The following is a 144,179-nucleotide window of genomic DNA, read 5'->3' as shown; positions in this document are numbered from 1 at the left end:
TCCCATGGGTTTCCCATGGATGAGGTATTATGATACTCCTTGCATTAGAGCTGAATTCTAAGCGAGGTTTTCAAATTCCTCTTTCCCTTTAATTATATTTGTCTATCTTTTAAGTTTCCCTTTCTTAAGAAGTACCATTCCCAATTAAAAGGCTGGGTGGATGACCTAATTCTAGGTCTCTCCCAATATTCTTAAAATATAAGCTGTGTGTAGAATGGCAAGGGTTTTATCACCCTACAGTTTTCTCTTTCTCCGCATGAGTTGCATTTGCTTCTGCTTGTTCAAGATAACAAGAAGTCAACATATCATCAATATTTATCCCTCAACCAACATAGTTAAAAATAGGTGATCTGGTCATTGTCTCATTACTGTTTGTACGAGCTTGCTATGTGCAAATTGGTTGCCGCGTTTCCTACATTATAACAGAGACTTCACTTCAAAAGTACTTCATCGGCTATAAAACGACTTGGGACGTCCTGAGGTTGTGAAAGGAGCTATATAATGAAAGTCTTTCTTGAAATAGGAAACCATCAACTTGAAGCTGCGTTACGAGTGCATAAAGTATAGGATGAGAAAAGGCCATTTGGTCCAACAAGTCTGAAGAGCCTCCTCACTTCTGTCAGTGCTTAGGAGAGTGAGTACATTCTTACGCCCATATATGGAGAAATACTAGTCCCATAAAAATAATCATTCATTTCTGTCCGGGTTCTCACGATCATCCGGGGTAAGTTCGGCGGACAATTGGCAAAAACCATGAAGAATCAGCATAATTAGTGCTTTTGCCATTACTCCAGGGTTGCGCCGGATCTTCCGATGAAGTTATGGTGGAGGATCGGGAGATCCCCTACAGAAATTCTACCCATGTCTCATGATGTGTAAAAATGCAGCCCGTGCTGTAAGGTACAACATGTGTGATCTTCTGTTTAGATCATATTTTTAGAAAAATAATTTGTGCATGTTATTATTTTTGGAAAATATGAGAAAAGGTTAATTCAAATTGTTCTCTTTGTCCTGGAAGATATAATTGATTGTGTGGATTTTGTCCAAGAAAGTCAATTTGGAAAGATTTATTAAGAGTAATAGTAAGCTTCACAGTGATACTAAGACTTGCCAGGTCCATCTATTTAATTCAATACTGACCTAATTCTCGGCGTTAGCTGCAGTTAGAAGTAACAACAATTATCAGTCAAATTTTAATATTTAGGAGTTCTAAATTTGGTAAAGAAACAGATACGCTATTGATTTCAATTATTTTACTTCATAAAAGTAAAAAAATATTCAGTCTCAATTGTGATTAACATTGGACTCAGTTCCAGCTTTTATGTCGTCCATTTTAATCACAGTTTGAAACCTTTGCTCAAAGCAAAATAAACCGAAGTAAATTTACTGTTTCTCTTTCACTCAACACCATGGGTATGATGGGCTGTATGGATATTCTAATCATGGGGATTTTACAAGATAAGAAAGGTGTGTTGATTACTTTTGATATCATATATACAAAGTGATGAAGTTTATCAAATCCCATCAGGCATACAATCTGATTTTAATCTCCTAACTGGTTCTGTGTAAGTGCACCAGCAATTCATTCAGCTATTTTGATACGATAAATCTGCAAGCTGTATGGGATGTTACAATTGGCAACCTTAACTAAACTCATTCCCTGGCTACACTATTCCCGAATACCTCTGCTTATTCATTTGCTGAACCTGCAGCTTGGCTGATAGGTGTGCAGTTTGGCAGATGCTTTTGCTTATGATAAATGAATCTGTTTGGTGAAGAGACTTAAATTCATCTGGGTTTTTTTTTAATCAAACCCAGTGGATTAGGGCAACTTTAGGCAGCCAGATAAAAAAATAATGCCAAATTTACAAATACATTCTTTGTTAATATTTCTTGAACTTATCTTTCTTTATCAAGGACTCGATGGGCCGAATGGCCTCCTTCCATGCTGTAATCTTCTATGATTCTATACATGCACAATATCTTTGGTTTGGTTGGGGAAAATGCAAGCTTAGTGATTTGATTTCCAACATAAAGTTGGTATGGAAAGCTAACCATTAATCAGTTTTCATTAAAGAAGGGAAAAGCAAGAACTATATATACCTGTAAACAATTTTATAACACCAAGTTATAGTCCAACGATTTTTATTTGAAATCTACAAGCTTTCGGAGGCTTCCTCCTTCCTCAGGTAAATGTCAGGAGCTCCTTGAAGCCTACGCATTTATACATCATAGAACAATACATGGTGTTTACAGACTGCCCCTGCAACTGCCCGTTGCCAAGGCAATCACCGTGTTCAGACAGAGAGGTGTCACCTACAAAACCCCCGAATACGCATTCAACAAAAAAACAAACAGGGAAAAAAAAAGAGAGAGAGAGAGAGGCAGAAACATCCGGAAGGCAGAGAAAGCCAGCAAATGACCCATTATATTAAAAACAGATAGCTTTTGTTCGCTGGTGGGGTAACGTGTAGCGTGACATGAACCCAAGATCCCGGTTGAGGCCGTCCTCATGGGTGCGGAACTTGGCTATCAATTTCTGCTCGACGATTTTGCGTTGTCGTGTGTCTTGAAGGCCGCCTTGGAGAACGCTTACCCGAAGATCGGTGGCTGAATGTCCCTGATTGCTGAAGTGTTCCCCGACTGGGAGGGAACCCTCCTGTTTGGCGATTGTTGCGCGGTGTCCATTCATCCGTCGTCGCAGTGTCTGCATGGTCTCGCCAATGTACCATGCTCCGGGGCATCCTTTCCTGCAGCATATGAGGTAGACAGCGTTGGCCGAGTCACAGGAGTTGCAGGGGCAGTCTGTAAACACCATGTATTGTTCTATGATGTATAAATGCATAGGCTTCAAGGAGCTCCTGACATTTACCTGAGGAAGGAGGAAGCCTCCGAAAGCTTGTAGATTTCAAATAAAAATCGTTGGACTATAACTTGGTGTTGTAAAATTGTTTACAATTGTCAACCCCAGTCCATCACCGGCATCTCCACATCATATATATACCTGGGAACACTTACTTTCCAGTTTCTAGAGATTGTTATTTTTCTTAAAACTGGTTTCAAACAGGCATTTTTTCGACATCTTGGAGTACATTTTCTGTGTCTGCACCATTGATGAGGTGCCTCACCTAACACTGGTGTAAATTGGAAAATCACCAGTGTGGCGCCTACGATTTTTTTGACACGTCACTGGTGGCCAAGGTTAACCATGTCACCAGCATAGACTCATAACTTGGGTTTCGTCAATTCCCTGTGATAAGACAGGCAACATTTCTGTTTTTCATCCTCTTTAGGATAATCAGCATCATTATTTTTTGAAGAACCAATTAAAACATATTACGCACATGTTGACCCCCTTCTCATGGAACAATTACATGAAAATTACATAACTATTGGCCTAGGTGGCTCATTTATCATTAGAATTTAGCACAACGGCAATATTTTTTATTGACTACAACACTGATTAAGATGCTATAGGAACACAGCATACAAAGCTACATTTTGTAGACTGCCACATTAAAATTCCTGTTTACTAAAAACCTCAGTCTGAGAGAGATATTTTCTCTTATTTATCTTTCAGAATTTCAGCTCCATACAAATCTCAGCACAGTCAAGAAGATCTTCCTCCATCTGCTTGTTTTACCTCCTGGGGCAGGGTCTTAACTGTGAAAAATGGGTGGGTTGGGGGCAGGGGGCATTGAAAATTGCAACAGTTTCAGACTCGTCCCCAACCCGCTTACAAACCGCCTATTTCTGGTTTTCACTGTGGCGGAAGACCAACCTGCTCTCAGGAAGCAGGTTGGTCACTGAAACCTTTCAAGGAGGCTGCGGGCCTCCAGTTTGGAAGGTTTCGCGATTTCAACCTCAGGGGGTGCTGGGATTCCTGGGCCTTCTCTTTCATGCCACCTGAGAGGAGGCGAGAAGGCCCGAAACTGCTGGTAAGTGCCTTTCTGGCACAGCTTGTGGGCCCGGAGGAGCAAAAGTGCTTCCCCCAGGCCCCCAGCTTTCCTGCAGCGACCCCTCCCAATGATCGTGGACACCCATTCCCTCAACGATCATGACCGCCCCCCACAATGATCGCAGACCTCCGTGACGACCCCCAATCCCGACCCCCATGACTGATCCCCGATCCGCACTCCCCCCACGACTGACCCCCCCCACCCCCAGTGTCTGATCCCCGATGACTGACCTCCACCCGCCCCCTCCCTCCAATGACTGACCTCCCCCCTCGACCCCCATGCCCACCGGTGCCCCTTATGCACCCCTTATTTTACCCACCTTTTTCAACCTCAGGTCATCTGTTACTGATCCCACGTGACATAAATAGATGAACAGCAAGTTTGGAAATTCCTGTCAGCAATTGTGCTCATGCGGGTGGAATTATGTTTACTATAAGAAAACTGGGATTCATACCCTGACAATTAAGGGCACCAGATAAATACTTAACCTCTTCACCTTAACTCCTCGACAAGGAAGCATCTGAGGTTTACCACCCAATCTGTGCCTAGGAGTGAATGATGCCTAAATTTGGCTCACCAAGCAGTTTCACATCAAACAGTTCGGATTATAGAATCATACAGCATAGAAGGAGGCCATTCAACCCTTTGTGCCTTTGCTGGCTCTTTGAAAGAGCTATTCAATTAGTCCCACTTCCCTGCTCTTTCCCCATAGCCCTACAATTTTTTCCCCTTTAAGTATATATCCAATTCCCTTTTGAAAGTTACTATTGAATCTGCTTCCACCATCCTTTCAGGCAGTGCATTGCAGATCATTATGACATTATATTAACATTTACATTACATCTGCACAAGATACTGGGCGCTAAATTGGGCAGTGTAGCCCCCGTTGTTTCGACGCTACACGGCCTCTCCAACATCCAAGATAGCGTCTTGGATGCGCACGCACGTTTCCAGCGTAACGTGCGCCAGACGCCATCTTGGTATTGGAGTTAGCGCAGGCGCAGATAACGAACGCTGGAATCATGTAAAGTAGGGAGAAAATGGCTTCAATCAGTGTGCAATGCTGATTTAAAATGATAGGCACCATTTTGGGACTTAACGCTCAACTCAAAACACAGTCTTAACCCCAACCATCTGAACATGTCTTAGAGTGCCTGGAGGAACCCCCCCAACAAGCGCTATTTGAAAGGGCCATGCAGGATTTACAGGTTAGTTGCTAGGTTATTACTTCTGGCTGCCGAGATATTTGTAACTGTTTTTGGAGGTCTCCTAGACTTGAATGCTAGGACGTGGGGACATAGCCTAAAATTTAGAGCCAGGATGTGCGGGCGTGAAGTTAGGAAATGCTTCTACACGCAAAGGGTGGGAGACGTTTGGAACAGTCTTCTGCAGACAACAGTTGATGCTAGCTCACTTGTGAAAGCTAAATCTGTGATTGATAGATTTCTATGAACCAAGGGTAATAAGGGATATGGGGCTAAGGCAGGTATATGGAGTTACGTCACAGGTCCACCATGATCTCATTGAATGGCAGAACAGGCTCGATGGGCTAAATGCCACTGCCACTTGCTGCATCTTGATTTGGGCCACCTTCTACAATAAAGCGGGACGTGTGTCTGGGTGATGTGCCTGTCATGATTGAATAGCTGCCAGTGTGTGTGGCCTGTGAGTTGTGGGTGGGCAGCTTGAAACAGTAGTAATGTGTAAGGGTGAGAGGAACCATCTGATTGGTAGAGTTGAGTACTGATGGAAAGAGTTTGTTGGTATGTGGGTGATGGGGGGTGTAGTGTGTGGTGCAGTTGGTAGGAGACGCCACTTGACAGTTGACCTCACTCACCTTGACCACTCATGTCAAAGCATTGAACTTCTTCCTGCACTGCATCCATGTTCATGATGCTGTGCGCCTGGCATTGACTTCGTCCCCCGCTGCCTCCCACTGCCTTTTGAGTATATGTCTGGAGGGACTGTTGCCACCACCCCCCCCCCACTGCGGATATAGGATGTCCCTCCTTCTGTCCTCCTCTTGCAGCCAAGGTCTATAGTGGATCAGCAGAGAACCTTGGTGCACGCACTCTCGCAGGCCTGGTACTAACTCAGATCGGCAGATTGGTGAGGTTTGGCGTGCAGATTGGAGGATGCGGGATTTAGTAGTGCACAGCCTTTATTCAATGTTTTAACATAATTTATCAGTTTGTAAACATAGGGATGGGACCTGCATGTGTTTTTACGTGTGCGATGACTGATCTTCGTTCAGACTCCGTGCAGACTGTTATTTTCAGCAAATAACAGGTACCAGCTACCTTTAAGAGATTTCTAACAAACATCCTCCCTTTAAGAGATTGTGCTCCCTCTGGTGGTGGAAAGTGTGAATTGCATTGATTCCATGTGTAAGGTTCGGGAAAGGAATGCTGATAGCAGGTAAGTCCTAGGATGTGCTGAAACTTGCATCCTGCCTGCGCTGGGTCCATTGGGCGTGGGGTAATAGCACATCACACTACCTACGCCCAAAAACGGCCCCTATCCAAATTCTCCCCCTCTTTGAATGAATGAATGAATGAATGAAATGAATGAACCCTTTCTTCACAATTATCAAAGCAGAAATCAAACAGTCATGAATTAACAGTTTATCAATCTTAGAATCGCAGTTAAACTTAATCAAGGAGTGTACAAATAATTAGTAGATAGGATTAATTGATGAAATAAATAGCAGCTGTTACAAAGGCAGTTCAGTTATGTCACTGTAATTCCCCATTAACTGCTTGCTGATTATAAATTTACGGTTATCAGTACCTGGGATTGCTATAAATTGGTGAGATTAATTTAGGATTACACTCCTTAGACAGCTGACAAGCTAACAGACACTTCCTCCACAGGCTCAAGTAGTAACAGACTATCAGGAAACACTTTGTGACATGCATATTTGAGACAGTAATTTGAGTTGGGAAGCTGCTGTGTAGCCTTACATTGGCAGTTTTCTTCAGGTCTGCCATCTTTTGCATATGGAGCCATGTCCTTTGAGTGTAAGGGACATCATTCATCCTGTCAGCCACTTCCTGTCAGGCTTGTTACATCACATAGAAATTACAGCACAGAAACAGGCCATTCGGTCCAACAGTGTTTATGCTCCACATGAGCCTCCTCCCAATCTATTTACTTAATCTCACCCTATCAATGTATCCTTCTATTCCTTTCTCCCTCATGTACTTATCTAGCTTCCCCTAAAATGGATCTAATTCTACTTGTTTCAATCACTCCATGTGGTAGTAAGTTCCGCATTCCCACCACTGAATAAAGAAGTTTCTCCCTAATTATTTATTGGATTTATTAGTGACTATCTTATATTTATGGCCCCTAGTTTTAGACTCCTTCGCAACTTTTCTACATCTGCTCTATTGAACCCCTTCATAATTTTAAAGACCTCGATCAGGTCACCCCTCAGTTTTCTCTTTTCTAGAGAAAAGAGCCCCAACCTGTTCAGCCTTTCCTGATAGTTGTACCCTTTCAGTTCTGGTATCATCCTTGTAAATCTTTTTTGCACTTTTTCCAGTGTGTCTATATCCTTTTTGTAATATGGAGACCAAAACTGTTCACAGTACTCTGAGTGTGGTTTAACAAAGGTTCTATACAAGTTTAGCATAACTTCTCTGCTTTTGAATTCTATTCTTCTGGAAATGAAACCCAGCGCTTTGTTTGCACTTTTTATGGCTTTGTTAACCTGCGTTGCTACATTTAATGATTTGTGAATCTGCACCCCCTAGATTCCTTTGCGCCTCTACCCTATTTAGACTCTTATTTTCCAAAGAATAGGTGGCCTCCTTATTCCTCCTACCAAAATGCAGTAATCTTACTTTTTTTTAATAAAGCCATTAAATAATTGCAAAGGCTAAGAAACCCATAAGTGTAATTAGCTACCAAAGTATGCATTAGTTAACGTGTTAATTTTTATATGCAACTGTTTCCACAGATAGGTTTCGTAAATGGAGAATTTGGTTTAAATTATTCAGATTTATTAAAGTCAACATATTGTGTTCATTTAAAGAAATTGTTGCAATAGAATAATAATTTTTGTGCTCATAGTAACCAGTATCATTCTTAATATAGACTTTGACACTCAAACAGTACATTGAATTAAATATTTATATTAAATACTCACAGTGGAGGATACCACCAAAGCCGAGAAGACAAATCAAGAATTAATGTTTAAGGGAGGGCAACCTTAGGGTTTTAAAAGCCTATATATTGCAGATAGAAGGGAAGACTGAGGGCAGTAAGAAATTCCATAGTTTTGAAGTCTTGAGAGCAATGAGTTTTTGTGTCAATGTAACAAGAAGAGCATGTAAGAGCATTACTGGGGCTTAGAACATAAGAACATAAGAAATAGGAGCAGAAGTAGGCCATCCGGCCCCTCGAGCCTGCTCCGCCATTCAACAAGATCATGGCTGATCTTCTACCTCAACGCTATTTTCCTGCACCATCCCCATATCCCTTGATGCCTTTAATATCTAGAAATCTATCGATCTCTGTTTTGAATGTACTCAATGACTGAGCCTCCACAACCCTCTGGGATAGAGAATTCCAAAGATTCATCACCCTCTGAGTGAAGAAATTTGTCCTCATCTCAGTCCTAAATGGCCTACCCCTTATTCTGAGACTGTGACTCCTGGTTCTGGACTCCCCAGTCAGGGGAAACATCTTCCCTGCATCTCCCCTGTAAGAATTGTGTATGCTTCAGTGGGATTACCTTTCATTCTTCCAAACTCTAGAGAATACAGGCCTAGTCTACTCAATCTCTCCTCATACGACGGTTTAGATGGAACAGAAGAAAAGGTCAACATTATACATATTTAAATACTTTTAACATTGAATATTATTTGTGCAGGTTCTATTTCTCTCGCACATCCTGCCTTTTTAATTGCAGTCCTCTGTCATCTGTTCAGGACAGCAGCATACTTAGCGGAAATGATAATTGAGGCACCCAGAAATCGCCTACAATCCTTGAACAGTATCACCTGACAATATTAATCTCATTCTTCCAATTCACCCTTCAGGTCTGCATAGTTTGTAACTTTTCTTTTATTCATAGCTTCCTACCCCTTCTTCACAAGACAGTCAGTTCCACAATAAATCATCCTCTTCCAGGTTTAACTCCACAGCACAATGTCTGGATGGAGATTCATCCAATTAATTTTTCTGGGAATCTTCCGTAGATTCCCTTTGACATCTGCTTTCTCCCTAGAATCTTCCCTTTTCTCCTAAAAACACAAACGAAACATCCTTTTTCACTTTTGTATGCTCCAGACTCTAAATTAATACCGTGAACATTTTAATTGTGCCTCTGGTTGTACAAATCATTGTAGAACGTTCACATTCTGTTGCACAGCCATACCTCTTGAGCTTCACTCTGTCTTCGCACGGATAGAACTAACCCATTAAAAGCGAATCAGAAAAAAAAATCAATCAAAGGGTTGTGACAATGTAAAATGCACTCCCCCAGAAGGCCACAGATACAGAAACAATTGAAGTTTTTAAAAAGGGAAATAAATTCTTTCTTGGAAAGTAAGGATCTTGGGGATATGGAAAAAGGGCTACACATTCGGATTAAAGTTGAAGGGGTTCTCATGAACAACAAAATGGTGGAGCAGGTTTGACAGGCTGAATGATCTGCTCCTGTTCCTATAACACAGATATTTAGTGATGAAGATGTAAGTAACTCTCTCTTCTCTTCTACTCCTCTAGCTTGCTGACTTTTTTTTTAAAAATTAGAAATTCTTGGAAAGGTCATTGAATAGGTCATCACAAAAATTAGTGATGGAAGTGATTAGGTTAATCTGAGTAACCTGCAGTGAATGGAAGTTGGACTGAAGCATGTGCAATCGCTTTATTGCCATGTTGTTACAATATTGTATAATATATAGAGCACTGTTATTTCCCAGCATTGCATTGCAGAGTAAAATTCGATAATTTAGCTATTATCAGGAGTTTACTCTTTTACTGGAGACATTGTGCATCACACAAATGAAGCAAAAAGCTGTCAACTGATGTCAATCTTTTCTCCCCACCATAGACAACAGGCCAGATTTATAAATAACACCGCTGTATATCAGAAAATAATATACCACAAGACATAATCTGAAGCCCTTGAAGAGATCTTTTTTCCAATAATTTCTCCTGCCCATTATTTTATATGTAATGCTGGAAGACATTAAAAGCTATGGAAAACATTCACCCAGTATAATTAAAGGGATAAGTCATTTAATGGCAAATTGATCACAGTGCAAATGCAACATTCTGACTTGCTGAATGCTTCTTTTAAAGACCATGAAGTAAGAACAAGCAAGACACCTGCCTGTGGTTGATTAGGTCCATGTTCAGGAGCTGCATAGAATATTTTCTTATCTCCTACCTATCCTGTACCTTGTTAAATCAGGGAATTGGCTCATTTCCTTTTAAATATATTTTGAACTGAGCCCATATTTCCCATACTAGGGGGTAAATTTTAACCCCACAAACGGGTGGGTTGGAGACGGGTGCTTCATGCCACGTAAGAGGAGGCGAGAAGGCCTGGCTCAGCAGGTAAGTGTCTTTATTGCATTGCTTGTGGGCTGGGAGGAGCAGGAATGTTTTCTCCAAGCCCAACAAGCTTACCTGTAGCGACCCCCCTCACCATCTCCGGCCGCCTCCCTCACCATCTCCGGCCCCCTCCCTCACCATCTCCGGCCCCCTCCACGTCTCTGAACCCCCCATGAATGAGCCCCAAAAGACCCCCTTGATGATCCCTCCCGGACCCGACCCCCCCGATGACAGACAGGAGGAACAGGAATAGGCCATTCAACCCCTCGAGCCTGTTCCACCATTTAATTAGATCATGGCTGATCTGTATCTTAACTCCATTTACCCACCTTGGTTACATATCCCTTATTACCCTTGCCTAACAAAAATCTATTAATCTCAGTTTTGACATTTTCAATGATCCAGCCTCAACAGCTTTCTGGGGGAGATAATTCCAGATTTCCACTCCCCTTTGTGTGAAGAAGTACTTCTTGACATCTCTGCCTTTCGGATGTCTCTCTCTCTCTCTCTGTGTCTGTCTTTGTGTTCTGACCATTTGTGTATTCAGTAGTCTTGTATGTAATGTTTCTCTGTCTGAACACCATTCCACTCCTTTGATTGCTTTGATTATATCTCTGCCGAGGTGTAATAACGGGCAGTTGGAAAGATTATCTGTAATCACCAGGCATTGTTCTCTGACTATATATGCTGCACCTTTATGGAATCCTACACTCACCTGACGAAGGAGGAAAGCTCCGAAAGCTTGTGATTTCAAATAAAGCTGTTGGACTATAACCTGGTGTTGTAAGACTCCTTACATTCATCCCTGAATGGCCTAGCTCTAATTTTAAGGTTATGCCCCCTTGTTCTGGACTCCCCCAACAGAGGAAATAGTTTCTCTCTATCTACCCAATCAACTCCTTTGATCATCTTAAAAAACTCAATTAGATCACTCCTTATTCTTCTTTATTCAAGGGAATACAAGCCTATGCAATCTGTCCTCATAACTTAACCCTTTTAACCCTGGTATCATTCTGGTGAATCTGCATTGCATCCCCTCCAAAGCCAGTATGTCCTTCCTGAGGTCCGGTGCCCAGAACTGAACACAGTACTCTAAATAGGGTCTAACCAGAGCCCTGTACAGCTGTAACATAACTTCCACCCCTTTGTACTCCAGCCCACTTGATATAAAGGCCAACATTCCATTAGTCTTTTAAATTATTTTTTGTACCTGTCCACTAGCTTTTAGTGATTTCTGTACTTGGACCCCTAAATCTCTCTGCTTATCCACAGTTCCTAGCTTCTCGCCATTTGGAAAATACTCCGATCTATCTTTCTTAGGTCCAAAGTGGATGACCTCACACTTTACCACATTGAACTCCATCTGTTACAGTTTTGTCATCTCTTTAATCTACCAATGTTCCTTTGTAACTTTCTGCTCCAGTCTACACGATTTACTGTGCCATCTAATTTAGTGTCATCGGCAAACTTAGATATACGGCTCTCTATTCCTTCATCCAAGTCATTTATAAATATAATGAAATGCTGAGGCCCCAGTACAGAACCCTGGGGGACACCACTAGTCACATCCGGCCAAATTGAGTACATACCCATTATCCCTACTCTCTGTCTCCTACCTACTAATCAATTCCCTATCCAAGCCAATAGGTTACCTTCAATTCCATGCATTCTTATTTTTGTTGATAGTATCTTATGCGGAGCCTTGTCAAATGCTTTCTGGAAATCCATATAAATAACATCCATAGAAACTCCCTTATCTACCACGTTAGTTACCTCCTCAAAAAATTCAACTACGTTCGTTAGACATGACTTACCCTTTACAAATCCATGCTGGCTCTCTCTGATCAGTTCATATTTGTCCAAATGCTCAGTCACTGTCCCTAATAACAGATTCTAGTAACTTCCCCATAACTGACATTAGATTAATAGGCCTATAATTCCCTAATTTATCTCTCCTACCCTTCTTAAATAATTCTAAGTGTCCTATTTTGCACAAATACTAGTGGTGGGATCCAATGAGAACAATCAACAACTACTTTCCACTTTTACACAGAGGGCATCACAAGCATTTTAGGGAAAAAGAGGATCTGTCTTTCATGAAAATTAAAGATGAATAAAAAAAACAAATTACAAATGAGAAGTTTGGATGTAGTACAGTAATACACGATATAACATGAACAAATTTCAGGAGAAGATATTTACTTAACAATTCACAATTAACTTGACATGTCCTTTATAATCATATCCCCCAGTTCAAACTTCTTTAAGGGCAGTCAGGTCCATTTGTGGATATAGGGCACTCTAACTTATGATAGATTAACAACATTTCAGCCATGTCAGCAACTCTGGGAAGCTGCAATTGACCAGAAATCAAGTTGCATCTTTTCAGGTGGTTATCTCCCAAGGCTAAAATTGCATTAGTTGTGAAGCAAGCTGTCCTTGTACAGAAACTTATCTTTCCTTCTCTTCCCTTCTTTTTCCTACCCCAAAGTCATTACTGCTGCTCATATTTAGAAAAAGCATGCTAGCAAATTTGCAGGAGGCTCTTATTTATACATTCTCTCTCTCTTGATTATGGCACTAGTTAAAGTACTAGCACAACGGTCCCAAGTAGATGAAGTAGAACACTTTTCCTCCGTTGAATTCTTAACCATAGAAACAGTTCCGCAACCGCTGGGAAAATAGTTATTGTCTAACGTGTAAGCAAAGCTGAAAGTGTGCATGTGCTTAGATAATTTTGGTGTCAAGCAAATACATTAGTATGCAGATCACTGCTACTCTCCTCATGAGAACATCACAGTCATTTCAAAGACCTCACAGCATAGCTGATATTAAAAGAATTATCTTCAAAATCACTTACACAAAAAACTCGAAGCATTAATTGCATTTAATAAAAACATGAACTATTTACACAAATTAGATTTTCCTGGTCGTTTAACATGCCTGTGCTCATTCATACACAAAGAAGAGAAATGGATTTTCAGTACTTCTGTATCTTTATATATGTGTGTATTGCTCTGCTGTCATATTTTGGTCTGTTATACCATTTCATAGAATCATAGAAAGGTTATAGCACGGAAGGAGGCCATTCGCCGGCTCTATTCAAGAGCAATCCAGCTAGTAGCACTCCCCTGCCCTTTCCCCATAGCCCTGCAAATTCTTTCCTTTCAAGTACTTATCCAGTTTCCTTTTGAAGGCCATGATTGAATCTGCCTCCACCATTCCTTTGGGCAGTGCATTCCAGGTCCTAACCGCTCGTTGCAAAAAGATTTTTCCTCATGTCACTTTTGGTTCTTTTGCCAATCACCTTAAATCTATGTCCTCTGGTTCTTGACCCTTTCACCAATGGGAATAGTTTCTTTCTATGGCCCTTCATGATTTTGAATACCTCTATCAAATCTCCTCGCAACCGTCTCTGTTCCTAGGAGAACAACCCCAGCTTCTCCAGTCTATCCACGTAACTAAAGTCCCTCATCCTTAGAATCATTCTAGTAAATCTCTTCTGCACCCTCTCTAAGGCCTTCACATCTTTCCTGAAGTGCAATGCCCAGAACTGGACGCAATACTCCAGTTGTGGCCGAATCAGTGTTTTATAAAAGGTTCATCGTGACTTCCATACTTTTGTACTCTATGCCTCTATTTATAAAGCCCAGGATCCCGTATGCTTTTTAACCACTTTCTCAACCTGCCCTGCCACCTTCAATGATTTGTGCACATAAACCCCCAGATCTCTCTGTTCCTGTACCAATTTTACAGTTGTGTCCTCTATTGCCTCTCCTTGTTCTTCCTACCGAAATGTATCACTTCGCATTTTTCTGCGTTAAATTTCATCTGCCACGTGTCCACCCATGCCACTAGCCTGTCAATATCCTCTTGAAGTCTACATTGAAGTTTACATAGGAAAAGATTTTTTTTTAAATTAAACACTTCAGGCAGCTATACAAATATTTAATATGCAAGTAATCCTTAATATTTTCTTATTTAGCCATGTGTTAATGATCTTAATACAGCCACAAAGACATGTTATAGCATCATAACATTTGTAGCCTTGAACTTTGAGTTACTCCTTAAATCCCTGGGAAATTATATATATGAAAAAACCGCGGTAAGTTTGTGGATTAGTATAAATGTATGGAGTGGTAAGGAGTGTTGTTTCGCTGCTCCGAGCGATTTCTACCCCAACATGTTAATAGATAGGCTCTGCTGTATAGGCTAATGCTGCCTTACAGGAATTTTGTTCTAACCTATAACATTGTGCTGTAGTGGAGAAGTAAATAATGGAACATACATATTCAAAACTTTTTTTGTTCCAAAGTATTATAGACACTTCATTAACGTGGAACAATCAGCCTAGCACTCTTTTTCTCCCCACGAGACAGGATTATTGGACAGCTTAATTCATTTACATCAGTACTGTATACTAATAGGTATTATAATGGACAAGTAATTAGAAACTCCTTGATGACTTGATTACATAGAACAGAAGAAATGCAGATTTAAGTAGCTTTACAGAAATACACAATAGACCCAATAATCATCTTGCATCATCTATATCAAGGCACAGTCAAACTCTTCAGCTAAATTTAATTTTACCTACCTAAAAAAACTGCACATCGAAACTTCTCAATTTTCTATTCCAATGTTTATAGCTAATTTTCGGTAGTTATGATGCATTAAAGTTGTGATACATTAAATTAAAATTTCTGAACTCTGTTCCTTTTACAAGCGTTCACCATTGTTCAAATACTCCCAATCACATCTGTTAAGCACTTGTTTATAGCCACTGCACTGAACTTATTAGAGAACAGTAACTGCACATGAATTTGAGAGGATCCTGAATACCTTCAGTCATGAAACTACACTGAATGTTATGAGACTGGTAAAATCTCATCCAAATTGTTTGATCTCATGTAGAATTTCTGTTACTTGTATCAAATATAATTCCAAAGTATCACAGATGGCATGAATATCTGACAAAGTTGATTTAGTTCAAATATAATATCTGAGCAATGTTTGAATACGCAACCTTGTTTGTGACCGACACTCGACCTCCCCCCTCCCCATTTTGTGGTAGAGAAAAGATTATTAGTAGTAAATAATAACATTTTACAGACAGATGTTTGAGCATATTTTGAACTAAAAATTACCTTGGCAATAACTTTGTACCTCCTTATGTATTCTCTATCTGGTTAATGGCTGCCTTCCTCATTACTTGGTTCATGAAATAAAATTTTTCATTATTTTGTCTCAACATCTGTTGTGTCAAAGAAATGACCAGATGGATGATGAGGCACAGATGTACTTTAGTGCATTATGAATGTTGGCATACTTTTGTTCATTGTAGCAAAATCCCTTGCAGAATCTTTCAGTTGAACTGAGACGTTATACTTTCAGATGCAGCATTTTAACAAAAAGAAGCGACTTTGTTCAGCTGAAGGGGATGATAAATTGTGGACCTCTCCCCCACCCCACAAACACGCTCGCCCGCAGGCATCCACAAAAAATATTCACCTGCAAGTTCCACAGCGGATGTCTAGATCTCCTGCTGTAACGTCAGTGGCTAAAAATGGCTGCTTATACCATTTCTCCATGGGTTTTGCCCACCTTCCACCAAAGTTATGGCATTTCATCTTAGCCGACAATCACATCGGTCTCCAAGAGTTTCTTCTTAAAATGCAGCAAGTTAGCAGTTTTCATAGCGTCCTCAAGTCATCCAAAACTGATCTAACAGATGCATCGTAGTTATGTTTCCTCTGGTGAAAATTGAATGTTCAGCAATATCCAGAGGTTTTTGGACTGAGATATTCCTTCAACAAATTAGCCAGTTTAATAAAATAAAATTTCCACCTAGTTTAATCAGAACTACCAGGTTTTTCATTAAGCTACAAGTTTGACTCCCACAAGGAGTCAGGAAAATAGAATATTTCTTAGCAGCAACTGTGATTTCATTTGCAGCAAAATATCATTGCAGTCTTTCAATGTACTCACCTCAGTCAGCGCTAACTGGGAATTCTTTGATCTTTCCATATCTTGTCATACCAAATTAATTCTGCATCTATACTAACCTTTTAGTAGCATTTGGTAGCATTTTTATATTTTAGTTAAGGGACATGGAACAAATACTTATCCAAATAGTGGTTTATTTCTCAGACTTCAAAATAGCTCACTCACATAACCAGTGCCAAAGACACAACACCTACTAATAAGGGAGGCTATGTACAAAGTTTAAATAGAACACAATGCTCCCTAGTGGCACCTTTACTGAATAGACATTCTGTTAAACCCATAACACTATTTAAATAAATATAATTTTAACCTATGACAACAATGTGAAGGCCTTGGAGAGGGTGCAGATAACATTTACTAGAATGGTTCCAGGGATGAGGGACTTTAGTTATGTGGATACATTGGAGAAGCTGGGGTTGTTCTCCTTACAGCAGAGAAGGTTGAGAGGAGATTTGATAGAGGTGTTCAAAATCATGAGGGGTCTAGACAGAATAGATAGAGAGAAACTCTTCCCATTGGCAGAAGGGTCAAGAACCAGAGGACACAGAAAAAAAATTGGAGGGCTACGGAGAAAGGGCGGGGGAGTGGGGCTAGCTGGATTGCTCTTGCATAGAGCCGGCCCGGACTCGATGGGCCGAATGGCCTCCTTCCGTGCTGTAATCATCCTATGATTCTATGATTTTAGAAATGCAAGTCAAAGCCCCAACTGATGGAATGGTGCTAGTTAGACAAGCAAGAAGGTTACAACTGTGCAGGTTAAACCCCAGCAGTACCATTGGTGTTCAGAGAGATTTAGGTGTCCTCATACAAGAAACACAAGAAGTTAGTATGCAGGTACAGCAAACAATTAGGAAGGCAAATGGCATATTGGCCTTTATTGCAAGGGGGTTGGAGTACAAGAGTAAGGAAGTCTTATTACAATTGTACAGGTGAGACCTCACCTGGAGCACTGCGTACAGTTTTGGTCTCCTTTTCTAAGGAAGATATACTTGCCTTGGAAACGGTGCAACGAAGGTTCATTAGATTGATTCCTGGGATAAGAGGGATGTCCTATGAGGAGAGATTGAGTAGAACGGGCCTATATTCTCTGGAGTTTAAAGAATGAGAGGTGATCTAATTGAATCACATAAGATTCTGAGGGGGCTTGACAGGTTGTTTCTCCTGGCTGGAGGGTCTAGAACTAGAGGGCATAATCCCAGGATAAGGGGTCGACTGAGATGAGGAGGAATTTTCACTCAGAGGGTTGTGAATCTTTGGAATTCTCTACCCCAGTGGACTGAGGAAACTTGACTATATTCAAGGCTGAGATTGATAGATTTTTGGATTCTACGGGAATCAAGGGATATGGGGATCGGGCTGGAAGTGGAGTTGAGGTAAGGATCGGCCATGATCTTACTGAATGGTTCGAGGGACCGTATGGTATATTGCATACACTTGGGTGTCCATAAGACTTGCCAATAAATACTTGAGTCCTCTGGGTTTAGGTGAGTGATATATGTCCCTTTTTACAACACCAAGTTATAGTCCAACAATTTTATTTGAAAATCACAAGCTTTCGGAGGCTTCCTCCTTCCTCAGGTGAATGTCAAGAAATCCTCGAACCTTTCGCATTTATAAATCACAGAACAATACCTGGTGATTACAGATAATCTTTCCAACTGCCCGTTGCCAAGGCAATCAAAGTGTTCAGACAGAGAGGTGTTACCTACAGGATCACCGAACATACAAACAACCAAAAAAAAACAGAGAGAGAGAGGCAGAAACATAGAAACATCCGGAAGGAAGAGAAAGACAGCAAATGATCCGTTATATTAAAAACAGATAACTTTTGTTTGCTGGTGGGGTTACGTGTAACGTGACATGAACCCAAGATCCCGGTTGAGGCCGTCCTCATGGGTGCGGAACTTAGCTATCAATTTCTGCTCGACGATTTTGCGTTGTCGTGTGTCTCGAAGGCCGCCTTGGAGTACGCTTACCCGAAGGTCGGTGGCTGAATGTCCTTGACTGCTGAAGTGTTCCCCGACTGGGAGGGAACCCTCCTGTCTGGCGATTGTTGCACGGTGTCCGTTCATCCGTTGTCGCAGTGTCTGCATATAATGGGTCATTTGCTGTCTTTCTCTTCCTTCCGGATGTTTCTATGTTTCTGCCTCTCTCTCTCTCTCTGTTTTTTTTTGGTTGTTTGTATATTCGGTGGTCCTGTAGGGAACACCTCTCTGTCTGAACACTTTGATTGCCTTGGCAACGGGCAGTTGGAAAGATTATCTGTAATCACCAGGTATTGTTCTGTGATTTATAAATGTGAAAGGTTCGAGGATTTCTTGACATTCACCTGAGGAAGGAGGAAGCCTCCAAAAGCTTGTGACTTTCAAATAAAATTGTTGGATTATAACTTGGTGTTGTAAAATTGTTTACAATTGTCAACCCCAGTCCATCACCGGCATCTCGACATCATATGTCCCTTTAGGGAGACAGTGTGCACTCCACATTGGGCCAACAAAGCCTCTACTTACATAGTTTTCATAGTAATTGTTTTGGAACCTTTTAAGCATGATAATGGGTTTCCTCACATATCAGACAACAGTTGACCAAAAAAAGCCTTCTATGTGTTAAATGTGAAAAAAAAAAAATTCTTTAATCTTTCAGTGGTTATGCAGTCTGTCTAATGGATTTTTTAACACACTGTTGTTGGTAGTGGTCTGGCAAGAGTGTGTGTATGGACTCTGGGAAATACTTAACTACAATTGACAAGCAAAGATAAAGGATCCCTAAACAACAAAGTGACATATGTTGATAATTACGATGAGTATGGACACATTGCTGTTGTTCCTGTTATATGTTACGGTCTTTAAGTGCCAACTGCCAACATCTGGTGTGCTTCTGGCTGCACCTGCTGATTGTTCAGGCATCAGGCAATTCCCCGTACCAAATATACTGCAAGTACAAGAGGATACCTAAGGGAGGGGGAGGGAAAGCATTCGATTTAGTTCACGTCAACTGAAACTGAAAGTACATCACACTCGGATGTCTCTCACAGCCTGACATCAGCACACTAAAAGGACTGTCTGTTTATAATAAACCATTTTAATTATTCTTCAAGAAAAGACAAATGAAAATTGTAATTTTAAAAACACAGTTTGATGGCCAAGCAATTCTGGAATGGGTAATTTAATTTTGTGTAAAAAATCCAATTACAATGAAGAGGAATAGCTGGTTAAATCTACAATTTGGGTATCTGGACAAGTAACAAATTACTTGCCATGGTACTTGAGGCCACCGTGGTAACCACTGCAGTGGCCATCTGGTGCTTCAAGGAAGCTTTCATGGGCTATATTGCTGAGAAAGTTGGGCAGAACAGGTAAGGTGTGTCACTAGTTTGACTGGAGTCTTTACTCCTTCGACCAATGGCCTGAAACTGGCTTTAGTATTTGTACACATACTTTCAAGGCCTGATCAAGAATGTGAGTTAAATTTATCTCGCTAAGGTCCCACAAACAGCAATGAAATAAATGACAAGATAATTTGTTTTAGTGATGTTGGTTGAGGGGTAATAATTGGCTAGGACACTGGGAGGCTTCTATGCTCTTTTTCAAAGACTGAGATGGGATCATTTACGTCCACCTGAGAGGGCAGATGGTTTAACATCTCCTCAGTACTGCACCGAAGTGCCAGCCTAAATCATGCGCTCACATTTCTGCAGTGAAGCTTGAACCTACAATCTTCGAACACTGAGCCAAGATTGACACATGAGCACATTAAAAGGCTACATAAACATGTATTTTAGTCAGTCAGTGTAAACAACATGGGGAAATGGAATGTATGCCTATTTATAAGCAGAAGACAGGGAAAAGGGGAAAACTAGGCAGGCGGAAGGTTAAAATCGCCCTTGGGACTTACCCAACAAAGTCCCTCTCTCTTCCCGCAGTTTCCGATTTTAACCGGGAAAAGACCTGTCGCCAAACGGTGGGGTCCTTCTTTAAATATGCAGATTGGGCTCTGATGATGTCACTGGGACCCGACTGCTATTTTAACCAGAGGCCTGCGTGAGGAAGCTGTTTTGACTTAGCAGGAAGAGGAGTCGGTGCCATTGGATGCCCAAAAAAGGCATGTTCTTTGACTTTCCTTGTGGGGCCAGGAGAAGCAGGAGTGCTCCTACGGGCTCCACAGAAAAGTTTAGGCTTTCCTTATCCCAGGGTCCCCCATCCCCCGATCGCAAAGCCCTCCCATACCCCTTCCCCGTTCCCTCGGTTCCTGGCGCCGGTCTCCTGCCACCCGACATTGCGCTCCTGTGCACGGAAGAGCTGCCCCTTCCCGCTGGTTTCGGGTGGGAGACTGACTGAGGCTATGCAGATGAATCCCAGGATTTAAAATCACCCAGGCCTCATGCTAGGTTGATTTGCTGCCCACCTCAACCCCCACCCAACTCCCACGCAAGTTAAAAATTGGGTCCTAAAAATAAACAATTGAGGCGACATGAGGAAACATTTTTTTTTAACGCAGCGAGTTGTAATGATTTGGAATGCACTGCCTGAAAGGGTGGTGGAAACAGATTCAATAATAACTTTCAAAAGGGAATTGGATAAATATTTGAAGAGAAAAAAATTACAGGGCTGTGGGGAAAGGGCAGGGGAATGGGACTAATTGGATAGCTCTTTCAAAGAGCCAGCACAGGCATGATGAGTTGAATGGCCCCCTCCTGTGCTATACCTACTGTATGATAAGATAAATCGCAACTATGAATGAATTCAACAAAGTGGAGGGTTAAAATATTTCACGTTGCTATTTGTAGTTAGATGATGAAGTGACATCTAAAAGAAGGCGTTAATGATTTTACAAATAGAGGAAACCTGCAGAAAGACACAGCATTGTTATAAATACAACCAGAGGAATTCTCACCGCAGTCTTTTTCAGAAGCCTTTATGAATATAAGATATAGCTTCAAACGGATTAGCAAAATTGTAGCTATCCAGAATCAGAAATTCAGGAAAGCCAAATGATTCTTCTTATACTCAGTAGAAGCTACATCACAAAGTGTATCAAGTGCCTGTAATGAAAGATTAAACGGAATGCAGAAAAGTACTTAAAAGGTAACAGTCAACTCAGCTGCCTTTGCACGAACACATTATTCCATATACTGTGGTTGGTTCACCGGTAATCATTTTCATGCTGACAGCTAGTGAAGGTGCAAACCATGTTGCTCAGTGACAATGCTGGAATATTTTCCCCATTGGATTTATAAAAAGGAATGACTGTATTTATGCTTGGGTTTAAACGACTTTCTATACTTTCTTTCAAATAAACCTCTCTGTTGATGCTATTAATATACAATACTAATAGGGGATTAGTAATAAACCAAATGTTAGGCTGTATTTTACTTGTGAAGAAACAACACAAAGACTCTTTGTGCTCATACAATATTTTCTTCCACCCCTTCTCGTTACAGTTGATAAATAATAGTGTTGATAAAACAAAATACATTGATTGTGGACAAATTGATAGTAGTTGCCAACCCTCCAGGAATTAAATATTAATCTCCTGGACACTGCTGAGAGCAACCCGGGAGAAAAATCATAGGGACATTAAAAACATTTTGTGTTTTTTTCATTTTCTTTGAACACTTTTGTTTATTAGTTATAAAAATATTGGAGATGGGGGAAATAGGCTGTTTGACTGGGCGAGGGGGGAGACCAGGTGACATAACCTCCAGGAATATGTCCAACCAAAGTTGGCAACCATGGCTACATGAGATATTCTTAAAGATTTTAATGTGGGAATTATTGTGCAAGAAACATCAAAAAGTGGTTATAAACTATCAGTGACAGTAATTTAAGAAAGGAGGGTAACAAAAAATTAAAAGTATAGTAGAAAAGTTTCGATGCAGAAGAAATTGGTCTTCGACGATAGCACAAGATGGGCAATAGTAAATCGGCAGCCTGTTTTACACCCAGCCCGGTTTAATCAGACGAGGTATAAAATGGGCTGTCGATTTATTATCCACCATTTTGCACCTAGCCGTAGACCAATTTCATCCCCAGTGTTTCTCTGCTCTTGCAAACAGCACCTTTAATAGTGACGAGATAAATCAACTGTAGGGCTGATAGACAGCTAATTAGAAAACTATTGATATCTGGCTGTCTGTAATTGGAGTAATCCAGGCATAGTCTTAAATGTTGTTAACTTTTACTTCATTACACTGTTTTTACATCCCTACGTTTGCTGTTATTTAACAGTTTATTTCAGTCATTCCATTTCTGAAGTCTCTGCCGACAAAAGCAATGAAATATCAAGTCAGCTTTATATTTTCCTATTTCAAATAATCCTGCAGCAACCAACATAAGCCATTTTCAATTTCTGTCTTGAAGAAGATATTTTCCCTTCAATGTTCAAATGTCACTGCATGGCATTAATAAACCACATTTCTCCTGGCTTTAACACAACCAGGTTATATCATAGATTATATAAAAGCAGGTAAACTAACATTCAGAACAACGACCATTGCTGTTATGGGTAGAAGGCAAGGGTTTTTTTTCAAATTAATTTCAAACCATCTTCAACCTAGCATATCTTGTATGTCATGACTAAGATAACAACAGATTATGTGTCCTAGGATAACTTTCGACAACTGTGGAAAAAAACCTAAATGATGTTTTCTAATCTGAACACAGTCCACAGTAAACAACTCATGTCACCTGCTTTATGAATTTACTTTTTTTTTTACACTTGTTGAAATTATATTCTGAGACACATTACTGTTCTTTTTTATTGCAATCTTCAAAAAAATCAAATTACTGTTTTATAATGAAAGATTTAATTAAGTAAAATATTTAACAGGGAACATTAAAGGGAGAGAGCTTTCAAAACGTACTATGCAGCTTTGGAAACAGATTAAAAATACCAGAACATCCCTTTATGTTCAGACTTACTGAAAAATTATTTAGCTGGGGAATAATTTCTGTTTCCTTTCAACCCATCACACTCAACCCAGTGAAAAAAACACTGATACTCACTCAAAATTGTCCTTTGATTTATCGTTTGTAGTAATTTTGTATTTTTGTATTATTAAAGATCCATTTTTCCCTAAGTACAATATTTAAATCATGTCTGCTGTGCCCAATGAGACAGAAAACCATCCATGTGATGTAACTTCATGTCCTAATCGCCTGAAGCGTTCATAAACATACAGAAGATATCCAAACAAATTAACATGAAAAAAAAATCACAAATTAAACATATAAAACATTCAGTGGAATGTATTGCGTCAGTGACCATGATTTAGTATTTCTGGACCCTGTTCTTCTTGCAATCAACTAATTACTTATCTATACAAAATATCCAATAGTGAGTATTGTAAAACACCATCAATGAAGTCCCATTTTATATTTTCTGCACTATGTAGAAGGAAATACTCCACTCGGTCTTGTCCATTCTCCCATAACTGATGGTGGATCAAGGAAAACTAGACAGGTTCTTGTCAATAAATGGGATTTAGGGTTAGTGGAAATGCACCAGTGAAATACTGTGTATAGGTGGGCTATCCACAGTACTCAAGGACTCAAGGCCTGCTCCTTCTTGAAACTGTTGCTATAATGTCATGTAAAACTGTCGATCATTCTTTTTTTTTTTGCGTATGTAACTCAAATTACCACAGAACAATTTCCTCCAACCATGGAAAGAACTGTTCAACCTCTTGCCATAAAGAGAAGAGCAGACGATAAGTTCAGAATCATATAATTGTTATTTCTTGTTCAATCTCATCCTCTTTCTCTTTCTTCAACTTTTGTGTTGTCCTACATTGTGGGCTTTGGCCCTTCACCTAGCATTTTCAATTTATTAAATTCAATTTAACAAATCATTATGTTGCTGAGAATTAAATTATAGGAATATTACCTCACATTTTCATAACCAATTTTGATTAGTGGAAAAATGCTCCCCTTTCACTACCCTCAGTCAATCTTCACAGGTCATTGCACTGTTCTAGAAATTACTTCAACCCTTGAAGTTTTTAAATCTTAATTTCAAATCCATTTGATAACAATGTTATTTGAACAAACAAATCCATTGCAATTGCAAACAAATTATTGCAAATATGCAAAAAAGTCCATGCACCATAAACAAATATGTAACTTCATTTTATGCAGCCTTGTTAAAAAAGATTCCTAGCATCAAACAAACTTAGGCGCTTGTATATGCTGATTTATGCACATATGCTTTGAATTAGTTTCTTGCCACCACTTAAGTTGTCACCCATCTTGCCATATAACAAATAGTGCTGCTAACAGCACTCTCACTTTCAGCTTTACACATTTTCATTAAACTTGATCTAGAATGAAAGTCTGCCTTTCAATTAAGCATTCCACATTATGGGTGGGAACTAGCAGTAAGAGCTGAAGTGCCAAAAGTGATTTTTTTTCCCTTTGCTTCAAGGACCAGGCAAATTATTTGTAACACAGTCAATGAGTATAATAGTAAAAGTAGTACTGTATGGCAATGTCAGTCTGATAATATTGGTAATATAACCAAAACTGGCTCAGAACCAAAGTTATCTGCTTTATGTTATCTGCTGCTAACATTTGCATACAAAACATGGCACACCCTCCTCCCTTTCCTGCAAGTAGGTACACACATCTCACCTTAATGGCTAATATGTTCTCCATGTAATATTTATTTTCTCTGTTCTTTGTGTTTTTCCAAGTATGTGAACATTTACAGTTATGTTGTTGATGACAATTCATCTTTTCATAGAATCATAGAACGATGCAGCACAGACGGAGGCTATTCGGCCCATCGTGCCTCTGCTGGCTCTTTGAAAGAGTTATCCAATTGGTCCAACACAACTGCTGTTTCCTCATAGCCCTGCAATTTTTTCCACTTCAAGTATTTATCCAATTCCCTTTTGAAATGTATTATTGAATCTGCTTCCACCACCCTCACAGGCTGTGTGTTCCAGATCATAACAACTCACTGCATAACAAAATTTTCCTTCATGTTGCCTTTGGTTCTTTTGCCAACTACCTTAAATCTGTGTCCTCTGGTAACTGACCCTTCTGCCACTGGAAGTAGTTTTGCCTTATTTACTCTATCAAAACCCTTCATGATTTTGAACACCTCTATCAAATCTCCCCTTAACCTTTTCTGCTCTAAGGAGAACAACCACAGATTCTCTAGTCTCTCCACATAACTGAAGTCTTTCATCCCTGGTACCATTCCAGTAAATCTCTCCTGCACCATCTCGAAGGCCTTGACATCCTTCCTAAAGTGTGGTGCCCAGAATTGGACACAATACACCAGCTGAGGCCTAACCAGTGTTTTATGAAAGTTTAGCATAACTTCATTGCTTTTGTACTCTATGCCTCTATTAATAAAGCCAAGGATCCCATATACCTTTTTAACAGCCTTCTCAACTTATCCTGCCACCTTCAAAGAGTTGTATAAGTACACCCCCAGGTCTTTCTGTTCCTGCACCCCCTTTAAAATTGTACCATTTAGTTTATATTGCCTCTCCTCAATCATTAGTGAGCCCTTCTGGCTCACTAATGTCCTTTAGGGAAGGAAACCTGCCGTCCTTACCCAGTCTGGCCTATATGTGACTTCAGACCCACAGCAATGTGAATTCTTAACTGCCCTCTGAAATGGCATGGCAATCCACTCTGTTGTACAATCCTGCTACAAAATTCATAGTAAGAATAAAACCTGACAGACCACCCAGCATTGGATCACTAGGCACCGGACAAGACAAAAGCAAAGGCAAACCAAGACCAGTCGACACTGCAAAGTTCTCCATCTGGGGACTTGTGCCAAAATTGGGAGAGCCATTCCCACCAGTGATGGCAGCACAGTGGTATACAGTCAGGAGGGAATGGCCCTAGGAGTCCTCAATATTGACTCCGGACCCCATGAAATCTCATGGCACCAGGTCAAACATGGGCAAGGAAACCGCCTGCTGATTACCACCTACCGCCCTCCCTCAGCTGATGAATCAGTACTCATCCATGTTGAGCACCACTTGGAGGAAGCACTGAGGGCAGCAAGGGCACAGAATATACTCTGGGTGGGGGACTTCAATTGGCTCTCTCAATTTTGGCACAAGTCCCCAGATGTTAGTAGCACCACTACTGACCGAGCTGATCCAGTCCTGCAGGACGCAGTGCCAGACTGGGCCTGCGGGAGGTGGTGAGAGAACCAACACGAGGGGAAAACCTATTTGAGCTCGTCCCCACCAATCTACCTGTCGCAGATGCATCTGTCCATGACAGTATTGGTAGGAGTGACCACCGCACAATCCTTGTGGAGACGAAGTCCCATCTTCGCACTGTTGACACCGTCCATCATGTTGTGTGGCACTACCACCATGCTAAATGGGATAGATTCAGAACAAATCTAGCAGCTCAAAACTGGGCATCCATGAGGCGCTGTGAGCCATTAGCAGCAGCAGAATTGTATTCCAGCACAACCTGTAAGCTCATGACCCGGCATATTCCTTAATCTATCAACTCTGGTTCAATAAGAAGTGTAGAAGAGCATACCTAAAAACGAGATGCCAATCTGGTGAAGCTACAACACAGGACTATATGCATGCTAAATGGTGGAAGCTGCATGCTATAGACATTGCTAAGCGATCCCACAAGTAACAGATCAGATCAAAGCTCTGAAGTCCGGCCACATCCAGTCGTGGGGATGTTCACAGAGTCTCCTCCTCCTGTTAGTTGTTTTGCAACCAACTTCAGCCAGAGATGCTGAGTAGATGATCCATCTCGGCCTCCTCCCAATATCCCCACCATCACAGAAGCCAGTTCTCAGCCAATTCGATTCGCTCCATGTGATATCAAGAAACTGCTGAGTGCACTGGATACAGCAATGGCTATGGGCCCCGACAATATCCCGCCTGTAGTGCTGAAGAATTGTGCTCCAGAACTAGCCGCGCCTCTAGCCAAGCTGTTCCATTACAGCTACAACACAGGCATCTACCCGACAAAGTGGAAAATTGCCCAGGTACGTCCTGTCCACAAAAAGCAGGACAAATCCAATCCGGCCAATTACTGCCCCATCAGTCTACTCTCAATCATCAGCAAAGTGATGGAAGATGTCGTCGACAGTGCTATCAAGCAGCATTTACTCACCAACAACCTGATCAGTTTGGGTTCCGCCAGGACCACTCAGCTCTAGATCTCATTACAGCCTTGGTCCAAATATGGACAAAAGTGCTGAATTCCAGAGGTCAGGTGAGAGTGACTGCCCTTGACATCAAGGCAGCAGTTGACAGAGTGTGGCATCAAGGAGCCCTAGTAAAATTGAAGTAAATGGGAATCAGGGGGAAAAATTTCCATTGGCTGGAGTCATACCTAGCACAATGGAAGATGGTAGTGGTTGTTGGAGGCCAATCATCTCAGCCCCAAGACATCACTGCAGGAGTTCCTCAGGGCAGTGTCCTAGGCTCAACAATCTTCAGCTGCTTCATCAATGACCTTCCTTCCATCATGAGGTCAGAAATGGGCATGTTCGCTGATGATTGCAGAGTGTTCAGTTCCATTCGCAACCCCTCAGATAATGAAGCAGTCCGTGCCCGCATGCAGCAAGACCTGGACAACATCCAGGTTTGGGCTGATAAGTGGAAAGTAACATTTGCGCCAGACAAGTGCCAGGCAATGACCATCACCAACAAGAGAGAGAGTCTAACCACCTTCCCTTGACATTCAACGGCATTACTATCGCTGAATCCCCCACTATCAACATCCTGGGGGTTACCATTGACTAGAAACTTAACTGGACCAGCCATATAAATACTGTGGCTACAAGAGCAGGTCATAGGCTGGGTATTCTGCGGCGAGTGACTCACCTCCTGATTCCCCAAAGCCTTTCCACCATCTACAAGGCACAAGTCAGGAGTGTGATGCAATACTCTCCACTTGCCTGGATGAGTGCAGCTCCAACAACACTCAAGAAGTTCGACACCATCCAGGACAAAGCAACCCACTTGATTGGCACCCCATCCATCACCTTAAACATTCACTCCCTCCACCACCGGCACACCGTGGCTGCAGTGCGTACCGTCTACAAGATGCACTGCAGCAACTCACCAAGGCTTCTTCGACAGCATCTCCCAAACCCACAACCTCTACCACCTAGATGGACAAGGGCAGCAGGGACATGGGAACACCACCACTTGCATGTTCCCCTTCAAGTCACACACCATCCTGACTTGGAAATATATCGCCGTTCCTTCATCGACACTGGGTCAAAATCCTGGAACTCCCCACCTAACAGCACTGTGGGAGAACCTTCAACACACGGACTGAAGAGGTTCAAGAACGTGGCCCACCACCACCTTCTCAAGGGAAATTAGGGATGGGCAATAAATGCTGGCCTTGCCAGCAATGCCCACATCCCATGAATGTATATGAAAAAATCCTACCAAAATGAATCACATCACACTTCTCTGTGTTAAATTTAATCTGCAATGTGTTTGCGCATTTCACCAGTCTGTTTATGCTCTCCTGAAGTCTGTTACTACCCTCCTCACTGTTTACTACATACCCGAGTTTTGTGTCATCTGCAAACTTGAAATTATGCTCCCTATATCCAAGGTCATTAACATATATCAAAAAGATCAATGGTCCTAACACCAAACCCTGGGGGACACCACTGTACACTTCCCTCCAGTCTGAAAAACAACCGTTTACCACTATTCTCTTCTATCCGTCCCTTAGCCAATTTCGTATCCATGCAGCAACTGCCCCTTTAATCCCATGGGCTTCAATTTTTCTAACAAGTCTATTATGTGGTACTTTATCATATGCCTTTTGGAAGTCCATATGCACAACATCAATCACAACTACCCTCATCAAACCTCTCCATTTCTTTATCAAAGAACTTAGTCAAGTTAGTCAAACACGATTTGCCTTTGACAAATTCGTGCTGACTTTCATTTATTAATCCAAGTGCCAATTAATTTTATCCCAAATTAACATCTCAAATTTCCCCACCATCGATGTTAGGCTGACTGACTTGTAGTTGTCAGGTTTATCCCTCTCAACTTTTTTGAACAGGGGTGCAACATTTGTAATCCTTCTGTCCTCTAGCACCACTCCCATATCTAAGGAGGATTGGAAGATTGTGGCCAGAGCCTTCGCAATCTCCACTCTTACTTCCCTCAGCAACCTAGGATGCATCCCGTCCAGACCAGGTGACTTTTCTACTTTGAGAGCTGCCAACCTTTTAATAACTCCTCTTTATCAATTTGTATTTGTATCCTATCCAATTTCTCCACTACCTCCTTCTTTACTCTGACATTGGCAGCATCCTCTTCTTTAGTGAAGACGGATGCAAAGTATTCATTTAGTTCCACTACCATGCCCTCTGCCTTCACAAGAAGGCCTCCTTTTTGGTCCCTAGTCGACCCGACCCTTCTTTTGACTACCCTTTTACTATTTATATGTTTATAAAAGAGTTTTGGGTTCCCTTTTATGTTACCTGCTAATCCATTCTCATACACTCTCTTTGCTCCTCTTATTTCCTTTTTCAGTTCTCTGCTCTACTTCTTGTAGTCAACTTGGTTCTCTACTTAATTATGAACCTGAAATTTATCATAAGCCTCCTTTTTCTGTTTCATTTTAATCTCTACATCTTTAGTCATCCAGTGAGCTCTAGCTTTGGATGCCCTTCCTTTCCCCCTTGTGGGAATGTGTCTAGTCTGTACCCAAACTATTTCCTCATTGAAGGCCTCCCCATTGCGCATTTACTGTTTTACCTGCCAATCTTTGATTCCAATCCACCATCCCTTTTCAACTCACTGAAATTAGCCCTCCTCCAGTTGAGTATTTTCACATTTGATGATTCTTTGTTCTTTTCCAGAACATCTCTGGACCTAATGATATTGTGATCACTGCTTCCCAAATGCTCTCCCACTGAAACGCGCTCCACTTCATTCCCCAGAACTAGATCCAGCACTGCTTCTTTCCTTATTGGGCTGGAAACATACTGATCAAGAAAGTTCTCTTGTACACATTTCAGGAACGCCTCCTCCTCCTTTTTGCCCTTGACTGTTATTTTCCCAGTCTATATTAGGGTAATTGAAGTCCCCCACTATCATTACTGTATAGTTCTTGCATCTCTGCAGTTTGCCTGAAAATTTGCTCCTCTATCTCCTTCCCACTACTTGGTGGCCTATGGTATACACCCAGCAGAGTAATAGCTCCTCTATTGTTCCTTAATTCTAACCAAATAGATTCTGTCTTTGAACCCTCAAGTACATCATCCCTTTCTAGTGCTATAACAGTATCTTTCATCAATACTGCCACCCCCCTCCGTTTTTTCCTTCCCTATCTTTCCTAAATTCCTTGTAGCTAGGAATATTAAGTGCCCAATCCTCCCCTTGTTTGAGCCAGCTCTCTGTGGTTGCCACTATATCATAATCCCATATGGCTACTTGTGCCTGCAGCTCACCAACCTTATTTACCGCTCTCCGTTCATTTACGCACATGTACTCTAAACCCATCTTAGTCTGCCTCGTATTTCCCCCCATCTGATCCTTCCTATTTCTGAACTACTCTTTATTCTATTGCTGTTTGTCTCTCCCAGTGCTCTGTGCACCTCTCTAATGCTTCATCCTGGTGCCCCTCCCCCACCAAATTAATTTAAACCCACCCACACAGCACTAGTTAACTTCCCTGCAACGACATTGGTCCCAGTCCTGTTAAGGTGCAACCCATCCATCTTATACAGGTGCCTCCTGTCCCAGAACTAGTCCCAATGCCCCAAGAATCTGAAGCCCTCCTTTCTGCATCATTTCTCCAGCCACGCGTTAACCTGTCTTTTCTTGCTGCTCCTATAATCACTAGCATGTGGCACTGGGAGCAATCCAGAGATTACTACCTTTGAGGTCCTGCTCTTTAAGTCTGTAGGACCTCAAACCTTTTTCTACCTAGGTCATTGGTTCCAACATGGACCACGACTTCTGGCTGTTTCCCTTCCCCCCGCAAAATATTCTGCACCCCGTTCAGTGATGTCCTTTACCTTGGCAACTGGGAGGCAACACACCATATGAGACTCACACGGCAGTTGCAGAAACGCCTGTCTATCGAATCCCCTATGACCACTGCATTTCTACACTTTGCTGTGCCCCCCTGTGTAGTCCTTTGCCCCGTGCCCTGGATGTGCTCTAGACTGCACTCCCCCGAGGCGTTTCACCCTCACTGGTATTCAGCACCAAAAACTGGTTTGAGAGTGCTGATCCTTGGAGGATTCCTGCACTGCATGCCTCTTCCTACCCTGCCGGATGGCCACCCACTTACTATCCTCCTGAACTCTCAGTAGCGGCAGGGTGACTACCTCATGGAACGTGCGCTCCAGGAAATTCTCAACCTCCTATATGCCTGCAGTGACTCGAGCCACACCGCAAGCTCAGAAACCCTGAGATCCAGCAACTGGAGGCACTTCCTTCACACATGGTCATCCACATGAAGTGTCCTGGAGTTCCCACATCGTACAGGAATTGCAGGCAACGGGTCTCAGCTGCCCATCATTTTGCTTATAAGTCTATTGACTTATATTATATATGTTTTTAGTTTAGTATCCCCTTAGTCCTATTTTTTATTTATGTATACCAGATTTTTATTTAATGCAATTCAAATCCCTTTAATGTTGGTATCCTCTACTTAGTTCATTTTAATTATATCCTCTTAGATCTAATTAATTACTGATTATTTATATAATTACTTATTTACTGTTGCCCCTTGGTTTAAAATACTTACTCCTCGTTCCCCGTCTACACCGAATTCCCACTCTCACCAAATTCCCTCGTCACTCTGTTAAGCAAGCCACTCCATTTAGCAGATTCACCCAACTCTCACCATGCTCTGTGCTTAAAGCATTGCTGATCTTTCATTCTTACCCCAATTTGCTCACTGGTATACATTAATAAAAGAATACTCTGATTGATAATTGTGTAGGCAATTTCATAACCTTGTCATGTGCAGTGGTGCATGAAATAAAAAATAACCTGGTGGAAACTGACAAACCCAAGATGAGTAATGGGGAAATAGATGCTATTAGCATTGCCTAGGCATCAGTAATGAACTGTCAGTTGGGTCCTGGTGCTTTGAGAGTTGTCAGAGTGCTACAATTGTTCTCAGTGATAAATATTTGTTTAGCATGATGTGCCCATTAACATTTGTAAAGACTTGAAAAATAGTAAGAATAAGCATTGCATTATTCATATAAAAACTTTGGGCTATTTCACCTCATACAATTAGAGAAATTGGAGTACAGAAGGAGCATTGTGTCAATGCTGGTCCAAGCTCCACATCAGAGTTATCTACTCTAATCTAATCCCATTCCCTTACTTTTTCTTTTATCCTTTAATGTTGTGATTGACTTGGTTTCAATAATAACTTATCAGATGCATTCCATTCTTTAATTCAGAGAAAAGGTTGCATACATGCATTTTATGAATGCACCCTGATGTATTTTAAAGTAAAACATCTTAATAATGTTTCATCTTATTTATAGTGGAATTTCACACCGTGAAAAATGTATGAAAGTACTGCAAGAAATTAAGCTTCCTGCTGCTTCCTTTATGGTACCCGAATTACTGCAGCCTTTGTGTCATATGATGCATTGAAGTGAAAGGAATCTTCATAGGGTGCTGCACCACTGATCCTATACACAATAACCACAGGAATTCAAGAGCAGAATATAAAATTACTAACAATGAACAAATTTAAATATTATAGACTAAAGTGCAAATCCAAACTTTGGTATTAGAGTACCTACAGTAATTTGTTATATCATATTTTATCATGTGGAACATAGTTACTTTTGTTCCTAAAGATTTGCAATAAAGGAATGCAGCTTTAGGCTGAATATCTTCACATTACCAGTTGTATTATGTGTTTGGGTATCTATTGCAAGGTATTAATACGATTGAAGATCATAGTGAATCAATGAGAGCTTAAGGGGAATCAGCACTGATCTAGTAATCGTGAGTAGGTTTTTCCTTAATTCCATTTTCATGATGCTAGGTTTTTTTTTTGCTTTGCTTTTTAAGAACTGATGCACTTTGGAAAAAAAGCTGGTTCTGTGCAGACAGAGGATTGATATTTGTTATCTCTTTTGCTTTGAATACTGAGTAGAAGGCTAAATCCAGGGCAAACAGTATTAACTTGGGTTGAAGTTTTGAACGATATGGACTTTAAGGATAGCAGTGAATAGGGAATGGTGGCAGTGCCAATGCATTGAATGGTGTGAACTTGATGAGTCAAATGACTTTTGTTTCATTATTTTAATGATCTGGGTTCATACCCTTTGCCAATGTTTCTTCAGTAAAATAAATGTCTCAAATACGCAGCTCATTCTTCTGAGGATGATGTGCACCAGAATAACATTTTTTTTAGGACATGCAAATGATCTTTGTTTAGCAATGTTATCAATTCTACTTGGTAGCGCACTGTAACATTTAGTGTTGGACGCTTACATAATGGCCCGGATTTTGCTCTGAAAATAATGGCAAGCCTAATAGCGCTCATTGTTATTTCAGTGCAAATGGTAGAGCACCTTCCAGTGACTGCACATGCACAGTTAAACGTGAAAATGCAGAAGTTGCTCTACCAGATGCCCTGCTCTTCCGTAAGCTTCGCGGGAAGGACAACTCGCCGGTTGGCTCACCGTTCAGATGAATGGAATTGCATGAAGTTCCTGCATTGCCCTGAAGGATGCGAAGTAATTGTGCCAAAAAAAAGGGGCATCAAGTTATTTAAGTCTAAGCACACTTTTAACACCATGGTAAGTCTCAATGATTGCCAATCAACCTCTCTGGCACTGAAAATTAACTTTTACAAGTGTGGACTCTCATTTCTTCAGATTTTAATTGTTATTGGACATTTAAATTTTTTCTTACATTTTCTTTGTCTCTTAATTCAATATTTCTTGCCCTCTCTTTATTTCACTTTCTGTACCTGATCTGACATTGAATTTACTATTCTAACTTACATCGAAACTACAGCACAAAAACAGGCCATTCGGCCCAATTGATATATGCCAGTGTTTATACTCCACACAAGCCTCCTCCCTCCTTCATCTAAGCCTATCAGGATATCCTTCTATTCCTTTCTCCCTCATGTGCTTATCTAGCTTCCCCTTAAATGCTTCTATGCTATTTGCCTCAACTACTCCTTGTGGTAACGTATTCCACATTCTCACTAAAAGTTATTAGGGCCATAAAAAAAGGTAAAGAAGCTTCTCCTGAGTTCCCTATTGGATTTATTAGTGAAAACTGTCCATTTATGACCTCTAGTTTTGGAATCCCCCCACAAGTGGAAACATTTTCTCTACATTTACCCTATCAAACACTATCATTATCTTAAAGACCTCTATCAGGTCACCTCTCAGTCTTCTCTTTTCCAGAGAAAAGAGCCCCAGTCTGTTCAGATTTTCCTGATAAGAATATCCTCTCAGTTCTGGTATCATCCTTGTGAATCTTTTTTGGACTCACTCCAATGCCTCCATATCCTTTCTATAACATGGAGACCAAAACTGTGTACAATACTCCAAATGTGGCTACCAAGGTTCCAGACAAGTTTAACATAACTTCTTTGCTTTTCATTTCTATCCCTCTATTGCATTTTTATGGCCTTATTAACTTTTAGTGATTTGTGTACCTGTCCCCTTAGACACTTTGCTCCTCTATCCCATTTAGACTATTGTCCAAGCAGTATATGGCCTCCTTATTCTTCCTACCAAAATACACCACCTCACACTTATCTATATTGAAAGTGATTTGCTAATTACGCAAGTTTATTAATATCCTCTTGCATTTTGATGCATTCTTTCTTTGTATTAAGTACACCTATCAATTTGGAGTCAACACAAATTTTCAAATTGTACTTCCGATTCCTGAGTCCAAATCATTAATGTAAATTGTGAACAATAGTAGTCCCAGCACCAATTCCTGTAGAACATCACTTCCCAACTTTTGCCAGTCTGAGTAGCTACCTTTAACCCCTACTCTCTGTTTTCTGTTTTGTAGCCAACTTGCTTTCCATCCTGCTACCTACCCCCGACTCCACATGCTCTGACCTTAGCCATGAGTTTACAATGCGGTACCTTACCAAAGGCCTTTTGAAAATCCAAACATATTACATCTACTATATTACCCTTGTCTACTCTTTCTGTTACTTCTTCAAATAATTCAATAAGATTGGTAAAGCATGACTTTCCCTTCTGAAATCCATGCTGACTATTCTTTATTATTTTTTCGTTGTCTAGATGTCTTTCTATTACATCTTTGAGTAAAGATTCCATTATCTTTCCTACTATCGATGTAAAGCTAACTGGTCTATAGTTCCTTGGATTTGTTCTATCTTTATTTTTAAATATAGAAATAGCATTAGCTGTCTGCCAGCCCTCTGGCACTATTCCCTTTACTAGTGAATTTTGTAATAGTACCTCTGCTATCTCCTCCCTAATTTCTTTTAATATTCATGGATGCAATCCATCCGGTCCAGAGGTCTTATCCTCCCTAAGTTTGATTAGTTTATCAATTATCTCCCCCCCTTCCATCTTAATTGTTTTAATATCTTTTTCGATCTCTTCTTCTAATGCCCTGCCCACTTTGTTAAACTCCCTAGTAAATACAGAGGCATTGGGCTCTATTTTAGCACCCACGATCGGGTGCATTCCTGGCGGGGGGCTCCGAAAATCAGGGAATCCCGGAGCGGGTCGGGAGCCCGGCTCCAACCCGCCCACTTCCGGGTTCCCCACAGATGCGCCGATGTGCCGCGCAGCCCCCGCATGTGGGACTCCCGCAGGCAATTAAAGCCGGCAGGGTGCCACTTGAGAGTATTTATTCAGGTATTTCAGGTCATTAACAGACCTGATTAAGGGAATATGTCAGGAGGGGTGGGATTTTAGAAACAACTGGGCGTGTTTCCCATACTGGGGGAAACGCTCCCAGTTGAAATGGACATGTTGCAGCTATCAGCCTGTGGCTGCTGCAAAGGTCCATTTGACAGGTGGGAGGGGGGGGCGGTGGGGAGACCCTCACTCATTGCAGGAGGCCACTCTGTCACTTGGGATAAAGTTTGGCCTCCACCACCCTCCTCCTGACAATCAAAGTCACCAACCTGCACACTTACCCCAGGGTACAGACACATGTATCGACATTGCAGACACCCTCAGATGTACATCTTCCGGATGGGGGCCGCTGTAGCTGCAGTCATGACCTCCTCGGAAGGCGAACAGCTTCACCAGCCTCGCCAGCCACCTCTGACACGTGGAGCTCCACAACACAGTGCTGTGACACATCCACCTGCACAGCAGAAGGGAGGGCAACCGCAGAGAGCAATGCGTCGCAGGGGGCACTACCCTCGCCACATGGTCCACAGACCGAGGCTCAGCTTCCAGGACCTCTCCGAGCAGCAGTGCACACGGAGGCTCAGAGACAATCGACATGTAGTCGTGGACATCTGCAGCCTCCTTCATGCCGAGCTGCTTCCGGCTGGCCCGAGCACCATCTTCTTACCTGTCGCTGTCAACGTCACCACTGCCCTCAACAACTTCTCCTCCGCATCCTTCCAGGGTGCCACCGGGGACATCGCCAACGTCTCTCACAAAAGAGCCTTGCTAATACACCTACACCCACTCTGCAGTGACACAATGGGTGGCATCAGTTGTGGGTCTTCATAGTGATCCTCAGGAAAGGGCAATATTGCACAAACCAGACAAGATTCGCAAAGACGTGGCAGTAGTGGTGACAATATAATATGTGATGTGAGTTGGTCAGAAATTAAATATAATAAAAACCACGACAAACCCTCAAACACCCTTCTGCATCCCCTTCATGCTCATGACACGTTTGCCTTACGCCTCCTGCTGCACATACGTGATGCATGCCCTGTGGCTGCAGCACAGGTAGTGGCAGGTTGAGTGAGGCTGACCGTGAAAGAGATGCATGAGAGGGTGAGTATGAGATAGAGCCATGAGATTGTATGAGGATTGGGTTGAGTGGTAGTGGCGGGATGAGTACTGGCGAGGTGAGTAAGTGCAGGTAAGATGAGGATGAGGTTTGAGTGGGTGTGAGGGGTGATGTGACAGAGTAGTGTTGGCAATGCAGAAGGAGATGTGGGGTGGGGGCAGTGATGTGGCAGACGGAGTGTAGGGGAATGAGTACGTGTACTCACTTTGGCTGACCTACTTAGGGCATTGGAGCGCCTCCTGCACTGTGTGCAGGTGGGCAATATGTTGGTGGTGCAGGTGACCTGCTCTGCCACATCGAGCCAGGCCTTCCTGGTGGCAGAGGCAGGCCGCTTCCTCCCGCCCGCCGGGGGTGGGGGGAAGATCTCTGTCCTCCCCCTCCTCCTCACCCCATCTAATGATACCTGGAGTGAGGCATCATTAAACTGGGAGCAGCCTTCCCACCGGGCTCCTCCATGCTGTAATTTTTCCTATTTGTTGCAGCATTTGTCAGTGGAGGACTGTCCCTTTAAATAGAGCTCCTCCAGCTGACAGATCTTACTGTGCATGCGCAACCCGCCCGACGCGCAGATCAGCAGTGGGGAACCCGGAAGACCAGGTAAGTGGCTCCAATTAGGCTGCGATCGCGCGGGGGGCAGACTGATTTCACCGGGCGCGTTACCCACGCGCCCAATAGCCCCCCCGCCGCGAACCCGCAGCCCTGGCAATATCGAGCCCCACGGATGAATAAAGCGGTTCGGGTAAAATTGAAACTAAAGTAAACGGCATACTCTAAGTATATAGACAATAAAGGAAAGGATGACAAAAGGGAATGCTGAGAGCTTAGGAAAGAAATCAACAAAACAATTAGGAAAGCAAACAGGAACTACGAGATTAAATTATCAAAAAATATAAAAAGAAATAGTAAAGTATTCTACAGACACATAAATAACAGAAGAATAGGGATAGGGCCACTAAGGGATGCACAAAATAAAATTCATAGGTAACAACAGCGAAATGGCAGAAATATTGAATAGTTACAATGGGCTCGATATTGCCAGGGCTGCGGGTTCGCGGCGGGGCGGGGGGGTATTGGGCGCATGGGTAACGCGCCCGGCAAAATCAGTGCCCCGCACGCGATCGCAGCCTAATTGGATCCACTTACCTGGTCTTCCGGGTTCCCCACTGCTGATCTTCGCGTCGGGCGAGCTGCGCATGCGCAGTAAGCTCTGTCAGCTGGAGGAGCTCTATTTAAAGGGGCAGTCCTCCACTGACTGATGCTGCAACAAATAAAAAAAATTACAGCATGGAGCAGCCCAGGGGGAAGGCTGCTCCTAGTTTAATGACGCCTCACTCCAGGTATCATTAGATGGGGTGAGGAGGAGGTGGAGGAGAGATCTTCCCCACGGCGGGTGGGAGGAAGCGGCCTGCCTCTGCCACCAGGAAGACCTGGCTCGAGGTGGCAGAGGAGGTCACCTGTACCACCAACATATCGCCCACCTGCATACAGTGCAGGAGGTGCTGCAATGACCTAAGTAGGTCAGCCAAAGTGAGTACACTTACTCATTCCCCTACACTCCGTCTGCCACATCACCGCCCCCACCCCACATCTCCTTCTGCATTGCCAACACTACTCTGTCACATCACCCCTCACACCCACTCAAACCTCATCCTCATCTTACCTGCACTTACTCACCTCGCCAGTACTCATCCCGCCACTACCACTCAACCCAATCCTCATACAATCTCATGGCTCTATCTCATACGCACCCTCTCATGCATCTCTTTCACGGCCAGCCTCACTCAACCTGCCACTACCTGTGCTGCAGCCACAGGGCATGCATCACATATGTGCAGTAGGAAGCGTAAGGCAAACGTGTTGTGAGCATGAAGGGGATGCACAAGGGTGTTTGAGGGTTTATCATGGTTTTTACTTATATTTAATTTCTGACCAACTCACATCACATTGGCATCAATACTGCCACGTCTTTGCGAATCTTGTCTGGTTTGTGCAATAATGCCCTTTCCTGAGGATCACAATGAAGACCCACACCTGATGCCACCCATTGTGTCACTGCAGAGTGGGTGTAGGTGTATTTGCAGGGCTCATCTGTGCAGACGACTGAGAAACGTCGGCGATGTCCCCGCTGGCACCCTGAAAGGATGCGGAGGAGAAGTTGTTGAGGGCAGTGGTGTCGTTGACAGCGACAGGTAAGAAGATGGTGCTCGGGCCAGCCGGGAGCAGCTCGGCATGAAGGAGGCTGCAGATGTCCACGACTACATGTCGAGTGACTCTGAGCCTCCGTGTGCACTGCTGCTCAGAGAGATCCATGGTGTTTCATTATTGGCTCATTTGTTCTTGCTTTTTAGAGCAATAGGTTTCTTCTGAACTCTATTCATCACCGTTTTAAATGTTACCCACTGCTGTTCTATTTCTTTGTCTGTCAAAATGTTTTCCAGTTTACCTGCCCTAGTCTATTCTTATCCCTCAAAATTAGCTTTCTTCCAATCTATTACTTTGGTCTTTGTTTAACTGATGTGTTTCTCAATTATTATTTTAAACCTTATTATGTTATGATCACTTTGGTGTGATTTTCCCCTATGCTTACTTCTCTCATCTGTTCTGGTTCATTTCCCATTACTAGATCCAGCAATGATTCCTCTTTTCTTGAGCTTCTCACATACTGGGTAAGAAAGGACACACTGTAAAAACTCTATTCCCTTTTCCCCTTTCCCTACCCCTTCTTGCCAATTTATTTGGGAGCAGTTGAAATCTCCCATGATTATTATTCAATGTTTTTTACTCATTTCATAGATTTGTCTACATATTTCATCCTCCACTTTCCTTCCACTATTAGGTGGTCTGTAAAATACACCTATTAACATGATCGATCCCTTCTTATCCTTTGTCTCAATCCATGTGGATTTTGTTTCTACCTTAATGTTACAATGCCTCTATTTTCTATTGCCATTATGGTGTTTCCAATTAGTACAGCAATCCCACCCCGGTAACCCTACTTCCTGGTTCTGACTCTGTGTGGCTTATTAGCTTGTTTCAATCTGATTGGTTAAGGGAATAGACAGTTCCTTGCCCCATTCAGAAGACAGGGAGAGGGCGCCACGCTGGATTGAGAGCCCCATGAGAGGAACTTGCCGTGCAAAAGCCTATGAAAAGTCTATGGGCAAATGCAAGTCCACCCAACAGTGGGTGCAGTTCGTTCACTGCTCAGGACAAAATCCAGCCCATTGTTTTTGCAGCAGATAGAACCCATAATCATCTTTGAATGCTTCAAAAATGTTTATCATTCAAAGTGTTTTGTTCCAATTCAATATTTATTAAAATATGGAGTATAATTTTGCAAAAGTAGCAGGTTTACACAGGAAGTTAACTGTTTGATTGTTTCAGATATGTTGCTGTTAATATTGGTATTAAGTATTGTCACAATTTGAGTTTTCATGCTAGATATTCTCTCAGGTTTAACATCCCTGTCCACTCCCATAAGTGGATCTCACATCCCCTACATCCAGAGTACACCTTTTTCTGCCCAATATCTAGTTAAATGATAGCATGACCCAGGTTTCGTAACAGAGAATCCCTACTTTACAAAATTGACTACTAAAATATCACACATACCATCACATGAATTCTCCTCGCTTAACAGAAGCTAGATTAAAATAGTACTTTACCAAAATGAGGCATAGCTTCAAAGCATTAGCCAGCTTATTTACATAAAAAGTATGTAGTTTAAGTGAGAACAGTAAGAGTGTGTAATGCCTGGCAAATGCCATCTTATTCAGTTCTTGGATCATTGCAGCAGCGCTATTGATTAGCATTCAGCTACAGGGGACGGGGCAAGTCATTTTAGTCAATTGTAAAATGATGCAACAAATTGTAAATATATTTTGGGACAAAAATCATCCACATGCAAGCTTCAACCTAGGAAGAATACAAACATCTACTGACACTCTGTGCCACCATGTTACAATGATTTATTTTAAAAACAAAGAAAAAACAAAATCATGATGTATTGGAAGCCCAAAATGGCATATGTATCATTTTGGCACTTTGGAAAGATATTGGTCAGGGTTTTCCATTTCTGCAATCACCAACCCATGATTTCTGCCCACTTTAATTGGGTAGGGGAATCATGGGTTGATGAGCCATAGAAGTAGAAATTCTCAGCCATTATGTTTACAGAACCTAGTGGAGGAAGGAATATTGACCCAAAACTTACGGTTGTGGTCTGTGGCTATTTTTTTTCCAGTAGTCTGGAATGAAAATAGCAATGAAGTAGATGAAAAGTGAAATTTAAATATCCAGATAGAGATACATTTAACAACATATGCCACTGAAACCTTCATCCATGCTTTTGTCCCCTCCAGACTTAACCATTGCAATGCTCTCCTGACCAGCCTCCATTCTCCATAAACTTCAGTTCATCTAAAACTCTGCTGCCCGTATCCTATCCCACACCAAGTCCCACTCACCCATCACTCCTGTCCTTGCTGACTTACATTCGCTCTCGATCCCCCAACAATTTAAAATTCTCATCTCCATGTTTAAATCTCTTCATGACCATAGCCCTCCCTATCTCTATAACCGTTGCCAGCCTTATAACCCCCTCCTCCCGAACTCTCTATCACTCATACTCTGGCCTTTTGTACAACCCCACTCCCTGTATCACACCATTGGCAGCTGTGTCTTCAGCTATCTAGGCCCCATGTTCTGCAGCTGTCTTCTCAAACTCTTCCACTTCTCCATCTCTCTCTTCTCCTTTAAGAACCTCTTAAAACTCACCTCTTTCAGTCACTCCTCCTAATATCTCCTTCTTTGGCTCGATGCCCATTTTTATCTGATAATGCCTCTGAAGCACCTTGGGACATTTTTCTGCTTCAAAAGGTGCTACATAAATGCAAGCTGTCGTTCTTGTTGTTGCATCTGGCTGACAAACAGATCGCCAGTTTTATATCATGGCATACAAGATTGCTAACAATGATTGTAGAATTGTGTACTGAACCATTATAACTACCAGACTGCCCTTGAGAAATAATCTAATATACATCTACACACTCTTCCTCTTGTCATGTTTTTGTCATGCTTTCATGTCACATTTTCCCCCATTATAAATTTCCATGTTCACATTTTTAATGTGAAAAAGCTGACACAATGAGAAAATCTATGTAAACATATCATGCTGTAATTACACCTTCTTGTCATTGGTTGCACTGTAATGCTTCAGTTTTGCAATTCCCAGCACCTCAGCCTGAACTACAGAGAAATGTCTTAGTACCGATCTTACATCTGCATGTACTGTTCCAATTACCCCCCACCCTCTAACCTTGCTTCACATGAAGACTACACCTAGTTTTGACTACCCATGTGCAACATCATGGGGGATTCTCTAGGTACAATGGGAAAAACTGACATCACCACCAGAGGAAGGGAAACAATAAGCAGGCAAACTGCAGTAATGAAAATTAAATGTAAAAGAAAACTGGAGAGGGAAGAAAGGAAAGAGAAAATCAGTTTGCAGCAAGATTAATGGACCAACACAGTCAACAGCCCATGTGATCACCAAGTAGGACGACGACAATTTAGAATGGTTCCCACTGGTTCCATGGTCGATCTTCCAACAGGTACCCTCTGACCCATGTGTAAGTTTAAGTCATGTTGAACATTAAACTTGCATGACTGCTCTGATGGAATAGCAATTATCATAACTCTTCAATTTCTTTCTTCTCTCATGCTGGTTGTAGTCCAAAATATATAGACTATTTCTTTCCACTGAAAAGCAATATCAGTGATATGTTAGTTATTTTATTGTGCCATAGGGCATATGTTACAAATTGAATTCTGCCTTACCTACCTTCTCAAATTCAGTGGCATCATTACTCCCTTAAATGAGCATCTTACCTTTATGGGAGTTGTGTCATACTACCCTAAATCTATTTGTACAGTATTATAACTTTGGCATCTCACAATCGCATCCCCTTGTTATCTGGACTGGATACTGGTGTCTTTTCCACATGTATTTCTTTCAATCTTTCCAATAGCAAGCTGAGTTACTGCTAGATGAGGCGAGGCTTAATACAAATCATTAAGTTGCTTTCTTTCACAGTAAGGTGAACATGCATAGCAACAGTTACGATTGGATTCACTTATTTCCATCAATACAATTCGCCTTTGGGTAATAATAATAAATAATGAACTCATTACCACCATCCCATTTCAGTGCATCACCTTTCTACACTTAAAGCTAATTTTCTAAGTCTTCTCTCTTATGTTCTACCCTTCTTGCAGTCCTTTGTTGCCTGACTGCATTAGTGCCCCATTTCCAAAAAGCCAGCATCCCTTCCAGTGTCTGATTCTGCTTTATTTTCCAGCTGGTCACACCCAGTAAGAGATCAAAGGCCTTCCAACACAAGGAGCCAGAATTTGCTGGCAAAATAACGGCGGGTTTAATGCATATGCCTTTATTAGTGTGCAAATCGGCCAGCTATTTGTGGTGAGGAAGAGATATCCCATGAGTTCGAATTGCCACAAATTGCTGGACGATTTGCGCTGCTCCACCATTAGCCTCGCAAAAACGAGAGGTCGCCTTCAACCTCCCTGTGAGTTTCAAGAAATTGTTGCATTTATGCATTAATCACCAATTAAACTCGCTGCAGAAAGTTAGGGCTGGTACTTAACAGTGTAAGGACCCTTTTATTGAAAATTTTATGTACCAGCGATGCTGCTCAACCTCTCAGACACAGAAAGGGAACAATTGAAACTGTGGAGTCTTATTCCTGCAAGTATTAAATTGAACCCAGAGATGTTTAAAAAATAAGTTTTTAATTTTTGTTTTACTTACTTGTCCTTTCTGTCTCTTTTCTTTCCTGTCTCTCTTAATCCAATCTTTCTTTCCCTCACTCTCTATTTCTCTTTCTCTACCTGATTTGACTCTAATTTACTCTATTTCCTTCTCTGTCGTTCCTCTGTTTCTTTCTCAATCTTTAAATCTCATTGGATAAGGAGATAGACTGTTGGCCCCATCTTTCACCAAGGTCCCAGATGCCTCATTGCCCTGTTATTTTTTTTATTCGTTCATGGGATGTGGGCATCGCGGCAAGGCCAGCATTTATTGCCTATCCCTAAATGCTCTTGAGAAGGTGCAGTCCATGTGGTGAAGGTTCTCCCACAGTGCTGTTAGGTAGGGAGTTCCAGGATTTGCCCCAGTGACGATGAAGGAACGGCGATATATTTCCAAGTCAGGATGGTGTGTGATTTGGAGGAGAACATGCAGGTGGTGGTGTTCCCATGCGCCTGCTGATTTTGTCCTTCTAGGTGGTAGAGGTCGTGGGTTTGGGAGGTGCTGTCAAAGAAGTCTTGGTGAGTGGCTGCAATGTATCTTGTAGATGGTACACACTGCAGCCATGGTGCGCCTGTGGTGGAGGGAGTGAATGTTTAAAGTGCTGGATGGGGTACCAATCAAGCGGGCTGCTTTGTCCTGGATGGTGTCGAGCTTCTTGAGTGTTGTTGGAGCTGCACTCATCCAAGCAAGTGGAGAGTATTCCATCACACTTCTGACTTGTGCCTTGTAGATGGGGGAAAGGCTTTGGGGAGTCAGGAGGTGAGCCATTCGCTGCAAAATAACCAGCCTCTGACCTGCTCTTGTAGCCACAGTATTTATATGGCTGGTCCAGTTAAGTTTCTGGACAATGGTGACCCCCCAGGATGTTGATGGTGGGGGATTCGGCAATGTTAATGCTGTTGAATGTCAAGGGGAGGTGGTTAGACTCTCTCTTGTTGGAGATGGTCATTGCCCGGCACTTGTGTGGCACCAATGTTAGTTGCCAATTACCAGCCCAAGCCCCAATGTTGTCGAAGACTTGCTGTATGCGGGCAGGGACTGCTTCATTATCTGAGGGGTTGCGAATGGAACTGAACACTGTGCAATCATCAGCAAACATCCCCATTTCTGACTTTATGATGGAGGGAAGGTCATTAATGAAGCAGCTGAAGATGGCTGGGCTTAGGACACTGCCCTGAGGAACTCCTGCAGTGATATCCTGGGGCTGAGATGATTGGCCTCCAACAACCACTGCCACCTTCCTTTATGCTAGATATGACTCCATCCAATGGAGAGTTTTCCCCCTGATTCCCACTGACTTCAATATTACTAAGGCTCCTTGATGCTGCCTTGATGTTAAGGGCAGTCACTCTCACCTCACCTCTGGAATTCAGCTCTTTTGTCCATGTTTGGACCAAGGCTGTAATGAGGTCTGGAGCCGAGTGGTCCTGGCAGAACCCAAACTGAGCTGGCACTTCCAGCAATTTGTAGCAGCAAAAATCTTTGAGCCGAAGGGTGAGGGAAAAAGTTTATCTGACGAGATAGGCCATGAGATGTCCCACTCCAGTAAATTCTTGGTCAATGAGTCTGAGGTATTTATCAATTACTGCGACAAGTTAAATGAGACAACCTAACAAATGACTTACTATTTTCATGTATGAGGAAACAACATCAAAATTAACTTATCAGCATCTTAACTGCCTATTCTCTCAGACGACCTTTTCTTTTACTGCAGGAATATACTAAGCTTTACAATCCAACATTTAGATTAACTTTATTTTCAAATCCTTTCTGGAGAAAAATGGTCAAACGATCCATAACGACGACAGTACGTAAAACTTGGATCTCTGTGTGCTAAAGATTCATAGCTATGTGGACCTCTTCAATTTCTTTCTTCCTCTTTCACAGTTATAGCCAAAAAGTCAATTGCTTTAATAAAAATAATTAAGCAATGTCACTTAGTTACTTGTAAGCGTACAGGTGTAGTGCTTGCATTTCCATTAAGTAAGGATTTAGCGGTCGGAAGTCTATGAAGTATGTTGTGACTAACATTTTATCAGCACTATAGTTAGAAAAAATATCAGCACTACTTTCCTTGCCTTCTGCTGCCACCTTCAGCCATACATCCAGTTTTCACCATTCTTTTTCTGAATTGTCTGCAACATTTATCTGAAGTACCGCCACCTTCATTTGGTGCACAGTTAAAGTTCTTTGAGAATAAGGTTTAAAACACACAGTCAAAAACACAATCCTGAAGAAAATTCTTTCATCCACTGATTAGCATGTGAACATATCTAAAAGAAGGAGGGCAGGCAATGACTAGATGGTCCATCAAGCCTATCACATCCTGGCATCTGCAACCTCTGCAAACCATCACACCCATTCCCTGCCCTGCCCTCCTCCCAACCCACTCCTACCACATTTCTGTGCAAAGATCTAGGAGAGTCAAAAAAAAGAAAAAAAAACCATAGGCCAATTTAAGAAAAAAAAGACTGAGGAATTCCTTTGCAATCCTTAAAGGCAATCAAGCAAATTCCAGGGAACCACTGTGGTTGGGTGATAACCCTTGATGACCCACCTACTTTCTATGTGTAGATATGATAGTCACTTTCAAGAACTCATCCAGATCCTTTTTGGACATTTGCAACAAATCTGCACTCATTGCATATGCAGGCAACTGTCGATGACTCCCTGCGAAAAGAAGTACCTTTAGCATCTAATCTAGTTCTTTGCTTTCATAACTTCTACTTAAGTCCCCAGTGCTCCCTAACCTATCCAGCTGGAATAGCTTATCATTTGACTTGAGTCTAATCTTTTTATTATTTTGAAGATCTCAAAGAATCTCCTCAAAATGTATGCTTTTCTGAAGTAACATGCACCAGTTTTCTTGGCCTATATTGATAACTGAGGGCCCTTAAACTTAGATCAATCTAGTGGCCCTCCTCTGAACATTTTCTAGGGCCACTATATACTATGTGAGGGGACCAAACTGAACATGGCCTTATCCTGAGAAAGGATATTTCTTGTCTTATATTTAATTTTCCTAGCATAATATCCTAACATCCTATTTGCTTTTGCAATAGCCTCACTGCTCATAAACTTTCAATGACTCATGCATTATAATCCCTAGGTCCTCCTCCTCCTCAGCAGCCTAGAAAGAGCAACCCTGGAAATTGTCTCAACATTTTTTGAGTAACAATATTAAAAAAAATAAAGAAGTATTCCATGCTGTGTCCTTCTATTTAGCTTCATCCATTTATTCTTGGAGTTTTACAGAAATTATTTTTACAGAAATTAGAAGGTGGAATTTTGAAAGACACAAAAGAAACTCAGTACTGCAAAAGTTTAGCCAGGCTGACTGTACTCTATTTGATTTAAATATCTGAATGCTATGCCTGATCCCAATTGGATGTGCACTGTTGACTGGATAGATTAAATCTTCATTCTAATGACACTTACATTGAGATCCATCACTACTGTAAGGAATGCTCACATTGCCATTCCCCCTTGACACCAGATTAGAGATCTGAATACACCAGCAGGGCATCATAACATTAACAGAGGGTTAGATACTAGAGTTTATCAAGAAAAAGAAATGGATGAAATTAGTTGAAACCAGGTTATCACCTCAAAAGTTCAACTCATGAGTGGTATATTCTATGAAAAATAATATGCTCCATGTTTGCTTTGAAAGAGAAGTATGATGAGGCTGCTTGTATAAATGTTAAACTTAATTAGCACACCCCAGATTACAGTAATCTTACTGGCTAAAAGCACACATTGATTCATTTAGCGTCCTGGCTGGGAAAGTGTTTCACAGGAAGAGCTCAATTTCTGTGGTTATCTAGTTCAGTAATGCAGCTTTCAGATTCTGACATATGTGCACTTTTGGAAAAAAAAAGCTTCCCGTTTTATAATTAACATTACAATTCCAGTTTGACACCTAGTAAATTAAATATATGCATCTCATAAAAGCAATCCTGATTGGATTTCTGATCAGGATTTTTTGCTTAAGATCAAATGTCTACAGCTCCAGAAACGAAAAATTCTGAAAGTTAAATGTCTATTAAGAATGCATTTGATTTTTTAACTGATAGTCATATTCTAGTGATTTTCAGAGCACGAATCTGCTATTACTGCAGGACTGCTTAATTATGTGAAGTATGAGTAGTGAAGAACAAAAACTGGTTGGAATGAAATATAAAAAACATATGATATATTTATCGGAGTTGGATACATGACCAGCTGCAAAATGAACTCAACACTTCCAGATTTCATTACCCAGCCACCTGTTGCTTTTAATATATATCTTTTTACTCTTTTTTTCTCTCAGAAAAGATCATTACACTGAAGGTGAACTATTGTGAAGAACAATGGATGCTTTAAAAGTGCAAACAACATAGGAATATAAAAGCACGTACCCTGGCATCTGATAGTGCTAGATATTTTAGGACCTACTAGGGAATAAAATACACAGAATGGAGTACAGTAAAATATAAATTTTAGTTTTTTACAAGCAAGACAAATCTAATAACTGATGAGAAAAGTTATTGTGTGACTCCAAAGTGAAATTAAAGTCATATTTCACTTGTATTCATTGACACAATTTACAATATTTATATGGGCTTATTAAATAATAGTACTCAATTTTCTTGTTATTAATGTAGTATCACAAGATCTACTACATTCACTGAAAGACCTTGAATGCTTTCCAGATATGAGCTATCTTTTGCTATTCTGAAGAGTTGATTCAGTAACTATCTTGAAAATTCCCAGATAGATGAAATTTTAATCTTACTAGCAGTTCCCTTATGGCATTGTTCATGAGTGGGATGATCACTTTATGACAGGTTAAATCATATAATGGTAAGATTATATAAGATAATTAGAGTCCTATGCTGTTACTGCTGCAGAAAAAAAATCTTTCCTATATTCTATTTTGGTCACACTTTGCTTTCTGGTTTGTATTCCCTCCCCCTGTATGGCTCTCTAATACTTTTCTCCTTTCCTCATTTCTTTAATTGTTTGTGCAAGTTGTAGTCCTTTGCTGTAATCTCCTCCCTTTCCTGTATTTCTCCAGATCTGTCTGTATGGCTCTTATACAGTGAGAGACTGTCCAGGGCATAGGGGGATACACACAACTGAGAAAGCAAGTAGTGAGCTTATGTACTCAGCCTAAGAAGGAATGGAGGGTAGAGGCCAAGGGGAAGCTGCAGCTTTAGGACCTAGGGCTGATGCATGTCAAGGAGGAAGAGGAAGAAGGAGGCTAAGAAAGAGGATAGAGAAAGTCGTTGTAATCTTATAATACTCATGGAGAGCACTGGGGGTTAGGGAACATTAGGGGAAGGCCTGGAAGCAGTTTGTGAAAAACAGTATAGTTAACTTAATAGACAGTTATTTGAATCAATCAGATACAAGTGTAACATACATTTTGCACATATTGTTTTCAGGTGTGGTGGGCAACATACATTTCCCATTCACTACTGGCAGCACTGAATGCAAAACTTATTTATGTAGATCAACCCATCTTAACTGAAAGTATTACTTATATAATATTATGACTTGATTATTCTGACATTTAATTCAAGAAGAAATAAATTACCAGTATTTTTGAATTGGTTATGTAACATACTTAAAGATGCTTCCCATCACTCACACTCTGGCAACCCACTATTATGAAGTGCTCAAATACAAAAAAGCCAACACATGTATCTTCAGTTACTGGATAACCTGCTTTGTTGGGAAATAACAAAGATATGTTCTTAGACATCATTGCAACTACGGGATTGTGTTATAAAGCACATCATATAGACAGCTCATCGTTTAACTTTTTGTGAACAGCAGCCAAGTCCAAGCCAATAGCCAAGTCCTCGTTGAGTTTTAAATGTCTTTGTCACCTGTCCAAGTTAGTATTGGTTGGACACCACTGTTTTTAATTTTCCCAATTAAATCAATCATAGAGTTTAAACACAACTTACTCACAGTCTATCTAGAGACCAGCTGACATTTATGTAGCTAGGTCTCATTGTAATGAGGGACTGAATTTAAAATTTGACAATTAACTAATTGGGGTCATGGCAATTAATTAAGACAAAGATAGTCTCATTGTATTTCCCCTTTCTGGTTACTTTAAATCCTCTATCCGCCTTTGTTTATGCCTCCAATTTCTTGTGCTTTCACTCATATCTCTGATATACCCCATGCTTCTGATGACTCTTCTGAAGTCATTTGATGTCCCTGTGCCTCTAATACTGCATCATGACACTGATATCCCTACTCACCTGAAGTCCATGCCTTGTCATAATTTCCATGCAGCACTTAATTTCCCACCCAATGGGACCAATTTTCATTTTCAGGATTAAGCCAGTTCTAATTTGGTTTCCACTGCTTTAGTACCCCACCTGAATCTCAAGTGCAAATAGCACTCAGTTCACTAGTCTAAGCTCATTTACATAAGTATTCAAAACTCCAGGTGCAAACTCAGGTGAGTCTAGTGGTAGGAGAGAACAGCTACATGCATGGGAAATATAAAGAGATGGGACAGTTAAAGGGACATATCAAAATGGGGGATAGAAATTCAGAATGCTTCAGGAAAACCGTTGGGCAAAAATTGCTGATGGGCATCTGAATCCATCAGAAGCTGATATCACAGGGGATTAAGAAGTGTCAGGCCAAGTGAAGGAGCAGTGAAGCACACAGCCCCTGTCTGATGGTTGTTGAAGTCAAGCTGATGCTGCACGAGATGCTTGTGAGGAAGGTTGCATTCTGTGCCACTCCAAGGCACCATCTCATAGATCAACACTGCAGCGTGCTTGCAAGGAGGTGCAGCTAAGTTTCATGCAGCAGTGGTTATTAATATCCCTATATGTGCAAGCCTTTGCTGCATGGTAGTCGCAGGTGGCCTTCTAGCAGACAGCTTGGCATCTGCATCTCTGCTGGCCTAGACCGTGGGAAGATATATTCCCCACAGGCATTCCCAGATGTGTTTGCAAGGGCCTCCAGAAATTATTAGTGGCATCTTAGTCAAGGAATGTTCTTCCTGACTTCTATACTCTGTTCGGGGGCATCTGTGAGCAACCCTCCATCTACATGCCAGTGCAAAACCTGCATGCATGTGATCAACTCCTCCCAGTAGGCTGAATATGGTAGCAGTTGAAGGATAACCTCCATGGAGATAAAAGGTTTGTTTCTTGCTAGAATTCAAGCTGAGTAGTCTGCTTAAATCCCCTTCACTGACATAGCATAAACAGAATGGTAATTACAAGAAAGCAGAAATTCTTTCTGGCAATACCTGACATGAACTGATTGCTCATTGCTCATGGGTGGGACCAGGAAGTGGCATTGACCGGATGCAAAATTTATGAAATGGCCTTCCTCTGTCCTTGACATCATCTGCCCATCACTTGAACTTATTCTTAATGGTCCCGCCTGTTTCAAAAGGGAACTTCCTTTAGCTGAGAAATCTCCCCTCGCCTCCTGTAAATTGGGCAGGCCAAAAACATGATTTTGACCGATAGTGTAAAATGGGTGATAACGAGTCAGCCTCCTGTTAGACATCTCTCCCAATTTTCATTTCCATTGAAGTCATGATTGACTTATGGCTGATCTGTCTCGCTTTGGGAAGCTTATTATCATTTCAAATCACCCCAGCTCCATGTCTGTTGGTTAAAGTTAAATCAAAAAATGCTGCATTTGATATCATAAGAAATATTATAAATTGACTAAATTCTGCTCATACAATACTGGTATAATCTAAAACACTTCAGTGGATATATGGTGTTGTTCAGCTATCCTAATCATTGCACATGTGTGAATATTAGATCTTAGGTCTCTTGAAGAGGGCACTTGTTTAAAAGTAGTCACAATGTTGATTGCCATGTGATCTCTCCTTATTACTGCACCCAATTGGCAGTTACAGATTTCATAAAGTTGCAACATGACACAGATGTTGTATAAATAGTCATTATGAATCTCTAAGCCCAATATTGGTTTTTATGTTTAACTGCATTGGACATAGAAAATTGTGGAAATTAACAACAGATCAGTCAGCAGTGGAAGGTTGCTGAAGATTGTGTAAAGCTAATTCTAACCTGTGACAAAATGGCAATTAGAGGAGGTTAACTGCAGAAGGTAAAATGCAGAAAAACAGTTTAAAACCCTACCAAGATTTTATATTCCACCAAATTCTTCCTTACAATTTAATATATACATGCATCATGCTGTGATGCAAATACAAACATCAAAAAACAACTGAAAGAAGTTCAATTTACATTAGTCTCTTGCTTCAATTTTTAAAGTATTATTGACTGGATGACGTTTGGAACAAAATAGGAACAGGATCAGGCCATTCAGTCCCTCCAGCCTGCTCCCCCATTTAGTTCGATAATGGCTGATCTGCATCTCAACTCCATTTATGAGCCTTAGCTCCATATCCCTTGATACCCTTACCTAACAAAAATCTATCGATTTCAGTCTTGAAAGCTCCAATTGTTCCAGCATCCACAGCCCTATGGGGGAGAAAATTCCAGATTTATATCACCATTCATGTGAAAAAATGCTTCCTGATTTCCCTCCTAAATGGCCTAGCTCTAATTTTAGGATTATGTCCCCTTATTCTTGATAGCCCCATCAGAAGAAATAGTTTCTCTGTACCTACCCTATTGAATTCTTTTAACATTTTAAACACCTCTATTAGTTCACCCCTCAGTTTTCTATACTTATGAGAATACAAGACAAGTTTATGCAACTTGCCCTGATAATTTAACCCTCTAAGCCCCAGTATCATTCTGGTGAATTTGCACTGCTCCCACTCCAAGGCCAATACATCCTTCCTGATGTGAGCTGCGGCACCCAATACTGAACGCAGTACTCCAAATGGGGTCTGACCAAGGTTGTATACAAGTGAAGCATAACTCCCCCACTTTGTAATCCAGCCTCCTCGAGATAACGGCCAACATTGCATTAGCCTTTTTGATTGCTTAATTAGAAAACATTTAGCTGTGCTGCTCTTTACAAATGCGGCATTCATTATAAGTTCATGTAAATTTCTTGAGTTACCTTCAATAAATCTATTTACCATTGAGGGTAATCTAGGGCGGTAACCATTTTTTCAAAATGTTCTAGTGCTATTAGTTTACAATTTTCATTCGGTTTTCTGATTGACAAATATACATAATGCTCATTTCCTTTCAAGTCTTCTATAAAGCTCCCAACCCATCCTACTAGTGCAATATGAAGGATCACTTGCACACCTGCACAATTTATGAGTTCAATGAGTACAGATGTAATCAATTAGCTACACCACAGAAAATAGAGATTAGCATGAAATCAGAAGTGGATTTGTTTACTCTGCACAACATATGCTGCATTTACTGCCCTTCGTGCAGCTGTAATTCAATATCAAATACGAATTAAAGACCGTAGTATAAACAGGCTTACAGAATGTTTTATTCTGTTTGAACACAAACACTGCTACTCATTATTAGCTATACATCAACATATTTACATAGAGTAACTATGCAAATACATCATAAACATCTGTTCTTGCCATTTAAGCACTATATTTATTCCCAAAATGTTTATTTCTTAACATTAGTTGCTTATCCTAGGTTCGTAAAATTGATACAATGATTTATCTTAAGTTGATGTAAAATGGGAGATTCTGTCAATGATCAAAGTGGAATTTATTTTGGAAGCTGTAGCCCTGAATTCCTGCTCCAAGACTATATACATTTTATTAAGCATACTTCCTCTAATTGATTTTTATGGCGCCATCTTCCAGCTAAACACACATCAAGAAGGGGAAGGTGCTACTGAATGTGGGTAGCATCTGTTCTTGTGATTGTTAATAAGAATTAAAAGTATCACGTGCTCCCCTGTTTTACAGCAACACCAACAGTCATATTGGGACCAATAAACATCTGCCATCTGTTTTTCCTTGCATTTGGAGATCCTTTTACATTCTATAAAAAGGTGTTTGATTTTATTCTTGATATCCTTTACAGCAATCAAGATAAATATCTAACAGTTTGCAGTTGTGCAAAAAATGCCTTTACTTCAGCCTCCAATATCCTGCGGCAATGGGCTTAATTATAACTTGATTGTGTTGTATAACACCTGGGAACCAGTTTAACTGTGGCCGCAGTATCTATTAAGTGGGTCATATTTGCTAAAATTACTCAATGGCACTATTGGGCTACTGCTGAATGCAGTATTTTTTTATCACATTCAACACAGCATTAATCTAATTTATTAAAATGTACAATGCATGAGATGCTTCTGCTGGTAATTAGCATAGTCAGTGCCAAATTTATTTTTGTTTTCATTGTTATTGACAAAAGGAACTGCTATGGACCAGGGAACCCAAAAGATTTCACAATGCCAAACACATTGGGCCGGATTTTGCTGTGAATGGCGAACGAACAATGCCCGCCATTCGTTAGACTTGTTCTTGCCCATAGACTTTTCGTGGGCTTTTGCATTGTAAGTTCCTCTTATTGGGTCATCAGTCCAGTGCAGTGCCCTCTCCCGGGCATCTGGGACCTGTGTAAATGGGGCAAGCTGCTGTGTATCCCCTTAATCAATCCGATTGAAGCAACGCACACAAAGAACCAGGAAGTGTATGTTAGACTAGTAAATTCATTGTCAAATCAGTTACAGAAAGCAAAATAAAGAGAAGGTAAGAAATACTGAATTAAATGACAGAGAAAAAAAGAGACAGAAAGAAAAAAATATATTTTTTAAATGTCCAAGAACAATTCAAATGTGAAGGAATGAGATTCCACACTTGTAAAAGTAAATTTTCAGTTCCAGAGAGGTTGTTTGGCATTCATTCAGACTTACCACACAGTACTGAAATGACCTACGCAAAGGCCCTATGAGGAAAGGCCACCGTATAAAGCCACCCCACCTTGTATTGTACAGAAGGTATTAGAAAATATGTAATGTGTTTTAAAATTGTAACAATGGGATCATAGTGTATAGGATCTGTAGTGTATTGCTTTGAACTGCTGTACTGCATTTTGTGCCCTCTATTTGAACTGGGTGTAAATCGTGTATATCTTTAAATTTTATGAAATAAAGTATATCGTGAAATATGAAAAAAAATATTGGAACGGCCGTTATCAAAGTTACAAATGGCATCCAATGTGACTGTGACTGTGGTAAACTATTCCTCCACATCCTTCTCGACCTGTCTGCAGCCTTTGACACTATTGACCACACCATCCTCCTCCAACGCCTCTCCTTGGTCGTCCAGCTGGGTGGGACTGCACTCGCCTGGTTCCTTTCTTATCTATCCAGTCGTAGCCAGAGAATCACCTATGATGGCTTCTCTTCCCACTCCCGCACCGTTACCTCTAGAGTCCCCCAAGGATCTATCCTTAGCCCCCTCCTATTTCTCATCTACATGCTGCCCCTCGGCGACATCATCCAAAAACACATCAGATTCCACATGTACGCTGACAGCATCCAGCTCGACCTCACCACCGCCTCAATTGTCTCTCATTTGTCACACTGCTTGTCCAATGAGCAAAAATTTCCTCCAACTAAATATTGGAAAGACTGAAGCCATTGTCTTTGGTCCCGACGCAAACTCCGTTCCCCAGCCACCGACTCCATCCCTCTCTCCAGCCACTGTCTGATGCTGAACCAAACCGTTTGCAACCTTGGCGTCCTATTTGACCCGGAGATGAGCTTCCAAACATATATCCACTCCATTACCAAGACCGCCTACTTCCACCTCAATATCATCGCCCGTCTCTGCCCCTGCCTCAGCTCATCTGCTACTGAAACCCTCATCCATGCCTTTGTTACCTATAGACTCGACTATTCCAATGCTCTTCTGGCTGGCCTCCAATCTTCCACCCTCCATAAACGTAAGCTCATCCAAATCTCTGCTGCCCATATCCTAACTCGCACCAAGTCCCATTCACCCCTCATCCCTGTGCTCGGTGACCTACATCGGCTCCCGGTCCGGGAATGTCTCGATTTTAAAATTCTCATCCTTGTTTTCAAATCCCTCCATGGCCTCGCCCCTCCCTAACTCTGTAACCTCTTCCAGCCCTACAACCCTCCGAGATCTCTGCGCCCCTTCAATTCTGGCCTCTTGCGCATCCCCGATTTTAATCGCTCCACCATTGGCTGCCGTGCCGTCAGCTGCCTAGGCCCTAAGCTCTGGAATTCCCTCCCTAAATCTCTCCACCTCTTTATCTTTCTCTCTTCTTTTAAGATGTTCCTTAAAACCTATCTCTTTAACCAAGCTATTGGTCACCTGTCCTAATATCTCCTTATGTGGCACAGTATCAAATTTTGTTTGCTAACGCTGAACAAATATTTTGTTTCAGTCTTTACAGTAGAGGACACTAAGAATATCCCAACACTGGACAAACAGGGGACTCTCGGGGGGGAGGAGCTAAATACGATTAAAATCACTCAAGAGATGGTACTCAGTAAAATAATGGGACTCAAGGCGGATAAATCCCCTGGACCTGATGGCTTCCATCCTAGGGTCTTGAGGGAAGTGGCAGTAGTGATTGTGGATGCTTTGGTGATAGTTTTCCAAAATTCCCTGGACTCAGGAGAGGTCCCGGCAGATTGGAAAACTGCTAATGTAACACCGTTATTTAAAAAGGGTAGTAGGCAGAAGGCTGGAAATTATAGGCCAGTTAGCTTAACATCTGTGGTGGGTAAAATTTTGGAGTCTATTATTAAGGAGACAGTAACGGAACATTTAGATAAGCATAATTTAATAGGACAAAGTCAGCATGGCTTTATGAAGGGGAAGTCATGTCTGACAAATTTGCTTGAGTTCTTCGAGGATATAACGTATAGGGTGGATAAAGGGGAACCAGTGGACGTAGTGTATTTAGACTTCCAGAAGGCATTCGACAAGGTGCCACATAAAAGATTATTACTTAAGATAAAAAATCACGGGATTGGGGGTAATATTCTGGCATGGGTGGAGGATTGGTTATCGAACAGGAAGCAGAGAGTTGGGATAAATGGTTCATTTTCGGACTGGCAACCAGTAACCAGTGGTGTTCCACAGGGGTCGGTGCTGGGTCCCCAACTCTTTACAATCTATATTAACGATTTGGAGGAGGGGACCGAGTGCAACATATCAAAATTTGCAGATGATACAAAGATGGGAGGGAAAGTAGAGAGTGAGGAGGACATAAAAAACCTGCAAGGGGATATAGACAGGCTGGGTGAGTGGGCGGAGATTTGGCAGATGCAATATAATATTGGAAAATGTGAGGTTATGCACTTTGGCAGGAAAAATCAGAGAGCAAGTTATTTTCTTAATGGCGAGAGACTGGAAAGTACTGCAGTACAAAGGGATCTGGGGGTCCTAGTGCAAGAAAATCAAAAAGTTGGTATGCAGGTGCAGCAGGTGATCAAGAAAGCCAACGGAATGTTGGCTTTTATTGCTAGGGGGATAGAATATAAAAACAAGGAGGTATTGCTGCAGTTATATAAGGTATTGGTGAGACCGCACCTAGAATACTGCATACAGTTTTGGTCTCCATACTTAAGAAAAGACATACTTGCTCTCGAGGCAGTACAAAGAAGGTTCACTCGGTTAATCCCGGGGATGAGGGGGCGGACATATGAGGAGAGGTTGAGTAGATTGGGACTCTACTCATTGGAGTTCAGAAGAATGAGAGGCGATCTTATTGAAACATATAAGATTGTGAAGGGTCTTGATCGGGTGGATGCAGTAAGGATGTTCCCAAAGATGGGTGAAACTAGAACTAGGGGGCATAATCTTAGAATAAGGGGCTGCTCTTTCAAAACTGAGATGAGGAGAAACTTCTTCACTCAGAGGGTGGTAGGTCTGTGGAATTTGCTGCCCCAGGAAGCTGTGGAAGCTACATCATTAGATAAATTTAAAACAGAAATAGACAGTTTCCTAGAAGTAAAGGGAATTAGGGGTTATGGGGAGCGGGCAGGAAATTGGACATGAAGCTGAGTTCGGATCGGTCAATGCCCTGTGGGTGGCGGAGAGGGCCCAGGGGCTATGTGGCCGGGTCCTGCTCCGACTTCTTGTGTTCTTTAGATTTGTGGTTGGGATCAGATCAGCCATGATCTTATTGAATGGCGGAGCAGGCTCGAGGGGCCGATTGGCCTACTCCTGCTCCAATTTCTTATGTTCTTATGTTCTAACGCTCCTGTGAAGCGCCTTGGGATGTTTTACTATATTAAAGGCACTGTATAAATGCAAGTTGTTATTGTTGTTCTTGTTGTTGTTACTTGACGTACCTTTTTCTGGCGCCATTACTTTGTTTCCATCAGGGCAGTAGAGGAACTTCACGCTGTTGCAGTCATTTCAACGGTGAGTCAGCTGGCAAAATCTCCTTCCCGCGAAGCTTCTGGAGGAGCAGGGCATCTCGGACAGCAGCTTCTGGATTTCCACGTTTAACTGCGCATGTGAGGATGTCAGAAGTTGCTGTCCGATTTGCACTGAAATAATGGTGAGCGCTATTAGGCTTGCCATTATTTATAGATCAAAATCTGGCCCAACATATTTAAAGCATGGTGCACAAATTAAATTTCTCCCCTATTCTAGAAAACCTTTTGTAATCCTGACTAAAAAAAGGCTCACATTGAAGAAAGAGATTATTGAATCTGAAGATACAACTGAGGCAAGATCACTGATTGTGTTGATATCGGGACCCACCCAGGTAAGACCAGCTTTTTAACCTTAAACTGGACCATGGCCACCTCTTTAATAAATGGTGCAGCAGTGACACTGATTGAAAGCCATCTGGAGCAAGTACCTAAGCACACCAGTCTTCCTTGTTGCTTTGCTGGCACCACTATTAATTCCAGAGTGGCATTTTTCACCTTCTTACTCTGCCATGACATTGCCATCCTAATCATAGAACTAGACACTGAGGCTTTTTTTCAGGGAGAAGTTATGGAGCATACAAGATGATAACAATAATTCTCTAAGGGTTGCACTGTAAGACTGCACTTGATCAGTCCAAATACATGAAGCACTGCTTCAAGGTACCAATGGTATGTTTGATAGTTTGTTGCAGCACGAGGTTCATTGCATCTCTTCTTTTCATCTGTCCATGGCCTGAATATCAAGAACTGTGGCTGCATAGGGTAGCTTTGATACCTCTGGAGCTGTCCTTGTGCACTTCATTCCCCTTCAAATAAAGGTGGCACAAATAAAAGCCTTGAAATGTGGGCATCATGAGAGCTACCAGGGAAACAGGCGGTGCCTTGCATGAATCGGTTTCTGGTGGTTGCATACCATAAACACATTGAGGTTAAAAATTTCATTCCAGGCCATTTAGGGCACAAGATTGTATGCAAGGGATCGTATGACAATAATGGATGCAGACAATGATGTTCTGGATCTTTGGAAAAGCTGGAGGTTCTGTAGAATTGTGTTGTCCTATCGCATTGCTGCTGTTGGTCAGTGATAAAAGTAAGAAAGGCATTGGTCCTGCATAATAATTAATCTGTGACCTCTTTGATAATTCTGTGGACAGCAAGCTGGCTACGACTGCAGATATCCACTGCGCTGGCTTGGAAGGAGTCACTTATATAAGAGTTGAGGGCTGTGACCACCTTGACAGTAACTGGCATTGCCATCCTTACGTAATTCATCTTGCAGCAGATGGCACAACTCTAATTACCCTGCTAATCTTGAGCTTCCAGAAGCAGTGCTCCTGAATCACTGCAAGGTAACTTTGCCTAGGACTGTAGATGTGATCGGTGACATAGTGGCAGGTGTGGACAATGTTTCTCTGGTGCCATCCGATAATCTCTGGAAGTCATTTCTCTGCTCGTGCTCCACCAAATCAAGTGAGAGAAGAGCACTGAAAGCAATTCCCGTTATTGTGAAATTTCTGACTGCAAAAAATGATCAGTAGTAGTGCAGTGACCTTCTGATTCTAATATGAAAACCTGCTTGTACTCTAATGTCCACTATTATGGAATGAGATTAGTGCATCGCTTAAAGGTGCAATGCTTAAAGACAACAGTTTTGTGTGGTTCCACCCTTAACAAGCAATAATGCCCTAATGTTCATGCAGAACAAGCTTATCACACAATCTGCGCACGAAAGTGCACCATCAGCTCAAAAGTCCTACAACAATTTTATTGCAGGCATTACGTGGGCAGGAATTGCACAAATTCTTGAACCATTAAAATTGGTGGCCGGTATCACAATATTGCTATTTGCTAACAGCAATTTCTATAATGTGATAATTAGCAAAATGTGTTTGGACTTAAAGCAATGGAAACACTTAATGTGTCTAGGCTCCATTAAAATAACAATTACATCCGAAACTTCGTTATTTAAGCAACATAAAGCCTTTACTAAACTTAACACAAACTTGACTCTAAATCCTCCCTGGAGTCCTCTGATCTCAAGCCACTAGCAGGAGCTATCTGTAAAACAACTTGCAAGAGCTGTGGAGATTAAACAGATAGCATCACATAATATAAAATAGCCCCTGTAAGACAGAGTGGTGAGTTGAGACAAGCTGTGAATTTTATAATCCCACAAAATTGTAGTTTGATTCTATTGGGCCAATGACCATGAATGTTGTTGTATGTTATCCAAAGACTGAGTTTATTTTGGTCGTTGTTTAAAAAAAGTATGCTGCACAGTAGGAAAAGCATGTATGCTCAGGTATACAGCTATTGCTGGATGTCATCTGGAGATTAGGCAAGAAAAGCCAGTTTGCAATATGAAGGGGCAGAAACGGGAATATTTAAAAAAAATTGCAGCCAGTAGGCCCGAGGATCGATGGATATTGGTCCTCAGGCCACATCAGCATACCTGGCACGAGCTGTCAGCACTGGTCGTGCCTCCACAGGCAGCTCGCCCGAGGGCAAAGATCAATGTCAGCCCAGCAGCCTCGCCGATGAGAAAGGTGTCCTGAGAGATCCTGGTGATTGTGCGAAGGTTAGCAAGTGAGAGGAGAATGGTGCTAGTGATGGTGTGAAGGGAGCAAGGAAGTGGTGAGCGTGTGTTTGCAATGAGAATGAAAAGTGGTATGATGTGGCCTTGTGCTGGGTGATGAAGGAAGTGATGAAGGGATGGGAATGGTTGAGATTGGTGGGAAGAGAGTTGAAGGACTGTTGCCATGTATTGTAGAGAGGGATAAATGAAGAGTAGTACTCACTTTGCTACTCTAGTGAGTCATTGAAGTGCTTCCTGCCCTCTATCTAGGTCCTGGCAATCCAGGAGCTGGCTATCTCTGCAATCTCTCTCCATGCCTGGTGGTGGGCAGCATATTTGGCAGCCCTCCTGGGACTCCTCACCCTCATCTCTTCCACAACCACCTCCAGGGAGGCTTCCAACAACCTGGGGGCCTACCTGAGACTCATTTCAAACAAGATTCTTCTTCAGCGCCTTAGAAACAAAAGAAACCAGAAGGGAATGGAATCTCCCTTTAAGAGGTGCACTTCTGCATTAAATGGGCCTCTAGCTAACTGTCGGAAACTTTCTAGACTCATTAGTCAGTTTCTGCTATCGTAAAAAATATAACAACAAAAGCTTACATCTATATAGCGTCTTTAACGCAGTAAAATGTCACAAGGCGCTTCACAGGAGCATTGTCAAACAAAATTTGACACCGAGCCACATAAGGAGATAGTAGGACAGGTGAGGTAGGTTTTAAGGAGCGTCTTAAAGGAGGAGAGAGAGGTAGAGTGGCAGAGAGGTTTAAGGAGGGAATTCCAGAGCTTAGGGCCTAGGCAGCTGAAGGCACGGCTGCCAATGGTTTAGAGATTAAAATCGGGGATGCATAAGAGGCCAGAATTGGAGGAGCGCAGAGAATTCGGAGGCTTGTAGGGCTGGAGGAGGTTACAGAGATAGGGAGGGGCGAGGCCATGGATGGATTTGAAAACAAGGATGAAAATTTTTAAATGTACTGGATTCCTACTAGGAATATTAGCATATAGCTGTTAATAGTAGTGATGTACATAGGAATATACAAACAGAATTAGGCCATTCAGTCCCTCGACCCTTTTCCGCCAATTCAATTAGATCATGGCTGATCCAACTCCATTTACCTGCCCGTATCCCATATCCATGGATATCCTTAAAATTAAGGCCTCCAGAAATTATTAGTGGCATTTTAGTTCAGGAAGGTTCTCCTTAACTTGCATACCCTATTGGGGGGCATCCCTGTGAGCAACCCTCCATCTACATGCCAGCGCAACACCTGCATGCATGTGATCAACTCCTCCCAGTAGACCGAATATAGTAGCAGTTGAAGATAACCCCCATGGAGATAAAAGTTTTGTTTCTTGCTAGAATTCAAGCTGAGTAGTCTGCTTAAACCCCCTTCACTGACATAGCATAAACAGAATGAGACTTACAAGAAAGCAGAAATTCTTTCTGGCAATACCTGACATGAACTGATTGCCCATTGCTCATGGGTGGGACCAGGAAGTGGCATTGACGGGAAGCAAAAGTTGTGAAATGGCCTTCCTCTGTCCTTGACATCATCTGCCCATCACTTGAACTTATTCCTAATGGTCCCGTCTGTTTCAGAAGGGAGCTACCTTTGGCTGAGAAATCTCCCCTCACCTCCTGAAAATTGGGCAGGCCAAAAACGTTGTGGGGGGTGGGTGTAATTTTGACTTTGGTCGAAAGTGTAAAATGGGTGCTAACGAGTCAGTCTCCTGATAGACATCTCTCCCAATTTTCATTTCCATTGAAATCATGATTGACTTATAGCTGACATGTCTGGCTTTGGGAAGCTTATTATCATTTCAAATCACCCCAGTTCCATGTCTGCTGGTTAAAGTTAAATCAAAAAATGCTGCATTTGATATAAGAAATATTAGAAATTGACTAAATTTTGCTCATACAATACTGTTATAATTCAAAACACTACAGGGGATATATGGTGCTGTTCAGCTATCCTAATCATTGCACGTGTGTGAATATAAGATCTTAAATCTCTTGAAGAGGGCATTTATTTAAAGGTACAGTCACAATATCACTGCTAAATGTTGATTGCCATGTGATCTCTCCTTATTCCTGCACCCAACTGGCAGTTACAGATTTCATAAAGTTGCAACGTGACACAGATGTTGTATAAATAGTCATTATGAATCTCTAAGCCCAATATTGGTTTTTAAGTTTACCTGCATTGGAGTAGAAAATTGTAGAAATTAACAACAGATCAGTCAGCAGTGGAAGGTTGCTGAAGATTGTGTAAAGCTAATTCTAACCTGTGACAATATGGTAATTAGAGGGGGTTAACTGCAGAAGGTAAAATGCAGAAAAATAGTTTAAAACCCTACCAAGATTTTATATTCTACCAAATTCTTCCTTACAATTTAATATATACATGCATCATGCTGTGATGCAAATGCAAACATCAAAAAACAACTGAAAGAAGTTCAATTTACATTAGTCTCTTGTTTCAATATAGAATTTATGTAAGATATTATTGACTGGATGACGTTTGGAACAAAATAGGAACAGGAGTAGGCCATTCAGTCCCTCCAGCCTGCTCCCCCATTCAATTAGATCATGGCTGATCTGCATCTCAACTGCCTTTATGCACCTTAGCTCTATATCTCTCGATACCCTTACCTAACAAAAATCTATCGATCTCAGTCAAGAAAATGTCAATATGATTATTGATAGTATTGGTGTATGTCGCTGTTTATAAAAGTGATGAATTGCCACTGATGTTCTATGTAGTTATTGCTAATAATAGTTTATGCAATTGTTTATACTAGTGGTATGTGTAGTTGTTGATACAAGTGATGTATATTATTACTGGTAACAGTGGTGAATGCAGCGGTTTATACTGGTGGGGTGTATAGTTCTTTAGTCTGGTGGTACAACAGTTGTGGGCAGTATTTAAATTGGAGGAGAAATATCAATATTTCCTAAATCAAATCCACTGATGTGTTATTCTAGATGATCTTTTGGAATATATTTATGGATTATTCTGGCTTAATCTACTTCAGAGCAGTTAAAAATAGAGAAGTAAAACTATTACTCTCACACTGACTATCAGTCAACGAAAGTGTGCAGATGCACAGAAATGAGATTATATCTCACCCATATTATTGACATTCACATTTGCATTCAGCATTACTGATCTATAGCAGCATCACACCAAAGTTCCCCAAAGGCCATTTTGACACATCATTGATTTAATTAATGTGAGACGAGTCAAATAAACTTCTAATTTTCTACTGAGGATGTCAAATGACTCAAATAATATTCATAGTCCTAAAGCCCGCAGTTTCACTGTGGATTCTGCTACACGCAATGCAGTTTTTTTTTAAATGGAACTTCAGATTCAGGTGAGAGTGCTACCCACTAAGCCAAGAATATATTTATTTTTCTCCTTGATGCTAGGTCTATGGAGGATAATCTGGGCATTATCATAAAGCAAACAGTTTGAATTTGTTCAAATTATTTTCAGTAACCTTTCATCATTATAGAGCATAGATTTTTAAAAACTGTTGTCAGTGGATCTTGGGTCTGGTATGAGAGGCTTCAGAGGGTCAACAAGGCCATTGAATTACTGCCCCTCTGCGACTAAGTATATCACACATCAAAAGCACAGTGTCCAAAGAAATCTCTTCTATATTTTTCTGTATTTGTTGATTTACTGGTATGTTCTTTCTGATGCTTTACATTAATAAAAATATTTGCTGCAATGTTTTCCTTTGGCTTGCTGACATTGCATTTTGCAAGTAAGAGTAAGGACCCAGGGAACCTGCCGATATTTATAGGGAATCCCAAAGAGAAAAGATAGAACAAACACTGTTGTGGAGTCATGTGCTTCATTTTGATTTCATACAAGATTTTTTTAATTGTATTTGTTCCAAATCTTTATGCAATGATTAAATTTTTACCCAAAGTGATCAGAGAAATTATTATCTTCAGTAAAAGCACGGAACTATACACAAACAAGGAAGATTATGATTTCAGCTAAGATTTTTTACAGCAGATTTTCCAGTTTAAAAATATACTAGAAGAAATACAAAACATTCACATCTCACAATTATAAGGTGGCTCTAAAATCAAAAGCTTTTTTGAACAAGATCCTGGCCCTGAAAATCCATCAGGCCACTTGGTTAGTGTGGTGCCCCAGAGGTGGCACTTGTGCCCGCTGATTGTCTCCAGGGCTGGCCCTTCTGTCTTTTGTGGAGTAAGCTTATTCGCATATCCTCTGGCATTGGCTCAGCACGACTCCAGTGTAACAAGGGCATACTGAGCTGGCCTTTAAATATCCTAGCGTGCCTGAAGATTTCAGCAGCATGCAAGGGGTGCAGTAGTGAACATTTTGCCGCACTGAACTAACATCTAGGTATGAGTTGTAGCTGGCTCATCTGAGATTTTGTGACACGTTTAAAACATGTCTTCAAGCAAAGGACGTGGCAAATGCACCCATAGTAGGGAGCGGGTACATTGGAAGGAGGCACAAATGAAGAGCACAACATTTTAATGAGGTTATCCTCTGGATGAGATGCAGCAAAGGAGAGAAAGACTGATGGGTGCCCATGGGAGGAAGCTGCAAAAAAGTATCTCGTGCCATGTGGAGGAAGGTAACAGTGGCACTGACTGCCACATCTCTCATCCCTAGAACTACAGCCTAGTGCCAGTTAAAGTTCAGCACCTGACGAGGGCAGGGCAGACAAGGCAGCACACCAGCCACTCTGCCTTTTTATCGACACACTGTTCATTGTGTAAAATTAATAGCTGCACAGATAAGCCTTCACACTGGTTAAGGGGTTCACTAACTCTGGATCTGGCAATCTATATTTCACCATCTCCCCTAATCGCAACTATTTGCATGGAGAACCTTAAAAGCCCTTTTTTCACTTTAATGAGGTGATACCAGCAGATTAATTACATTAGCTGTGTAATGTCATCTGGGAGACATTCTGCAAATGCTAGGCTTCACCTAGTTCACTGAATCTTGGTACAGGAGAAACTCATGCACAATGCCCATGCAAGACAGAGGAGCTGAGGGAGCATTCCAGATATCAGAGAATTGACCTCCTATGAGGAACAGATCATAGAGCTGCTAATGGGGCACTCTGATCCAGCCATGGGAGATTGCGAGATCATTGCAACCAAGACAGTCGCCATGGATCTCTGTGAAGCAGCAGACAGCCACAAGCTTTCACACGCTGCTATTATGGGGCAGAAACCCAGCAGAAATGGGTCCCACCCCAGAATCTACCCAGAAAATTGACAGTGCAACGGTTTTAAGCCCCTTACTCTCAAAAAATGGTGAGTAAATTTGGGGTCCTTGATAACATTTTTCCCACAAGTGGCAATCATATATGAAGGAAGCCGCCACCTTGGAATATAATGTTGCAGCACTAAAAAAGGAAGTAGAATTGGTCGCTAATGGTGCGGTTATACTACAGACTCTACGACCAGTATCTGTAGAGTGTGAAGTTCAGTTGCCAGTTACGCTGTCATCTGCGCAGCAACAATGAAACACTGCACGTCCACTGAATGACACATACACACAGAACTCCGCGTCCCAGGCAACTCATTTTTAACATTAATAGATTGGGGGTAGGTGGATTCATTTCCTCCTAATATTAAGTAGTGAAAAAAAATGATGCAGTTCCCAGGAGGTCAAATGGATTGCTTGGGCACTTTTAGAAAGCAACTTTGCACTAATCTGGAGTGATACTAAACCCAGTGGGGAGTCCAAGTGCTGTCAGGCTACATATTGGAGGTGATCTCACACGCTCACTTTAATGTACTCAGAAGTCATATCGCCAACCTAACTCCTGAGTTATACTGCCACATTCATGACAACGTATACTCAAAACTGCTTGGAATTGATGTGCTTGTCAATATGAATGCACTCTAAGTGGCCTGAGGGATAAGGAGCAGTGATAGCAACAGACGTAGATATGAGGTAATATTGTTTGATTAAGATCAGCTGCATTTCCAATTGTCATTAGAGGTCAAGTTTGTTACTTCCGTGTTTCATTAAACCAATTACTTCAGTTCTTCTTAAAAGCAGATAAAATAATAACATTTATACAAACTCTGTATTACCAATATTGGTAAGTTTCAGTCCCAAATATTGATACTAACCAGTTTTGTTGCAGTATTCGTTATATTACATGAAACCTCTATTAACTTTAATTGATCATTTACCAATAAAACATTGAAAATGACTAGTATATGGTCCCAGTAACTGGTATTTATTCACAGATTTTTCTTTTATATTCTGTACCCAGATCTCATTACTGATCATTACCCTTCAAATTATCCAAATACAGAAAGAGAACTATATTCCAGTTAAATGCCTGGGACTGAATGGCATTTGTGCTGTAGCCACTTTACTGATCACATTCATTAATAATGACCAACTGTAAACAACACTTTGGAGCAACACACAGGCAATCAGTTATTGTAATTAACTACCCAATCTGACATCAGCAGCAGAACAGTAACCTTCAAGTTATATCAACACAATTACAGTGACATTACTGCAGCATAAAATAAACTGACTGCAATTGTACACTGAGTTTAAGGTTGCCGTAATACTAGTTACTAATGTCAGAGGGTGCAATTTTAGAAGGGGTGCAGGAACAGAGAGACATGGGGGTGTATGTACACAAATCCTGGAAGGTAGCAGGACCAGTTGAGAAGGCTGTTAAAAAAGCATACAGGATTTTTAACTTTATTAATGGACGCGTAGAGTACAAAAGCAAGGAAGTTATGCTAAATCTTTATAAAACACTGGTTAGGCCTCAGCTGGAGTATTGTGTTCAATTCTGGGCACCGCACTTTAGGAAGGATGTCAAGGCCTTAGAGTGGGTGCAGAAGAGATTTACTAGAATGGTACCAGGGATGAGGGACTTCAGTTATGAGGAGAGACTGGAGAAGCTGGGGTTATTCTCCTTAGATCAAAGAAGGTTAAGCGGAGATTAGATAGAGGTGTTCAAAATCATGAAGGGTTTTGATACAGTAAGTAAGTAGAAACTGTTTCTAGTGGCAGAAGGGTAGGTAACCAAAGGACATAGATTTAAGGTGATTGGCAAAAGAACCAGAGGCGACATGAGGAAACATTTTTTTTTACACAGCGAGTTTTTATGATCTGGAATGCACTGCCTGAAAGGGTGGTAGAAGCAGATTTAATAATAACTTTCAAAAGGGAATTGGATAAATACTTGAAGGGAAAAAAATTACAGGGCTATGGGGAAAGACCAGGGGAGTGGGACTACATGGATAGCTCTTTCAAACAGCCAGCACAGGCATGACGGGTCGAATAGCCTCCTTATGTGCTGTATTATACTATGACACCATGAAACAATAAGTAAATCCAGGAGAAAATAGGAACTTGTATTTCGTTAGTTAAAAACTGTCAGACTTTGTGTGAGGTGGAGACTACGATGAAGAAACTGGTAAAGGAGAAGAAATGTAAGGAGGATGATTGGAAAGCAGCCTAGTCTTGTTGTTTCAACTACAAGAGTTAGGGAGGTTGAGAGAGGAAGTTGAAGTTCTGATGGGTAGTTTGAAAGATGAGGAAGAAAAAAAGAACAAAAAGAAAGATGGAGGGATCGGAAGGGAGGACACGGATTGTGAGCTTGAGGTTTTGAATATGTACAGAATGGGTTTAAGTAGCTAGTTACAAGCTACAGAATGTGTTCTTTTGTTTTCAGCATACTGTCTCTTTCTACGTGAGACAGAAGTCTGTGTAAATGTTCTCTTTTTGCTGTGTCTGGCTACGCCCCCTCTCAATGCTTGTTACTTGTTTTTCCCTTTTGTGTAATGGTGCAAAGATTTTGTTTAGCTGTGAAGGATAACTTTTTCTTCAGTTATATTAAATATTTTTACAGTCATATAGACTGGGATAGTAATAGTGCAAAGGGCAAAGAGGGAGAAGAATTTCTGAAGTGTGTTCAGGAGAATTTTCTTGATCAGTATGTTTCCGACCCAACGATTGCTGGACCTGGTTCTGGGGAATGAGGTGGGTCAAGTGGAGCAAGTATCAGTGGGGGAACATTTAGGGAACAGTGATCATAGTATCATAAGGCTTAGATTAGTTATGGAAAAGGATAAGGAGCAATCTAGAGTAAAAATACTTAATTGGAGGAGCGCCAATTTCAGTGGGTTAAGAGCAGATCTGGCTCAAGTAAATTTGAATCAAAGATTGGCAGGAAAAACTGTAATTGAAAAATGGGCAGCTTTTAAAGAGGAGATGGTTTGGGCACTGTATAGACACAATTCCATGAGGGGGAAAGGTAGAGCAACCAAAGCCAGAGCGCCCTGGATGACGAAAGAGATAGAGAGTAAGATGAAGCAGAAAAAGGGGGCGTATGGCAGAAGTCAGGTTGATAATACAAGTGAGAACCAAGCTGAATATAGAAAGTACAGAGGAAAAGTGAAAAAGCAAATAAGAGGGGCAAAGAGAGAGTATGAGAATAGACTGGTGGCTAACATAAAAGTCTTCTATAGGCATATCAATAGTAACCGTGTAATAAGAGGGATAGGGTCGATTAGGGATCAAAAAGGAGATCTACTCATGGAAGCAGAAGGCATGGCTGAGGTACTAAATGAATACTTTGCATCTGTCTTTACCAAGGAAGAAGATGCTGCCAAAGTCACAGTAGAAGGGTTGATAGTTGAGATAATGGATGGGGTGAAAATTGATAAAGAGGAGGCACTAGAAAGGCTGGCTATGTTTAAAGTAGATAGTCACCCAGCATGGATGGGATGCATCCTAGGTTGCTGAGGGAAGTAAGGGTGGAAATTGTGGAGGTGCTGGCCATAATCTTCCAATCCTCCTTAGATACGGGGGTGGTACCAGAGGACAGGAGAATTTCAAATGTTACACCCTTGTTCATAAAAGGGTGTCAGGATAAACCCGGGAACTACAGGCCAGTCAGTTTAACCTCGGTGGTGGGGAAGCATTTAGAAATGATAATCCAGGACAAAATTAATAGTCGCTTGGACAAGTGTGGATTAATAAAGGAAAGCCAGCACGGATTTGTTAAAGGCAAATCTTGTTTAACTAACTTGATTGAATTTTTTAATGAGGTAACAGAAAGGGTTGATGAGAGCAATGGGGTTGATGTTGTGTATATGTACTTTCAAAAGGCGTTTGATAAAGTGCCACAAAGTAGGCTTGTCAGCAAAATTGAAGCCCATGGAATAAAAGTGGCAGCATGGATACGAAATTGTCTAAGGGACAGGAAACAGAGAGTGGTGGTGAACGGTTGTTTTTCGGACTGGAGGAACGTATACAGTGGTGTTCCCTAGGGGTCGGTACTAGGACCAATGCTTTTTTGATATATATTAGTGAATTGGACTTGGGTGTACAGGGCACAATTTCAAAATTTGCGGATGACACAAAACTTGGGCGTGTAGTAAACAGTGAGGGGGATAACAACAGACTTCAGGAGGACATAGACAAGCTGGTGGAATGGACACATGGCAGATGTAATTTAATGCAGAGAAGTGCGAAGTGATACATTTTGGCAGGAAGAATGAGGAGAGGTAATATAAACTAAATGGTACAATCCTAAAGGGGGTGCAGGAACGGACAGACCTGGGGGTATATGTGCACAAATCTTTGAAGGTGGGTAGGACAGGTTGAGAAAGCTTAGAGAGGGTGCAGAAAAGATTTACCAGAATGGTTCCAGGGATGAGGTTCTTCAGTTACGTGAATAAACTGGAGAAGCTGAAGTTGTTCTCCTTAGAGCAGAGAAGCTTGAGAGGAGATTTGATTGATGTATTCAAAATCATGACAGGTTTACATAAAGTAAATAAGAAGGAACTGTTCCCATTGGCGGAAGAGTCGAGAATTCAGAGGACATAGATTTAAGGTGATTGGCAAAGGACCCAAAAGCGATGTGAGGAAAAACTTTTTTAAGCAGCAAGTAGTTATGATCTGGAATGCATTGCCTGAAAGTGTAGTTGGTGCAGCTTCAATCATGGCTTTCAAGAAGGAATTGGATAAATATTTGAAGGGAAAAAATTTCCAGAGCTATGGGGAAAGAACGGGAGAATGGGACTAACTGGATTGCTCTTACAAAGAACTGGCACAGGGTCAATGGGCTGAATGGCCTCCTCTGATGCTGTAACGATTCTATGATTCTATGATTTGGAAAAGCACCTAAAGAAAGAACAAAAAGAAAGATTGTGTAATTTACTGGGTTTTTGTAAGAACGTGCTATTTTGATAATTTTTTAGTTCTGTATTGTGTTCAAATTGATTTATAACCAGACACCATCCTGCAACTGTGACTTGAAATTCTTTAAAGCTGCATTTTATCTTTTTTCAATAAGTTTTTGTGCTGTTAAAACTGATAACTTGCACAAGAACAGTCGCTATATAACCAGTTTTCATTGTCCCTTAATAAAAACAATGATTTTTGTAGTTCCCACAGCCCTGCAAACTCATTTGGACAGTCCATGACATTATTATAGAATGGTAAAGCAGATCAGCTAGCCAGGAAGTTCAAGATTCCCCTAGAAGTGTGTAGTCTTGCAAGGTCAGATAAATAAAATTCAAAGTGAAACACCCGCTTTAGATCTTATAGGACTGCATGGTGAAGACCTTTGGATCAAATCAGTCCAGGCAGCCATCAAAGGTGAGGGCTCATAGCCCAAAGATGCCTTTAACAGATTTGTACAAATGTACAATTTTACAGTACAGAATAACTTGTTTTATCAGGGCAAATGGGTAGTCTTGCAGTTACTTCGTATTGAGGTGGTCCATTGGGCCCATACCTCTATTGAGCACTAGAAAGGTGACAGCCTGGTCCAAAGACTATTGCAGCAGATGTGGTGGCCTTGTATGGATCAGACCGTGAATGCCATTATTAATGACTGCCTCACGTGTGCCCAGTATGATCCGCGAGCCCAGAATTAAAACGCCTCCTAGCCATGTCCCAGTATCCGATGGCCCAAGGCAAAATTTGCAGATTGATTACATAGGTCCATTTCAGACAACTCAGAAGGGTAACCAGAATGTCTTGGTCATAATTGACTGCTCTTCTAAATGGGTTGAGTCTATCCCTGTGAGACAAGCCTCTGCTACCCAAACTGCAGAGGTACTTGTTGAGCATGTTTTCACTCGTTGAGTACTGCCAAAGACAATTGCTTCTGATCAAGGGACTCATTTCATGAAGGAGATACTAAGACTACTGCACATCCTCAGGCAGCTTGCCGGTGAAGTGGACATCAATGTCTGGCCACTGCAATGCTGGCAACAGCCCTCATGTAAGTTCCGGGAGGAGGTTTGGAGCAGACTATGGGGGTGGGGGGCGATTGCCACTCATGCGGACGGAGCACAGGAAGATGTTTATTTTCAAATTAAATACTTACCTTTCATTGGCGGCCATTGAAGAATCCTGAGCGGGTCAGGCCCGAAGCCTGCCCACTCATCGCTGACTAATTTTGAAAAGGGTCCTTCATCAAGCATTAGACCCTTAATTTACATATTCATGGACTGGGACGCCTAAAAAATTTGGCAGTGGGATCAACACCTGTGCAGATTTGTTTTGCTTTGCGTCCATTTTATGCCTGACAAACTGACGCAACACATACAAATTTCTACCCAACCTCTGCTTACAAACTGCATCTTAGCTCTCTAATGTAGTTCTAATATTTGCACTTAATAGACGCATTAAGAGGACATTAATACATTCTCAAAGTTACATTGAAATACTAACATTTACTCATATTAAGGGAATATCTATAAACGATCATAATGAAATATAAATCAAATATAATCAAATACAAGTACCTGCAAAGTTGCACACAATGGTAGGAATAATCATGTGGAAACATTGCACGAGTTAATGACCACTAGTGAGCAAGGGATAACAATGTCGGTGGTTGATAAGCGGCTAACTAGTACAGGCAGATGTCCAGTACGTCAAGTGTACCTGCTGAATTGCATTGTGATACATAACATAGCGGGCCTGCTTTTAAGTGGAGCCTGTTATGTATAGGAGGGTCATTTGCCTCCATGGGGCCTATTTCCGCTGGTTGGGGAATATAGGACTAAGGGACAGAGCCTAAAAATTAGAGCCAGGACTTTCAGGAGTGAAGTTAGGAAACATTTTTACACGCAAAGGGTGGTAAAAGTTTGGAACTCTCTTCCTTAAATGGCAGCTGATGCTAGCTCAATTTTTAATTTTAAATCTGAAATTGATAGATTTTTATTGACAAAAGGTATTAAGGGATATGAGGCTAAGGCGGGTATATGGAGTTAAGTCACAGATCAGCCATGACCTCATTGAATGTCAGAACAGGCTTGAGGGCTAAATGGCTTATGTTCCTATGTTTCATGCACACTACATTGGAAGTTGATCATTTAGAACATAGCAACACCAATGGCACATGCAATCAAGATGTCAGTAATGCAGACCACAACAGGAGCATCTCTCAGTACTGCTCACTTGGAGAATGTTTACAAATAACCATAAAGAGACTTTATAGATGCCCCTGTTCTATATTCACACAGATTAATAGGCTAAGTGAGAAGATACCCCCCAGAAGTGGCATGTGTGGTTTAGCACAGAAGCAGCCAGTTGGCACTTAATGTTAGCAGCATATAGCCCTGCACAGTAGGCATCTCCTTTTAAAACAATGAGCCCAAAGTAAATACAGCAATGAACATTCATAGCACTGCATCAGGTCCATCATGGTTAGTTCATAGATACAGATAAAGGGCCTTCTGGCTGCTGCTCATCAATTGGCTATGCAAATATCCATCAGTGGTACTTCATTAGCTAGGGGAGTGCTTCGCATCAACAAACCAACAAGGAGAAGTTCACGAGACACAAGAGGCAAATGTGGCAGCAAAGCACATTAAACACACATACACCATTAGCACTGCATAATTGAGTATAATGAATGCACTTTTAATGTAATCTTGCAATCTGCCATTCATTCTCTATACAGAAAATATAGCATCAGTTGTCTGAAAACTTAAAAAAATGGCAGTGGCTAACTCCTGTGGTATCCCGTTAGGTGCCTGAAAGGTCTCTGTGGCATAAAGGTTGAAGGTAGTTATGTAATGCTACTGAATGACAGATGATTGACTGCATATGTTTGTGGACCAGGGGACATACTCCCAGTACAGTCTTGCTGGTGAGCTAAGATTCATCATGTACTGCACGGCCTGGCAACTAACTCTTTTGTTATAATACTTGCTTTGAGATGCTCACCTTCTCTTCATTCCCAGATCACCTCTTCGGTCTCCTTTTGCACCAATGGACTTTACATCGTGCTCTTGGGCAAAAAGCTGCTCTGTACTATTTACTTCTGTCACTGCCATGGTAATATTTAGCAATCTCCCCATCTTTAAGCTCACTAGCTTTATGTCTAGACCCGCAGTAAAATACTTATCATTCAATTTGATCGCGTGAGATCTTCATTAATGACCTTTAATTGAACAAGCAAAAGGAAATTGAAATCCGGAAGGAGAAATCCTGCTCCTAATGGCTCCACATCAATTTTTTAAAAATTACATTTACCTTTTCGGTGGCAGCCGCTGTCTAGGCTGCATTCATGTCTAAAAACAAATGATAGAACCCTCATTTGCATGTATAAGGAGCCTGATGCCTATTTTAAATAGCCGCCCCGGACGCCTGAGAAGTGGTCCAACCCAATTCGATCGGAAATTTTTTCGGCCTCCTTGAGGCGCAGGTTGTTAGTCCTGAAATTGTGCATCGTTGCACCTGTTCTACGCCCATTAAACTAGCATGAGGTCCAATTTCTTCCCCTATATATCCCTGAATTGTTAACACTTTGGATATTACATCACTTTTTACTCACATCTATGTTGTTACTAAGAGAAATATAGCTTAGAACATTTTTCCCCACCAGAGCTGTAAACATGTGGAATAGAGAGGCCAACATTCCTGGCATTTCGAATGTTAGCGTCTATTTCAAAAAATACTCCTTAATGTATTTACCCCATACAGTTCAACTGGGGAATTCAGCATGCTGGGCCGCTGACCTACACTAACCTATATCAACCCTGATTACTATAACTCTTTTCTCACCAATGCCTGGTATTTCATCCTGACCATCACATCTACTTCTCCTGAAGTGTGCATATCTACGCTTGTGATTGCTTCAAGGTGGGTCGTGATGGATGGTGCTTTGGTGTGTTCAGAATCAGCTCGAGGTTAAATGTTCTCCTTGCTCTGTGAAGAGAGATGGTTCATTATGAGTAAATGAACATATTCATCCATATGCAAGTTGCATTATCTTTACATGTTATATATTATCCTACGTACAGAGTGCTGCATAAATGGAAATTGTTGTATTATTTGCTTGGAAATACAATTACTGTGTCTGGATGTGTTTGTATAACCCTGGTGAATCTCACATGACATTGTTCACAATAAGTGAAAGAATATACCAGTTTATAAGGATTGGAGCATTATACCATGAAGTGTAAAATGCGTCATTCTGCTGCTAAGATACAGTTATATGTGTCAAGTTGTATCGCTTTAAGCCCACAAGATCCAATTGCATGACTTCCTGTGATTAGTTAAAGATTAATTTGTCATAATCAAATCTTGAGATCAATTAGGCGACAGAACCAACCAGCAATAAATGATTGATTCTCATTTTGTTTTTAAAAAAGTGTGAAATTTGCATGTGTGCTAAAGTCTGATATCCAATGTGTCATGGACACATCGCACAACATTTTTATATTCCATATATCATGTGTAAATCATGGTATAGCTGAATAACATGGCACATAACTTGTATACTGTGTTGCTGGCCAATCTCCACAAATAATATTGTTGAATAGTGATCTGGAGGTTCAACCTACCCTACCCACTGCCCCCCAACCCCCTACCCCCTCCACAAATACATGCAAGGGTCACAAGAGCAGTAGGGGTTGGAAGATAGTCATTTGGCCCATGGAAACTACTTCCTGCAGTTATCTCTCCAATCACAGTATGTATATTGTCATTTGCATTGTCCTATCTTCACTTCTAGTACGATATTGGTTATCTTAACATTTCTGCATCAGTACAGCTTTTTGCATATATCTTTCACAGCTACAACTTTCCATCATCTGCATTTTTGTCCTTTGCTGCCACTTTATAGTAATATTCATGCCTTACCTTTATGCTCTTTACAATTGCACACTCCACTGTTGAACTAACAAACTTTCTGGCATTTATACCAGTTCAATGGCTCATTAGCTGCATTGGAACATTAAAGGATCATCATTGCAGATGTACTGAAATTAGTTGCTAGGTTTTCATCATCACTAAATCACATTCTCAGGAACTGCACATTTCAGAAATGCGCAAAGCCACGATTTCATTCTCAATCTGTTCATTTCCACAAAAAGCAGCAACTTGCCTCATTTAAAAAAAAATAGAAATGTCAGCTGCAGAGTTCCATTAAAAGTAATAAATGTTTCATTTATTAAAAGGCATATGGACAATTACCCAGTTAAGAAATTAATTCAAGGTTGCAATGATAAGTTTAGGCATAGATGACAAGATACTCTTATCAAAATTACAGCTCCAGTTGTGTTGGGACAATAAGAACACAATCGATATAGACTGAGTAATGTTAGATTGTTATCCTGGAATGTCAATTTTCTCATCTCATAATTGTCACCTTAGTTATGTGCATCCCTCAGGAGTTCAAATATGTTAATTTTTTTATCTAAGTTATTGAGCATCTGTTGTGGATGGAATTGAAAGGAGCAGACTCACCACCCAAATGAACCTTTTTCATCCACTTTTTTTAACTGTTCTTATGTTCCTAACTCATTATATGGATTGAAAGCGTTTTTTTTCTGTCTCCAGTGCTTGGTTGATTCTTATTCACCAATAGCATGCTTTTCAACAGCATTTTGTTAACCCAATTGCAGCCAAACTTGCTGAGAAATTAATATTATTTGGTGCATCTAGCTTTAGTGTGGCACAAAAAACCAGGCTGGACTAATGCAGCATAACTGAGGAATAAAATGTACTTCCTATTTGCTCGTAATCTCTTTTGCACATCTACTTACAACTGCACAGCTCCCCTTGTGGCAACACAAAATCGATAAACACCTGCAGCAATACTTTAGTACACTTTCAACTTTGAAACTTCTTTTAAACACTTCCAGTCCATTGATATGGTTTGAAATCAATACCAGACTTCTGTTTCATTTACGTTCCACATTGATGAGGTATCATTTCATTCTCTCGAGTATCACATCCATTATCAGATTCAATTACAAACACATCGACATTTAGATGGATAGGGACATTTTCTCACCAATAACTTAAAAGTCCAAGACAAAGTATATTATGTTGCCTTTCATCAATTATACCCGAGCATTCGGCAATCCACATATTATTCTGCTGTTACATTCTTCAATGAATGGCTTGATGTAAAAGAAAGCTTATTTTAAGATGGTTATATTTTTCTCTGGAAAATTCACTTTTATAAAATGATTTGCTTTAAATATTGTTATTTAATTTATTCCTGCTGATTTGATCACAAGGCCAGAGAAATGAAATTACACTGTGTGATGTTAGTGTATGAATGCTTAATCCAATGAAGTTCCTTTGTCTATTTTAATGAAGGTGTTAACCTTTATGAAAATTGGATTACTATCTCTGTTAAAATAGCAGGCAAATAAATTTCATACAAATGTGTTGAGCATACAAACACTAATATCACACAGCACAATTTCAGTCCATCAGGCTGGACTAATGCTTGAAGAGTTTATTTTTTACTGCAAAGTTTGAAGAATCTCTTTTTTTAAGTAAACTCAGAAGGATCTTTGTGTTGGGAAATAGAATACTTTCCCATTTTGGGACTCATCATCATCATCATCATCATCATCAATTACTCTCAAGACTGGTAAAGCATGGACTATATGGAGAATGAAGGTCTTTCACTCTATGGCTTGTGCCCAGCTCCAACCTCAAAAAGGTGCTCCCTACTACACCAATATGACACTTTCAATTTCCCACATCAACCATCCATAATGGCTGTAAGTGAAAAATTGTCAATTTAGAGCTAAACTAGGGTCAGTTTTAGGCTCCAAGTTCATTCTCACTAGGAATTGGGTTGAGTCTTCACAAACTCATTTTGCATAAGTTTCTTGTAGTCTGTATAAAGGAATGTTTCATCATTCAGATTAGGTTGGATTAGCCCAGATTCAGAGATAAAAAACTGCTGAACCGCACTGTGCCTTTTTTGAATAAGTTTTTATCTGCCATAAAAAGATACTCAAGTCTAATAATGATATTTATGAATAAAGTTGAAGAGTACACCTAGTTTGATGGTTTTGATTTAAATCTTATTGTAGCTACTAGAGGGATATTAGAGAAGCTATACAAATCTCCAGTAAGGCATGGTGCCACTATTTTTACGACAGTTCCATAACAGATATGCCTGTTTTCTATAAAGAGAAGACTTCCTCCAACTGCTATTCATTAATGACATTATTTGCCAGCAAGAAGTTTTCCTCTGATCACTATTTCTATCAAAATTGTAAAAGCATTATTTAAAAAAAAACATTTGTTATTTCGCAAGAAGAAGCAATCACAGGAAACCCTATCCATTATGTTTAAAAAATGATTAACACATACCGAACAAAGGAAATCGGCCTCAATGTTCTGAAAAAAACAGCAGCTACTGAAGTGAAGTGAGAGAGAAGTGCTTACTTTATAATATGGGCAAAGTTACAACCAGGGAATCAGTTCCACTCTCTCCACCACCATAAGCACATACCCAACACTAACCAAGACGGTTGCTGTACCCAAAAGAGAAAGAGATGAAACTTCAGCTAGAAGTAGCTGTTGTCTCTTGTGGGACAACACATATCCAATGCTGACCTGCTGTGTATTTCCAGCAACCTCTGTTACTACTGTACCAAGAATGGGGTGACCTTCCCCCAGTAGATAGCAAGAATGACACACTGCCTATTAGGATTTAAAGCAATAAGAGATTTCTTTTCAGGGAACTCAATAACTACTTTAGCACTGGACTGCCACACACACACTGGGTACGCTGAGTGTCTAGGTGCAAAGAAGAGGAAAAAGGGGTGAACATCTGTGACACCTCCATTACATTGCCCCCAGAGTTCTGGAGCTTCCTGCAGTGCCTACACCTACAACAGGCACAGACAAAGCACGCAACCATGGCAATGAGGCCGAAGGGAGCATACCCAGCCCTCAACCTTATTTACCTCAAGGTTCGCTGGAAAAGTACCCAGACATCGGGACGCTAGAAAAAGTTGACGATAGACTTTGCGCCTGTTCCCTCTCAGATCAAAGGATATGAAGGGGCAGACAGTAAGGCGAGGGAGGCCAACAAAGGTAAGTGCAACCTTTTATTTTTCAGCTTCCCCATGCACCTTCAGCTCTGGAGGCCTTCCAGCTGTTGATTTTGAACAGCAGCCAGAAGACCCTAATGCTAGTAGTCATTCCCGCTGCTGCAGGCCTGTCAGATCTGCAGCAGCTGCACTTCCACTTCTGCTTCTAGGTGCAAGGGGCTGGCAGGAGTTAGGTTAGGTACATCAGAGAGGGATGATAAAAATGGCTTTGCAGGTGAGCTCACATCAGGACACCTAGGTGCATGTGGGATAGAAAAATCAGTCCCAATTCCACCAATTACAGACAACAAGTAGAAGGACAGAAAAGGCTGGTGGAACACTAACCACATACTACTGAAGTATACTTTTGCACATTACTTAAAGGGTGAGATCCATACAAAGCCAATAAGGTCTCAACGAGATCCCATTTGGGTAGTCAATGGATCAAAATAAATAGATCCGATTTGCATTATTCTGGATTCTCAAATTTAGTTTGACATTTATCCCTACAACCCACAGCGAAAATGCAAATCTGAATTTTATTTCAAGTCAAAGTTTTAAAACACGAATTGACATAAGCACTTCCTACTGTTTCTGTCTTTCATTATTCAAATACTTGTATTTAATATTTTCCATACTTACTCATTTATATCCTTCAATATTTGCAAGTACTTATCTCTTTATTTTTCAGCTAAAAAGATGTTTGACTAAAGAATATCAATAAAGACTAATTATAGATGTAATACAATACAAAGCATTATTTAAAAATTGCGTTCTGATGCAGGGTACACACCTGAAACGTCAAAACTTGTTGTTTCTCTTTATAGAAGCTGAGTGCCCGGGGCTTGATTTTAAAAGGGCAGCGGGATGGCAGTGGGGGGGTCAACGGACGCGCAGCAAACACAAATAATAAAAACTTATCGTTCCCCACGTGATCGCGACTTAATTGGTGACCATTAATCATGTTTCAGGTTTGCCGTTCGAAAGCTGCGCAGCGGGCGGACTGCGTACCCGCATGACAGGCTGTCATCTGGAGCATCTAGATTTAATGGGCCATTGCTCCAATGAGTTTTGCTGGAGCAAGGAGCAAGACAAACCATTGGAGCAGCACAGGGGCAAGGCTGCTCCAAGATTCAGTGATGCCTCACTCGAGGTGCTGCTGACTAGGGTGAGGAGGAGGGAACTATTTTACTTGGCTGACAGGAAGAAGCACCCTGCCTCTGCCACCAAGAAGGCCAGCCTCGAGGTGGCAAAGGAGGTAACTGGCAGGAGCTACATATCCTGCACTTGGGTCCAGTGCAGGAAGCACTTCAATGACCTAACTAGGTCAGCAAAAGTGAGTACACTTACTGATTCTCCCGCATTCCGTGTTCCACATCACCCCCCTCCCACATCATTCTGCACTGACAAGACTACTCCATCACATCACTCCTCACACCCACTTAAGGCTCATCCTCAACTGGCCTTCACTTCCTGAGCACTTCCTCACGTCCCCATTTGTGACCCCACCACTACCACTCACCCCAATCCTGATCCCATGTGATGTCTCTGTCTGATACTCACCCTCTGATGCATCTCTTTCATGGTCAGCCTCACCCAAAGCAATGCATTCACCGGCTGACCACTTCAACATCAATCACTCACATGTCTGTACTTTCTCCCCTTCTAGGAGAAAAGAGCGCAAAATGAATGGGAGAGGGCGAGGTCTAGAGGGGGGCCACAACAAATAGTAGTCCTCACAGAAGCGGAGGAGGTGGCCACACCCTCGAGTGCCTGTCCGCCGGGGACGCCTGTCCCCCGGCACCCCACAAACGTCTGGTGACACAACTTTAACATTCATCACACACAATATGAATTGATGTTAACAATGATTGGCATGTTAACACCGCAGTATGCTCATCGCAACATGACACATCCGTGATGATGCTTATTCTTGCCTTCTGTTCTCTTACAGACCCTTCTACGACCGCAGTGACAGGAGAAGGGCGATTCCTCAGAGGAGCTCCTGGCCTCTGTGGGTGCATCGTCACATCTTAGTGAGCCATCCACCAGTGCAGATATTCACACCTCAGTGTGTCCTACTGGTCAGTTAGTTGGGTTGGTATCTGGTGAGTCACCACACATAAGTGAGCACAAGCAGACACTGGTGGCAGGGGCAGCTGTGGAGAGTCCATGTCGGTGGGCGCACTCCTCTCCAGGCTCCAGTCAGCCGGACGCAGATGCTGAACCCTGGGGGCCATCCTTTAAAAGGAGAATGATCAGGGGACAGCAGCAGATTTGAGAGGTACTGGAACAGGTGCCATGCACACTCTCCACAATAGCACAGAGCATGGAGGAGTCCAACTCATACCTGTGCCGCTTTTCCAATAATGTAAGTGCAGGAATCTCTGAGATAGTGTCACAGGGATGTGAGCAACTGTCTGAGATAGTGTCACAGGGATGTGAGCAACTGTCTGAGATAGTGTCGCACGTAACTCTGGAAATGTCAGAGATAGTGTCGCTGGTAAGTGCAGGAATGTCTGCAATGGAGAGAAGGCTAGCCTCCATTGAGCTTCAAGCACAGCTCACAAATGAGTCCATTCTGGCCTTGACAACAGCCCTGCGGACTCAGGGTGAACAACATTCTGCCGCCTTAAACAGGCAGACAGAAATTTTACAACTGGGCTTCCAAGGCATCATACATGTCCTCCAGCAGGGTGGTAGGAGTGATGTGGGCCTGGTCCAGGAGAGGGATGTTGGTGAAAGGGGACATGGAAGTGGGGACACCACTCAAAGTGCTCCCATGTCTCACTCGTTGCCCCCCTCTCAACCAGTACCTGCAATGCTGCCTCCTCTCCAGGCCACCGAATCTGCCCCTGCACAAGTGCAGGTGGAGCAGTCTTTGGAAGGGCCCTCACAAGCTCCAAAACCCAGAGGGTGTAGGCCGAAAGCATCTAAGCAGTCCGGCCATGGACATGAGCAACCTGCCACTACCTCTGCTGCAGCTACAGGGGATGCACCACGTAGAAGTAGCAGGAAGTGAAAGGCAAAGGATTTGTGATCACAAAGGGTATGCATAAGGGTATCTGACAGACTGTCATGTTTTTCATTTATATTTGATTTTTGTTAAAGTCACATTAAATGTTATCATTCTCACCACTACAGTCACGCCTTGCCCATTCTTGACTGCCTTTTGTGATCGCGCCCTTTCACGTGCTTCATCATGACCGGCAACACTTGATGCCACCCAGTGGATGACTTTCCAGTGGGTGTATGTGTAGTTGCAGGACTGTTTTGTGCTGGGGTGGGGGAGTGGGCTGGTGTTGACGCTGCTCTTTCCAGGTGGTGTGAGGACTAGACTGTTCTCACTTTGTGATCTTATGAGAATCGTTCACATATGAGTGACTCCCTGGCCTCATGAGCAGCCAGGTGAGCCGTTGCTCGGCCCATGGGTTCATCCTCCTCCTACTCCTCCCTCCTCCTCCTGTTGCTCCTCCTCAATGTTGATTACAGATGTGGATGTTGGATGAGGGAATGGGCCTCATCAACCGGTACCCCTCGCTGTTGCACCATGTTGTGCAGGATACAACACATTATTATAATGCGACCCACTCTCTCTGGTCCGTATTGAAACGCTCCCCCAAAATGATCGAGGCACCAAAATCGCATCTTCAGCAGCCCTATCACATGTTCAATTACAGACCTGGTGGCAATGTGGCTGTTGTTGTATCGATGCTGTTGCTCGCTGATGGGGTTCCTCAGGAGGTGTCATGTGCCACGTGTGCAGGGGGTATCCCTTGTCCCTGAGGAGCCAGCCCTTAAGGCTGCTCGGTGCATGGAAGAGGTCCGGGATGTTGGATTCCCTCAGAATGAATGAATCATGGCAGCTGCCAGGGAATCTGGCACACATGTGAAGGAATCTTTTGTGGTGTCACAAACGAGCTGAGCGTTGATGGAGTGATACCCCTTTCTGTTGATGAACAGTCCTGGCTCGTGTGGAGGTGCTCAGAATGCTATATGCGTGCAATCAATTGCACCCTCTACATGTGGGAAGCCAGCCACAGAGTGGAATCCCACTGCACTCTCCGTCTGGCTGAGGTCGTCCATGGGGAAGTTGACGTATTGCAAGGCCCTGTGAAAGAAACCATCAGTGACCTGCCTTATGCACATGTGGGCAGACGACTGAGAGGCCCCGGCGATGTCACCGGTGGCACCCTGGAATGATCCGGAGACAAAGAAGTTGAGGGCAGTGGTCACTTTAACAGCAACGGGTAATGAGATTCCGCCAGGCCCAGCCGGGAGCAGCTCAGCATGTAGGAGGCTGCAGATGTCTGCAACCACCTGACGACTCACTCTCAGCAACTGTATGCACTGCTCCTCAGAGAGGTCCAGGAAGCTGAGCCTCGGTCTATAGACCATCTGACGAGGATAGTGCCTCCTACGAGGTCAGTTCCTCTATTGTTCCCCTCTGTGCTCTTGTGCAGGTGCCTCTGGTGCAGCACTGCATCTGGAGCTACAAGTGGCGGAATTGCACGCTGTGCCTGGCGAGGATGGTGATGTTCCTCATCCTCGGATGTACTGGTGAATGCAGCCATTGCGCCCCTCATCCTGATGGTGTCAGTTTGAGAGGGTCCGAAAAGTTGGTAAATATGTGTAAACAGAAGAATTCTGAGTGGAAACCAATAATTATCAGTCTAAACACAAAGAACTCCCGGCCAACAGTTTGTCTGAGAGAACTAAGTGCCCTGCTGCAATAATTCACCTTTTATCCCCGTCTATCAAACAGGGATTTGAATGGCTAAATGGCTGCTGGCTGAAACCCGACATTCCCAATGCTGCGTCTCACACAGCACAGAAAACATGCTGAGGCAGTGTTGAAATCACTTGCCTTCATTGTAAATTACATTTATTCATTTTTTAACGACTTTAACTAGTTGAATTGCTGCTTTAAATATCATCACGCCGGCTTTAATTGCTGGCGGGACTTCCGGGTTCGGGAACGGCGCGCGCATCCAGATGGCTCTGGGTCGTGCGTGTGCCTCAGTGTCTTGGAGCTGGGACTTCTACCCACTCCTCGAAAAGCTGATTTTAATTGCCTCCCTGCCCCCAATGCACCCGGACTTTGTTTTAAAATTGTGCCCCTGCTCTCTATTTCTGTTTTTCTCACAAAGTATTATTCTGTTTTTCTTACCTTTCCATAATCAGCCAGCAAAAAGTGCATAGAAACACAGGAGCAGCAAGCTGATGGTTTGACGGCAAATTTAATCCTTTGTACAAAATATAAGCATGTCCAGTTTGTACTTTGCACAAAATTGCTAGGGTAGTTAGTGAGGCCATGGAAAAACACAGAAGATCACAATGTGTAGTAAAGTTAGTGAAGTGAGAGAAGATAATGTTGGGTTAGACTTTCTACGTTCATTATTTGTAGCAAAATACTAAAGGCAAATTTAAAAGACAGATTTACAATTTTACTACAGACCAGGAACACATAAAGTGTTCCTTCTTGGTTGTGAAATTAGTGAGGCAATGATAGACTGTATTAGGGAAGTTAGTGAGACGATGAAGAATAAATAGTGTGGTGATGGAAAACCATACAAAAAGATACTATGGGGTGCAATTCTTTACTGTTTTCAGAGCATCAGTGGCACTGGAAAAGCAGAGGAAACTTTTCCAGCATCAAAATTCATGTGGAAGCCATTTCTGGCACTTGTGCACCTTTAAAACACTCACCCAAGTTTCCTCGCACTTCTGGAGTCATTCCACGATGCGCCTGCCAAATCGCCACTAGCTGTATTTACATATGGCTGCCTGTCGGCCAGTGATGCTGTAGATGCGAGTTTCCTGGTTTTACTCTGCTGTTGCACTCAGGGTAAGCTACATCTGCTTGTATGAGGCGCAGCAGCAGCCAGTTTTTTTACATCCTACCCATAGATACCTGCACTTGCTTCTGATTGCTCCTCAGTGGGTCAGATCACCAGCAGATTTTTGGACTCCCTCCATCCACAGTTAGGGAGCAGTTATGGCATTCCCTATGGGCATAATATTGTACTCCATTATAATGGACAGGCAGCAGCACCACAGGTTCGAGCAAAGAAGACTCATAGCTTTTACTGCACGAGCCATCACAGCATGTCTCATCACTGAAGTCTTTTCTTTTGTGGAATGAAGCCTACCTTTGACACAGTTGCTTCCTTCTACTCCTCCCTCCTTTCCCTTGCCAATAAAAAGACATTCCTTCAAACCACTACCCGTCCCATCCCATGACAAAACATCAAACCTCTTTGCCAGTACGTGAATGTGGCAAGCATCATCACATCAGTGAAGGCATCAGCACCCTTTCCTGTATGACTCTAAATATTCATCAGGAAAAAGCGCCATGTCAGTGCACATTTTAAGTTATTACAGTGAATTCCAAAGTGCACACTATTAACATATTCTTTCTGCACATCGTGCTTCCCCTGGCGCCTACACATGCATTTTTGTAATCTATTCTCATGCTGTATCTAAGTGCCATCGGAAGGCTAGGATCGCAGGAGGTGATTGCCTGCTCATGCTCTACAAAAAGCTCATGGGACTGAGATAACTCTTTTAAAAATACTTGTTCCCCCCCATCTCCCCATTCCACATATATTCCCCAGCTAGGAAAGAGGACAGATGCTGTGTTCCAAGGGGCACGATTTTAAAAGGGTGGTGGGATGGCAGCGGCAGGGGGATGGTCAATGGGCGCGCAGCAAACACAAAAAATAAAAATTGACCTTTCCCCGCGCGACTTAATTGGTGGGCCATTAATCTTGTTTCCGGCTTTGCCGTCCGAAAGCTGCGCAGCGGGTGGACTGAGCACCCACATAACAGGCTGTCAGCTGCACCGTCTGTATTTAAAGGGCCATTGCTCCAATGGATTTTGCTGGAGCAAAGTGCAAGACGACCCATTGGAGCAGCACAGGGACAAGGCTGCTCCAAGATTCAGCGTTGCCTCACTTGAGGTGCTGCTGGCCGGGTGAGGGAACTATTTTACCCGGCTGACAGGAAGAAGTGCCCTGCCTCTGCCACCAAGAAGGCCTGCCTCGAGGTGGCAGAGGAGGTCACGAGCAGGAGCAACATATCCCGCACTTGGGTCCAGTGCAGGAAACGTTTCAATGACCTAATTAGGTCAGCAAAAGTGAGTACATTTACTGATTCTCCTGCATTCCGTGTTGCACATCACCCCCCTCCCACCCTCACATCATTCTGCACTGTCAAGACTACTCCATCACATCACTCCTCACACCCAATTAAGGCTCATCCTCAACATACCTGCCCTTCCTGAGAACTTCCTCACCTCCCCATTTGTGACCCCACCACGACCACTCATCCCAATCCTGATCCAATGTGATGTCTCTGTCTGATACTCACCCTCGGATGCATCTCTTTCATGGTCAGCCTCACTCAAAGCAATGCATTCATTGGCTGACCACTTCACCAACACTCATTCACTCCCACGTCTGTACTTTCTCCCCTTCTAGGAGAAGAGAGTGCAAAATGCACTCAAGAGGATGAGGACTGGAGGGGGGGCCACAACAAATAGCGGTCCTCACAGAGGCAGAGGAGGGGGCTCTGCAGATCAGCCGCACCCTCGAGTGCCCGTCTGCTGGGGACGCCTGTCCCCCTGGCACCCCACAAATGTCTGGTGACACAACTTTACCATTCATCACACACAATATGAATTGATGTTAACAATGATTGGCATTTTTACACCTCAGTATGCTCATCGCAACATGACACATCTGTGATGATGCTTAATGTTGCCTTCTGTTCTCTTACAGGCTCTTCAAAGACCGCAGTGACAGGAGAGGGCGATTCCTCAGAGGAGCTCCCAGCCTCTGAGGGCGCACCGTCATATCTTCGCGAGCCATCCACCAGTGCAGGTACTCACACCTCGGTGTGTCCTAGTAGTCAGTTAGTTGGGTTCGCACCTAATCGGTCACCACACAAAAGTGAGCATGAGCAGGCACTGGTGGCAGGGGCAGCTGTAGAGAGTCCGCATCAGTGGGCACGCTCCCCACCAGGCTCTGCTCAGCTGGACTCAGATGCTGAACCCTGGGGCATCCTTTAAAAGGAGAATGATCGAGAGACAGCAGCACATTTGCGAGGTACTGGAACACTCTCCTCAATAGCACAGAGGATGGAGGAGTCCAAGACCTGCATCATGGCACAGGTACGTGAAGGAATCTCTGAGATTGTGTCATAGGAACGTGAGGAACTGTCTGAGATAGTGTCGCCGGTAAGTACGGGAATGCCTGCGATGGAGAGAAGGCTAGCCTCCATTGAGCTTCAAGCGCGGCTCACAAATGAGTTCATTCAGGCCCTGACAACAGCCATTCAGACTCACGATGAACAACATTCTGCCGCCTTAAAAGGCAGACAGAAACTTTACAACTGGGCTTCCAAGGCATCAAACATGTCCTCCAAACTGTTGTCCAGCAGGGTGGTAGGAGCGATGTGAGTCTGGTCCAGGAGAGGGATGCAAGCAAAAGGGGACATGGAAGTGGTGACGCCACTCAAAGCACTCCCACATCTCACCCGTTGCCCCCCTTTCAACCAATGCCCACAATGCTGCCTCGCTTCAGGTGGCCAAGTCTGCCCATGCACAGGTGCAGGTGGAGCAGTCTTTGGAGGGGCCCTCATGGGCTCCAATACCCAGAGGGCTGAGGCCGAAAGCATCTAAGCAGTCCGGCCATGGACATGAGCAACCTGCCACTACCTCTGCTGCAGCCACAAGGGCTAGAAGTAGTAGGTAGAGAAAGGCTAAGGATTTGTGATCATGAATGGTATGCATAAGGATGTCTGACAGACTGTCTTGTTTTTCATTTATATTTGGTTTTTGTTAATGTCACATTAAATGTTATCATTCTCACCACTACTGCCACGTATTGCCCATTCTTGACTACCTTTTGTGATAGCGCCCTTTTATATGCTTCATCATGAAAGGTGACACATAATACCACCCAGCGGGTGGCTTTACAGTGGGTGTATGTTAAGTTGCCGGACTGTTTTGTGCGGGGTGGAGGGGGCTAGTGTTGGCACTGCTCTTTCCAGGTGGTGCGAGGACTGGGCTATTCTCACTTTGTGATCTTATGAGAACCGTTCACATATGAATGAGTTCCTGGCCTCACGAGCAGCCAGGTGAGCCGCTGCTCTGCCCATGGATTTGTCCTCCTCTTACTCCTCCTCCTGCTGCTGTTCCGGCTCCTCCTCAATGTTAATTACAGATGTGGATGCTGGATGACGATATCGGGCCTCATCAACCAGTACCCCTCTCTGTTGCGCCATGTTGTGCAGGATACAACACACTACTATAATGTGTTACAGTGTTACTCACTGGTGCGTATTGAAACGCTCCCCCAGAATGATCAAGGCACCAAAATTGCATCTCCAGCAGTCCTATTGCATGTTCAATTATAGACCTGGTGGCGATGTGGCTGTCATTGTATCAACGCTGTTGCTCGCTGATGGGGTTCATCAGCCACGTGTGCAGGAGATATCCCTAGTCCCCGAGGAGCCAGCCCCTAAGGCTCTTTAGTGCGTGGAAGTGGTCCGGGATGTTGGATTCCCTCAGAATGAATGAATCATGGCAACTGCCAAGGAAACTGGCAAGCACGTGAAGAAATCTTTTGCGGTGGTCACAAAGAAGCTGAGTGTTGATGGAGTGAAAACCCTTCCTGTGGTGCTCGGATTGCCATATGCGTGCAATCAATTGCACCCTGTACACGTGGGAAGCCGACCACAGAGTGGAATCCCACTGCCCTCTCCGTCTGGCTGATATCGTCCATGGGGAAGTTGACGTATTGCGAGGCCCTTTGAAAGAAACCGTCAGTGACCTGCCTTATGCACTTGTGGGCAGACGACTGAGAGACCCTGGCGATGTCACCGGAGGCACCCTGGAATGATCTGGAAGCGAAGAAGCTGAGGACAGTGGTCACTTTAACAGCGATGGGTAATGAGATGCCACCAGGCCCAGCCGGGAGCAGCTCGGCATGAAGGAGGCTGCAGATGTCTGCGACCACCTGGTGACTCTCTCTCAGCTTCCATATGCACTGCTCCTCAGAGAGGTCCAGGATGCTGAGCCTCGGTCTGTGGACCCTCTGATGAGGGTAGTGCCTCCTGCGACATCGGTCCCTCTGTTGTTGCCCTCTGTGCTCTTGTGCAGTGCCTGTGGTGCAGCACAGTGTTGTGGAGCTACAAGTGGCAGAAGTGCATGCCGTGCCTGGCGAGGATGGTGATGTTGCTCGTCCTCGGATGTACTGGTGAATGCAGCCATCGCGCCCCCCATCCTGATGGTGTCAGTTGAGGGGGTCTGAAAAGTTGGTAAATATGTGTAAACAGAACAATTCTGAGTGTGAACCAAGAATTATCAGTCTAAACACAAAGATCTCTCAGCCAAAAGTTTATCTGAGAGAACTGAGTGCTCTGCTGCAATATCCCGCCTTTTATCCCCTTCTGTCAAACAGGGATTTTAATGTCCAAATGGCTGTTGGCTGCAACCCGCTGACTTTCCCATGGCGTGTTTCACACGGTGCAGGAAACATGTTGGGGCAGCGTTGAAAGCTTGCCCTCATAGTTAATTGCATTTATGGATTTTTTAACTACTTTAAATAGCTGAATTGCTGCTTTAAATATCGACTTCCGGGTTCGGGATCGGCGCGCGCACCCAGATGGCTCTGGGCCTTGCACGTCCTTTGGCGTGTTGGAGCTGGGAATTCTGCCCGCTCCTCGATAACATGATTTTATTTGGCCCCCGCCCCCAACGCACCCGCAGATTTCTTTTGAAATCGTGTCTAAGGTCTCTGCTAGTGCTCCTCTGAATCTGTTAGGTGTGTGCAAATGTAACCTGGCCTAGATTTTCCCCATCAGCCTTATTTTAACACTGGCATTAACCCATTTATAATAAATGGCTGTTGTCAATGCCTTTCTGTAGGTCTTCTAATAAATGGCTTAACACTGGCATTCAAATAAAGGCAAAAGGAAAGTGTACGGCTACTGTCTCTAAGATTCTCATGTGAAGAAGCATCTTGCTTCTTTTCACTGCCTACTTACAAAAGCACAGCTGACGTTTGGAAGTCACCAGCTGTGTATCTGCTTCCTTCCATTCAGTGGTATAGTGATATGTGATACTATCAGGCCAGCATGATTTCTCATTTCTAAATTCCACCTAGTTCCCGTCCAAATTACTATCCGCAGTCAGTTACAATCTATATCGGAATGCTAGTGCTGGAAATGCTAATATTGGAATGCTAATTACTGATTGCTTGACAGCAATGACAAACCAATATATTAAAGTGAATTCCATCCAACCATAAAATATTATCTGTAAATTTTCTCAATCAGATGGAAATACTGTAATTAAGTCAAAGGTACATGGATTAGGACCAAGGGTGAATTTAAGCAGCCCAAATAACATGTTTTTTCAAATTGCAGAGAAGTGCTGAGAATGGAATCACTGGTGCAGTATTTATTTAAATTGTGTTCTTTTACTCTTTTTAATTGAGTTTGTAGCACTTTTAATTAAACTTTGAGCCAGAAAGTACCTGAGCCTCGATGCTGCGTTGAATAAGTGAAATATTTTACTGTTTCTCTCGGTGTCCAGTGATGCTTCAGCTCAGAGATTTATTAAAACAGTTCTTGCATGAGGTTTGGACTCCTGCAGTGATACAAATCACCTTTAGTGCATCTATTTTCAAATGAATACGTTTCATAAGAGGAAGTCATGTAGTAAACTTTGTTAAAATCTAATGAAGCAGTCTTAAGTTACTGGCATGACAAGAAGTAGCTGTCTGTGAGTGATAGATAGTGGACAGTTAGTGGTGTAAACAAAAATCCCAGCTCTCTGCTTCAGCATTAAAATTGGATTAAAAAATGAAAGGTAATTTTGTTTGATTTTCAAAGGCCAATAAATTAATCGAAAGGTTTGAGAGATCACTTACTATCACTAGAATCATGCTTCCTGTTCCTATTTAATAAGCAGGAATCGTTGAGCTTGAAATTCCGCGGTGTGAAGATTAGTGTACAAACGCTTACCATGTTCATATTAGACTCCTTACTCTGCTATTTTAAAGGAGGCATTAACCAATTTATTTTAAAATTCTGGACAGATTCTGATGAATCAATGGACCTGAAATAACTTGTGATCAGAATTAACAATCAAACTTCATCTGAAGCGAGGTGATTTGGATTAAATTGCGTAATTTTGGCCAATTTTTCCAGTCAACATTTGGAGTAGTTGTGAAGTAATCAGACACAAATAACATTCACATTTGGATATATAAATGGACAAATGATTTGAGCACAAATACCATTTACATTTTGAAGTCTGATTTTCAAAGTTTTGATCATCTGATTCAAATCAGAATGACAGTACTCAACTCTAAAGGGCCAGAAGTTCTAGTTATTCTTGAAGCAAAGCTGGACATTTGTTTCTGAATATTCTAGTCTTTCAGATAAGACATTTAACCACAGCCCTCTCAGGTGGATGTAAAAGATCCCATGGCGTTATTTGAAGAAGAGCAGGGGACTTCTCCCTGGTGTCCTGGCCATCATTTATCCCTCAATCAACATCACTAGTAACAGATTATCTGGTCATTCTCTCATTGCTGTGTGTGGTACCTTGCTGTGTACAAATTGGCTGCCACGTTTCCTACTGTGACTGTACTTCAAAAATACTTCCTTGGTTGTAGAGCGCTTTGGGACATCCTGAGGTCATGAAAGGTGCTATATAAATGCAAGTTCTTTCTTTCTCAATAGTTCTAAGTATAGTTATACAAGAGGGCAGAGGCTCCTTCTTGTTCCCAGTATAAACTTTTATTGTATACTTTACTTTCCTGCTCACCATGGTACTTTCCTCCTTCCCTGTAAGTAAGTTTGGATGTATTATAGAACTCAATTGTACTACAAATAAAAGCAGTTTATTTAAAACAAACGCAAAGCAGATTATCCACATGAGTTGCAGAATAGGTTACATGCCAGGTTATTAATAATTCATAGACACACAATTCAGTGCACAGCCTTAATATGATATATTCCCAGTCCATCTTATTAGGCCTCACTTTGGATGGCTATGCTTCTGATTCTATTTTTTCCTGGAATTGCCTCCATTTCAACAATCAATTTGGTCCACTTCTGGGATGTACACAGCCCAGTCCTATAAACAGTGTTATTAGAACAGGTCTTAGTGTGAGTCATCCGCAAATGTCAGGACACTATGGGACTGATAATACCTGCTGTAAGGTAAGAGATAGGTGCGTGTATTTTGGTAATTATAGTGAAAGTGCTCCCATCCAGGTTTTCGTTCCCCTTTAGCCATCAGGCCATGCCTCATTAAGTGTTATGTGTCTATAGTCCCAGCTGGCAGCCTACCTTTTTTGCAACTGCTAGATTGCACTGCCATTACCAAAAAAACAGTCAGTATCAAAAATAAATTATTCTCAAGGATATAAATGCACAAGTAGTGAACCAATATAATGTTTATACCTGGTCCGACAAAGCCTCGATCTTAAAATTCTCATCCTTGTTTTCAAATCCGTCCATAGCATCGTCCCTCCCTATCTCTGTAACCTCCTCCAGCCCAAAACCCCCCGAGATCTTTGCGCTCCTCCAATTCTGGCCTCTTGCGCATCCATGATGTTCTTCTCTCCACCATTGGCAGCCGTGCCTTCAGCTGCCTAGGCCCTAAGCTCTGCAATTCTCTCCCTAAACCTCTCCACCTCTCTACCTCTCCTTCCTTCTTTAAGATGCTCATTTAAACTTACCTCTTTGGCCAAGCTTTTGGTCACCTGTCCTAATAGCTCCTTATGTGGCCCGGTGTCAAATTTTGTTTGATAACGTTCCTGTGAAGCGCTGGGGATGTTTTACTACGTTAAAGGCGCTATATAAATGCAAGTTGTTGTTATGCTAAGTATTTATCATCAAGAATTCAGTCCCCTCCTGATCAAGCATCAGAAGGTGATAAATATGTACGGCAACAATGCAAGATGGGATTATCAATTAATCTATAAAAGACAATTTAGATTGTATAGTATCCATGAAATCCATTAATTGGCTTAAATGGTAGCTTACTGAAGGTAACTAAACATATCATTCTAGAATTTGAAACAACAAGGGTTTCAATTCTCAATTGGCTTAAAATGGTGCATGTATAAGGCTAAAGAATTAGATGCAGAGCAGAGCTGGTTTACTATTTAGCTTCATAGATTTCATTCCTCGGCAGATTTATGAGTCAGTATAGACTCATTGCTTGTTCTTGCTATTGCTGTATTTCTCACATAGTGACAGCATTTCTGCACACGCAGATTATGGAACTGCTGGGACTATTGGTCAGTCATACAAACATTGAAAAGCAAACAAGAAATAGTATACCAGGCCACTAGTCATTCTTTTTCCCTATTACTTCGCAAACCATTAGCTCTCCAAATTTGCGTTCTCTTTCTTAGTCAGTAATATGAGATGGTACAATCTATTGTTACCTCTTAGAGTATATCAATTGCATTATTTGGTCAGGTGACAACAAAAAAGCTTTAAACATTGGTTCCCCTGCCTCCAATTTTCTCTCCTGTAAAGAACGACGCCACATCTCTGAATAGAAACTGAAGTCTGAAGAACACAATCAAGGATGAGAAGCAACCCCAGTTCTTTTAGAAAGACTACGATTGCAACCCTAAAACAATCAGCATGGAATTGGTTAACCAAAGTCAGCATTTGGAAGGAGAGCTAAACCCAATAAATTTCAGTGTTTACACTTGTGGTGTATTTCCTTAAACCACCATGACAGAACTAGAAGATTGAAAAAGCTGATGAACCGCTGAAGAGAAAAACTGGTGGTCCATACTTTAAAATATCCAATCTGGGTGAAAAGTGCCCGTGGCACTGCATGATTGGCATTGCAATTAACTACACATAAACTGTGTCACAGCTGAGAAACTCCTCATTGCACAATGGCAGTATCACAGCCACCACATCGACACAGTTTAAAGTGGGTTATCTGTTAGGATCTTAGCCTCCTCAAAATGTAAAGTAGCAAGTGAAGCAGCAGACTGCAATGCTCTGGAATTAAATTATCTCATCAGCTTTGATATTGCATTAAGCCAAGCAACACAATGGAAACGAGCAGTGCAATAACTTAGCTTGGCAATTTCTTGGAAATTTGCTCCTAAAGAAATATTCTGCAGATTTCATTCCAGTCCAAGTTTTTCAATCTTTTGACAGTGACACTGAGCTTATGATGCATGAAAATGAAAGTAACCTAGGTATACAGGAATGAAAGGATCTTAAAAGCTGGTTTATCAGCATACCCTTTCAGAGCAAATTATCTGACTGCTGTTAGGTGCGACATTCTATACTCACTGCCTTAATACATAATGGCCCATTCAAGTTCAGAATTCTAATCATAAGCGAAAATTGCCTTGCATAGTCGATTTTTGAAGTGTGAATACAGAATATGAAATTGCTCACACAGGCAGGCACTATATTAGCAAGCATCAATGAACAGCCCTTGCCCCGTGATGTTCTTGAACATTCTTCTCGTGTGGATTTAAGATTGCTAAAAACATAGAAACTTTGATAATTGTACAATTTAGAAACAGCTAATAGTCCTTCACAGTTCTTCCAATGAAGAAACACTCAGAAAACTAAAATTGGTGTCATGAGATTAACAGAGTGCCTTTTGGGGTGGAAGAAAGGAATGATTATAATCAGAAAACAAGTATTATTTTTGAACTAAAATACATATTATAATAATAAAGAGATCAAATAAGTGTAATAGAAGTCTTTAAGCAGAGATTGAAAATAAAACAACAATGAAAAACATTACAGCTGCAGCATGTGTGGCCCATTTTTCATTTTCATAGGAAGTCCCACTTTACTACTTACATGATTGACTTCTGGCATCAGCTAAGACAACACTTCAGTGGTGCAGTTGCTCCTTGAAGCAATAGGCTGCTGAAGAATGTTTAGCTGTAAGATAGAAGTGGCAAAATGTCCATCGTCAAAGAGAAATAACTTAATTTAAAAACATTGATTATATACTAGCAGATCTCCTTCGGCTTTGCTCACAGCTTGTCTGGGGTCGAGAGCCCAGTTTTTAACAATTACTGCGATCCTGTTCCAATGGATGGATATCCATTCCTTACTGCTGCCATTCACTGACCTCCTATCACTACTGCTTGATTTGGGGGTCTGAAAATTGCTCCGCCCACCCCCCCCTACGCTGATCCAGTTTCCCATGTGCCCAGTTCCTGATCCCTACACTCATATAGCTCCCTCTGGTTCTAGAATCTGGTTCGTCTGACAGGGATCAATCAGAAAGCAAACAGTACCTTGCAATCCAATATGCAGGGTTACCAGTGGTTTCTGTTTTTGAGGTAATGTAATGGTTTAGCACTTTGGAATCTCAGTGCTACGTGACAGAATGGCTGTAAATCTATACAAAAATTACCAAATAGTAAGTTCCCAACTTCAGCTATGTTTATGCAAGGTTTTTCCTTAGAATGCGTAGATTGTACACAGTCAGTGGAAAGATCAGGCTGAATTACCTTTCCTCATTCCTGCTTTCTTACATTCTTATCTTAACTGGATTTAAAATACCCAAACTCTAAATATCCAGCATAAAGAAAATATTTTTATTTCATCACTTTGTGCTAGATTTGAACCTAGTTTCCAGAAGTAAAAGGGCTGTGTTCTAACCCAGCGTAAAATTCACATGGTAGGCTTCCAATAAACTCAGCAATTATTTGCACACAGCAGTCTTGCCTGGCAACAGTTGAAAGTGTGAAGCTCGTCACATAGAGAATAATAACACTGGTCATGCCTCTTGCTGTAACTCCAGTGGTAGACCAGCAAACCCCCAGGGATGTAGCGTAAATGACTATTTTCAGCAGTTGATATTATTTCCCTTGGTGGGGGGGGGGGGAGGGGGGGGTTGCACCAGTCTCCTGCCAGAGTTAAAGCCAGAGACCGGAAGAACACCTATGATATTTCAGGGCCACTGTCTCTCTATCTTGAAACAATACCTTAATTAAGAAGTTCCAAGAAATATATACATACAAAAAAAATTATGTTTCCTAAACACCAAATTAGCAGACAGAATTGCATTAGAATGTCTGGTCTGAGAGAGCAAAAATCCTTAGACGAGAGAGGATGTAAATCAGAATTAAATTTTGCACTATAAGTCTTTGCATATTTCAGATCATCTTGTTATGAGTCCATTTGTATGCAAGACTGGCCTGAACCGTGTCTTTTCATCGCTGACTTACAGCATTTCCTGCAGCTGTTGATGAATGACTATGAGTTCCATATTCTTTCCTGGATAACAGATTATATTGATTTTCACGAAAGGCACTTGTTCTGTGAGCGCCATCTGAGCTCAAGTCACCCCATTGGCCTCTATCTCTCTTGTTGACAGACAGATGACGAGAGGTGCTATGATCAGCCAACATTTAGGTTTATGCACAAATCCTACCAGCCGGAAATGAAATTAAGAGGTGGAGAGGAATGGCAGCATGGACAATTAAATCTGCAAAACAAATTTTTCAGAACAATGAACTCTTGCAAGGGTCAATTCCTCAATGAAAAATTGTATTTTGAACTGAATAAAACATACATGTATTCCATTATTTCTGGTTTAGCATTAAACTTTTAATAAAATTATTACAGGCTACTACTCAGGTACTCTTGTGCGACCATTTTCTATATAGATCCTGATGTCAGGGTTTAATGTTTAATGAGGAAAGTTTGCAATTTGCCAGGTGCTTGTAAGTTTCCAGCTCCAAGGCAGAAAAAGAAAGTCTTTAAACTTTTGACATTTTAAAGTGTAATGTTTAGAAAGACATTCTCAAAACTTTCATATAAATAGTTGATCTCCCATAACATTGCTTATAAGTCAAAGTATACAGTCTCTTCCTTACCTCTCTCTCTTCATGTTGCTGCTTCTCTATTTATTAGTCTCCTCTTCTGTTTCTATCTCTCTATTATTCCTCCTTCTTTCCCTCTGTGCTCTACTGTTTCTCTTCCTCTTTCCTTCTTTCTTTCTTTATTTCTTCTCTCCTCTCCTCTTGGGTGGGAGGTGGTGAAGGTCATGCCATTCTGGCAAAGCAAGGCTCCGAGGGCGACAGGTCTCAATTTCCAGTAGTGGGCATGGGTCACTGGTCAAGCAGGGATGGGGCTGTAAAGTTTAGTTGACAGCAGTACAGAACACATCAAGGGAGGGATATTACCCGTGCCACAAGCCAGCAGGTCATGCAAGTGGGAGTCCCTGGTGGGGAGGGAAGGATCCTCAGACTGCAGGGGATGAGCGGCAGGTACAGGGAGGAATCTGGCAGATTCAGGTATTGGGTAGGTGGAGGGCAAGATCTGGTGAAGTCACAGGATGGCACCAGGAAGCAAAATGGAGTGGGTGGAGCTGTTATTCCCATGCCACCTGTCTGTTCCCCCAGCCTCAAACCTTATGTTGTCTCCCTTCCCCTCCTCATTTTCTTGTCTTTGTTGTTGTCGATGAGTGACTACAAGAATTTGTGAACTCTTAAGTTGGACCTCCAAAAATTGCGGAAAGCTCCATATTGTGAATGAAGGCACCAAACAACTGAAAGCACAACTTTTAAAATTGTTTATTAACTCAGTGTAGAAAGACATTTCTTTACAATATACAGTTATCACCATGCAAAAAGAATTGTGCTCACCGGGGTATTTGTAAATGGCTGTATTAATGTGTGCAACCATATCATTAGAATTTCCAGCAAAGGTTTCTATCATGTAAATGTTTTTTGGAAAAGTAACTTAAAGAGTCAGTTAAAGCATTTATAAGCCACAGGCATAGGCTCTTAAAATTGACTTTTATAATTCAATGTTCCAGTTAAAGAATATTTATTTTCATAAAATGATTCAATGTGAAATGAATTTTGTGAACTGCTTGCTTCCTTAAATTACAAAGATTTTTTTTAAATGCTGAGGTGTATTAATGAACGGGACATTAATGAAGGAGCTGTATTATTTTCTTCCAGTTAAATAGTTCAATAAAAAGTTTTCTAGTTGTCATTATGTGTAAAATGACCTTCCAACACTACATTGTGCACAGTCTCCCAGCTTGTTTATTGCTTTGCAGAAGGGCATAAACATTTTCTAATAAAAGTTGGATTACAGCAAACAGCACAGGTTGCATATCTCTTCAATATTAAAATAATTAAAATAATGGGGGTCATTTTAACCTAACCAGCCCAATGTGAAACTGATGTGATCTGACTGGCCGTACAATTTTACTTTCTATTGACTTCAATGGGATGGTGTAGCGTAAAATGGGCGACCGATCTGATCGCATTAGGTTCTTGCTGGATGGGTTAGGTTAAAATTATCCCCAATATCCCAATTAGCTCTGTTCATAATAATTTTGTTCATTCATTCTGAATGTTAGATATACAACACCCCTTGTGCAATCACATAGGCATGGAGGAAGTACCTATTTTAGTGGGTCCTAACTGTAACCTTCTGTAAACTGATACCTTCTGATCACATATATAAACTGGAAGGTTATGGCTCTCTTATTAATAATGCAAAAATATAAGGCTTGCCATAACATGCTATTGTCTGCTTCAAAGACAAGACAGATGGTGTATCATGCTGAACATTTAATTGCACGGATCAACATAAGTTATATGGCTGTATTCCTCCATAGACAAAAATAATACCTCTCAAGGTTGCTGTTACAAATTTCATAGATCTGCAGCAGATAGCCTCTCAGGCTCAGCAGGACTGCTCACTCCCATAAGCAAATCTCTCAGCCCAAATGCTCAGGACTGCACCATTACTGCCCAATATCTAGTTTAACAATAATATTATCTAGGGTTTGTAATGTAGAGTACTTGTGGCATGTACTGAATACTCTCATCTCACATGTGCTGCCATGTATGTTCTCCTGTCTTTAGAGAAGGCGGACTGAAAAGTATTCTAGTGACGCAAGGCACAGCTATAAACCAACCAACTGGTATATTTTACATAAAATACATGAACAGAATATAGTTTTCCAGTGACATACATTTATTTCTTATCACCCCTTGCAACCTAAAAATAATAAAAATACGTGACTTTAGAGCTATCTTAGGCAGACTTTACGTACAAGTTATCTCTCCTTAATAATCAGTGGGAAATGTTTAAAGAAACATTTAATGTGATACAGAATCGGTTTATACCCCTGAGAGGCAAGAACTCTACTTGCCACAAAAAACAGCCATGGACAACTAAAGAGGTAAGGGACAGTATGAGACATAAGGAAAGGGCATACAAAAAGGCAAAAAATGGCACAGGTCCTGGCGAATGGGAAAGATACAAAGATCAACAAAGGGTCACAAAACAGATAGTAAGAGCTACAAAAAGAAAGTATGAAAAGAAACTTGCAAGGGATATCAAAACCAATACGAAGAACTTTTATAGTTACATTAGGAAAAAGGTGGTGGTCAGGAGCAGTGTTGGCCCCTTAAAAACTGAAAGTGGGGATATTGTCATTAACAATCGGGAAATGGCGGACATGTTGAACGATTACTTTGCGTCAGTATTTACAGTAGAAAAAGTGGATAGTATGCCGGAAATCCCAAGAAAACTAATATTGAATCGGGGACAGGGACTCGATAAAATTAACATAGGTAAGGCAACAGTAATGAAGAAAATAATAGCACTAAAAAGTGACAAATCCTGAGGACCAGATGGTTTCGATCCCAGGGTTTTAAAGGAAGTAGGTGAGCACATTGCAGATGCCCTAACTATAATCTTTCAAAGTTCTCTAGATTCAGGAACTGTCCCTCTAGATTGGAAAATTGCACATGTCACTCCGCTTTTTAAGAAAGGAGAGAGAGGGAAACCAGGGAATTATAGACCAGTTAGCCTAACATCTGTTGTGGGGAAAATGTTGGAGTCTATAATTAAGGATCGGGTGACTGAACACCTTGAGAATTTTCAGTTAATCAGAGAGAGCCAGCATGGATTTGTGAAAGGTAGGTTGTGCCTGACAAACCTGATTGAATTTTTTGAAGAGGTGACTAAAGTAGTGGACAGGGGAATGTCAATGGATGTTATTTATATGGACTTCCAGAAGGCATTTGATAAGGTCCCACATAAGAGACTGTTAGCTAAGATAGAAGCCCATGGAATCGAGGGAAAAGTATGGACTTGGTTAGGAAGTTGGCTGAGCGAAAGGCGACAGAGAGTAGGGATAATAGGTAGGTACTCATATTGGCAGGATGTGACTAGTGGAGTCCCGCAGGGATCTGTCTTGGGCCTCAATTATTCACAATATTTATTAACGACTAAGATGAAGGCATAGAAAGTCTCATATCTAAGTTTGCCAATGACACAAAGATTGGTGGCATTGGAAGCAGTGTAGATGAAAACATAAAATTACAAAGCGATATTGATAGATTAGGTGAATGGGCAAAACTGTGGCAAATGGAATTCAATGTAGACAAATGTGAGGTCATCCACTTTGGATCAAAAAAGGATAGAACAGGGTACTTTCTAAATGGTAAAAAGTTAAAAACAGTGGATGTCCAAAGGGACTTAGGGGTTCAGGTACATAGATCATTGAAGTGTCATGAACAGGTGCAGAAAATAATCAATAAGGCTAATGGAATGCTGGCCTTTATATCTAGAGGACTAGAGCACAAGGGGGCAGAAGTTATGCTGCAGCTATACAAAACCCTGGTTAGACCGCACCTGGAATACTGTGAGCAGTTCTGGGCACCGCACCTTCGGAAGGACATATTGGCCTTGGAGGGAGTGCAGCGTAGGTTTACTAGAATGATACCCGGACTTCAAGGGTTAAGTTATGAGGAGAGATTACACAAATTGGGGTTGTATTCTCTGGAGTTTCGCAGGCTAAGGGGTGATCTGATTGAAGTTTATAAGATATTAAGGGGAACAGATAGGGTGGATAGAGAGAAACTATTTCCGCTGGTTGGGGATTCTAGGAGTAGGGGGCACTGTCTAAAAATTAGAGCCAGACCTTTCAGGAGCGAGATTAGAAAACATTTCTACACACAAAGGGTGGTAGAAGTTTGGAACTCTCTTCCGCAAACAGCAATTGATACTAGCTCAATTGCTAAATTTAAATCTGAGATAGATAGCTTTTTGGCAACCAAAGGTATTAAGGGATATGGCCAAAGGCAGGTATATGGAGTTAGATCACAGATCAGCCATGATCTTATCAAATGGCACAGCAGGCATGAGGGGCTGAATGGCCTACTCCTGTTCCTATGTTCCTTAAGCCAATTGGCACTGTCTTTAGATTATCAAAAACAACTTGCATTTATATAGCACCTTTTGTGACCTCAGGATGTCCCAAAGCACTTTACAGCCAATGAAGTACTTTTGAAATGTGGGCACTATTGTAATGTAGGACTACAAGCAATATAGATTCATTCTGCCATTCTCAAACCTGTGCATAAGTTTGTCACTGACACACACTATCAGCGACACACCAGAGATAGAGATGCAAAGGCAGTTCTCTGACTCCTCCCTCAAATTTGTGTGTTGAGGATTGGTCTGTTGAGCTGCAGAAGGTGGTAATCAAGGTTACCACCTTCAATGAAATGTGGGAGCCAATGGCATCTGCATATCTTGATTAGCCAAGTTCCCTGCTGGGCACATTTAATGAAAATATATTCTACCATAATGGCAAGAAATACTATGTTAAACTTTAACAAACCTCACCATCTCAAAGCTAATATGACATGCGAGTCTAAACAATATGATTAATTGGGATAGAGGCTGGCCTGTCTGGTATCCCACCCAGGGAACCTTTCTATCACCAGGGTGTAAACTGCAATGGGGTGTATATAATAATTTTCCATTATTCCTAATTGAGATTCTAAATGGCTTATGTATCCCCGGACATTAACCCATTGTTAGCTTAATATAATCTTGGTTTGTATTCCCTTGAATATAGAAGATTAAGGGGTGATCTAATTAAGGTGTGTAAGGTGATTGAAGGAGTTGATAGGGTAGATAGTGAGAAACTATTTCCTCTGGTGGGGGGGGTCCAGACAAGGAGGCATAACCTTAATATTAGAGCTAAGCCATTCAGGGGTGATGTCAGAAAGCACTTCTTCACACAAAGGGTAGTGGAGATCTGAAACTCTCTCCCCCAAAAAGCTGTTGAGGCTAGTTCAATTGAAAATTTCAAAACAGAGATCGATAGATTTTTGTTAGGCAATAGTAATAAGGGGTATGGAACCAAGGCGGGTAGAAGGAATTAAGATATAGATCAACCATGATCCAACTGAATGGCAGAACAGACTCAAGGGGCTGAATGGCCTATTCCTGTTCTTATATTCCTATGTTATATCAATAGCATAGCATTAAAAAAACTAAATTCATTCCAAGCCTTATCGGTAAAAATCCCAACGTGTCACGGGTACGTAGACTTTTATCTTTAAGTTAAATACATAATGCAACCACACAGAGGTAAGAATTACTTTGTTTTTAACATGGTGAGTAAAAGGCTAGTAGTGTTGCGAGACTTTATCAAGTACAACGTTAGTGTAGAGATCATGGGCATGATTTTAGCTCAGAGCCGGGAACCCAACGTGTCTGTAGATATTCGTGTGGGGAACCCAGAAGCCAAATGAATGCGACGCAATCTATGATTGCAACTCAATTGAAGGTAAGTGCTTCACTTACCTATTTGTGCTTCCGGGTTTCCCACGCGTCAGGCAGCCAGATTGACAGGCTGGCTGCTTGCCTGGAGGGAAAGGAGGCACGAATCGGAGCAGGGGAAGGGAGGGAGAGCTTGATCATGGGCCGTGGAAGAAGTCGGAGGGGTGGGGGGTAGTGGGGGGACTTGGATGACATTGGGTGGGCATAGGAGAAGTTTGGGAGGTCCACCATTGTGGGGGAGGGAGGTCCATCATCGGGGGGCATCCAGCATTGGTGGGGGGGGGGTCCAGCATGTTCCCCACTGGGGGTCAGCCAATCGTGGGGGTCCGCTCATGTCAGGTGAGCTTGTTGTGCCTGGATGAAGCACTCCCGCTTCTCCTGACCCACAAGCAGTGCAATAAAGACACTCACCTCATGGATCTGGTCCTTCCCGCCTGCTTTCACCTGATGTGAATCAGGAGCGATGGGCAATCCGAACAGGTAAGGTTAAATTTGTTTGGCATTTCTAATACACAAAATATTAAGTGCCTGAACTATCACAATGAGGTGCACTGCCCCTTTAAGTATCGGCCCATTGGCTTTAAGTGGGGACGGGACTTCTGGGTTTCTGTTGCGCGTGTGCATCGAAACGTGCCTGGGTTAAATCCAGAAGTGGGCGCGTTGGAGCCGGGATGCAGTCCCAAAAATCAACTATTTTTACTGCCCATCAACCCCCAACACCCCGTTCTTGGAGGTTAAAATTATCCCACATCTCATTACAAATAAGCTCCTCATCACTACACCTTTATCTCTTTAATGCATCTTCTGGTTAACTGAACAGCAATTTCATATTGCTCTCCTGTTGTTGGAAAATGGATATAAATCCAAACCAAACTCCTGGGAAGTCTTTGCTGGGTGCATAGGTTCCAAGTGAAATGAGTTGGGCAGTCTCAGTCTAGTTCCTTGTGGCTGCAAATCCATAGCACAATAATTGGCACTAAATTGGAAACTTCAGAATTGTTATTACTGAACATGAATCAGATGTCTGACTATTCATATTAAACACTAAAATTGAGACAGCAAAGAGAAATGAAAGCATAGGCTGCTCTAATTAAGAGCAAGCTCTATCTAGCATCAAATTAATTCCAACTATATTCTCCCCAACCCCATCTCAAATTCATTCCCATGTCATAACTCTTATCTACTATGCTGGGCTTTAGAGGTTCTTTTGCTATAAAGCTTAGAAGCAATTTATCATTATATTCTGGGAACAATTAATATCATTATCAAGGTGAAGTCCAGATGATATTGTAGGAAAGATTATAGATGACTATCACAGGTATGCTTGGTATTTTTTGTTTTCAAAATCCATAGAAATATATACTATTCTGTACATATTACAAATCAAAGATTTCTTGAGTAGCATGACCTCCTTCTGTGTTGTTTTTTTTAAATAATTCTATGAAGGATTAAAAAGTAAACCTGTTAAGCCATTTTAGTACAACTTTTAACCATATAATGAAAAATCAGTTTTACTTTTTAATATACTTTTTCTGTAGACATTACCAAATAGTAATTGCTCCATCCATTTGTTTGTCCCTAAAGGTTAGTGTCGATGTTTCAGAACCACAGTTAATGTAGAAGGTTAAATATGGACCTGTGAAATGACCCGAGTTTGGATAGTGGTGTAATAAGATTATTGTCCCTGATAACCCTAATTTAAGAATGCTTCACTGAAATACCTCCTGGAGGCAAGAGAATATTACAAAGTGATTCACACAGGCTTCTAAGGGGTTATTTTAACTCCCTCCTCCCGGCAGAAACTGGGCGGAAGGGGAGTTAAAATCGAGCAGCTCTATTTGCTCCTCCAATCCCAGGTTTAACCCGGCTATTTTTGTCGACAGGTCAGAAGCTCACCTGACTCAGGTGGGAGTCTCATTAATATATGCTAATTGGGGTCCTAGGATGTACTGAGCGGGGTATCCACCATGGGCACGCTCAGTAAAATCTGTCAGGGAAGAGGAATCGGAGATCCTAATAGGTAAGTTATCTTTTTGAGGCCAAGAGGAGCAGGAGTGACCCTCCAGGCCCCACTAGGAAAGTCTGGGCTTCTGTAGCCCCTGATGTTCTATAACCCAAGATTCAGTCACAGGTTTTTCTAACAGTCTGGCCAATCCTTCTGTTTAATTACAGGCAGACTTGTCCTCTTTAGTATGGTCCTGTGTTGTTAGGTATGAAATGCTGCTGTTTGGACATAGGCACCCTGGCCTACTGATAAATAAGGGTTGTAATATCTTTGTCTTTGCAAATATCATACTCCTGGACTGCGTATCTTTGATTTGGGTGTGATAACCTGTTTAAAGAGCCCCTGGATTTTGTGTACAGTGTTGAGAACTGTAACAAATTTTATGTTCTGCTTTGATTCTTCTGTCTTTCTTTCCATTTCCAAACCTGCACATGTGGGATTAGTTTGTGTAGTTGGAGCAGTAATGTTATTCTTGACTTTCTGCCCATCATACATTCTGCTTGGCTAACAGCCAATTTGTAATGACAAACTGTAAGAGCAAGATAGAAAGCATCTGCTTTGTTCAGCAGATTTGTTTGTACTACACTCCCAGCTATCCCATTGCTCTGGTCTCCGACTGCTTGTAATATGAATAACTTCATAGCCATTTGGAAATTTGACAAAGCAGAATGCTGAAAATTGTGGACAGTTTTATTGTTATATTATATACATGACTTAGTCAGGAATGCCGTGTTGAGGAAAGATGGATTTCAATAACATCTTGCAGTTCTGGTGTGCAAGAAGATGGATCAAAGTGCTTTATGTTCAGAAGGACAAAACAGTGGCTGTCAATCAGGAGGGAGAAAGGGGAGAGTGAAGATGGCTAGGGTGGTTTACCAAAGGCATGGTTAAGAAAAGGGTTTTGAGGAGGGCTTTGAAAAGTGGCATGGTGGAGTGAAGTGTGGAGTTCCAGGGGACAGAGCAAAATGGTCGAATTAGCAACAATGACAACTTGGATTTATAGAGCGCCTTTAATGTAGTAAAACATCCCAAGGCGCTTCACTGGAGTGTTATCAAACAAAATTTGACACCGAGCCACGTAAGTAGATATTAGGCCAGGTGACCAAAAGCTTGGTCAAAGAGATAGGTTTTAAGGAGTGTCTTAAAGGAGGAGAGAGAGGAAGAGAGGTTTAGGGAGGAAATTCCAGAACTTAGGACCTAAGCACCGATTATAGACCAGAGGGAGTGGGGAACAAGAAGCCTGGTGTTAGAGGAGTGGAGGGTACATGTGGAGACATAATGCAGAATATCACTAAGGTAGAGTGGTTCAAAGCCTTGGAGGGATTTGAAAAGGAGAATGGGAATTATGAAATCAACTCACTGAGGCATGGGGAACCCAACAGTGTCATCGAGACCCAACATGCATATGTAAAGAAGGACCCCACCAGCTTTGTTGATTGTCCTTGCCACCTGCTCAAGAGAGCAGGTTAAAATCGTAGACAGTAGGATCCTGGCAGCTCGAGGGCAGGTAAGTAACTCAGAGCATTTTAACTGCCTACCAAATCAACTTTAGCTTTCCACACATTCATTTCCCATTGGAAACCATTCCATCACCTTCCAAGGGTTCAAAATTTAGTACAAAACTGATTAGCAGAAGAGATAGCATAGATGCATTTATGGGGAAACTAGATAAACACATGAGGGAGAAAGGAATAGAAGGTTATGCTGATAGGGTTTGATGAAAAGGGGTGGGAGGAGGCTCGTATGGAGCATAAACACTGGCATGGAACTGTTGGGTCGAATGGCCTGTTTCGGTGCTGTACATTTGTACCTACTCAGCAGGTCAGGTTAAAATTGCTCCCATGGACTCCCATCATTAGGGCTATACATTGTCAAGGGAAATGATCCAGAAGGCCAATCATGATGGTGGGGGGTGGGGAGAATGATAAAACAAGCAAGAGAAATTAAATAAGATAAACAGGACTGACAAACCCAGAAGCCAGATTAAAATGACAATAAAAAAAGAGAAACCACCCATAGTCATTTGAAAGAAGCAGTTCTGTAAAGACTTTGGAACAGGTAACAACCATGTCTGTTAGCAAGGAATTAATCAAAGTGACAGGTTTATACTTCATGAAAAAGGTAAGTTATCAGTCAGAGACACATTAACACTTCCAGCAGTCAAAGGAGAATTTAAATGTGAAATTCACTGGAATACAGATAATAAATACATGGAAGATAAATGGTAAACTCTCCAAATTTATGGTTAATGTATTCCTCCCAATACGATCCAAAATATCTAGACTGAAGTAATTTTGCTTAACTGTGAATATAGGATACAATATTAGAGACACCATCAGTGAAACAGTATTAGTCCAATCTAAAAGAAAACTTTCAATATTCAATCCCACTCGCAGCCTATATGCGTTATTAATTGAATATTTTAAGAGATAACAGTGTTTCCAGTAGCTGATGAATATCAATTTTTGAATCCACTTTGCAGCTTTTCTAGCTGCATATTTTCAATATATTATCAGCTTTTTGTACTCCAGATACTTTGTCCTGTTGTGAATCATGTATCATTTTCAAGCCTCCAGTGTAAACTGTCTTGATTTTTTGAGATCGCTGCAAAAGTAGTTTAAAACCCACCCTACTAGACCATGGTCCTGAACATATAGATATCATTGTAATATCAAAAGGATCAGTGTCATTAGAAATAGGGTTTATGTAACCAGAAGAGTTTTGTAGAAGAGTCTCTTGATATGTTGATGAATTATTCAATCAAAACAAAGACTCTGACTGAATTACTCATTGCTGCTCCACGGTGCAACAAGTACTAAAATATTCTGGGATTCCTAATGCAATATTAATATTTGACAAATTTTATAATAAATACATCATGATGACTCATTATTCATTTTCCCCTAAATCCATAATAATTTCATCACCTTGTTACAGATGTTGCATATGGAGTAGTCAGAGTTGCTATACAGCAGATAGTCTAAACAGAATACTTGTCATCAGACAACCTTATTGCAGATCAAAGGACCATGTTGTTAAAAATTCCAAATAAAAGATGGTTGACAACCCAGTTACACAATATCCCTCCACTATCCCATTATACAGCTTTGCATTGGATTAGACGCCTGATATGGAGAGTACACAGGATGGAAAAGTATAATCTGACAGCAGAAATATAGCTTACTTATGCATTGGTTTGCCATTATTCTAATCACTCCCACCTTTCAATTCTCTTGAGCTTTTTCGAGTATAGAAATATTAACAAAACAATTTACCAGGAGTGGTTATATTAACATTGTAACTAAGGTAAATGCTGAGACATCTTGGCAACTACATTAAAACAAATATTGCTTTTCGAATAATGTGATGACTTTCAGATGAATATTACTTCCGCATAACCTGTGGGTCTGTTACAGCATCACTGTAGTTTTGCAACATTTATGAGTTGGCACAATTCTACAATAGTCAATATGTACTTGCCTGTTTGCAGACTGCTACATGCAGACATTTAGCTGTGGGATCTCTCCAATGTTGGGCAGGATAAGCCAAAGCTAAAAAGAATGCAGGAACCAAAAAAAATAATTTGTGCCAAAATCGTCCTGTGTGCAGTAATGTTTCTATGTGCTTAGCACGTAGTGATTCTAGTAATAGTGATGCTACTTTTGCAGTAATTACAACCAGTTTGCATTTTCCAAATTGTGCCGTACCCAGCCCTGATGAATGACTACATCAGTTAGGACAATTATTTGAGGCACTCTAGACCAAACAAGATAAGGGAGCCAATTTTAACTTGAGGCGCATGACAGGCGGTCAGCGGGCACACTCAGCCCACCATTGTTACCACAGTGAGGCCTGAATCATTTTGGGCCCCGGGTCTCATTTTACATGCAGCTGGCAAGCTGCGGGCACTAAACCAGTGCTCCAAGGTAGCTCGCAACCCACGTGGAACCAGTCGGCTGCTGGAGCTTCGGGGTGCTGGGATCCTAGGGGGCCTTGCACTATCAGGAAGCTGCCTGAAGGAGCCGCTGGAGGTTCCGGTCCATTTTGAGGGCCAGGCCTCATTAGCATATCCCCCACAAACCATGGATAGAAAACAGGCAACCCACCGGCTCTGAACCGGCACAATATCGGGCGGTCTGGAAAAAGGTAGGTCGGGAAGTCCATTCTCAGGAGGGAGGGGACCCAGTGCAACAGAGGTCCAAGTGATTTTTGTGTAGCCCAGAATAATACAGACACTGAAAATAAAGGACATAGGACACTTCACAGTACAGAGACTTCAATTTTTATTTAATTTTATTTTGAAGTATTAACCTTGTTTTCCCTCATCAAGGAAAAAGAACTGAAGCCAGAAGTGCTTCAGATGAAGTCTTCACTCTATCAGCTTTGTTCTAGTTACTCCCAATTGTAACCTGCTTCCATCTTCCTGAAATCTGTCAGTCTTAATTTACCACTCACACAGGTACAGCAAATGAAGATAAGAAAGATTGATTCATATAATGCTTTCTCTTCAGGATGTCCCAAAGCAATGAATTACTTTTGAGATGGAGTCACTGTTGTTATCTTGGCAAATGTGGCAGCTAATGGGATAGCAAGGCTCCACAAATAGATAATTAAATGAATGGCCATTTAGTCTGTTTTTGGTGATGTTGGCTAGGGCTGGGGGTGGGGCGGTGAGTAAACAACGTTGGCCAGGACACGGGTTAAACTCTCTGTTCTTCATCAAATAGTGCCATAATGTTCACCTGAATTACCTGAACCAGCAGACAGGGCCTCAGTTCAATGTCTCAAAGGACTGTACTTCCTCAGCACTTTATTGAAGTGTCAGTCTAGATTATGTGCTCAAATCCTGAGTGGGCCCCAAACCCGCAGTCTTCTGACTCAGACATGAGAATGCCAATAACTAGTGTCACTATTACCTAATTTGAGGAGGATGTATAAATAGCAATTTGCTATGGGTTCGGTATAGGCTGATTTGCTAATGACAAAGTGCTATGTGGAAACCAAGTACTTCCCTCCAGAAATAAAATGTCCATGGAAAAGTACAGTGCTTACTGTATTGAAAATATATGTCAACAATATTGCAAAGCTTTAGAATTTATTTCATAAATAGACATTGAAAGTCTGAAAATCTTGACTGTATACCTTGAATTTTGCTGCCAATATATTTAATTTTCAAACATTTTGGATTAAAACCAGGTACTCCCATACTGATGTGGTTTACTATACTCATTGCATCCCTGCATCATGATTTCATGCTTGGATTTCAGTCCAAAATGCTTGTAGGAAATTAAAAAGACAGCCTTGATTGAGGCATTAGAGTGACATGGCAAATTCATCATTTAAATCCAAAGAATGAAGACTGGTGCAATGAGACAAAAGGTGAGCATTGAAACTGTGATTATGATTGACTTATTTTCCTCAGCTTTCCAGATTGCTTTTTTGTGAAGGTCAACAGCATTGTGAAATGTGGCAATGAACACATTCCAGTATTCTTATTGTGCTGAAAACAAATAGTAACATTTAAGTGATCTCAGAATTGAAATGATCACCTATTAAAATCACAACAGGTGAAAAGCTTGAAAATATATCTTTGATGTTATTGCTAAATTTTTGTTGATCCACAAATTATTCCAGTGATAATGACATGAACTGCATTTCATTCACATTTGTGCCTTATATGTAGAAACATGACGTCAATCAGCCATTAACCTGCGCAAGAATGCAACATCATTTTGTCAATACAGTGGAAAGAATAAAGTGATAATTTTGAATATTTGCATATTAGGTGGTAATAAGGGACCCAATGACATCTCCATGTCCGATAGCATGCAAACGTAATTGTCACTCATATTACCTTCCCTATTAACCACATTTATCCAGATAAATGACTTAATATAGACACACTACATTAAGTGACACTTTAATTATCCATACAGTCTTCTAAGTGCTATTGTTGCTGAATTTGGTGTTGAGATGGTGATATTTTTATGTCTGTCAAAGTCATACCTACTGAAGACTAAACTAAGTGTGAAGACCTTGCCATCTCATGTGGCCTCTCTACTCCCATCGCGTCAATCACGGATAAGGCCATCTCTGACCACTTCCTTGTAGCTCTCTCCACCCACATCCCCTTTCCCCCTCCCAATCCCACTTCCTTCTGTGTCCACACCTGGAAAAAATTCTTCCCCAAGTCACTTACAAATGCACTTTCAAATTCCCAACTGTCTAGCCTTTGGCCCTCCATTCACTACGACATTTCTGCAGCCACCGATCTGTTCAATCACACCCTCACCTCCACCTTTGATGCCCTTGTCCCCATTAAAACCATTACTCTCTCTCACCCTGGTCATTCCCCCTCTTACGGCCCTCATCTCTGCTCCCTTAAGTCCAAGGGACGCAGACCTGAATGTTTATGGCGGACAACTGGTGTAGCCATTCATCACCAGATCTGGCTGGACCACATAAAGCACTATCGGGTCCTGCTCTCCTCTGCCAGAACTGCTCACTATTCAAGGATCATCCTGGAATACAAAGATAATGCCCCACTTCTCTGCTCCACTACAAACTGTCTTCTTAAACCCCTCTCCCCTGCTTCCTCCACCCTCACCTCCAACAACAAGTGCGAGGAGCTGATAGACTTCTTTGTCACTAAGATTTAGATCATCTGTTCAGCTGCCTCTGCTGCTTCCCTCCCTTCCCCTCGGCTCCCCCCCCCCTGCCCTAATCCTGAACTCGCATTTTTCTCTAGTTTCTCTCCCATCTTCCCTCATGCCCTCTCCAAGCTCATCTTGACCATGAGACCCACCTCCTGCTCCCTCGACCCTATTCCCACCAAACTGCTGACCACCCAACTTCCCTTCCTGGCTTCCATGTTAGCTGATATTGTTAACAGTTCCCTCTCCTCAAACACTGTCCCCCTCCCCTTCAAAACTGCCATCATCACCCCCTCCTCAAAAAACCCACCCTTGACCCCTTTTTCCTTGAAAACTACCGCCCCATCTCCAATTTCCCTTTCCTCTCCAAAGGCCTTGAACATGTTGTTGCCTCCCAAATCCGTTCCCATCTTTCCCGCAACTCCATGTTTGAATCCCTCCAATCAGGTTTCCGTCCCTGCCACAGTACTGAAACAGCCCTTATCAAAGTCACAAATGATATCCTATGTGACTGTGACCGTGGTAAACTATCCCTCCTCATCCTTCTCAACCTGTCTGCAGCTTTTGACATGCTTCACCACACCATCCTCCTCCAACGTCTCTCCTCCGTCGTCTGGTTGGGTGCGCTCACCTGGTCCCATTCTTATCTATCCAGTCGTAGCTAGAGAATCACCTGCAATGGCTTCTCTTCCCGCTCCTGCACCATTACCTTTGGAATCCCCCAAAGGATCTATCCTTGGCCAGCTTCTATTTCTCATCTATATGCTGCCCCTTGGTGACATCATTCAAAAACACTATGTCAGATTCCACATGTACGCTAACGACACCCAGCTCTACCTCGCCACTAGTTTTCTCAATCCCTCCACCTCACATTGCTTGTCCAACATCCAGTACTGGATGAGCAAAACTTTCCTCCAACTAAATATTGGGAAGACCGAAGCCATTGTATTTGGTCCCGCCGCAAACTCCGTTCCCCAGCCACCGACTCCATCCCTTTCCCTGGCCACTACATGAGGCTGAACTAGACCGTTCGCAACCTTGGCATCCTATTTGACCCCGAGATGAGCTTCCGAACACATATCCGCTCCATCACCAAGAAGCCTACTTAAACCTCTGAAACATCGCCCATCTCCGCCCCTGCCTCAGCTCATCTGCTGCTGAAATCCTCATCCATGCCTTTGTTAACTCTAGATTTGACTTTTCCAATGCGTCCTGGCTGGTCTCCCATTTTCCACCCTCATAAACTTGAGCTCATCCAAAACTCTGCTGCCCATATCCTAACTCGCAGCAAGTCTTGATCTCCCATCACCCCTGTGCTCGCTACATTGGCTCCCAGTCTGGGAACGCCTCGATTTTAAAATTCCCATCCTTATTTTCAAATTGTTCCATGGCCTCGCCCTTCCTATCTCTGAAACCTCCTCCAGCCTCCAGCCCTACAACCCTCCAAGATCTCAGTGCTCCTCTAATTCTTGCCTCTTGCGCATTCCCAAATTTAATCATTCCACCATTGGCGGCCGTGCCTTCACCTGCCTAAGCCCTAAGCTCTGGAATTTCCTTCCTAAACCTTTCCGCCTCACTACCCCTCTCTCCTCCTTTAAGACACGCCTTAAAACCTATATCTCCTTACATGGCTTGGTGTCAAATCTTGTTTGATAATGCTCTTGTGAAGTGCCTTGGAATGTTTTACTACATTAAAGGCACTATGTAAATGCAAGCGGTTGTTGTTCATTTAAAATTCTTAACATGTGGAAAGCGTTATAATGTGGTGCACCAAGGCTTCAAGAAATCTGAAAAGCTAGCCAACAGCAACAATAACTTACATTTACTTGCACTTTTAATGGGAGAAAACACACCAAGGCATTTCACAAGGACATAAGGAAAAATGGACACCAAACTGAATACGGAGAGATTAGGAGCTAAAGTTTGGTAAGAGAGGTGACTTTTTTTTAAGGAGGAGACGGATATGGAAAGGCAAATAGTTTTGAGGAGGGAATTCCAGAAAGTGGGACTTAAGTGGTTGAAGGCATGGCCACAAATGGTCAGATGGCAGAGGGGGTGCACAAGAGGCCAGACTGGTCAGAGGACCACAAAGTTTGGGGTTGCAGCATGTAGGGCTAGAGCTGGTCACAGAGATAGGGAGGGGTGAGAGCATGTGGGATTTAAACACAAGGATGACAACTTTAAATTTGAGACACTGGGGGACCAGGAGACAATGTAGCTCAGTGAGGATAGGGGTGATGGGAAAGTGAGACTTGAGGGTAAATTTTAACCGGGAGCCAGGAAGAGGGCGGGTGGGGAATTCCTGACGGGAAACTCAGAAGTACGATTTGACGATTTTTCCATTGTAAGTTTCCTGCCCAACAGGCCAGCCAGATTGACAGGCTGGCTGTCAGTCAGACGGGAGAACAGCCAGGGAGCGGATGCCAGTTGTTACGTCATAGATGGGAGGGAGGGGGAGGTGGGGGTCAGTCATCGGCGGGGGGGGGGTGGTCGAGGTCGGGGGTCATTAGGGGTCAGTGATCATGGCGGGGGTCGGTCATCGGGGGAGTCATCAGGGCCGTGGGTCATCAGGGTCGGGAGTGATGGGGGGTTAGACATTGGGGGGGTCAGGGATTGAGGGGGGTTTCGGAGATCATGGGGTGGGTCGGAGATCGTGGGGGGGGGGGAGGAGGGTCGGTCGATCGATCGTGTTTGTGAGGTTGGGGTAGATAGGCTTGTTGGACCTGGAGGAAGCATTCCTGCTCCTCCAGGCACACAAGCAGTGCAATAAAGGCACTTACCTGTTGAGCCAGTCCTTCTTGCCTTCCCTGAAGTGGCCCCCAGGAGTTAAAAATAAAAAAGCTGCCAAAAAATGGAGGCCCGCAGCTTTCACTGACCGACCCACTTGCTGGGAGCAGGTTGGTCGCCTGCCCGTCGACTCCCCTCCGTCAAAATTGGAAGTGGGTGAGATGGAGGCAGGTTGGGGTCGGGTTTTAGTTTTTTTTTTACAATTTTTACCTTCCCACCCTTCCCCAACCCACCCGTTCGTGGGGTTAAAATTTACCCCCTGATGTGGGATAGGATACTTACAGCAGAACTTTGGATGAGCTGAAGATTAGGTTTGATGGATGGTCAGCTGGCCAGGACAGCACTGGATCGAAGCTGGAGGTGACAAAGGCACGTGTGAGAATTTCAGTAGTAGAAGGGCTGAGGAACGGATGGACCCACAAAGCGAGTTAGATAAAATTACCTCACTGGACACATCAGTTACAGATAAAATTCAACATAAGTAAATGCAAAGTACTGCACAGGGAAAGAAAAAATGAGTGACGAATGTATTCTGTGAATGGTGTCAAAGTAGCTAAGACTGAAATTCTAGTTGTGTTATTAGACTCGGTGCTTAACATGCCTAGTCAACTCAGAACAGCAATCAACAAAGTAAATAAAATACAGAACTATGTAGGTAGATCAGTAGAATCGAAGGATGTCATGCTAAAATTGTTCAGAACAGACCTGTGTTCAGTTTTGGTTACTGAGACACAAAAGTGCCATTCAAACTCTGGAAGTGGTGCAGACAAAAGACACGAGACTGATTCGTAGCATCAGAAGACTGAGTTATAAGAAAGAAAATGGAAAACTTTGACTTCTTGAAAGAAAGCAACTGTGAGAGGGTCTCTTAGAGGTAAATATCCTGATTGTATGTTTCATTATTTGCCCTGCCCAAATCACCATGCCAATATTGTAGCCGTAATCACCAAATCACACGTTGGCATCTCCCACAACCCTCTGATACCTTCTCCTCCTTCAAGCACCTCTTCTCATTCAAAATCTTTGCTGTTTTACTCCCTTCCAAGCTGAACACTGACTTCCTCACAGATCTCCTCTGTGTGTTTGCACCAAGCAACTTCTTATCCTCAGTGACTTCAACCTACACCTACACTCCCCCGCCTCCTCTCTTCTGATTTATCTGCCCTTTTACTCTCACTGTTCACATAAACCCCCCCCACCCATACCCAAGGCCAGCCTCTTGACATCACCAATTCTCATGGCCTCTGTATCTGACATTCTGATCACTTTGTTTCCATACGACCCACATTGGATGGGGAGCGGACTTCATGTAGTAAAGTACGATTTGCAGTTATACAACGCCTTTCATGACCTCAGGACATCTCAAAGCGCATGACAGCCGATGAAGTACTTTTGAAATGTAGTCACTGTTGTAATGTAGGTAATTGTAAACAATTTTACAACACCAAGTTATAGTCCAGCAATTTTATTTTAAATTCACAAGCTTTCGGAGATTTTCTCCTTCCTCAGGCAAATGTTTCAAGATCTCCTTGAAGCCTACGCATTTATACATATTGAACAATAAAACAAGAGCAGGAAGCTTGAGAAACTCGGCATCACCACCAGCAACGACCAAGCTTCCCCTGGTACCACGGTTGCAACCACAGGGAAGTCTATTGTCAATTTATCCGACCACACCCTTCAACCAGACGAAATCGAAGTTCTCAGCCGAGGGCTCAATTTCTGCCCCACTACCAAAATGGACCCCACTAGTCTCGCGGCGGACACAGAGGAATTCATCAGGAGAATGAGGCTCCGGGAATTCTACCACAAACCCCAAGATTTCAGCAGCGAACCCAATGAGACAATCGACGATCCGGAACAGCAGACAGAGGGATCCGCGGTACAGCAACCGAAGAGGAAAGAGTCAAACTGGACTCCTCCGGAGGGTCGCTGCCCTCAACTGGACATGTATGCTCAAGCTGTCAGGAAATGCGTCAATGCCAGATTCATCAGCCGCACTCAGAAGACAGTCCAGAATGTCACCCGAGCACAACGCAACGCCATCAACGCTCTCAAGACCAACCGCAACATCGTCATCAAACCAGCGGACAAAGGAGGAGCCATAGTCATACAGAACAGAACAGACTATTGCAAAGAAGCATACCGACAACTGGACAACCAGGAACACTACAGACGGTTACCCGCAGATCCGACCAAAGAACACACCCACCAGCTCAACAAACTGATCAAGACCTTCGATCCAGACCTTCAAAGCATCCTACGCATTCTCATCCCACGTAATCCCCGCGTGGGAGACTTCTACTGCCTCCCAAAGATACACAAAGCCAACACACCCGGACGTCCCATCGTATCAGGCAACGGAACCCTGTGTGAGAACCTCTCTGGATACATCGAGGGCATCCTGAAACCCATCGTACAGGGAACCCCCAGCTTCTGTCGTGACACTACAGACTTCCTACAAAAACTCAGTACCCACGGACCAGTTGAACCAGGAACACTTCTCACCACGATGGACGTCTCGGCACTATACACCAGTATCCCCCACGATGACGGCATCGCTGCGACAGCATCAATACTCAACACCAACAACAGCCAATCTCCGGAAGCCATCCTACAACTCATCCGCTTCATCCTGGATCACAATGTCTTCACCTTCGATAACCAGTTCTTTACCCAAACACACGGAACAGCCATGGGGACCAAATTCGCACCCCAATACGCCAACATTTTCATGCACAAGTTCGAGCAGGACTTCTTCACTGCACAAGACCTCCAACCAACACTATACACCAGATACATCGACGACATTTTCTTTCTATGGACCCACGGCAAGGAATCACTAAAGAGACTACACGATAACATCAACAAGTTCCATCCCACCATCAAGCTCACCATGGACTACTCCTCAGAATCAGTTTCTTTCTTGGACACACGAATCTCCATCAAAGATGGGCACCTCAGCACCTCACTCTACCGCAAGCCCACGGACAACCTCACGATGCTCCACTTTTCCAGCTTCCACCCTAACCACGTCAAAGAGGCCATCCCCTATGGACAGGCCCTGCGAATACACAGGGTCTGCTCAGACGAGGAGGAACGCGATGGACACCTACAGACGCTGAAAGACGCCCTAGTAAGAACGGGATATGACGCTCGACTCATCGATCGACAGTTCCGACGGGCCACAGCAAAAAATCGCATAGACCTCCTCAGGAGACTAACACGGGACGCAACCAACAGAGTACCCTTTGTCGTCCAGTACTTCCCCGGAGCGGAGAAACTACGCCATGTTCTCCGCAGCCTTCAACATGTCATCAATGAGGACAAACACCTCGCTATGGCCATCCCCACACCTCCACTACTCGCCTTTAAACAGCCACCCAACCTCAAACAGACCATCGTTCGCAGCAAACTACCTAGCTTTCAAGAGAACAGCGTCCACGACGCCACACAACCCTGCCACGGTAACCTCTGCAAGACATGCCAGATCATCGACACAGATACCACCATCACACGAGATGACACCACCCACCAGGTGCATGGTTCATACTCCTGTGACTCAGCCAACGTTGTCTACCTCATACGTTGCAGGAAAGGATGCCCCAGAGCATGGTACATTGGCGAGACCATGCAGACGCTGCGACAAAGGATGAACGGACACCGCGCAACAATCGCCAAACAGGAGGGTTCCCTCCCAGTCGGGGAACACTTCAGCAGTCATGGACATTCATCCACCGACCTTCGGGTAAGCGTACTCCAAGGCGGCCTTCGAGACACACGACAACGCAAAATTGTCGAGCAGAAATTGATAGCCAAGTTCCGCACCCATGAGGACGGCCTCAACCGGGATCTTGGGTACATGTCACGCTACACGTTACCCCACCAGCGAACAAATGTTATCTGTTTTTAATATAATGGGTCATTTGCTGGCTCTCTCTGCCTTCCGGATGTTTCTGCCTCTCTCTGTGTTTTTTTTTCTCTGTTTTTTTTCCCTGTTTGTTTTTTTGTTGAATGTGTATTCGGAGGTTCTGCAGGTAACACCTCTCTGTCTGAACACGGTGATTGCCTTGGCAACGGGCAGTTGCAGGGGCAGTCTGTAAACACCATGTTTTATTGTTCAATATGTATAAATGCGTAGGCTTCAAGGAGATCTTGAAACATTTGCCTGAGGAAGGAGAAAATCTCCGAAAGCTTGTGAATTTAAAATAAAATTGCTGGACTATAACTTGGTGTTGTAAAATTGTTTACAATTGTCAACCCCAGTCCATCACCGGCATCTCCACGTAATGTAGGTAAGCAGCAAACTATTCATATTGGGCTGGATTTTATTCTTAAAATAATGGCGAGCCAAACAGCGCTCACCGTTATTTCAGTGCGAATGGTAGAGGAACTTTCGGCAACCACACATGCGCAGTTAAACGCAGAAATCTGGAAGATCCTCTACCAGGTGCGACCCTCCAGAAGCTTTGTGGGAAGGAGATCTCGCCGGCTGGCTCCTCGTTGAAATGACTGCAATGGCGCAAAGTTCCTCTTCTGCCTTGATAGAAACAAAGTAATCGCGCCAGAAAAAGGTACGTCAAGTTTTTTTAGTCTAACCAAAGTCTTAGTGACTGCCAAACAATCTCTCTGGCACTGAAAATTTACTTTTACAAGTGTGGAGTCTCATTCCTTCAGATTTTTATTGTTGGAAAAAAAATTTTAAATTTTAACATTTTTACTTTTTCTTTCTGTCTCTTTTATCTCTGTCTTTTAAGTCAATATTTCTTACCCTCTTATTTCGATTTCTGTAACTGATTTGATATTGAATTTACTATTCTAACATAAACCTCCACATTCTGTGTCTGTGCTGCTTATTAACATGCTTCAATCTGATTGGTGAATCATAGAATCATAGATATTTGCATCACAGAAGGGGGTCGTTCGGTCCATCGTGTCTGTGCCAACCAAAAAAGAGCTATCCAGCCTAATCCCACTTTCCAGCTCTTGGTCCATATCCTTGTAGGTTACGGCATTTCAAGTATATATCCAAGTACTTCTTAAATGTGATGAGGGTTTCTGCCTCTACCACCCTTTCAGGCAGTGAGTTCCAGACCCCCACCACCCTCTGGGTGAAAAAAATTCTCCTCAACTCCCATCTAATCTTTCTATCAATTAATTTAAATCTATGCCCCCTGGTTATTGACCTCTCTGCTCAGGGAAATAGGTCCTTTCTATCCGCTCTATCTAGGCCCCTCGTAATTTTATACACCTCAATTAAATCTCCCCTCAGCCTCCTCTGTTCCAAAGAAAACAACCCCAGCCTATCCAATCTTTCCTGATAGCTAAAATTCCCCAGTACTGTCAACATCCTTGTAAATCTCCTCTGTACCCTCTCTAGTGCAATCACATCATTCCTGTAATGTGATGACCAGAACGATACGCAGTACTCTAGCTGTGGCCTAACTAGTGTTTTATACAGTTCTAGCATAACCTTCCTGCTCTTATATTCTTTGCCTCGGCTAATAAAGGAAATATCCCACATGCCTTCTTAACTACCTTATTTACCTGTCCTGCTACCTTCAGGGATCTGTGGACATACACTCTATGTCCCTCTGTTTCTCTACACCTCTCAGTATCCTACCATTTATTGTGTACTCCCTTGCCTTGTTTGCCCTCCCCAAATGCATTACCTCACATTTCTCCGGATTGAATTCCATTTGCCACTTTTCTGCCCACCTGACCAGTCCACTGATATCTTCCTGCAGTCTACAGCTTTCTTCCTCACTATCAATCACACGGCCAATTTTTGCATCAACTGCAAACTTCTAATCATGCCCCATACATTTAAGTTTAAGTCATTGATATATACCACGAAAAACAAGGGACCTAGTACTGAGCCCTGCAGAACTCCACTGAAAACAGCCTTCCAGTCACAAAAACACCCGTCGACCATTACACTTTGCTTCCTGCCACTGAGCCAATTTTGGATCCAACTTGCCACTTTCCCTTGGATCCCATGGGCTTTTACTTTTCTGACCAGTGTGCCATATGGGACCTTGTCAAAAGTCTTGCTAAAATCTATGCAGACTACACCAAATGCGTTACCTTCATCGACCCTCCTTGTTGCCTCCTCAAAAAATTCAATCAAGTTAGTCAGACACAACCTTCCTTTAACATGCTGACAGTCCTTGATTAATCCAGCCTTTCTAAATGACGATTTACACTGTCCCTCATAAATTTTTCCAATAATTTGCCCACCACCGAGGTTAGGCAGACTGGCCTGTAATTACTTGGTCTATCCCTTTCTCCCTTTTTAAACAAGGGTACAACGTTAGCAGTCCTCCAGTCCTCCGGCACCATGCCTGCAGCCAGAGAGGAGTAGAAAATGATGGTCAGGTTAAGGGGATACCCAGGTTCACACAGGTCCAAGATGCCCGGGAGAGGGCATTGCACTGGATTGAGGACCCGCTAAGAGGAACTTGCAGTGCAAAAGCCCATGGAAAGTCTATGGGCAAGTCCAAGTCTAACAAGTGGCAGGTGCCATTCATTTGCCGCTCAGAGCAAAAACCAAACTATTGCCCACAACAATCAAAGCCATTAACAAATTTGCTATCTTATTTTCAATGGCTTAACAAAACAATAATAATTCTATTCCTGTGAGCCCAACATGAGTGCCTTCTAAAAATATCCTCTTGGGAGAGTACGTAGCCAATTTGGTTGACAGGCCTACTGCCGAATCTCTGAACAGAGAATGAGCTGAAGGCACAGCTTTCAGAGAGAAAAGGAAGAAAACAGACATTTGGGCAGGATTAAACAGGAGACTGTGAGGTATAGGCCAGGACCTGGAACTGTGTGTGGCTGCATTCCTACCTATCCAGGTACAGCCACTGCCTCTCCAGCAATGGCTTATCTTCCTTCCCCTGCACGGTCACCTCAGGAATCCCCCAAGAGTCTGTCCTCGGCACCCTCCTTTTCCCTATCGAAATGCCTGCACCTGATTGTCATTATTCACAGGTATAGGACCAGCTACCATAAGAATGCTAACAATATGAGGAACTACATCTTTATCTTATGGTGTTACGATAGCATAGTGGTTGTGTTACTGGACTAATAATCCAGATGCCTAGACTAATAATTGGGAGACATAAGTTCAAATCTCTGCCACAGCAGCTGGGGAATTTAAATTCTGTTAATTAAAATAAAATCTGGAATAAAAAGCTAGTATCAGTAATAGTGACCATGAAACTATCGGATTGTCGTAAAAACCCATCTGGTTCACTAATGACCTTTAGAGAGATATGCCGTCCTTACCTGGTCTGGCCTACATGTGACTCCAGACCCACAGCAATGTGGTTGATTCTTAACTGCCCTCCAAAATGACTAGCAAGCCACTACAAAAGGATTTAATAAGAATAAAACTGGACGGACCACTAGGCACTGGACAAGGTAAACCAAGCCTAGTCGACCCTGCAAAGTTGTCCTCACTATCATCTGGGGATTTGTGCCAAAATTGGGGGAGCTGGCCCGCAGACTAGTCAAACAACAGCCTGACATAGCCATACTCACAGAATCATACCTTTCAGCCAACGTCCTAGACTCCTCCATCAACATCAGAGGAGGCGGCATTAGTGGTATACACTCAGGGGGCAGTGGCCCTGGGATTCCTCAACATTGACTCCAGACCCCATGAAGTCTCATGGCATCAGGTCAAACATGGGCAAGGAAACCTACTGCTGATTACCACCTACCACCCTCCCTCAGCTGATGAAACAGTACTTCTCCATGTTGAGCACCACTTGGAGGAAGCACAGAGGGTAGCAAGAGCACAGAATGTACTCTGGGTGGGGGCTTCAATGTCCATCACCAAGAGTGGCTCGGTCGCACCACCGAGGTGGTCGAGTCCCAAAAGACATAGCTGCTAGACTAGGCCTGCGGTAGGTGGTGAGAGAACCAACACGAGGGAAAAACCTGCTCGACCTCGTCCTCAGCAATTTACCTGTCGCAGACGCATCTGTCCGTGACAGTATTGGTAGGAGTGACCACCGCACAGTCCTTGTGGAGACAAAGTCCCAACTTCAACATTGAGGACACCGTCCATTATGTTGTGTGGCACTACCACCGTGTTAAATGGAATAGATTCAGAACAGATCTAGCAGCTCAAAACTGGGCATCCATGAGCCATTGTGCGCCATCAGCAGAATTGTATTCCACCACAATCTGTAAGCTGATATCCCTCACTCTACCATTACCAACAAGCCAGCAGATCAACCCTGGTTCAATAAGGAGTGCAGAAGAGCATGCCAGGAGCAGCACCAGGCATACCTAAAATGAGGTGCCAACCTGATGAAGCTACAACACAAGACTACATGCATGCTAAACAGCTGAATCAGCATGCTATAGACAGAGCTAAGCGATTCCACAACCAACGTATCAGATCAAAGCGCTGCAGTCCTGCCAGATCCAGTCATGAATGGTAGTGGACAATTAAACAACAAACAACTAATACCTTATTGAAACACACAAGATTCTGAGGGGACTCGATAGGGTAGATGCTGAGAGGATGTTATCCCTCATGGCGGAATCTAAAACTGGGTGGCATAGTCTCAGAATAAGGGGTCGCCAGTTTAAGACGGAAATGAGGAGGAATTTCTTCTCCCAGAGGGTCGTGATTCTTTGGAATTCTTTACCCCAAAAAGCTATGGAGGCTGAGTCATTGAATATATTCAAGGCTGAGTTATACAAATTTTTGATCAACAAGGGAGTCAAAAGATATGGGAAGGCAGCGGGAAAGTGGAGTTGAGGTAAAAATCAGATCAGCCCTGGTCTCATTGAATGGCGGAGCAGGCTCGAGGGGCCGAATGGCCTACTCCTGCTCCTATCTCTTATGGTCTTATGGTCTAACAGGAAGAGGAAGCTCCGTGAACATCCCCAGTCTCAGTGATGACAGAGCCCAGCACGTGAGTGCAAAAGATAAGGCTGAAGCATTTGCAACCGTCTTCAGCCAAAGTGCTGAGTGGATGATCCATCTCGGCCTCCTCCCAAAATCCCCAACATCACAGAAGCCAGTCTTCCACCAATTCGATTCACTCCACGTGATATCAAGAAATAGCTGAGTGCACTGGATACAACAAAGGCTATGGACACCGACAACATCCCAGCTGTCATGCTGAAGACTTGTGCTCCAGAACTAACCGCACCCCTAGCCAAGATGTTCCAGTACTGCTACAACACTGGCATCTACCCGACAAAGTGGAAAATCGCCCAGGTATGTCCTGTCCACAAAAAGCAGGACAAATACAATCCGACCAATTACCACCCCATCAGTCTACTCTCAATCATCAGCCAAGTGATAGAAGATGTCGTCGACAGTGCTATCAAGCGGCACTTACTCACCAATAACCTGCTCACCGATGCTCAGTTTGGGTTCCACCAGGACCACTCAGCTCCAGACCTCATTACAGCCTGGTCCAAACATGGACAAAAGAGCTGAATTCCAGAGGTGAGGTGAGGGTGTCTGCCCTTGACATCAAGGCAGCGTTTGACCGAGTGTGACATCAAGGAGCCCTAGTAAAATTGAAATCAATGGGAATCAGGGGGAAAACTCTCCAGTGGCTGGAGTCATACCGAGCATAAAGGAAGATGGCAGTGGTTGTAGGAGGCCAATCATCTCAGTCCCAGGACATTGCTGCAGGAGTTCCTCAGGGCAGTGTCCTAGGCCCAATCATCTTCAGCTGCTTCATCAATGACCTTCCCCCCGTCATGAGTTCAGAAGTGGGGATGTTCGCTAATGATTGCACAGTGTTCAATTCCATTCGCAAGCCCTCAGATAATGAAGCTCTCCATGCCCACATTCAGCAAGATCTGGACAACATCCAGGCTTGGACTGATAAGTGGCAAGTAACATTCGCGCCAGAAAAGTGCCAGGCAATGACCATCTCCAACAAGAGAGTCTAACCACCTCCCCTTGACATTCAATGGCATTACCATCGCCAAATCCCGCACCATCAACACCCTGGGGGTCACCACTGACCAGAAACTTAACTGGACCAGTCACATAAATACTGTGGCTACAAGAGCAGGTCAGAGGCTGGGTATTCTGCGGCGAGTGACTCACCTCCTGACTCCCCAAAGCCTTTCCACCATCTACAAGGCACAAGTTAGGAGTGTGATGGAACACTCTCCACTATCCTGGATGCGTGCAGCTCCAACAACACTCAAGGAGCTTGACACCATCCAGGACAAAGCAGCTCGCTTGATTGGCACCCCATCCACCACCCTAAACATTCACTCCCTCCCCCAACGGCACACTGGCGCAAGACTTCTTCGACAGCACCCCCCAAACTCATGACCTCTACCACCTAGAAGGACAAAGGCAGCAAGCGCATGGGAACAACACCACCTGCACGTTCCCCTCCAAGTCACACACCATCCCGACTTGGAACTATATTGCCGTTCCTTCATCGTCACTGGGTCAAAACCCTGGAACTCCCTTCCTAACAGCACTGTGGGAGTACCACACAAACCGCAGCGGTTCAAGGCAGCAGCTCATCACCACCTTCTCAAGGTAAATTAGGGATGGGCAATAAATGCTGGCCTTGCCAGTGACGCCCACAACCCATTAATGAAAAAAAAGTCAGTTTCCCGTTGGGTGGGTTAGCTTAAAATTATCGCCAGGAACTTTATCAACTTTAAATTAAGAAAGTTTGCTCCTGTTCTGCACACGATTAAGTAGAAATTGGAAGGGTTAAGCATTGCAGCATTGAGGGGGGAGGTGGGTCTTTATATTTCAAAACCTGAGATTCAAACCAATCTCCAGTAGGTAAAGACACAGACTATAAATTAAGAAAATGCTTATTTTGCAACAAACTGTTCCTTCAATTTGCAGGATATTGCCAAAGCTTGCATATAAATCAGGGATGTTAGTAGAACTGCTCAAGAATAAAACTGTGCTGCAGATGAATATTTAATACTAATAATTAATTAACTAACTATGTTTTCAGCATCTCGACGACTGTATGAGAAATACTCACCTGCAATATGACCTTATTCCCACAGGCAGCATGTGTTGCAGTTTTACCTACTAGCAACTGGGTTAGAGGTAAGGTTGCCAACCCTCCAGGATTGTCCTGGAGTCTCCAGGAATTAAATATTAATCTTCTGGACACTGCTGCGAGCAACCCAGGAGAAAAATTATAGGGGCATTAAATAAAAGCGTGTCTTTGCATTTTGTTTAAACATGTTTGTTTATTAGTTATAAAAATATTGAAGATGGGAAAAAAGACTGATTGGCAGGCAGCTGAAGGTTGGAGGACATAAGATGAAACATCCAGGAATGCGTCCAACCAGTGTTGGCAACCCTAGTTAGAGATGTTCCGGATCCGTTCCTGACAAATAGTATCCTTCAGAGGCATGAGGCTAATAAAAGCACCAACAAGTAATTCTGATCTTGTTGTTCAGGATCTTTGCATTTCAGTGGGTCCTTGTCCCACTCTTCAGTTGCTGTACAAACAAGTTTTTTCTGCATCAATCAATGAATAGTTACAATTATAAGAATATTTTGCAGCCATTCCACATTCCTAGTGTTCTCCATAGGGAGGTGATGGAGATATCCCGTTACTAATAGGTGGAAGATTATCACACGTGACGGCTGGGGGAAAATGAAATTCAGTTAGAGACCTGAACAGACAGTAAGACAAAAGCTTCAGGGATTAAATTATGTCAGATCAATGGCACTGCGCACTAATGAACCAATACATGTAATTCAGAGCAGACATGGGCGCTCTTCTCTCTGCCATTTCCTTTCTGCCCCCATCCCCTCTCGATAATCCTAGCAAAGAACCTGAACTCCTCATCTCAGCTGCATATTTTTTTTGGATGAGCAGTTAAACTGAAAACAGAGAAGCCAGGGTGAACCATAAACATTGGAAGATTAGTTGCCCGCCACTTAGGATACAGCACACATCAGAGGATTGAAAATCTGAAATAGTATATAAAAAGGAGGGGAATAATCACTTATTGACAATGAAAAAGGAAGGGACACACACACAAACACACACACACACACACACTCGCTTGATTGGCACCCCATCCACCACCTTAAACATTCACTCCATTACCGGCGCACCGTGGCTGCAGTGTGTACCATCCACAGGATGCACTGCAGCAACTCGCCAAGACTTCTTCAACAGCACCTCCCAAACCCATGACCTCTACCACCTAGAAGGACAAGGGCAGCAGGTACATGGGAACACCACCACCTGCACATTCCCCTCCAAGTCACACATCATCCTGACTTGGAAATAAATCGCCGTTCCTTCATCGTGGCTAGGTCAAAATCCTAGAACTCCCTACCTAACAGCAGTGTGGGAGAACCTTTACCACCGAACTGCAATGGTTCAAGAAGGCGGCTCACCACCACCTTCTCAAGGGCAATTAGGAATGGGCAATATATGCTGGCCTTGCCAGCGACAGCCACATCCCATGAATGAATAAAAAAGAAACTCAAATCTTGGATGAGTTACAACTTTATTCCACTTAGGAACAGCAAAACTATAGTTTTTGATGCTCATCAGACTCTGACTCCATCTCCTCCTTGACCACTCACTCAGGTTAACAAGGCTGTGCATAACATTGGCAACCTGTTTAACCCTGAGCTGAGCTTCAAACCTCATATTCTCTTCATTACCAAGCCCATTTTTTCTACCTCTGCAACATTGCCTTATGTCAGCCCTTCCACCAATAAAACCTTTATCCATGCTTTTGTCACTTCTACAATTCATTATTCCAATGCTTTCCTTGCTGGACTTCTTTCATTAATACTTCATAAACTTCAACTTGTCCAAAATGCACCTGCTCATAACCTGTCCTGCACTAAGCCCCATTCATCCATCACTCCCATCCTTGGTGACCTACACTGGGTCTTTGTCTTCTACTGCATTAAATTTAGAATCCTTGCCCTCATCTTAAAATGTCTCCATAGCCTCACTTCGCCATCTCCGGACTTACTCTCCCTCCTGCACCCTTTGATCTTCTGATTCTGGTTTCCTGTGCATCCCATCCTCCTTCCATCCCATCATGGGTGTTAGAACTCTTAGCCACCTAGGCCCTGCTCACTGGAAATCCCTCCCAAGACCTCCCTGTTCCCCAACCTCTCTCAAATCCTTTAAAAACCCACCTTTTCTCCTAAGGCTTCTCTGCTGGCACAGTGTTCCATTCCACTTATTATTCTGTAAAATAGCATTAAAGACGTAAGTTGTTGTTACAGTAATAGTAAGAAAGTTAACAAATAGAAAAGGTAAATCCAGAAAACTGTGGTAAGAAAAGTTTTGAAAAGGAAGCACAGGTTCAAACTGGTGAAAACGAAATTTAGGAGCAAACTTCTTTTCACAAAAAAATCACCAATACTTCCAGGTAGTGGAATGGAGGCAAAATTTTGGACTCATTTACGAAACAGAACTGTATTGTAGGGACCATAGTTTTTTTTTCTGCTTAGATGAACCGTATCTGTCTTGCGTTCAATATAAGGATGCCTTCAACTTTTATTGCAAGCTGGATGCTAATCTAGATCTCCAGAGGTGAAAGGCAGTGACTGGAATTAATGTATTAGAGAACTCAACATCTGCCCAACATCTATTAACTGGAATGGCAATCTCAAGAAGTCTGTCACTTGTTAAAAATCCGAATTGCTTTAATGACTGTCTGCAGGCTCTGGCTGTAACCACAAGTAATTCCAGTCTAAAATATTTATGATATTCCCAAGCAGCCCTGTTTTTCAGACCATAATTTCCATTAACTGTGCTGTCCAATAACAGTGATACAAATAAAAATAGAACACATAATGGTATGAACAAAAGATTTTTGATTCAGTAACAAAACAATTTCAACATGAACTTATTTATTTTTAGTCTTAATTACAGTGGTTAAATACAACATATTTGGTTTACACTGTGATAGCTTTTTTTAATAATGATTTTATAATGATTTTTCTAATAGAAAAACTACTAGTTCATCACATGCAAACACAGGACCATCAGCCTATGTTAATTCTCACTTCACAGTTTACAAGAATTGCCATTTTAAATTTGCTTATCATGGTGAATTACTAAAGTTTTCCAATGATTATTAATTTTCTTTCCTAGTGCATTATCAGTATAAAGCAATTACATTTCATTCTTGTTTCTTCATAGCGCATGTATCAATTATTAGCCAGTATAAGGTAAAACATTTCATTAATACACATCTATAAATCACGTAACCTATTAAAATTAGCATAATGCCACAGACTACTACTTAAAACTGTTACTTTATTTCTATATATTTTTTTCTCTTGCCGGTTTTCTCACTCCCCTCCTGAATGCAGTTATTCCATTAGGATACAGTTCCACGGTTGCTGATTGCTGCCTTAAGTGTCTTGTCCCAATGGCCATTACTCCTGTAGTGTCAATGCAAAGTGGTTTCACTTTGTAATAGCGCTGCAGTTATATTGTATTAATTGAATCTGGAGCCTAGGCCTGACGCCTGACCTGATATTGGAATGAAGCAGAGTGACTCTCATTGGAAAAGAAAATCTCACTCTGCTTTGCTTCAAAGCCAGATTGGGCCTCACCAGCCCACTTGCACTACTTGGGGTCGATTTTGACTTTTGGGCGACCGACCGGCAGAGCGCCAGCTCGTGATCGTGGAGGGTGGGGGTCCCAGGGTGGCAAAAGCACTCCTGATCCTTCGGGGCCCTCAAAGATAATTCACCACTTACCTTTAGCGGACCTCTTCAGTTCGTGGAACTGGATGGAGTGTGTACGCACTGGCTCCGATCAGTTCTGACCTAAAATGGAAATCGGGATCCTACTGGCATCATAGGACCCCGATTTCCATCTTAAAAGTGGTCTATCGCCTGAAACAGGCGGGTACTCTGGGAACCCGGCAGTAGGCCCCTTTCAAAATGGAGCTGGCTGCATCTCCAGTGTTAATGTGACTGTGAGGCTACCAACCTCATTTTGAGGCCGTTACTGCCCCTTTAATGCTAGGCGAAGGCAATGAAAATCGACCTCCTAGAGATTAACATCAGTAGAAAGCTGAAACCACTTTGAACTAGCTCTAATCTTGTAGTGTGAATGCACCCTTTGTCTTCAGTTACTGGTACAGGGCACTCAGCACCCAGACTCGCATATATTAAACAAAAGATGAAAAATTATGAAATGATAGTAACACTGAATTAAGTAATTAGAAATGTCAAGGCAGGTCTCGGAAGTTTTATTCACCAACTGGCCAGCGTGAGTTCCCTTAAATTTTGGTAACTGAAAAACAAAGCAACTCACCAGCTTGTGAACAACATCAGTGTGTTTGTCCCTCCATCTCCAATCAATTGTTGTTTCTTTTTCTGCTTTCTAGTGCATTTGATGCTTTACAGCTTTTCCATACCTCACTGACTAATTTACTTTCTTCACCAAAAGCTTCTGGTTAAGATCTGAGTAGCATCAGCTGAGAAATAATAAGATGAAAAGAAGTCATGCAAAAACTTTAACAGCATGCAGCAATCTTAACATAGTGCAACTATTGCATTCTGATTAATATCACAACAATTTTAATAATTCCATACTTTTCTGGCTGTGATTTTTGCCTTTGTGGACTGAGATGAAAGTAATCAGGACAGCTATTTCCTCAGTGGTGGTACAAGTAAGTTATGCTTCGATGATGAAGTGAGCATCTCAAATTAAGTATTCAAAAGCTTTAAAGAGGTATTTCCTTCAAGAAACAAATGTTTGGCAAATCATTTTCTTTTAAGAGAGACAAAAGAGCCATGTTATTTTCAGCACACTGATCAAGTGACAAAATAATGGCATAGATTTTCATCTTTACCAACTGGATGGAAAATGTGGCAGGGAGGATTGTATAACTGAAGTCAGTAAATATCCCTTTCGTTGAAGTTAATGGATGGAAAATCCGACAGGTTCTTTAAGGGCTGTGTGATTCTCCCTGCCAGATTTACCTTTGTCAGCCATGGCTCAGTTGGTAGCACTCTCACCTCTAAGTCAGAAGGGCTATGGGTTCAAGTCTCACTCCAGAAATTTGAGCACAAAATCTAGGCTGAAACTCCAGTACTGAGGGAGTGTTGCACTGATGGAGGTGCTATCTATCAGATGGACATAAAAGATCCCATGGCACAATTCAAAGAAGAGCAGGGGAGTTCTCCCTGGTATCCTGGCCAATATTTATCCCTCAACTAACATGACTGAAAAGAACAAATAATCTGGCTCATGTCACATTATTGTTTGTGGGACCTTGCTGTGCGCACATTGGCTGCCATTTCCGACATTACAACGGTGACTACACTTCAAGCACTTTGGGACATCCTGAGGTCATGAAGGGTGCTATATAAATGCAAGTTTCTTCTTTCTGCATTTTGTCAAAGCGATGCTTAAAGCCCAGCTGGTAAATAAGAAAATCTACCACGATGTGTTTTGACGCGGTTTAAGTCAATATATTGTAAGTTTGTGTGACGAATGTAAAAAAAGACTTCCCAAATCTCACGAAAATGATGATTGTTTTAAATAAATTCCATATTGCAAGTGTCATTTATTAGACAAACCTTTATCAAAATTATCTTTACATCAGACTGGAGGAACAATTAATTACACCAACTATAAAAGAAGTTTGAATTTGCCATGAAGTAATTAATACTTTGCTTGATTTTAAAATTTGCAAACTCAAGTTACATATAAGTTGTGTTAATTAAATTCAAACATTAAAACTTTAAATGTGTGAGTCAATGAGATCAATTACTATAATCGTTCTCAAAGCCAAAGTCATTATTGCCCATTCCACTTTCTTTTCAGTATTTTGTTTGAAATGTATACCACAGAACATAATTTACTCCATAGTTAAAACTTACCAACAAAAACCAGTGCGGTTGCCATTAGTCAAAGTATTCCTGCCATGAAAGGTTATTCTATTGATGAAAACCATTCACTCATTGAAAACGCAGCCCTACTGTGTCAAGTGGCTTAATGGTTAATGCACTGACTTCCAAAACCGATTGGTATTGTCTTTGGGCTACATGTGATTTGTGTCCTGCACAATTCTGAGTGGAGCTTTGTTAGTACTCAACTGAATTTCATGCACTGATATGCTTTAGCACAGTAATTTGCCTTGAGGGAGGGAAAAAATGGGTCTTATGTTGGGTTATTAAATAGGAAGCAGTGATGATAGCTCAGTGAATAAATGAATTGCCTGGTGTGGTACTGAGCAATAGAGTAGCTCCTAGGTTCAATCTCTGGTGAATTAGCTAATCTATTAGCTTCAATAATTTCACATAGCACTGGGCTATTCCTGGTTGCCAGTGGTCCTGAATTTCCTCGGACTCACTGCTAATAAGGGCAGAGCTAGGCGGATGCCTACTGTACCAATTGGCATTCAATTGACATGGGAGAGGGCGTTCCTGCTCTATAGAATGATACTACACAGAAGGAGGCCATTCAGCCCATTGTGCCTGTTCCTGTTTCTTCTTCCTGGACTTGCAGCCGTAGGACACTCAGATGCAGAGGTGCTCCAGAATGTTGCTGTTGGGCTCATGCGTGGGCCCCCTGAGAACAGAAGGTCTGAGGGGGCCGAGCAGCAAACAAAAGCGGAGCCCCAACATAAGTTTCTCCTCCAGCAGCAGCTATAAGCCACTGGGGCCGGTGGTCAAAAGTATAGCTGCGGGCCTCAGAGGCCTGCAGCTGTCCTACAACTTTCTCCCCTTTTTGCCGGCAATAAAGCCTTTCCAGGAGCTGGGCCTACACCTGATATCCTCCAGGCCATGTTAATAATCTTGGACAGGTCATACCATAACTCTTTGGGCCTGGGCAGGTGCAGCACACTTCAGCTGCACTGCTCTTACTCAGTGCCAAGTCAGAGGGTGCTAGGAATATCAGCCCAAGTGTGAACTGCCACATCTTCACAACTGAAACTTATCATGTGGATGTGGAAGATGTGGACAAATTAGAAGACAATCTCCACTGTAATCTGGTTAGTCTAATAGTCAAATCTGTTTTTATAATCAAGGTTTTAATTTCCACAAGCGCAGGTTTCTTTCCAGATTTCAATTACACTTTATTATTCCCCCTCACTTCAGCTATAATTTCTTCACAGCAAAAATGCTGTGTCCCATTACTTCTGAAGGCCTCTAAAGTTGTAATAATAATTTGCTGCATCTTGAGGGGAAGTAGTGCAGAAATACATTTGAAGTTTGAGTTAGGAATAATTAACTTGGAAATAAGCCTCATAAATCAACAGTTGACAACCGGGGATTTCAGTGGTGACAGCAAGTGGATCGGCCTTGCCTTTCACATTTATTCTTCCCCAGATTTAAAATGATTTTAGTTTGGAGCTGCGACTGTACAACTGAATAGCTGTAGCACACTGCTGTATAGTTCATAAATATAGACAATACAGGAAGCTGCCAAGAGGAGAATAAATTGATTTTACTCATTTTGCCTGGGAAAAAGGTCATGAAGGTAGTATGGGAGGAAAAACTCCCAGACAATGAGATTAAAAGAGCATTAGGGTGCCATTTTTTTAAATGGAGAAAACCTAGGTGATGGCTCAAGGCTCATCGCCCTGGACAGCACCAAGGAGGAGAAGAACAGAAGATTAAGTAAATCATGTGGTGATTAGTTGCTGATGCTTTGGAGTTTTAACACCCTGTAGATTGTAGGAGAAAGGAAAGCCTGAAAGAGTGTGTGTCTATACCATATGCAAATAAGCTAATAAAAAGACTTAGCATGGTAGGAACATGCAATGACAATTAATTTTAACAGATTTTCCATAAATCGTGAAATGTAAAAGAACAGAACAGAGAAGGAGTTCAGCTGTAGGCTATTCGAGAAATGCTGAGGAGAATAAATTTCATTGGCGGTGGAGTGCGCCAGTGTTGCCATCAGAAATAGAGATGACTAACAACAGTGACTATGAATCTGTGAACCACTGAACAGCATAAAGGATGAGGATAAGGATGATGAGCACGATCATCAAAATTTGTATTTAGTATTTTTGAATGTTACAACCAGACATTTGAGACCTCTTAAAAATATAAATATAACCAAAAAAAGAATTCTTCCTATCCATTTTGATCCCATAGATTCAATAGTAACTGGGTAGGAATATTCCCACTGCTGCGAATTGGGCATGCGGGGACCGGAAAAGTTTATGTTCCATGATCTCACCTGGTCCCCCGCACTAATTTCCAGCCAGTCTTTACATTGGAATGTTGTGCTCTTGCACAGAAAAAGCTTCATTAAACATGCAAATAAGGGTCTTGAACGTAAAAGTAACTTTTTCCTGGTCTTCATTAATTAGGTCCATTCACAATGGGCATTAAATGTAATTAGCATACAGAAGGCAACTTTTAAAGGGACAGAAGCATTTTTGGCAAGTTAATTTAAAATTAATAATGTGGTTTGCTTTTAAACCATCCCAATTACAGTATTTAATGATTCAAGTGACGCAAGATAAAAGAAGACATGCCAGCGAGATCAGCTAGCACCAGAGCTGAACCACCATCAACGCTGTCTGCACACTTATCTGGCAATGATTGAGGGCAACTGTCTCCATAGGATCTGGGTCAGCATGGAAGCAGATGAAAAACTGTTCCATCTGCTGTGCAGAGACTTGGAGACAAGCATCATCCCAGTGACACCAGTGCCAGTAGCTGTCAATGTCACCAATAACCTCAACTGCTATGCCTTGACTTCCTTCCAGGCTACCATAGGGTTCATTTATATTCTCAACCAATCTTCTGTCCAAAGATATCAAACAAATGACAGATTCAACCTAGCAGTCATTTTTTGATATCTGTCGACAGAAAATTCATTGGGAAGGGAGATGTAAGGTTCCCAATGAGTAGTGATATCAGCCTAACACAGTTGTCCCCTTTAACTGCACCTCTGGATTCCCCAAAATCAGGGATCACTGATGGCAACCATGCAACCATGATGTCCACTGGACACATGACCTACACAATCACAAAAGGCTCCTATTCCATCAATGTGCAGCTGGTCAGTAATAAAGAATGTTGTATCATGTGGAGCAATGGCCACCTTCCAGGCAGTAATCACAATACTTTCATTTGGTGCCTCTTATCGGTGCCAGCAAAGGCAGCCTGGAAGGATGGCTGAAACCAAGACTATCCTTTCAGCCCTGGATAATGATATTTTTGTGGCAGCCAAGGATAGTAGGAGACAGATACAATGGTGATAATAAAATGAGGCCTAGCAATGCTTCAGATACCTGGACAAATCAGAGTGTATCTTATGGTACATCCCTACCAGGGTCTGCAAGATCATCATTGTATGTTGCATGCTCTATAGCTTTGCCACCCAAAGAGCCCTAAATATAAAGGAGGTGGAGGAGGAGGCCAGTTCAGGATATTGATTATTAATCTGAGGATGACGTGCAGATACACTTTTGCTGCCAGGATGAGTAGGACATTATTAGCTCATGGAGGAGGCATCCCCCTAAGTGCCTACCAATTCAACTACATCTGTGGATTTTCAGTGGCCCAATACACCATCACCAACATTGTCCCCTGCACCATTTCAACTATCATGGATGTCCATCCTTTGATTTGCTACAACTTTATTCCGAGCTATCAGGAAAAACTTGACAAATTTTAAATAAATTTCCCTTTAAGTAATATATGTATGTGTGATTAGTGTTTCTCACCCAAGTGCTTCCCCTCGGTGACAGTGTATGGTGTGCATTTTTCAGAACCTATCTTACCACTTCTTCTAGTTATTTCACAAGTGGAAAGAGTGACATGACTAGCTGGGTCTCAGTAGGAGCCGTTTAGGATTGAGGTGACCCTCTACCTCCTTGTAACTGGTCCCACCAAATCTGCTGCTGCTAGTGACTGGCCAGTATTGCTCGCTTTCTGGATGAGTACTGCAATTTGAGCTGGGGGACACCAGGTAGGTTGGCTGGTGCATCACCCTGAGAGACAGCAGTCTCATCTGCTCCTACTCCAGTTATGCTTCTGCTGCTGGGTATTCCTTCAGCAGATCCACTCTTCTGCATGGGAACTGACTTGAGAGCAGCAATGAAGTTAGTAAAGCAATGGGTCTTGGCTTTTTCCATCTATTCTCCTGACATGTTGAAGCCAGATAGGGGGAGCCTGTTGTACTTTTGAGCATAAGGTGCTCCCACTTTGCTTAGGACTTGTTTCTCTGGGGACTTCTCTGTCGATACCCCTGGAGTTGCCACATGCTGTATAACTACAATGCCAATAAGCTATACTATTTGATAAATTTTGCTAGACTTTGCAGGGTGCTTTGGACAGCCTCAAATGATTCCATAAGAAAGCAAAAGCAACTTTTATGTATAACCAACTCCTTTGAGGTCAGAATACTTAGATTCTGCAGCTGAGGAAGTTCACCATGTGGCCCGTAGCCAGCAGCTTCTGTTCCTCCACTGCCACCATCACTTACTCCTCTTCAATCAAGCTCAGTTATCCACTCAGTGATGCTCCTTCCTCATTCTCACTACCTAAATCCTCCAGGATAGATGCACCTGTGCTGTATTTGCAGCAAGTAAACAGAGTGCAGTGATGTGTTAGTTTCTTCACAATCACTGGCATTATGGTCTGGTTGTCAGGGCACATTTATAGAAACGAAAGAGGAACATGTGTTAGAATGCTGGCTGCTTAACACTTTTTCAAATAATACTTACATGGCAATATAATGTTTGCCATAATGCTGTACTTGAGTGTATTTTCCTCCAGCTAAGCATTGAGAAGACTGAATGTCCGTACCCTTGCCATTCCATCCCTCTCTCTGACCACTATCTCAGGCTGAACTAGCCTGTTCATAGCCTTGGCACCCTGCTTAATCCCAAGCTGAGTTTCTGACTTCATATCTTCTCCATCACAAAGACCACCACCTCTGTAACATCACCCACCTCTGCCCCGACCTCAGTCTATCTGCCATTGAAATTCTCATCCATATCTTTGTCACCTCCAGATTCAACTATTCCGATGCTGTCCTGGCTGACCTCCCAACCTTCAATACCATAAACATCAGCTCAAAAATACTCTGCTGCCCATAGCATACCCCACACCCAGTCACACTTGCCTATTACCCCTCCCCTCGCTAACCTACATTGGCTCGCAGTCCCCCAACACCTCAAATTAAAATCTCAACCTTGTGTTTAAATTGCTCCATAACTTTGCCTTTCCCTATCTCTGTAACTTCCTCCAGCTCCACATCTCTGTTCCTCTGACTTCAGACTTTTGTTCTTCCCTTGCCCTTCACCACAACACTGGCAACTGTGCCTTTAACTGTTAAGGCCCCATGCTCTGGAATTACCTCTCTAAGCCCCTCTGTCTCTCCACCTCCCTCTTCTCCTTTTAGGCCCTTCTTAAAACCCACCACTTTAGAACATAAGAACATAAGAAATAGGAGCAGGAGTAGGCCAATCGGCCCCTCGAGCCTGCTCCACCATTCAATAAGATCATGGCTGATCTGATCCTAACCTCAAATCTAAATTCATGTCCAATTTCCTGCCGCTCCCCGTAACCCCTAATTCCCTTTACTTCTAGGAAACTGTCTATTTCTGTTTTAAATTTCTTTAATGATGCAGCTTCCACAGCTTCTTGGGGCAGCAAATTCCATAGACCTACTACCCTCTGAGTGAAGAAGTTTCCCCTCATCTCAGTTTTGAAAGAGCAGCCCCTTATTCTAAGATTATGCCCCCTAGTTCTAGTTTCACCCATCCTTGGGAACATCCTTACCGCATCCACCCGATCAAGCCCCTTCACAATCTTATATGTTTCAATAAGATCGCCTCTCATTCTTCTGAACTCCAATGAGTAGAGTCCCAATCTACTCAACCTCTCCTCATATGTCCACCCCCTCATCCCCGGGATTAACCGAGTGAACCTTCTTTGTACTGCCTCGAGAGCAAGTATGTCTTTTCTTAAGTATGGACACCAAAACTGTATGCAGTATTCCAGGTGCGGTCTCACCAATACCTTATATAACTGCAGCAATACCTCCCTATTTTTATATTCTATCCCCCTAGCAATAAAAGCCAACATTCCGTTGGCCTTCTTGATCACCTGCTGCACCTGCAAACTAACTTTTTGATTTTCTTGCACTAGGACCCTCAGATCCCTTTGTACTGCAGTACTTTCCAGTTTCTCGCCATTAAGATAATAACTTGCTCTCTGATTTTTCCTGCCAAAGTGCATAACCTCACATTTTCCAATATTGTATTGCAGCTGCCAAATCTCCGCCCACTCACCCAGCCTGTCTATATCCCCTTGTAGGTTTTTTATGTCCTCCTCACTCTCTACTTTCCCTCCCATCTTTGTATCATCTGCAAACTTTGATATGTTACACTCGGTCCCTTCCTCCCAATCGTTAATATAGATTGTAAAGAGTTGGGGACCCAGCACCGACCCCTGCGGAACACCACTGACTACTGGTTGCCAGTCCGAGAATGAACCATTTATCCCAACTCTCTGCTTCCTTTGACCAAGCTTTGGCCATTCTTCTTTGAATTGGCATCCTTTATTTAATTATGCCTCTGTGAAGCACCTTGTGGCATTTTTCTATGTTAAAGGTGCTATATAAATGCAAGTTGTTTTCTATCTATGGGGCTGATAATGTGTTCCTGTACTCCAGTAACACCAGTACACTATCAGCACTGGTGGCCATGGCACATAAGATAGTATAATGCAGGGGGGAAGCACCTGTAGTGCTGAGGTTTGTGCACCAGTCTTGGGCAAGCTTCATTAAGCCTGCTGATTTCATGAAAAAATAATTTAAAAGAGCACACAGCACCATAATATGATATTTCTGCCAGCCACATTCCTGTTTCCTTCTGCATCTATTTAGAATGGGAGCATGATAAACTACTTGCCGCAAGAGTTCTTAAAGTGGCAAAAGCTTTTTTTTATGTTTACAGTGCATTTCACTGAATATTGTTATTAGAGGTTTTCCATATCTTTGATATTTCAATTTTTAATATTTATTTCTGATAAAACTGAGGGGACAGTTTTTTTTTAACTCCTTGAGGTGCGCCCAATACAGTATTTTGTGGTTTTACTGGATCAAGCTGAAAGAAGGATGCCAGAGATCAGCAGGCCCAGACCATATGTGCAGACATTGGCACACTTACCTGGCAATGACTACAGACAACTACCTTGGTCTCCTGTGGGTCAGCAGGCTGCCAGCTCCAGAGCATTGCCATCTGCAGCAAGGACACCTGCAGGAAAACTGCAAATAGGGATAACACTGCCCTGAACTGTTATGCTTGTGACTCTTTGCTGGTGAGCACTGCAATGCAAGCTAATGTATTGCTCACAGAGCTGACAGGTGCCTGATGCATCGACCAACACTTTCATCTCTTTTCCCATTGTGTAGCAAGACATGGCCTATATTAAATGGTTTCCCACCGATAGTTTGCAAAAAATGTTGGCAGAAGAAATTTTTCTTCACTTTTGTTGTTTTTTGTATCTTTTCAAAGCAATTTAGATTCTGTTTAATCATAGAATCATACAGCATCAAAGGAGGCCATTCAGCCTATTGTGCCTGTGCCGTCTCTTTGCACGAACTATCCAATTAGTCCCACCTCCCCTGCCCTTTCCCCATAGCCCTGGAAATGTTTCCTTTTCAAGTATATATCCAGTGTTAAACGTAACATTTTTGACTGTAAGTAACAAAGGAGAAGGGTTCTCAGGAGGTACCAGGAAGGCTTTGAACAATATGCAATTCCCTACTGTTTCTGCTGTGCTGTGCTGTGTCTGCGACGTATGAATCAATGCTGCCTTTGATGTCATCAGGATGCATTCCCGCACCCGCCAGGAATTTCCATGGGGGCTCTCCCAATCAACCTATGGAGGAAAATTGGCAGAAATCCCAGATACACCGTGTAAACAAGGTCTCCTCCAAAGCCACGGTGGCCGAACGGGAGAAAGCCCGAACAGATTCCTGGCGGCCACCTTTAGCTTTGCAGTGATGCTAAAAATGGCATGTAAACAGGGTCCATGGAAGATTAATATGATCTCTAGATCTGACTATCCAACCCCAGCACCTGGTAATTTCAGACCCGAACTTCACAACTCATGTGGTCTTCTGCCAAAACTGAGTACGGCTAGGGAGGAAATATTTTTAATAATCTCTAAACTTATTCCCCAATTCATCGTCCCTCCTGAGAGTAATGTTAAAAATATTTTTAATGGTTCATGACATCACCAAGCAAACATCATGGGGGGAATTTTAACCCTCAAGAACGGGTGGGTTGGTGGCGGGCAGGTGATTTTTGTAGCGCGACCACAACCCGGCTCCAATGCGCCCACTTCCGGTTTTAAAGTGGGTGTGTTTGAATGCACTCACGCAGCTGAAGCCCGGAAGTCGCGTCCCCAATTATTGCCGGCGGGCAGGTAGTTAGCGCGTCAAATAAGATCGTTGAGGTAGTTGAAGTAGGTTTTTTTCAATTAATTCTTAAACATAAACAGATTTAATGCCTCCTGCATGGGTTTCCTGGGGCTTCTGAATCTCGCCAGTGAAACGGAGGCAAGATTCAGCTAAAGTTGATTTGGGCTTTTAAACCTGTGGTTTACCCATCTCAATAAATGCTCAGGTATTGCAGCTGGTCTGTCAGTTCTCTCAGGCAAACGTTGGGCTGAGAAGTCTTTGTTGAGACTGAGAGTTCTTGTGTTGAGACATCTTTAGCAAAACTTTGGAGCCTCTCAAACTGACAAGATCAGGATGGGGGGGGGTGCGTGGGGGGGCGCAATGGATGTATTCCAGAGGACATCTGAGGAGGAGAAAAATGATCATTCACGACAGCCACGTCGTGCTGTGTTGGGATCTGCACATTCACAAGAGAGAGATGCGTAACAGAGATCTGGAGTATAGCAGAGAGGGGAGCAACAGAGGGGTCGAGGTCGCAGGAGGCACTACCCACGTGAGAGGGTATACAGGCAGAGGCTGAGCTTCCTGGACCTCTCTGAGGAGCAGTGCATATGGAGGCTCGGATTGAGTTGGCAGTTGGTTGCAGACATCTGCAGGCTCCTTGAGGAAGAACTGCTGGACCTGCTGGCCACTCATTGCCCATCGCAGTAAAAGTAACCACTGCCCTCAATTTCTTTGCCCTTGGATCCTTCCAGGGCACCACCGGTGACATCTCCAGGGTCTCTCAATCATCTGCACTTAAGTGTATAAGGCAAGTGACGGATGGGTTGTTTACCAGAGTGTCCGATTACACAAAACTTGGAAGCGTAATGAACAGTGAGGAGGATAGTGATAGACTTCAAGAGGATATAGACAGGCTGGTGGCATGAGCGGACACGTGGCAGATGAAATTTAATGCAAAAAATGCGAGGTGATACATTTCAGTGGGAAGAATGTGGAGAGGCAATATAAACTAAAGGACACAATTCTAAAAGGGGTACAGGAGAAGAGAGATCTGGGGTATACGTGCACAAATCGTTGAAGGTGGAAGGGCAGGTTGAGGAAGCAATTAAAAAAGCATATGGGATCCTGGGCTTTATAAATAGAGGCATAGAGTACAAAAGAATGATGAACCTTTATAAAACATTGGTTCGGCCACAACTGGAGTATTGTGTCCAGTTCTTGGCACTGTATTTTAGGAAAGATGTGAAGGCCTCAGAGAGGGTGCAGAAGAAATTTACTAGAATGATTCTAGGGATGAGGGACTTTAGTTACGTGGATAGAATGGAGAAGCTGGGGTTCTTCTCCTTGGAACAGAGAAGGTAGAGAGGAGATTTGATAAAGGTATTCAAAATGATGAAGTGTCTAGACAGAGTAGATAGAGAGAAACTGTTCCCATTGGCAAAAAGGTCAAGAACCAAAGGACATAGATTTAGGGTGATTGGCAAAAGAATCAAAGGCGACATGAGGAAAAACTTTTTTACACAGCGAGTGGTTAGGATCTGGAATGCACTGCCAGAGGGGTTGGTGGAGGCAGATTCAATCATGGCTTTTAAAAGGGAACTGGATAAGTACTTGAAAGGAAAAAATTTGCAGGGCTACGGGGATAGCGCGGGGGTATGGGACTAGCTGGATTGCTCTTTCATAGAGCCGGCATGGGCTCGATGGGCCAAATGGCCTCCTTCCATGCTGTAACCTTTCTATGGTTCTATGATTCTAATTGTGGTGTGCTGAGTCCTGCACAACATAATGCAGCAGAAAGGGTTACAGATGGAAATGGACGAAGGCGCTCATCAATCATCCTCTGTTGGTGACAACATTAAAGAAGAGGAAGAGGAAGAGGAAGAGGATGAGGAGGACGAGGAGGAGGAACATTGATGATGATGCACCCATTGCCAGACCAGCCATGCACATCGCTGCCTGGGATGTCAGGGATGCCCTCATCTCTCACAGGTTCTCTTAATAAAAGTGGCAAAAGGGAGACATTGAGATACTCAGCCCTGCTCCCACCACCACCACCCTTTACGTGACAGTCCTTCAAACAAGCAAACACGCATTTCACATCTGACCAATGGGTACTGTCATGTATTGGCATTCATATGAAGCAAATGAAAGGGCAACTTAACACTCGGGACCCAATAAGGCCAAGACATGGGAGTGGTGCTAATCAATACATATAAAGTGCCAATATAAAGAAAAGGAAACTTAACAACATAAGATTTCTTCAAACACCCTTGTGCATACTCTTGGTGAACCACAATTGCTTGAACATTTGCTTCCGGCCCCTCCTACATGTTGTATCTCCAGTGGCTTCAGCAGAGGTAGAGGCAGGCAGCTCAGATCCCTGCCCTGACTGCTGAGATGCTCTCAGCCTACGACCTCTGTGTTCTGGAGCCCGTGAGCTAGAGACTGATCGACCTGCACCGGTGCAGGAGCAAACTCGGCCATCGGAAAAGGAGACAGCATTTCGGGTACTAGTTGGGGTAGGGGGGATGCAAAGGGTGAAACGTGGGAGCCCTTTGAGTGGAGTCCCCACTTCCATATCCCCTTTCGCCATCATCCCTTTCCCGGGCCAGGGCCACATCACTCCTATCACTCTGCTGGACAGCATTACAATCATTGTAAAAACAGTTACAGACAGCGAGAAAAGAGAGGGTAAGACATAATCGAATTAAATCATAGGGACAGAAGGCAAAAGTAAAACAAAAGTTTAAATTTTTAAATTAAGAAAAATGTTTTTTAATGTCCATGAACTATTAAAATAAGGAGTGATGAGGCTCCAGATTTTTAAAAGTTAATTTTTAGTTGTTTGCCAGTCATTAAGGCTACCTATGCTTTTAAAACTTAGTTCAGATCTGGTATTTTTAAGTGTACCTATTTTGTGGCAATATTAGTTACTTTCCAGCTGGGCAGAGGAGCAAGTTGGCGCCTTTTCAATGATTTCACTGATTGCAGCCGTCAATATACCTTTAATTCAAAGCTGTCATATCGCGGCGAACCTGTAGGCCCAAGTTCCGGGTTTCCGCGTTTCACTGTGCACGTGCGAACACCAGAACATGCTCCTCGATTTCGCCACTAATAATGGAGAGCAGTGTTGAGCTCACCATTCTTTTCCCAACAATCTCTGCCCCTCATGTATGTGAAAGATGTTTAAGGTCTGTCACTAGGCATATGCGGGTTCAACACTCTCTCCATCTCCGATGGATAGGGATGCAGATGTATCACTTATCTCCATGGCCTCCTCCTCTGCATCTGTCAGCTGGACTATTTGTAGAGGGCCACCTCCAGTCCTCTCCCTCTCCCTTCCGTTTTGCGCTCTCTCCTCCTACAAGGGGCAAAAGAACAGACCTGTGAATGACTGAAGGGGACGTATTCACCCGATGGATGCAGTACATTGGATGAGGCTGTCTATCAGATAAATGCATCAGAGGGTGACTATCAGACAGATGAATCACATTGCATCAGGATTGGGGTGAGTGGCAGTGGTGGGTGCATAAATGGGGAGGTGAGGAAGTATATAGAAAGTGAAGGATGGGTAGTGCTGAAACTTAAATGGCTGTGAGGAGTTATGTGATGGAGTAAGCTTGCCAAGACAGAATGAGAGGGGTGTGTGTGTGTGTTTGTGTGGATGTAGGGGAGGGGGGGTGGAAGTGATGTGCACCACAGAATGCCAATGAATCAGCAACTGTACTCGCTTTTCCTGACCTGGTTAGGTCATTAAAGCTCTTCCTACACTGAACCCAAGATCTGGGCACCATGCTCCTGCTGCTCACCTCTTCTGCCACCTCCAGCCATGCCTTCTTAGTGGCAAAACCAGGTTTCTTCCTCCCATTGCTTGGGTAAATTAGCTCCCTCCTGGTTCTCACTGTATCTAGCAGTACTTCAAGTGAAGCATCTGTGAACCCGGGTGCTGCCTTTTCTCTCTTTGAACCCATGGCTTCACTTCCTCCTTTCTCCTCCAAAATCCATTTTTGCATTGGCCCTCTAAATAGTGGTCTTTGGATCGCACCATGTGGGTGCGCAGTTCACCCGCTGCGCAGCTTTGAGACGCACAACCTGGAAGCGAAAATAATTGGCTTCAATT

This window comes from Heptranchias perlo, chromosome 27 (assembly GCF_035084215.1).
Source record: "Heptranchias perlo isolate sHepPer1 chromosome 27, sHepPer1.hap1, whole genome shotgun sequence".
Classification (NCBI taxonomy): domain Eukaryota; kingdom Metazoa; phylum Chordata; class Chondrichthyes; order Hexanchiformes; family Hexanchidae; genus Heptranchias; species Heptranchias perlo.
This window is presented reverse-complemented; position numbering follows the sequence as displayed.